Source organism: Tympanuchus pallidicinctus, unplaced genomic scaffold (assembly GCF_026119805.1).
Source record: "Tympanuchus pallidicinctus isolate F22 unplaced genomic scaffold, pur_lepc_1.0 scaffold69, whole genome shotgun sequence".
NCBI lineage: Eukaryota > Metazoa > Chordata > Aves > Galliformes > Phasianidae > Tympanuchus > Tympanuchus pallidicinctus.
The window spans coordinates 82,599-190,489 of NW_026294790.1; the positions used below are offsets into that span (position 1 = coordinate 82,599).

The 107,891-nt window shown below is 57.8% G+C and overlaps 4 protein-coding genes and 9 long non-coding RNA genes across 86 annotated transcripts; 6 read left to right on the forward strand and 7 right to left on the reverse strand.

Annotated features, from left to right (window-relative positions):
* The first annotated feature begins 14,479 nt into the window (after positions 1 to 14,479).
* Positions 14,480 to 18,373, forward strand: LOC128072076 (uncharacterized). 14 transcript variants are annotated; one of them, XR_008202086.1, is made up of 8 exons: positions 14,480 to 15,126; positions 15,277 to 15,326; positions 15,627 to 15,726; positions 15,777 to 15,826; positions 15,927 to 15,976; positions 16,027 to 16,126; positions 16,427 to 16,476; positions 16,677 to 18,373. It is a non-coding gene; the product is annotated as an uncharacterized LOC128072076 (long non-coding RNA). The 14 variants fall into 14 exon arrangements; XR_008202083.1 differs by lacking the exon at positions 15,277 to 15,326 and adding an exon at positions 15,527 to 15,576 and having other exon boundaries at positions 15,677 to 15,726; XR_008202092.1 differs by lacking the exon at positions 14,480 to 15,126 and adding an exon at positions 15,527 to 15,576 and having other exon boundaries at positions 15,204 to 15,326; positions 15,677 to 15,726.
* Positions 18,374 to 18,614: 241 nt separating this feature from the next.
* On the reverse strand, positions 18,615 to 25,999 carry SCX (scleraxis bHLH transcription factor). Its single transcript, XM_052665483.1, has 2 exons — positions 25,405 to 25,999; positions 18,615 to 18,721 (listed from the first exon to the last, which is right to left on the reverse strand). Exons 1-2 carry the CDS (start codon positions 25,924 to 25,926, stop codon positions 18,683 to 18,685), a joined length of 561 nt encoding a protein of 186 aa, XP_052521443.1. The 5' UTR covers positions 25,927 to 25,999; the 3' UTR covers positions 18,615 to 18,682.
* LOC128072079 (uncharacterized) lies at positions 24,402 to 25,356 on the reverse strand. 2 transcript variants are annotated; one of them, XR_008202100.1, is made up of 3 exons: positions 25,216 to 25,356; positions 25,029 to 25,183; positions 24,402 to 24,966 (listed from the first exon to the last, which is right to left on the reverse strand). It is a non-coding gene; the product is annotated as an uncharacterized LOC128072079 (long non-coding RNA). The 2 variants fall into 2 exon arrangements; XR_008202099.1 differs by having other exon boundaries at positions 24,402 to 24,935; positions 24,967 to 25,183.
* Positions 25,925 to 41,815, forward strand: BOP1 (BOP1 ribosomal biogenesis factor). The gene is made up of 15 exons (XM_052665486.1): positions 25,925 to 26,116; positions 27,154 to 27,246; positions 31,884 to 32,038; positions 32,555 to 32,672; positions 32,764 to 32,865; positions 33,148 to 33,360; positions 33,443 to 33,604; positions 33,778 to 33,858; positions 33,982 to 34,051; positions 38,075 to 38,207; positions 38,613 to 38,793; positions 39,686 to 39,974; positions 40,067 to 40,151; positions 41,253 to 41,360; positions 41,510 to 41,815. Exons 1-15 carry the CDS (start codon positions 25,925 to 25,927, stop codon positions 41,661 to 41,663), a joined length of 2,136 nt encoding a protein of 711 aa, XP_052521446.1. The 3' UTR covers positions 41,664 to 41,815.
* Positions 41,816 to 42,729: 914 nt separating this feature from the next.
* On the reverse strand, positions 42,730 to 107,237 carry LOC128072091 (maestro heat-like repeat-containing protein family member 1; the record flags this gene model as incomplete). Its single annotated transcript, XM_052665527.1, has 25 exons — positions 42,730 to 43,082; positions 48,220 to 48,285; positions 52,056 to 52,158; positions 53,669 to 53,803; positions 53,901 to 54,053; positions 54,325 to 54,513; positions 55,885 to 56,031; positions 60,605 to 60,719; positions 61,230 to 61,367; positions 70,489 to 70,685; positions 71,272 to 71,437; positions 73,432 to 73,586; positions 78,602 to 78,754; positions 80,018 to 80,130; positions 85,205 to 85,340; positions 87,833 to 87,937; positions 88,044 to 88,139; positions 94,528 to 94,663; positions 96,580 to 96,659; positions 97,411 to 97,533; positions 102,867 to 102,893; positions 103,012 to 103,158; positions 103,953 to 104,075; positions 106,658 to 106,777; positions 107,112 to 107,237. Coding segments are annotated over 25 exons (3,135 nt in total), but the record flags the coding sequence as incomplete, so codon positions are not given.
* LOC128072083 (uncharacterized) lies at positions 44,743 to 46,766 on the reverse strand. Its single transcript, XR_008202108.1, has 3 exons — positions 46,653 to 46,766; positions 45,840 to 45,966; positions 44,743 to 45,493 (listed from the first exon to the last, which is right to left on the reverse strand). It is a non-coding gene; the product is annotated as an uncharacterized LOC128072083 (long non-coding RNA).
* On the forward strand, positions 45,427 to 47,532 carry LOC128072087 (uncharacterized). 5 transcript variants are annotated; one of them, XR_008202123.1, is made up of 5 exons: positions 45,427 to 45,602; positions 45,867 to 46,042; positions 46,641 to 46,810; positions 46,899 to 47,005; positions 47,434 to 47,532. It is a non-coding gene; the product is annotated as an uncharacterized LOC128072087 (long non-coding RNA). The 5 variants fall into 5 exon arrangements; XR_008202127.1 differs by having other exon boundaries at positions 45,867 to 45,954; XR_008202126.1 differs by having other exon boundaries at positions 45,955 to 46,042.
* Positions 50,157 to 51,760, forward strand: LOC128072085 (uncharacterized). 11 transcript variants are annotated; one of them, XR_008202121.1, is made up of 6 exons: positions 50,161 to 50,273; positions 50,532 to 50,574; positions 50,919 to 51,004; positions 51,134 to 51,262; positions 51,564 to 51,649; positions 51,736 to 51,760. It is a non-coding gene; the product is annotated as an uncharacterized LOC128072085 (long non-coding RNA). The 11 variants fall into 11 exon arrangements; XR_008202118.1 differs by lacking the exon at positions 51,736 to 51,760 and having other exon boundaries at positions 50,157 to 50,230; positions 51,564 to 51,678; XR_008202114.1 differs by lacking the exon at positions 51,564 to 51,649 and having other exon boundaries at positions 51,650 to 51,745.
* LOC128072081 (uncharacterized) lies at positions 56,031 to 59,962 on the reverse strand. Of its 42 annotated transcripts, none has more exons than XM_052665500.1 (6): positions 59,054 to 59,962; positions 58,459 to 58,493; positions 58,136 to 58,212; positions 57,834 to 58,079; positions 57,639 to 57,666; positions 56,031 to 57,324 (listed from the first exon to the last, which is right to left on the reverse strand). In XM_052665500.1, exons 1-6 carry the CDS (start codon positions 59,073 to 59,075, stop codon positions 56,533 to 56,535), a joined length of 1,200 nt encoding a protein of 399 aa, XP_052521460.1. In that variant the 5' UTR covers positions 59,076 to 59,962; the 3' UTR covers positions 56,031 to 56,532. The 42 variants fall into 42 exon arrangements, 35 of the variants coding, with proteins under 35 accessions (XP_052521460.1, XP_052521451.1, XP_052521459.1 ...); XM_052665491.1 differs by having other exon boundaries at positions 57,639 to 57,707; positions 57,819 to 58,079; positions 58,136 to 58,191; positions 58,360 to 58,493; XM_052665499.1 differs by lacking the exons at positions 58,459 to 58,493; positions 59,054 to 59,962 and adding exons at positions 58,360 to 58,458; positions 58,515 to 58,612 and having other exon boundaries at positions 57,639 to 57,707; positions 57,819 to 58,079; positions 58,136 to 58,191.
* Positions 73,595 to 75,324, reverse strand: LOC128072084 (uncharacterized). Of its 3 annotated transcripts, XR_008202110.1 has the most exons (6): positions 74,924 to 75,324; positions 74,691 to 74,807; positions 74,418 to 74,495; positions 74,145 to 74,222; positions 73,990 to 74,067; positions 73,595 to 73,829 (listed from the first exon to the last, which is right to left on the reverse strand). It is a non-coding gene; the product is annotated as an uncharacterized LOC128072084 (long non-coding RNA). The 3 variants fall into 3 exon arrangements; XR_008202111.1 differs by lacking the exon at positions 74,924 to 75,324 and having other exon boundaries at positions 74,029 to 74,067; positions 74,691 to 74,831; XR_008202109.1 differs by lacking the exon at positions 74,924 to 75,324 and having other exon boundaries at positions 74,691 to 74,831.
* Positions 83,343 to 84,121, forward strand: LOC128072089 (uncharacterized). Its single transcript, XR_008202130.1, has 3 exons — positions 83,343 to 83,370; positions 83,453 to 83,609; positions 83,931 to 84,121. It is a non-coding gene; the product is annotated as an uncharacterized LOC128072089 (long non-coding RNA).
* Positions 83,996 to 85,152, reverse strand: LOC128072088 (uncharacterized). Of its 2 annotated transcripts, none has more exons than XR_008202129.1 (2): positions 84,373 to 85,152; positions 83,996 to 84,052 (listed from the first exon to the last, which is right to left on the reverse strand). It is a non-coding gene; the product is annotated as an uncharacterized LOC128072088 (long non-coding RNA). The 2 variants fall into 2 exon arrangements; XR_008202128.1 differs by having other exon boundaries at positions 84,135 to 85,152.
* Positions 101,320 to 102,047, forward strand: LOC128072090 (uncharacterized). 2 transcript variants are annotated; one of them, XR_008202132.1, is made up of 4 exons: positions 101,320 to 101,336; positions 101,400 to 101,520; positions 101,821 to 101,883; positions 101,947 to 102,047. It is a non-coding gene; the product is annotated as an uncharacterized LOC128072090 (long non-coding RNA). The 2 variants fall into 2 exon arrangements; XR_008202131.1 differs by lacking the exon at positions 101,821 to 101,883 and having other exon boundaries at positions 101,947 to 102,041.
* Positions 107,238 to 107,891: the final 654 nt, after the last annotated feature.

The following is a 107,891-nucleotide window of genomic DNA, read 5'->3' on the forward strand; positions in this document are numbered from 1 at the left end:
CACCCATTCGTTGGCACAAACCTGCAAGCGCAGCGCTGTGCGTGGCTCTGATCGCTGCAGGAGCTGCTTGGGAAGCTCCTGGCTGTGCTGCAGTGACAGCCGTGTGCTCGGCAGCTCCGTGCACGGGGATGGCTGTCTGGAAAGCAGCGTTCGATCCCGGACGTAGAGTCAGCACTGCTGGGATTCCTTGGTGCAGGGAATACGGCGCTCTCTGCTCCTTGGGAATAGGGCAAAGTGGGAAGAGGCCTTTCCTGTGCAGAGCCCAGTGCTTGTTTTGCTGGAGGAGCAGCCGGAGGGAGCAGGCGGTGTCACAGTGCCGCGTCTGAGGGCTCTGTGTGCTGGCACTCACCCCAGATAGGTGATGCTAAAGAAGGGAGGGAGGGCTCAGGGGGCAGCTGTGGCTTAGAGTGTCAGCATCTGTGCCTGGGCTGGGGCAGAGCTGTGCTGCCAGTGATGTTGGGCGCAGTGCCCTGAGCGGTGCAGGGCCGTGTGTGTGGGGCAGTGCCCCATGGATGTGATGCCGTGTGTGATGGCAGTGCCACATGTGATGCAGTGCCATGGACATTGCAGTGCCCTCTGTGTGGTCAGTGCCCCATGGATGTGATGGCAGTGCCACATGTGATGCAGTGCCATGGACATTGCAGTGCCATGTATGTGTGGGGCAGTGCCCCATGGATGTGATGCCGTGTGTGATGGCAGTGCCACATGTGATGCAGTGCCATGGACATTGCAGTGCCATGTATGTGTGGGGCAGTGCCCCATGGATGTGATGCCGTGTGTGATGCAGTGCCACATGTGATGCAGTGCCATGGACATTGCAGTGCCATGTATGTGTGGGGCAGTGCCCCATGGATGTGATGCCGTGTCTCATGCAGTGCCACATGTGATGCAGTGCCATGGACATTGCAGTGCCTTTAGCAATGCAGTGCCATGTATGTGTGGTGCAGTGTGCAATGGATGTGCTGCCATGCACGATGCAGTGCCATGCATGATGCAGGGCTGAGCACGATGCAGTGCCCTGAGTCATGCAGTACCATGCATGATGCAGTACCATGCACGATTGCCATTGCAGTGCCCTTCTCGTTGCAGTGCCCTTCTCATTGCAGTGCCCTTCTCCTTGCAGTGCCCTTCTCAATGCAGTGCCCTTCTCATTGCAGTGCCCTTCTCCTTGCAGTGCCCTTCTCAATGCAGTGCCCTTCTCATTGCAGTGCCCTTCTCAATGCAGTGCCCTTCTCAATGCATTGCCCTTCTCATTGCAGTGCCCTTCTCCTTGCAGTGCCCTTCTCAATGCAGTGCCCTTCTCAATGCATTTCCCTTCTCAATGCAGTGCCCTTCTCATTGCAGTGCCCTTCTCAATGCATTTCCCTTCTCAATGCAGTGCCCTTCTCAATGCAGTGCCCTTCTCATTGCAGTGCCCTTCTCAATGCATTTCCCTTCTCAATGCAGTGCCCTTCTCAATGCAGTGCCCTTCTCAATGCATTGCCCTTCTCGTTGCAGTGCCCTTCTCCTTGCAGTGCCCTTCTCAATGCATTGCCCTTCTCCTTGCAGTGCCCTTCTCAATGCAGTGCCCTTCTCGTTGCAGTGCCCTTCTCAATGCAGTGCCCTTCTCAATGCATTGCCCTTCTCCTTGCAGTGCCCTTCTCAATGCAGTGCCCTTCTCATTGCAGTGCCCTTCTCAATGCAGTGCCCTTCTCATTGCAGTGCCCTTCTCAATGCAGTGCCCTTCTCCTTGCAGTGCCCTTCTCATTGCAGTGCCCTTCTCCTTGCAGTGCCCTTCTCAATGCAGTGCCCTTCTCCTTGCAGTGCCCTTCTCGTTGCAGTGCCCTTCTCGTTGCAGTGCCCTTCTCCTTGCATTGCCCTTCTCGTTGCAGTGCCCTCTCTCATTGCAGTGCCCTTCTCATTGCAGTGCCCTTCTCAATGCAGTGCCCTTCTCAGTGCAGTGCCCTTCTCAATGCAGTGCCCTTCTCCTTGCAGTGCCCTTCTCGTTTCAGTGCCCTTCTCATTGCATTGCCCTTCTCAATGCAGTGCCCTTCTCGTTGCATTGCCCTTCTCAATGCAGTGCCCTTCTCCTTGCAGTGCCCTTCTCATTGCAGTGCCCTTCTCGTTGCAGTGCCCTTCTCATTGCAGTGCCCTTCTCGTTGCAGTGCCCTTCTCAATGCAGTGCCCTTCTCATTGCAGTGCCCTTCTCATTGCAGTGCCCTTCTCAATGCAGTGCCCTTCTCGTTGCAGTGCCCTTCTCAATGCAGTGCCCTTCTCATTGCAGTGCCATGCTCAGTGCAGTGCCCTTCTCAATGCAGTGGCCGGCGCCAGCCTGCTGTCCTGGACCCGTTCCCCCCATGCTGCTCACAGCTCTCTCGCAGCCTGGCCCCGCTCAGGGATTTTGTTTTCATCCCTCCCGATCCAGTAGCACAACTTGTCCAAAAAAACACCGCTCGACTTTACTTCAATTCCTGGAAAAACTCTGGAACAAAATAATCAAGCCCTTTGCAAACCTCTGGAAGATAGCGAGCGGACTCGTCACCGCCAGCACAGACAAGTCTGTCAAAACAACCCGGCGTCCCTTTGCACCAGGAGAAGGGGCTGAGAGGGCGGTGGGTGCCAGTGCTGCCCAGGGGCTGCAGGAGGAGCCCAGGAGGAGCCCAGGAGGAGCCCAGGAGGAGCCCAGCACATGGGTGCACGGCTGGCTGCTCCGGGGGCATCGGCCCGTGGGGTTTGTGGTTGGGGTGGGTGGGTGCAGCTGGTGGTGCCGCAGGGTCTGCACTTGTCCTGCACCTGGGCTTCCCTGCACAGGGGAGGGGAGATGTGCTGAGTAAATGAGCGTAGAGTCATGGAGTCCTTAAAGAGCGTGGAGCCATGGAATGGTTGGGTTGGAACGGCCCTGGGAGATCGTAGAGCCGTGGGAGGGTTGGGGTGAAAGGATCCTTAAAGATTTTAGAGCCGTGGGTTGGTGGCGTTGGGAGGGTCCTTAAAGATCATAGGGCCATGGGATGGTTGGGTTGGGAGGGTCCTTAAAGATCACAGAATGTGGAATGTTGGAGTTGGAAGGATCCTCACAGGTCATAGAGGCATGAAATGGTTGGGTTAAAGGTCCTTAAAGGTCACGGAGCGGTGAAAGGGTTGGGTTGGAAGAGTCCTTAAGGATCATAAAGCCACAGAAGAGTTGGGTTGTAAGGCTCCTTAAAGGTCATAGAGCTGTGGAACGGGTTGGAAACGTCTTGCTGAGCTTTTGGGAGCCACAGGGCAGCCCTTGAGCTGCTGTGTGAATCCCAACGTGCTGCAGGGATTGCCCTGCGCGTCCCCTGTCTGTGGGGTGGGAAGAGCCAGAGGAGGCAGTTTGGGCTCCTGTGATCATACAACTGTAGAATCATTAAGATCAGAAAAGGCCTCCAAGATCCCCCAGTCCAACCCCATCCCATCCCCACCATGACCCTAAACTGAACCATAGAGTCGTTCAGGTTGGAAAAGACCTCCAAGATCCCGCGGTCCAACCCCCGCCCACCCCCACCGCGTCCCCAGGTGCCACATCTGCACCATTCCTGAACACCTGTGGGGATGGGGACCCCTCCACCCCCCTGGGCAGCCCGTTCCCATCCACGACACTCATCTGAGAACATTTTCCCTACTATCCAACCTGAGGCCATCTCCCCTTGTCCCAGCCTCTTGACCTCAGCTTGCAGCAGCCCCTTTGGGGTCCCCGTAAGGAACCAGACGCCGCTGGCCTTCTTGCAACCTGTGTGCACTGCCGTGCACTCAGCACTGCTTTGGATGACCAAAACCCACACGTTCATCTTTTGCCTCTCCTCATCGCCGCGCCAGCTTTCCCTTGGTCTTATTCAGCCTCATTTGGGTTTTTTCCCCCTTCAGCCAAGGCTGAGAGCCCGTTTCAGCCGTGGCCGTGCCCCATCGCCTTCCCAGGGGCTCCGGGTCTCCTTGCACCCGACGGGACCGGGACCCCCAGCGCCGCGGTAGCGGCACGGCGATCGGAAGCCGCGGCCGATGCCGGCTTTCCCCCCAGGCTCGGCTGTAACCGGAGAGCGCGCGGGGCGGCCGCCGAGCGCCTGTTTGCGCGTCCGGGAACCACGCGACGCTTTGCGCGGCGGCCAAGCGCCGCTAATGGCTTCTGTCGGCTACCGGAGCTCCGGCTGCCAAAGCCTCGGCCTTTCTCGGCCCCTCTCCCCGCATCCCCCGCGTCCCGGCCCAGCTGCGCGCCGTGCTCTGGCACAGGGCTCCTCTCGTGTTTCCTCGGCCCCGCGGCAATCCCTCTTTGTTTGGAGCCTCTCAGCTCTCCGGCTTGAAAATCGCTCACGGCTGCGGCTCCCGCAGGCGCTCCTCGTGCCCCCCGGCCCCACAGCCCCCCGTCCTGGGGCGGCAGCCGGCCCCTCGTCCCTTCCCACGCGCCTGGAAGCCCCGTCTCGTTCCTCTCCCGGCGTCGGGTTTTCCCACCGCCTCGGGTTTTCCCATTCCCGGAGCGGGGAGCGAGCGCCGCACGTGTCCTCCTGCGAGGTTCGGGGTGAGGCGGGAGGCCGGGAGCGCTTGTTGTGACCATCGATGCTCCAAGGAGTGACCCAGGGGTCGTTAAAGCCGTGCTTGCTTTGTGCTTTGTGGCCAGCATTCCTGGGATGCTGCAGGAAGGGGGGTCCTGCAGGACTGGAGTGCTGCGTCCAGGCACAAGAAGGACAGGGAGCTGTTGGAGAGGGGCCAGAGGAGCCACAAAGGTGATCAGGGGGCTGCAGCACCTCCACTGCAAAGACAGGCTGAGGGAGCTGGGCTCGTTCAGCATGGAGGAGAGAAGCTGCGGGGTGACCTCAGTGCAGCCTGCAGTGCCTCAAGGGAGCCTGCAGACAGGAGGGGAGGCAGCTCTGTGCAAGGGGAGATGGCAGCAGGACGAGGGGGATGGTTTGAAGCTGAGGGAGGGCAGATGGAGGTTGGATGTCAGGGGAAGTTCTGTGCTGTGAGAGCGGTGAGGGGCTGCAACAGCTGCCCAGAGAGGCTGTGATGCCCCGTCCATCCCTGGAGGTGTTCGAGGCCAGGTTGGATGGGGCCCTGGGCAGCTTGGGCTGCTGTGAAATGTGGAGGTTGGTGGCTTTGCATGCAGTGGGGGGTTGGAGCTCCGTGATCCTTGAGGTCCCTTCCAACCCGGGCCATGCTGTGATTCTGTCCTCAGCATCTTCCTAACCCACGAGCAGCTGTGTGAAAGCGCTGCAAAGTGTGGAGCCCCCAGCTCTGGGTGCAGCTCCAGCATTGCCCTCCCTGGGGCTGCGCAGAGGGGAGGAGAGCGTCCCTTTCCCTGCAGGTCATACTGTGTGCAGTGCATCTCAGGGACCCATTGGCCCTCTTGGCTGCCAGGGCACACTGCTGGCTCGTGGTCAACCATCAGTCAGCTGTCATCCAACCATTGGTCAGCCAGGGCACCGTTGGCCTTTTTGGCTCACGGTCAACCCTTGGTCAACCATTACTCACCAGTATCCCCAGGTCCTTCTCTGCAAAGCTCCTTTCCAGCAGCTGGTGCTCCCCAAATGGCAAATCTTTTGTCGGTAAGCTGGGGGAGGAGGGTTGCCAGCTGCCTGTGTCCCACCTCTCTGGGTCACAGTAGCCAGAGATGTGGGGTAACTTGCTGTACAGCTGTGATGCTTTCAGCAGATTTTTCTCTCTCTGGTCCCGCTCAGGCAGGTTGCTCCACGCACTTGTCCTTCCTCCTCTGGGCAGCTGTTGGGTCTGTTCAGCAGCGGCTGTAGCCCAGGGAATTGCTGCATTGCAATGCACTGGGCTCACAACCCATGCCGTGGCTTTGTGATCTGTAAGGACCCTTCCAACCTGACCTGTCCCATGGTTGTGTGATCTGTAAAGACCCTTCCAAGCCAGCAGAACTCATTTTGTAGTGATGTTTAAGGACTTTTCCAAGCCAACCCAAACCAACCCATCTCATCCCATGGCTCTGTGATCTGTAAGGACCCTTCCAACCCAGCCGTCCCATGGCTCTGTGATCTGTAAGGACCCTTCCAATCCAACCATCCCATGGCTCTGTGATCTGTAAGGACCCTTCCAATCCAACCATCCCATGGCTCTGTGATCTGTAAGGACCCTTCCAACACAACCATCCCATGGCTCTGTGATCTGTAAGGACCCTTCCAATCCAACCATCCCATGGCTCTGTGATCTGTAAGGACCCTTCCAACCCAGCCTCCCCATGGCTCTATGATCTGCAAGGACCCTTCCAACACAACCATCCCATGGCTCTGTGATCTGTAAGGACCCTTCCAACACAACCATCCCATGGCTCTGTGATCTGTGATCTGTAAGGACCCTTCCATCCCAACCATCCCATGGCTCTATGATCTTTAAGGACCCTTCCATCCCAACCATCCCATGGCTCTGTGATCTGTAAGGACCCTTCCAATCCAACCATCCCATGGCTCTGTGATCTGTAAGGACCCTTCCAATCCAACCATCCCATGGCTCTGTGATCTGTAAGGACCCTTCCAACACAAGCATCCCATGGCTCTGTGATCTGTAAGGACCCTTCCAACCCAACCATCCCATGGTTCTGTGATCTGTAAGGACCTTTCAACTCAGTCATCCCATGGCCCTATGATCTATAAGGACCCTCCCAATCCAAACGTTTCATGGACCTTTGATCTTTTAGGACCTTCCCAATCCAACCCATCCCAGGGTTCTTTAATCTCTAAGGACCCTCCCAATCCAACCCAACCACCCCATGGCTCTGTGATCATTAAGGACCCTCCCAACCCACCCACCCCCCGTCTCTGTGATCTACAAGGTGCTACTCTCGGGGCCGGCTGCACCACGCATCGCTGCCCCCCTGCCTCCCCCTCTCTCCCTCCGCCACCGGCAGGAAATCTCTCTTTAATGGGCTATGGAGGGGAGCGGGCCGTGTTTTGCTAAGGAGGAATGTTGACATGGAAGCCTCTGCTCTTTCTTCCTGGCAGGTCCCCGGCCGGATCGCGTGCTGCTCGCGCCGATCCTTCCCCTCGCCGGGACGAGGAGGGGGGCCGGGGCCTGCAGGTGCGACGCGGGGTGGGGGCTCCCCCCCGGACCCACCGCTTTCATCCCCGCTCCGCTCCCAGATGGCTGCGAGAAGGGAGGGGAGGGGTCCCCGGGGGGGGGGCACGATTAAAGCCATCTGCGGGACGGGGCCGCGCTCTCCCCTCCCCACCGACCTCGGGGCTGATGGGGAAGGGGGAACCCGACGGTCCCGGTGGGAAACGCAATCTGGAAGCGGGGGGGAGAGCGGTGGGAAGGGGCCACGCTCCCCCCCGGCCCCTTCCCCCTCACCGTGCCTGGGCCGGCGCCGAGGCGGGGGGGGGGGGGGGGGTGAGGGGCTGCGCTCTGCCTTTACATCTCGTAACCTTTAACGAGCGGGGCCTGCTCTGCTCCGAGCGAGCCCTGGGCGGCCGCCTTACGCTTGGCTATGGGGAGGGGACCGGCTCAGCTCCGACACCGCGGCACCGCAGGGCTCCTGGTGCCAACTGAGCCCCACGCCTTGGGGTCCCGCTGCTCTCTGTAGGGTTTCTGTTCGCCCCAGTGTGAATGGCATGGAGCTGGGACCTCTGTGGAGCCGCAGTCTCCCAATGCTCCTGGAGCTCCTGGAGCTTCAGTCTCCCAATCCCCATCCCTGGAGGTGTTCAAGGCCGGGTTGGATGGGGCCCTGGGCGGCCTGGACTGCTATGAAATGTGGAGGTTGGTGGCCCTGCCTATGATGGGGGGTTGGAGCTTCGTGATCCTTGAGGTCCCTTCCAACCCGGGCCATGCTGTAATTCTGTAGTGTGCAGCAGGAGTGCGGGGCACAGCGCCCAGGGAGAGAGGAATGCCTGTGTCACTGCCCCCCCCCCCCCCCCGGGAGCAGCTCTCAAGGTGTTCAGAATGGAAAAGTCCGAGCGCGGTCAGAGCAGCGCAGAGGGGGGGGATTGCCAAAATTAACAGTTGATTCGGGTTTGTGGGAGCGGGAGCCAAAACGCAAGGAATCTTGGAGTCTGAGTGGGAAACTTTTTCTGTGGGCAGTAAATCAGCACGGAAAGATCGGAGGTGGGGAGGAGTAGGGGGGGGGGAAGGGATGGAGCTGCCTGGGGGGGTCAGAGCCTGCATTCCCTGTGCGCCCACCCTGTGAGCTTCCCCCGAAGCCCTAAAGGCCATGATGGGGTGTGGAGCAGACGCTGGATGTGCCACTGCTGTCACCATGGGCCGTGTTCACTCTGGAACCTACTGATGACCTCCGTTAGCAGTGCTGTTCAGTGAGCCTGGGGGAGCTCAGTGGGGCTGTGGCTCTTCTGGATCCATGTCCTGATTGCTCTCAGTGTCCCCTGTGTGCAAACCCTTCGATGTCCCTGAGCATCCTGCGCAGGAGCTCGGCATTTCCTCGCATCCAGGTGGGATTTTGCACATCTTCCTGGTGCCCTCCACCTCCTGCCTTGCAGTCCCTGAGTATTGTACAGGGAAATCCCGGCTCTGTGCCCCCTGCTCTGCTCGCAGTGGGGTAGGACTGGACCACATCCACCACCACACTGTGTCCATCCATCCATCCGTCCGTCCGTCCGTCCATGCCATCCGACAGAGCCGCACATCGCCGTCCTCACCGCCCTCCTTGCTATGGAGCTCACAACCCCAGGAACCACTCCCAGCACCAAAGTGGGACACCGTCCCCAGCAAAGGGAAACTGAGGCAGGTGGCTGCTCACCCCGGGGGGGTCCCAGCCCCTCTCCCAGCCCCACGGAACCACCCAGGATTGCATCCTTCCCCCCCCCCCCCAACTCCCAGCACCGGGCACTGCCCACCGCCTTTGGATGGGGCTCCAATTGGAGCTGACGTCCCTCTATTTGTCAGAGATAAAAAATAGCAGAGGGGGGAATGGAAAGACAGGAGGCACAGGAAAGCGGTTTGGTAGTTAAGAGACAGAGGAGCAGAATTAACGTGCAGAGGGGGATTTGGAGCGAACACTGCACGCATTGTAATCCGATAGGGGCAGGGGAAAAAAGAGAGACCGGGAGAGAGCGGCTGACCCCGAATCCCCGGGGGGGGACGCGGGGAGAGCAGCAACGAGGAGAGAGTGAAGGATTCCAGAGGTGGACCGGCTTCCTCTTCCCCCAGACAGACACAGGGGAGACGGGCAGCGCGCCAGCGCGTACCTGCGCTTCCAATCCGGCCCCGCAGCTGCGGCCTTGGGGGGGGAGGGAAGGGGGGGTTGTGGGGTAGGGGGGACCGGGGGCTGCCAGGGATACGGGGACGCAGATGGAGATGCGGAGTGGCGGAGTCTGTGCTGTGCCAGGGGTCCCTGCTGCTCTGGGGGGGGGGGGGGGGGGGGGAAGGGGGTTTAGCAGCACCTGTCCCAGTGGGGGATCCCCATTCCTCAGGGGGTTTCAGCAGCGCCTGTTCCAGTGGGGGATCCTCATTCCTCAGGGGGGTTCAGCAGCACCTGCCCCAATAGGGGATCCTCGTTCCCCTGGGGAGGTCAGCAGCACCTGCATCAATGGGGGATCCCCGTTCCTCTGGGTGGGGGTTCAGCAGTGCCTGTCCCAGTGTGGGATCCCCATTCCCCATGGGAGGATAGTTCTGCAGCATCTGCCCTAATGGGGATCTCTATTCTTCTGGGTGGGGGTTCAGCAGCGCCTGTCCCAGTGGGGGATCCCCATTCCTCTGGGGGGTGGTTCAGCAGCATCTGCCCTAATGGGGGATCCCCGTTCCTCTGGGGAGGGGTTCAGCAGCACCTGCCCCAATGAGGTGTCCCCGTTCCCCATGGAGGATAGTTCTGCAGCATCTGCCCTAAAGGAGGATCCCTATTCTTCTGGGTAGGGGTTCAGCAGCGCCTGTCCCAGTGTGGGATCCCCATTCCCCATGGGAGGATAGTTCTGCAGCACCCGCCCCAATAGAGGATTCCCGTTCTTCTGGGGGGAAGAGTTCAGCAGTGCCTGCCCCAGTGGGGTTCCCCATTCCCCCTGGGAGGCTTCAGCAGCACCTGCCCCGCCGGGATCCCAGCTGGCACGCATTGGGGTCGGGGGAGGAGGAGGGAGGTGGCTCGCAGACCCTAAATCAGAGGAAGCAAGGGGCAGCAGAGCAGCGGGGTCGCACGTGTTTCCTGGCGGCTGCGCAGGTGCAGGCGGAGCGGTGCGAGCACCTCCGGGACCCATGGGGTGAAGTGCGGCTCTGCCCCGGCGCCGCGACCCGGATGGGGGTCTGTGTGGCTGTGGGACCCTCTGGGGGCTTCTGAGCACGGTGTCACCAGCAGTATCTGAGCTCAGGGCTGTGTGCCCGTCCCCAAATTCCAGGGCGGTGATGTGATGCTGAGCGCCTCCCGCAGCCAAGTGCGTGCCTTGAGTGCTTCTGGGCACCGGGGTGGCTCGGCGCTGGCTTCGCTCCTCTCCCTGCTACGTGCTCTGAGAGCTTCGTGCAGGTCCTGGGTACCCGTGGGGGGGGTGGTGAGGAAGCCCCAGGGAAGTGTAGGGATGTGGGGGATGTTGGCATCGTGGGGACATCGGCATCACAGGGGCACCGGTGCTGTGGGAGGTTGATTTTGTGGGGTGTGGGTGTTGTAGGGATGTGAGCGTCACGGGGACAGGAGTGTTACAGAGGTATGTGTTGTGGGGGACGTGAGTGTGGGATACCTGTCATGGGGACGTGGGCACTGCAGGACCACACGTGTCATAGGGACACGTGTGTCACGGAGACTTGAGCTTGTGGGGACAGGAGCATCACAGGGACACGAGCGTTGTGGGGGTGTGAATGTTGTGGGGACACAAGCATTGTGGGGACAGGAGCATCACAGGGACACAAGCATTGTGGGGACAGGAGCATCACAGGGACACGAGCGTTGTGGGGATGTGAATGTTGTGGGGACACAAGCATTGTGGGGACAGGAGCATCACAGGGACACGAGCGTTGTGGGGATGTGAATGTTGTAGGGACACAAGCATTGTGGGGACAGGAGCATCACAGGGACACAAGCATTGTGGGGACAGGAGCATCACAGGGACACGAGCGTTGTGGGGATGTGAATGTTGTGGGGACACAAGCATTGTGGGGACAGGAGCATCACAGGGACACAAGCATTGTGGGGACAGGAGCATCACAGGGACACGAGCGTTGTGGGGATGTGAATGTTGTGGGGACACAAGCATTGTGGGGACAGGAGCATCACAGGGACACGAGCATCACGGGGACATGAATATTGCAGGGGCAGGAGCATCGTGGGGACACAAACTTGGGAGGCACATAGGCACTGTGGGGACAGGAGCATCGCAGGGACACGAATGTCATGGGGACACAAGCATCACGGAGACAGGAATGTTGCAGGGACACAAGCGTTGTGGGGACACAGGTGTTGTGGGGGCATGAGCATTGCAGGGATATGAACGTCATGGGGACACAGCACTGTGGGGACCCACCCAGCCCTGTGCCCCCTCCCCCCATCCCTCTGCGGTTCCTGCGGATTAGGAGGAGGAAACGCGGCGTTGGGTTACTGCGATGCTGAACCTGCCATTATGGGGTTTGTTCTGCTCAGCTCCGCCGTTGGATGCGGCCCCATTTGCAGCCACGTCCCGCTCCGAGGGCTCCTGGAGCCCCGTAGCTGTGTGGGGTGTGGGTGCACAACAATCCGGGGTGGCTGCTGAGCCCTGAGCACCCGTGGGTGCACGGAGGTGTGCAAAGGCTCCGCTCTCTTCCAGAGACGTGAAGGATTTGGGGGGACCGAGGGCTCCTCCGGACCGGTTGTGCTCCCTACATCCCTGCCAGCTCCCCGGAATCTTCCCAGTGCCCAGCGTCCCCCAGCACCCCCCTCAGCTCCCAAAATCTCCCCCAGACCTCCGCCAGCCAGCCAGCATCCCCCCAGCTCCCAGCATCTCCCCCAGACTTCTCTCAGTTCCCCAGCACCCCCCCCCAGTTCTCATCACCCCCAGTTCCCCAGCATCTCTCCAATGCCCAGCATCCTTCAGCCCCCCCCAGCATCCCCCCATTGCTTAGCGTCCTTCCCAGCTCCCAAAATCTCCCACAGACCCTCCTGGCATCTCCCCCAGTGCCCAGCATCCCCCCAGTGCCCAGCAATCCTCCCCAGCTCCCAAAATCTCCCACAGACCCTCCTGGCATCTCCCCAAGTGCCCAGCATCCTCCCAGTGCCCAGCAATCCTTCCCAGCTCCCAAAATCTCCCACAGACCCTCCTGGCATCTCCCCCAGTGCCCAGCATCCCCCCAGTGCCCAGCATCCCCCCAGTGCCCAGCAATCCTCCCCAGCTCCCAAAATCTCCCGCAGACCTTCCCAGTGCCCAACATCTCCACCAGCTTCCAAAGTCTCCTCCAGCATCCCCCCAATGCCCCAAACTCCCCATTTCCCATCATCTTCCCACCTCCCATTGTCCCCCCCCCCCCAGTACCCCAGTTTTCCCCACCTAGCTCCCCAATATCTCCCCCCCAGCACTATAGGGGGGGAGCAAAAGGGCTTATGTCCCCAGAGGGGTCACCGACCACCTCCATGCCCCGATTCATGATTCCCCATGGCTTGGGTGTGAGGAGCACCCGGTGATGCGGGGGGGGGGGGGGGGGTTGGGGGCTGCTGGCTGAACCCCTTCCTTTCTTCCAAGAGACCCCGCACAGCTTTCTCTCCCAGCTGCCCCATAATTGCCACCTGCATGGCTTTAACGGCTGCCAGCTGCACGCCGTGGGGCAGAGGCCTGGGGGATGCATGGAAGCGATCATCGGGAGCTGCAGCCACGTGTGGGGGGGACCTGGAGGGGGGGGGGGGCTGCGTGCCTCGTTCTGGGGTCCCGAGCTCCTGCTGCAGGACGAGGGGTGCAGGCAATGAGCAGCAGAGCAGCAATGAGCAGAGCTCTGCTATGAGGGGGCTCTGTGCTATTGGGGGTCCGGTGCTGAGCTCCTGCCGTGGAGCTGCACTGCCATCCCAGCTTGAGTGCTTTGGTTTGGGGCTCTGGGGGTCGCTGCCCCCCATGGTGGGGGGCAAATGAAGAAGCCCAGCGTGCAGATAGGGAAGCAAGGTGTGCAAATGCAGGGGCAAGCCGTGCAAAGGTGGAAACAAACCATGCAAAGGTGGAATCAAGCCGTGCAGATGCAGAAGCAAACTGTGCAGAGGCAGAAGCAATCCATGCAAGTACGGAAATAAGCTGTGGAAATAAGGGAAGAAGTTGTGCAAAGTCAGGGAGAGGCCGTGCGAATGCAGAAACAAAGAGTGCAAGGGTAGAAACTGTGCAAAGGCAGACATGAGCCTTGCAGGGGTGGAAACAAGCCGTGCAAGTGTGGAAACAAGCTGTGCAAAGGTGGAAACAAGTTGCAGAAACAAATGCAGAAGCAAACTGCAAAGGCAGAAACAAGCCATGCAAAGGTGGAAACAAGCTGTGCAAGGGTGGAAACAAAACCATGCAAAGGCAGAAACAAAAACATGCAAAGGTGGGAGCAAATTGTGCAAAAGTGGAAACAATCCATGCAAGTATGGAAGCAAGCCTTGCAAAGGCAGAGATGGGCCGTGCAAATGCAAAAATGAAGTGTGCAAAGGCAGAAGAACGCCATGCAAAGGTGGAAGCAGCAGAGTAGGTGCAAAGGAGCAATGCCAGGAGCTGAACATGGGCTGCAATGACCATGCAGGGAAGGGGGCTTGCTGCGTGCTGCCCATCCCACACCCAGCAGATGCCCATGCTGCCACCTATGACTTCACGGAGCAAAGCTGTGCTGGGTGGAGAAGAGGACCCATGGCAGCGCCAGCACTGCGGCCTCGTGTGTGGGTCCTGTCCCTTTGAGGGTCCTGTCCCTTTGAGGGTCCTGTCCTGTCCCTTCATGGATCCTGTCCCTTCATGGATCCAGTCCCTGCGTGGGTCCTGTCCCTGCGTGGGTCCTGTCCTGTCCCTTCATGGTTCCTGTCCCTGCGTGGGTCCTGTCCTGTCCCTTCATGGTTCCTGTCCCTGCGTGGGTCCTGTCCTGTCCCTTCATGGTTCCTGTCCCTGTGTGGGTCCTGTCCTGTCCCTTTGAGGGTCCTGTCCCTGTGTGGGTCCTGTCCTGTCCCTTTGAGGGTCCTGTCCCTGCGTGGGTCCTGTCCTGTCCCTTCATGGTTCCTGTCCCTGCGTGGGTCCTGTCCCTGCGTGGGTCCTGTCCCTTTGAGGGTCCTGTCCCTGCATGGTTTCTGTCCCTGTGTGGGTCCTGTCCTGTTCCTTTGTGGGTCCTGTCCCTTCATGGTTCCTGTCCCTGCGTGGGTCCTGTCCCTTCATGGTTCCTGTCCCTGCATGGGTCCTGTCCTGTTCCTTTGTGGATCCTGTCCCTTCATGGTTCCTGTCCCTGTGTGGATCCTGTCCCTGCGTGGGTCCTGTCCCTGCGTGGGTCCTGTCCCTGCGTGGGTCCTGTCCCTGCGTGGGTCCTGTCCCTGCGTGGGTCCTGTCTCTGCATGGTTCCTGTCCCTGTGTGGGTCCTGTCCTGTTCCTTTGTGGGTCCTGCCCTTGTGTGGTTCCTGTCCCGTGTGACTGCAGCTCAGAGCTGCATCCTCTGGCCTCGGCGCAGCAGTGCTGAAGTGCTGAGAGCTACGACCTCATCTGCAGCACCCAAGAGGGCTCTGCTGAGCATTTCCTCCCCAGCGCCTCCCGGTTTCATTTGAAGAGGATCCATCACCGCTTCGTGTGCCTTTGAGCGCGGCCTGAGAGGCAGGGAGCCTTCCAAACCCCTTTCTCCAGCTTCAAAACTGCTCATATCCAAAGTAAAAATACCAACATTTCCACCTCTGAGCAGCAGAATCCCGGCGTGAAGCCCCCGACCCCACACTGAGGCAGGGGTCCCCACTGCCCATCCCCTGTGGAGCCACAGCTGTGTTCCCCCCAGCAGCATGGAGCCATCCCTGCTCCCCTCGGCTTTTCTGGCTGCTGAGTGCGGCTGCCAGGAAGGGAAGAAGGGAGGGAAGGAGGGAAGGAAGTGCCATTGCTCCCAAGGTGGGAGAATGCTGTACGTGGGGTCCTGAGGTGGCACCATGTCCTGAGATGGGAGATGATAAGTGGTCCCAAAATGGGAGATGGCACCGTGTCCTGAGATGGGAGGTCCCATATGGTCCCAAGATGGGAGATGGCACCATGTCCTGAGATGGGAGGTTCCATCTGGTCCCAAGATGGGAGATGGCACCATGTCCTGAGATGGGAGGTCCCATATGGTCCCAAGATGGGAGATGGCACCATGTCCTGAGATGGGAGGTTCCATCTGGTCCCAAGATGGGAGATGGTACCATGTCCTGAGATGGGAGGTCCCATATGGTCCCAAGATGGGAGATGGCACCGTGTCCTGAGATGGGAGGTTCCATATGGTCCCAAGATGGGAGATGGCACCGTGTCCTGAGATGGGAGGTTCCATCTGGTCCCAAGATGGGAGATGGTACCATGTCCTGAGATGGGAGGTCCCATATGGTCCCAAGATGGGAGATGGCAGCGTGTCCTGAGATGGGAGGTCCCATATGGTCCCAAGATGGGAGATGGCAGCGTGTCCTGAGATGGGAGGTCCCATATGGTCCCAAAATGGGAGATGGCACCATGTCCTGAGATGGGAGGTTCCATCTGGTCCCAAGATGGGAGATGGCACCATGTCCTGAGATGGGAGGTCCCATATGGTCCCAAGATGGGAGATGGCACCATGTCCTGAGATGGGAGGTCCCATATGGTCCCAAGATGGGAGATGGCACCGTGTCCTGAGATGGGAGGTTCCATCTGGTCCCAAGATGGGAGATGGCACCATGTCCTGAGATGGGAGGTTCCATATGGTCCTAAGATGGGAGATGGCACCATGTCCTGAGATGGGAGGTTCCATCTGGTCCCAAGATGGGAGATGGCACCATGTCCTGAGATGGGAGGTTCCGTATGGTCCTAAGATGGGAGATGGCACCGTGTCCTGAGATGGGAGGTTCCGTATGGTCCCAAGATGGGAGATGGCACCATGTCCTGAGATGGGAGGTTCCATCTGGTCCCAAGATGGGAGATGGCACCATGTCCTGAGATGGGAGGTTCCATATGGTCCTAAGATGGGAGATGGCACCATGTCCTGAGATGGGAGGTTCCATATGGTCCCAAGATGGGAGATGGCACCATGTCCTGAGATGGGAGGTTCCATATGGTCCCAAGATGGGAGATGGCACCATGTCCTGAGATGGGAGGTTCCATATGGTCCTAAGATGGGAGATGGCACCATGTCCTGAGATGGGAGGTTCCGTATGGTCCTAAGATGGGAGATGGCACCATGTCCTGAGATGGGAGGTCCCATATGGTCCCAAGATGGGAGATGGCACCGTGTCCTGAGATGGGAGGTTCCATCTGGTCCCAAGATGGGAGATGGCACCATGTCCTGAGATGGGAGGTTCCGTATGGTCCTAAGATGGGAGATGGCACCATGTCCTGAGATGGGAGGTTCCATATGGTCCTAAGATGGGAGATGGCACCATGTCCTGAGATGGGAGGTTCCATATGGTCCCAAGATGGGAGATGGCACCATGTCCTGAGATGGGAGGTCCCATATGGTCCCAAAATGGGAGACGGCACCATGTCCTGAGATGGGAGGTTCCATGTGGTCCCAAAATGGGAGATGGCACCATGTCCTGAGATGAGAGGTTCCATCTGGTCCCAAGATGGGAGATGGCACCATGTCCTGAGATGGGAGATGCCAAGTGGTCCCACGATGGGTGATGGCGCCGTGTCCTGAGATGGGAGGTTCCATATGGTCCTAAGATGGGAGGTGGCACCGTGTCCTGAGATGGGAGGTTCCATATGGTCCCAAGATGGGAGATGTCATGTGTTCCCAAAATGGGAGATGGGCGAACGCTACATCAGGTGGGAGATATCACACGATTCTAAGACTGGAGATGCCAAGCAATGCCAACATGGGAAATGCTACTCTTCTCAAGAGATGCTGCGCTTTCCCAAGATGGAAGATGCCATTTGTCCCAAGATATGAGATGCCACCTGGTCCCAAAAGAGGAGATGGCGCAGTGTCCCAATGTGGGAGATGCTGCACATTGCCAAGATGGGAGATATTGCAGTGTGCTGAGGTGGGAGATTCCGTGTGGTGCAAGGGTGGGAGATGCCACGTGGTTCCACCATGGGGAATTCTGTGCTGCTGAAATGGGAGATGCTGCATGAGATGGGAGGTGCCGTGCGATCCCAAGGTGGGAGATGCCACACAAGATGGGAGATGCCACATGGCCGTGAGATCGGAGGTGGCACAGTGTCCTGAGATGGGAGGTTTCACACCGTCCCAAGATGGGAGAATGCTACACAAAGTGGGACGTGCTGCCCAGTCCCTATGTGGGAAATCAGATAAGAGATAAGAGATGCTGACATTCCTGAGATGGGAGATGCCACCTGGTCCTGAGACAGGAAATGCTGCATGGACCTGGGAGATGCTGCACGAGATGGGAGATGCCACACAAGATGGGAGGTGCCATAGGGTCCCAAGATGGGAGATGCTGCACGTTCCCCAGATGGGAGATACCACGGCGTCCTGAGATGGGAGATGCTGGGTGGCCCCAGGACAGAAAAACCACAGAAGATGGGATGTGCCACGTGATCCCAAGGTGGGAAACGGCACGGTGTCCCAAGATGGGAGATTCCTTGTTGTCCCAAGGTGGGAGATGGTGCGGATTGGAGGCGCCGTGTGGACTCACAGTGGGAGGTGCTGCACACCCCCAAGACGGGAGATGCCACGGAGTCCCGAGATGGGAGATGCTGTACAGTCCCAGGACAGGAGATGCTGCATGGTCCTGACACGGAAGATGCTGCAGCAGGGGAGATGCCATGCTGACCTAAGCCAGAAGGTGCTGCTCCCACCCGAGATGGGAGATGCCACATGTCGTAGCTCCGGCTGCCATCACCAGGCTCCTCTGCGCAGCGCTGACCTGGGCTTTCCCAGTCCACATTTGCTATGGGACAGGCGATGGCCAGGCTCCTTCTGCTGAGCCCCCATCGCCCAGCAGATCCCCGGGGCTCCTCCACACACCGTGCCCCATCCCCCACCTCCCCCATCCCCATTTTGCACGCACCCCCAGCGTCGCTCTGAGCCTCGTCCCACAGATCCCCGTGCCCTCGACCCACCAGTGATGCTGGGGAGCTTCATTGCCCTGCAGCCTGCAGGCCTGCCGAGCAAGCCGTGCCGGGGGGAGCGCCGGGCTCACAGCGCTGCACGTGTAATTGATTTCCCCAGGAAACCCGGCCCAGCTGCAGCATCTGGTCCTCACCAAGGCTGCCTTTACCTGCTGCTGCAGCCAGGCTCCGGCACGGCACGGAGCTCCTGGCGCTGCGGAACCGGGGCTGCGCTGGGCTGGAAGGAAGGAGGCTTCTGCCTTGGCTCTGAACCGTACCCATTTTTAATTATACGAGCTGCTCAGGCTTTATATTATCGTATCAATGACATGAAACACCAGCATGTATTGATTAAACTCAACAAATGCAGCACCCCAGGCCTCAGTTCAGGGGATGGCGTGGCTCAAAGCTGGAGGGGACAGCGTGGGCAGCGGTCGGTCCCAGTGGCAGCATCCCCAGCGTGGCTCAGTCCCAGCGGGGCGTCCCCACAGCCCGGCCCCACGGCCCCATAGGGGCAGGGTCCTGTCCCTGGCAGCGGGGTGAAGGCGGGAGTGTGTCCGTGGTTCGGTGTGTGTGGCTTTTCCGTCCGTCCATCCGTCCGTCCTTCCGCTCCTCCGTGCCGCCTTTCCCGGAGGCGCCTAGCTCCGGATCGCCGTCTTCCTGTCGCGGTCTTTACTCTGTAGAGAAGAGGGAAGAGGGTGAGTGAGTGAGAGAACCAGCCCCCGGGCTGGGATTGCCAGCAGCAAGCTGCCCCGTGTCCCCGTGGGGTCCTCCCACCGTCCCCAGCAGTCAGACAGTGGAGTCCCAGAGCCGGGGGAACCTCATCACTGTCACCAGCACCACCATCGCCACCACCAGTGGCACAGAATCGTTAAGGTTGGAGAAGACCTCCAAGGTCACCCAGTCCAACCCCAAGCCGTCCCACCGTGCCCACTGAGCACGTCCCCAGGTGCCACATTGTCCACAGTTACGGGACACCCGAAGGACGGTGACCCCACCTCTCCCTGGGCAGCCCATGCCAGTTGCCCAACCACTCTTTGGGGAAGAAATTGTTCCTCGTATCCAACCACCAGCACCACCACCGCCGTCACCAAACCGCTATCACCACCGTCACCACCAATGCCACCCCACCACTGCTGCCATTACCGGTACCACCAACACCAACCACCATCTACAGCACACTGACCACACCACAAACACCACCACTGCTGTCATTGCTACCATTACCAGTTCCCCCAGTACCACCAGCACTGCCCTGGCCAGGTGGGCGCAAGCAGAGCTGCTGCTTCTCCTTTCCTCTTGATGGAAATGGCCAAGCTAGACGGGGCCTTGGGCAACCTGATCCGGTGGGGGGCAACCAGCCCACAGCAGGAGTGGGGCTGCGGCAGGGGGACTTTGAGGTCCTTTCCAACCCAACCATGCTGTGCTTCTGTGACCTGTAAGGACCCATCCAACCCTTCCCATCCCATGGCTCTATGATCTTTAAGGACCCTTCCAACTCAGCCAATTCTGTGATCTTTAAGGACCCCTCCAGCCCAACCCATCCCATGGCTCTATGATCTTTAAGGACCCTTCCAACTCAACCAATTCTCTGATCGTTAAGGACCCCTCCAGCCCAACCCATCCCATGGCTCTACCATCTTTAAGGACCCTTCCAACTCAGCCAATTCTGTGATCTTTAAGGACCCCTCCAGCCCAACCCATCCCATGGCTCTATGATCTTTAAGGACCCTTCCAACTCAACCAATTCTCTGATCGTTAAGGACCCCTCCAGCCCAACCCATCCCATGGCTCTGTGATCTTTAAGGACCCTTCCAACTCAATCAATTCTGTGATCTTTAAGGACCCCTCCAGCCCAACCCATCCCATGGCTCTACGCTCTTTAAGGACCCTTCCAACTCAGCCAATTCTCTGATCGTTAAGGACCCCTCCAGCCCAACCCATCCCATGGCTCTACCATCTTTAAGGACCCTTCCAACTCAACCAATTCTGTGGTCTTTAAGGACCCCTCCAGCCCAACCCATCCCATGGCTCTATGATCTTTAAGGACCCTTCCAACTCAACCAATTCTGTGGTCTTTAAGGACCCCTCCAGCCCAACCCATCCCATGGCTCTACCATCTTTAAGGACCCTTCCAACTCAACCAATTCTGTGATCTTTAAGGACCCCTCCAGCCCAATCCATCCCATGGCTCTATGATCTTTAAGGACCCTTCCAACTCAACCAATTCTGTGATCTTTAAGGACCCCTCCAGCCCAACCCATCCCATGGCTCTGTGATCTTTAAGGACCCTTCCAACTCAATCAATTCTGTGATCTTTAAGGACCCCTCCAGCCCAACCCATCCCATGGCTCTGCCATCTTTAAGGACCCTTCCAACTCAGCCAATTCTGTGATCTTTAAGGACCCCTCCAGCCCAACCCATCCCATGGCTCTACCATCTTTAAGGACCCTTCCAACTCAGCCAATTCTGTGATCGTTAAGGACCCCTCCAGCCCAACCCATCCCATGGCTCTACCATCTTCAAGGACCCTTCCAACTCAGCCAATTCTCTGATCGTTAAGGACCCCTCCAGCCCAACCCATCCCATGGCTCTATGATCTTTAAGGACCCTTCCAACTCAACCAATTCTCTGATCGTTAAGGACCCCTCCAGCCCAACCCATCCCATGGCTCTGTGATCTTTAAGGACCCTTCCAACTCAATCAATTCTGTGATCTTTAAGGACCCCTCCAGCCCAACCCATCCCATGGCTCTACGCTCTTTAAGGACCCTTCCAACTCAACCAATTCTGTGATCTTTAAGGACCCCTCCAGCCCAACCCATCCCATGGCTCTATGATCTTTAAGGACCCTTCCAACTCAGCCAATTCTGTGATCTTTAAGGACCCCTCCAGCCCAACTGTTCCATGGTTCTCTGTGCCTCCTGCTGGCACCGCGCACCCTTTTCCATTGTGGCCGTGCCGTGGCTGTGCCGGAGCCGCTCTGCTGCACTGCCGGTGCAGCCTCCCCCACGCTGCACGTGCGGCCCCGGCTCTGACTCTTCCTTTGTTACCGGGGGTGGGGAGGGGAGGGGAAGGGGAGTTCAGCTCCGAAATGGTAAAATTAAATTTCCCAGATGTTCGGGCCCCAGGAGTTCTTGTGCTGTCTGGAGAGGAAATGGGGATTCGGAAAATCCCGCCTCATATTTTTTCCCCTATCACCTTGCCTTTCCGCTGCCATTAAGTGCAGCAGGAACAGTAAATTATGGGGCTGCGTAGCCGGCCCATCTCCAGATACTGTGGGGAAGCTGCGGGGTCAGCAGGGGCTGCCCGGCCCCATTGCACTGCTTCAGGCACCGGGGTCGCACCGTGCTGCCGTCCTGGGGCAGAGCTGAGCCCTGCTGTAGGATTGGGCTCTGCTGGGAGCTGCCCACACCCCCGACCCACCGGACGGGAGCTGCACTTGGTTCCCAGCTGGTAGGGTTCCTGGTGCAATGGGCAGAGCTCGGTTGGGTGCTCGGTGCCGCCAGGGGTGCCCACCCTGCTCTGCTTTGGAATGGAGTCATTCATCCTCCCTGTGGCAGTGGGGCAGGACTCTGAGCACCGGGCTCCATCACCACCAGCTGAGCAAACGCTGAGCTCCTTTGGCCCCTTCTGGGCTACAAACCCAGCACTGGGTTGTCCCCATCCCCCTGGATGGGGTCTGGGGCAGCCGCTGGGTGCAGGTTGCGAGAGCCTGACAGGAGGTTTGGCCCCCATCTCATTTGCGACCTCTGCCACCCCCCTGAGCTCCCAGCTGCTCTCGGTGCCCCCTCCCCATTTTCGCTGCCTCTCGTGCTTCTGCTTCAGGGGTCAGCGTGGGCTTTGGGGTGGGCTGCGGATAGGGGGAGAGCACCACGAAGGGTCTCAGCCCTGAGTGCGTTCAGCAAAGGGAATTTCATTGAATTTAGGCTTTTTGTGCCAAAACGGAGCCCAGCCCTTAGCCTGCCAGGGGCGTCCGAGCGCTGCCCCAAGCCGTGCCCACTGCTCTTCGCCCAACAGAAGTAGCTCAGTCCCCACCAGCCCTGTCCTCACCAGTACCAGGTATCCCACCACCACCACGTCCCCATGTCCCCACCAGCACCGTGTCCCCATCCATCGCCCTTCGTCCTGGAGGGGACGGCACAGGCAGCACCCACAAAGGGGCCCCCACAAGATCCCAGGGAGGTGACCCCTCCTCTGGCTCACCGCCCGCACTGTGGCACAGCCTCCCCTTCCACCCGCAGCTCCCTGGAGCCCTGGCACGTCCTGCAGCACCAGCAGTGCCTGCTTTGCCACAGCCCCATGGACACAGGCCCGTCCCTGCTGCCCGGCAGTGCCACACACACACACACACACGTGTGCCAAATGCCCAAAATGGTTTCACTTCCCCCCCGCTCACTCACGGCACAGCCCAGTCCCTGCAGGCTGTGGGCACGGAACACCCCATGCCCTCCACTCTCCATTGCTCGCCGTCTCTGTTTGACAACAAACAAAACGGGGGGGCTTTCGCCAGAGGGACGGGGTTGGGGTCAGCCCCAAAATCCCAGCGGGAAGGCATCGGGACGCTGGGATATGACACTGGCTCACAGAGCTGGGTGAGCCCCCCGCTGCCCACTGGGCATCGTGGCCAAAACCTGGGTAGGGTTTGTAGGAAATGGTGCTGCCCCACATCCTGAGTTCCTGTCCCCTCGAGCCCTCTTGGCCAAGCAGAGGGCCGGACTCTGTGCCATGAAGGCGCTTTGGTCGGGACGGCATCCGCACACGTAAGCAGAAAGGCATGGTGGAAAAGTGAGCACTGCAGGGTGGGGATGGATGGACGGGGAACACTTCAGCCATGGCGTGCAGAGCCCTACCTCCTGCCAGGGGGACGCGGGCAGGGGGCTCTGCCCTGATTCCTACCATGGGCAAGGGGCTGGGCGCTGCCTCCTGCAATGGGCAGGGGTCTCTGCTCTGTCCTTTGCAGTGGGCACATTGGCAGGGCTCTCTTTTGTCTCCTGTGATGGGCAGGGGTCTGTGCCCTTCATTCTGTGGGCAGGTGTCTGGGGGCTGCCTCCTGTGAGGGGCAGGGGTCTGCGCCCTTCCTCGTGCAATGGGAACGTGGCTGGGAGGTGTCTACCCTATCTCGTGCAGTGGGCAGGGGTCTTTCCCTTATCTGCTGTGGTGGGCAGGGGGGTCTCTGCCCTTCATCGTGCTAGGGCACAAGAGCAGGGGTTTCTGCCCCAGCTTGTGCAGCAGGCGAAGGTCTGGGGGCTGCCTCATGCAGCAGGACGGGTCTTGAAGCTGACTCAAGCAATGCACAGGAGTGCAGGGCTGCCTCCTGCGATGGAAAAGGGGATCTCGTGCCCGTGGGCAGGGGTCTTCCTCCTGTCTAGTATTCAGGGGACTGGGGGCTGCGTCCTGCAGTACCTGGGGGCCACTTTGTGCAGTGTTGGTGGGGCCGGGGGCTGCCTCGTGTTGGGAGGTGCATCTCCATCCCCTCTCCGTGTGCCATCCCGGTTCACAGGTGGTTTATTTCCATCATTTCACCCTCAAGAACAGCACAGGGTGAGCACAGAGGCACGACCTGCTCCCATCGGTCCACAAAGGAGCGTATTTGGAGCGCCTCAAACTCTCCGAGCACCAATCTGGGGGGGGGGTCTGTCCAGAGTTACTGCAGGAATATGGATACATCCTGCTCCTGGGGGAGGGGGGTTTGCTCCCGACAAGAGCTGCAGCAATGAGGACTGAGTGGAATCGGTGCAAAGTTGGCGATGCTTTGGAGACGGAGGAGAGCGCTGGAGGTTTCCGAGGGGAGCGGAAGCTTCCCCTCCCGCCTCTGTGGGATCTCCCCCCTCCACCTGCAGCTTCTGTTCGCATGAAGGTCAGGGGGGGAACCACAGAGCATCCTTTCCTCATGGGTGCTCCGGGTCCTGGCAGAACTGGGGGGATGCTGGTGTAAATCCTCACCGAGGTGACCCTCCGGCCCCACAGAGCCGGAAGGGCGCGCAGGGAGGATTAGCGGCTTTGGGCTTTTCCTGCTTGGAAGCTCTGGAGCTGTCACAGTCCACTCGTGAGCGCTCCACCGCCGCCGCTTGGTGCATCACGAGCCCCACATCCTCCACGGCTCCTTCCTCCTCTTCATCCTCCACCCGGCATCAAGGGGGGGGAGGCAGGGAGGGGTGCACGGCGCACGGCGCACAACCAGCCCTCTCCACCGCCTGCTTCTCCAGCTCCCCCCCTGCCCGTGGGTCTGGGTGCTCGGCGCGGCCCCATGCAGGGTTTGCTTCGCCCCTGGCACCTGCCCTGTGTGTGCAGCAATGCCTGCAGGTGCAGCAATGCCCCCAGGTGATGCCCCCCCCTCCCCTCTCCCCCCCCCAGGGGCACAGCAGGGCGCAATGCAGCACTTCCCCAAAGGCACGGAGAGCCTTTGGTGAACCCACACTACACACGGCGCACCGACCCAACCAGTGCCACCCCCCTTTGGGACGCTTAGAGGGCACCAAACCATCGCCCTGCAGCCAACGTGGGCACCCAGCAGTGCCCAGGGCCCAAACCCAGCACTGGCACAGGGCCTCTGCCACTCAGAGCTGCTGTGCCACACAGCGCTGGATGCACACCCTTCCCTGCCCCTCTGCCTCCCATTTCCAGCTCCTAAAACCCTCCAGGATTTCCCATTCCCCAGTTCCTTCACTCTTTGGGCTTTGGAGCTAGCAGATCTGCACATGCTGGAGGGAAGTGCTGTGTCTCCACAGCCGGACCTTGGGTTCTGTCAGATTTCCATACCCAAACTTTGGGTTGTGCCACGTTTCCATGCCCAAATCTTGGCTTCTGCTGTGTTTCCATGTGCAAGTTTTGGGTTCTGACGCATTTCTGCCCCCAAACTTTGGGGTCTGCCACACTCTCATGCCCAAGCCTCGGGCTCTGTTGCATTTCCATGCCCAAACCTTGAGTCCTGTTGCATTTCCATGCCCAAGCCTCGAGTCCTGTTGCATTTCCATGCCCAAACCTCGAGTCCTGTTGCATTTCCATGCCCAAACCTCGAGTCCTGTTGCATTTCCATGCCCAAACCTCGGGTCCTGTTGCATTTCCATGCCCAAACCTCAGGTCCTGTTGCATTTCCATGCCCAAACCTCGGGTCCTGTTGCATTTCCATGCCCAAACCTCTGGCTCCTGTTGCATTTCCATGCCCAAACCTCGGGTCCTGTTGCATTTCCATGCCCAAACCTCGGGTTCTGCCACATTCCTGTGCCCCAACCTCTGGCTTCTACCGCATTCCCAACCCCAACCCTTGCGTTCCGCCACACTCCCGCACCCAAACCTCGGGTCCCACCGCACTCCCATTCATCCCCGCACCCCTCGGGCCCTCGCACGCAGCCACTCACCAGCTTCCTCTGGTTGCTGAGGCAGAAAGTGCAGATCTGTTTGGGCTGGGAGTTCTCGGAGTCGCGGGGCGGGGGGCTGCCGCCGCCGCCGTGGTGGAAGAAGGCCGGGCTGGTGTGGCAGGGCTGCCCGTCGCCGCACGCCTCGCCCACCAGCAGCACGTTGCCCAGGTGCGAGATGTAGCTGGAGGCCAGGCGCAGCGTCTCGATCTTGGAGAGCTTCCTGTCGGCCGGCTCGGTGGGGATGAGGGTGCGCAGCGCCGTGAAGGCGGTGTTGACGCTGTTGGTGCGGTCGCGCTCCCGCGCGTTGGCCGTGTGCCGCTGCCGGGGCTCGCGGTGCAGCCGCCCGGGCTTCTTGCCGCTCCTCCTCTTGCCGGCTTTGATGCCGAAGCCGTCGGCGTCCAGGTGGAAGGGCTTCTCGTCGGAGCCCGAGCTCTCGCTGCCGTTCTCCTCGTCCTCCGACAGCATGCTGATCTCGGGATACAGGTAACGGCCGGGCGCGGGGCGCAGCATGGCGAAGGACATGGCGAGCAGCCGGCACCGCGCGCACCGCCGGCACCGCCGCCCTCAGCCCCGCCGCATGCCACAGCCCCGGCGCCGCCGGGGGGCAGCTCGCTGCCGGAGGGGGTCCCCGTACCCCCGCGCGTCCGACGGCTCAAGGACCGCGCACGGCCGCGGCGTCCCCCGCCGGCACCATGTGCATCCTAAGGCGCGAGTGGGGCCGGAGCGCGGTTCTTTATAGGGCGGTGGGCAGCCAGGCGCCGCCCCGCGCCCCGCAGGCTCGGCCTACCTGCGCTGCCCGGGGGGGTTTAACCCTTCCGTAGCATTCCCCCTCCCCTCCTCGAGTCCCGGAGCGCCCGCTGTGTATCACCTGCCGGGGCACGGGGTTCCGAAGTGTGGGTATGGCTATGGGGGGCGGGGGGGCGGTTCTCCTGCCCCCCACAGCGTGAGGGGGGTCCCGGCCCCGTTAAGTGTGAGGCACGGACGCTGCCTGCACACGGGGTACCCGTAGCCATCCCTGCACCCCGGGGTCAGGGGGCTGGGGCTGCTGGGGGGGACCCCGGGGAGGCTCCTCCCCGCCTCCCCCTCACTGTGACCGTATCGGTGCTAATGGGGCAGAGAGGAGACATTAACCCTTCGGGGGCCGCCCGCCGTGCTGCCTCCCAAATGGCCCCAACGGCTGCGGTTCAAAAGAATCCGGTGCTGTGGGGCAGCTCGGCGCTGCGGGGGGAGATTCCGGAGGTACCCATACCCAAACGTCAGCTCAGTAGCGCTCCGGGTGCAGCCTCTGAGCTGCCCAGTTCTTTGAGGCGCATTTATGGGACGGTTCGGAGCCACGCGGGTGCTGCGTGGCTGTGCTTCGTGAGGAGGGGGCAGGAGACCCTCAGCCGCACTGCCCCGATGTGCACGGGAGTGTGGGCTGAGCCCCATCCGTGCGCAGCGCTGCGGGACCGCGGCTTTGCAGCGCGGTTCTTTGTGCTCTGCGCCGGTGAAGCAGCTTCCTGACCCCACCGGGAAGGGGCTTTGCCACTTGTTGTGCCCAACCCCCCCGTGCCGTGTCCCCGCGGCAGCTCCGAGCGCTCGGGGTGTGCTTTGGAAAGCCCCGGCTCCCGCAGGCATCTGCTTTCGTTTAGCTCCGCTAACGATCCTTCTTTTATCCGGCACCTTCCGTCCCTGCGCCATCACCGGGCGCTTTTCCCTGCACTGTTCTTCCCGGAGAGACGCACGTCCGTCTGTCTGTCTGCCCGTCAGCCCGTCCCCCGCAGCCGGGAGGAGGAGGAGGAGGAAGCAGAGGCTGCCGCCCTCCTCCCTACGGGGGGTGGGAATGCAGCAGTGCTGCTGCAGGTGACGCTCAGCAGTGGGACGCGGCCAAAGCACCAGCCCCGGCGCTGGCTCACATCTCCCTTCTCCAGAATCAGCCGGGTTGGCACCGGGACTGCTGCGTCCCACCCCCAGCTCTGCTCCTGGCTGAGCCCCGCTGCTCCATCCCATTCCATTGGCCACGGCCGTCCCACTCCTGGCTGCGTCCCACTGCTCCATCCCATCCCGTTTTGGCCACTGCTGTCCCACTCCTGGCTGCGTCCCACTGCTCCATCCCATCCCGTTGGCCACCATCGTCCCACTCCTGGCCACATCCTGATGCTGCATTGCACCCTTTTGGCCACCCCCACCACCCCGGCACAGAGCAGAGTCTGAAATCCCCCCCCCCCTCTCGTCCTTTCCAACTCCTGCCACAGTTTTATTACCTGGAAGTTTGGCTCCAGTGCCCCCAAATGATGGCAGAGGGGCTGCTGCCCGCGGCCTTGCCCTGCTCCTGAGGGTTTCCCTGCCCCATCTCCGTGTCCTTTCTATGTAAGCCCATTTATGGGAGTGCCTCTCCCGCAGCCCCCTGAACCCCCAGCCCCATGGCACCACCCCCAGTGCAGGACCCCGCAGGCACCCTGCCTGGGTGAGGGGCAGCCCCCAGCCCTGGGGCACAGAGTCCTGCTCACTTATGGGACGCAGCTCTCACCCCATTGCTGACCCCCAAACCCCGGGGCACAGAGGGTGCCGTGGCGCAGCTCTCCCCATCCCCTCCTCTCCTCCACGTGGACCGGATATTTTCAAGCAAAGAATCTTTCCTACGACGCTCTCCAGCTGCCAGGAATGTGCGTCTAGGAATGCCCAGGGCCCATCCAAGAACAACTTCCAGACGTGCGCTGAGTGACGGCACTGCCTCCAGCGCTCCGCACCCCCCCCCTCCATGCACTGCCGGCACCGTGGGTTGGGAGGGGGCACCGTCCAGGCGTGGGGCTGCAGCTCAGGGGATCCCCCACATCACCTGGGGGGGCGGGACGGGACCTGGATCTGCCCCACAGGCTGTGCGCGTCCCCATGGCTGTGTGTCCCTATTGGGTTTTGATGCACATTGCCATCAACGCTGGCACCGATGGCACGTGGAGCTTCGCTCCCTGCCCCCGGGATGGGCAGAGCTGGGGACACAGCTCTGGGGATGGGGTGAGTCAGTAGGGGGGGATCCATCCTGGCTGCATTGCGCGGCACGGTGCCTGTTTCGGTGCTCACAGCAGCGTCGGGGCAGCACCTCCGTGCATCTGCGGGGCCCCCGGAGCTGCTGTGTGCAGGGAACGCGTCCCAGGCTCGTTGAGATCCTGGCAAGAACTTCACCCAGGGATTCCTGCATTGAGAGTCCGCAGCGCCTGGCGGAGCTGAGCTGCCTGTGGAAGAGACGCTCCGTCTGCGCGTCTCAGCTCCAGCGCAGCCCGGGATGTTGTAAACACGGCCGAGCTCGCCTGCAGCAAACGCTGCTGTGAGTGCACAGCTGTGCCCTCAGCTCGCCCCCGTGCGCGTGGGGCTGCGGGGAGCACCCAGGTGTGGGGAGCACCCAGGTGAGGTGAGCACCCACATAGAGGGGAGCGCCCAGGTGACGGGAGCATCCAGGTGATGGGAGCATCCAGGTGATGGGAGCATCCAGGTGCAGGGAAACGGCTCTGAGAAAGCCAAGCTGCCCCACAAAGGTCTCTGCAGCCCTGTCCCCTCTGTCTGTCCCAGCACCATGTGCTGTGCAGCCACCTGAGTCCCCGACACGTCCCCTATCTGGCTGCTGGGGACGGCGGTAGGATGAGAGGGAATGGCCTCACATGGCACCAGGGGAGGGTCAGGTTGGATGTTAGGAACAATTTCTTCTCTAGAGAGGAGTCAGACACCGGCACAGGAGCGTGGGGGGGGGAGGGGGTCACCATCCCTGGAGGTGTTCAGTAACTGTGGAGATGTGGCACCTGGGGACATGGCGGGGTGGGCTTGAGGATCTTGGAGGTCAGTTCCAACCTCTGTCTGGCACCGCATGGGAGCATCCATGCCAAGCTCAGTGCTGGGCTCAGCACCCCGTGCCCTGAGATGTTGCTGTCCCCCCCACATCGCTCTCCATCATCCCCTTCAGCTGCAGGAACGGGGGCAGCTCGCAGATGAGGGATGAGGCAACCAGAGCCGACATCCCGGTTGTCCGTCTGTCTGCACCGGGACGTGGGGTGGTCCCGGAGCGCCGTGATCCCGACCGTGTCCCCTCAGCTTGGGAAATTCCTGCCCGGTTCCCCCGAGGCCGCGCACATCCTGCGCTGACGTGTGCTCAGGAGTGATGGATGGGTGCGCTGTGGCCCGGGGGCTCCCGGCAGCTCCGCTCCTCAGGGCGCTCGGCGCTGTTCCGTGGAGGCCCCGGTGCAGTTCTGCAGGTGTTTATGGGGAACAGATGGCGGCGGGCTGAGGGTGACCCCTGACTGCGGGGTGTGGGGGGCACAGGTCACCCTCACACCTCCTCTCGGGGTGTTGGTAATTGGGGACGGGGTCCCTGCGTTGTGTAACACCGGGGCTGAGGGGGAGAGGACAGCGGGACCTGGCTTCATCCCGACGCCAGACCATGAAAAGGAAGCGGCCGAGGGGTGAGGAGTGAGGCCACCGTGCCGATGTTGTGCGGCTGTACTGATCATTGTGTCTCCATGCCCGTGGTTGTGTGGCTCTAGGGGTGGTTGGGTGGCCGTGTTGATAGTTGTCTGGTTGTGCTACAAGTTGTGTCCATGCTGTAGGTTGTAGCCATGGTGTAGGTCGTGGCCATGCTGATGGTTTTGTGGCCATGCTGATGGTTTTGTGGCCATGCTGATGGTTGTGTGGCCATGCTGATGGTTTTGTGGCCATGCTGATGGTTTTGTGGCCATGCTGATGGTTGTGTGGCCATACTGATGGTTTTGTGGCCATGCTGATGGTTGTGTGGCCATGCTGATGGTTGTGTGGCCGTGCTGATGGTTGTGTGGCTGTGGTGTAGGTCGTAGCCATGCTGATGGTTGTGTGGCCATGCTGATGGTTTTGTGGCCATGCTGATGGTTGTGTGGCTGTGGTGTAGGTCGTAGCCATGCTGATGGTTGTGTGGCCATGCTGATGGTTTTGTGGCCATGCTGATGGTTGTGTGGCCATGCTGATGGTTGTGTGGCCATGCTGATGGTTGTGTGGCTGTGGTGTAGGTCGTAGCCATGCTGATGGTTGTGTGGCCATGCTGATGGTTTTGTGGCCATGCTGATGGTTGTGTGGCTGTGGTGTAGGTCGTAGCCATGCTGATGGTTGTGTGGCCATGCTGATGGTTTTGTGGCCATGCTGATGGTTGTGTGGCCATGCTGATGGTTGTGTGGCCATGCTGATGGTTGTGTGGCTGTGGTGTAGGTCGTAGCCATGCTGATGGTTGTGTGGCCATGCTGATGGTTTTGTGGCCATGCTGATGGTTTTGTGGCCATGCTGATGGTTGTGTGGCCATGCTGATGGTTTTGTGGCCATGCTGATGGTTTTGTGGCCATGCTGATGGTTGTGTGGCCATGCTGATGGTTTTGTGGCCATGCCGATGGTTTTGTGGCCATGCTGATGGTTTTGTGGCCATGCTGATGGTTGTGTGGCCATGCTGATGGTTTTGTGGCCATGCTGATGGTTGTGTGGCCATGCTGATGGTTTTGTGGCCATGCTGATGGTTGTGTGGCCATGCTGATGGTTTTGTGGCCATGCCGATGGTTTTGTGGCCATGCTGATGGTTGTGTGGCCATGCTGATGGTTTTGTGGCCATGCTGATGGTTGTGTGGCCATGCTGATGGTTGTGTGGCCATGCTGATGGTTTTGTGGCCATGCTGATGGTTGTGTGGCCATGCCGATGGTTGTGTGGCCATGCTGATGGTTGTGTGGCCATGCTGATGGTTGTGTGGCCATGCTGATGGTTGTGTGGCCATGCCGATGGTTGTGTGGCCATGGTGTAGGTCGTGGCCATGCTGATGGTTTTGTGGCCATGCTGATGGTTGTGTGGCCATGCTGATGGTTGTGTGGCCATGCTGATGGTTTTGTGGCCATGCTGATGGTTGTGTGGCCATGCTGATGGTTTTGTGGCCATGCTGATGGTTTTGTGGCCATGCTGATGGTTGTGTGGCCATGCTGATGGTTGTGTGGCTGTGGTGTAGGTCGTAGCCATGCTGATGGTTGTGTGGCCATGCTGATGGTTTTGTGGCCATGCTGATGGTTGTGTGGCCATGCCAATGGTTGTGTGGCTGTGGTGTAGGTTGTAGCCATGCTGGCAGTTGTATGGCTGTGCTGATCCTTAGGGAGGGAAGACTGAGGTTGGATGTCAGGGGGAAATTCTTTACCAAGAGGGTGGTGAGGTGCTGGAACAGCTGCCCAGAGAGGCTGCAGATGCCCCGACCATCCCTGGAGGTGTTCAAGGCCAGGTTGAATGGGGCCCTGGGCAGCCTGGGCTGCTGTAAAATGGGGAGGTTGGTGGCTTTGCATGCAGTGGGGGGTTGGAGCTTCGTGATCCTTGAGGTCCCTTCCAACCCAGGCCATGCTGTGATTCTGTGATTGTGTGGCTGCATGCTGGCAGTCCCACTGGCTGCTTTCACCCCAGACCCATGACCACGTGCAGACCCCAGACCCTCCCCTCACCCTGCTTCATCCTTCCTGCTCCAGGACATTCGCAACACGGTGGGCAACATCCCCATGGAGTGGTACCAGGACTTCCCACACATTGGCTACGACCTGGAGGGGAAGAGGATCTACAAACCCATCCGCAACAAAGACGAGCTGGACAAGTTCCTGGAGAAGATGGAGAATCCTGACTACTGGTGAGCATCATAGAGCCGTGGGATGGTTGGGTTGGAAGGGACCCACAGCCCCACCTCTGCCATGGGCAGGGAGCACCCCACCAGCTCAGACTGCCCAGTGCCCCATCCGTGGGTGCATCTCTGGGGAGCACCTCCCAGTGCTCCAACTGTGGCCTCTTGGGCAGAGCAGAGAGGGGATCACCTCCTTCACCCTGCTGGCCACACTCCGTACAATGCACCCCAGTTTCCCCTCGATCCTTTTGGCCATCATGGCTTTCTTCTGGCTAGCGGTCAGCTTGTTGGCCACTGTTGGCCTTCTTGTCCACCAGGGCTCACTGCTGGCTCATTCTCAGCCTCTGGTCAACTGCTGGTCAACCATTGGTCAACCGTTGGTCAACCATTGATCAACCACTTGTCAACCGTTGGTCAACCATTTGTCAAACATTTGTCAAACACTTGGCCAACCATTGGCCAACCAGGACCCCCAGGTCCTTCTCCTTTCCAGAGCCTGACCCAGATCTGCCTCACTCCCTGCAGGCGAACAGTCCAGGACAAGATGACAGGCGCAGACATAAAGCTGACAGACGAGCAGGTGGACCTGGTGCATCGTCTCCAGAAAGGACAGTTTGGGGATGTGCACTTCAATCCCTACGAGGTGGGTGATGGCCTTCTTTGCACTCCCAGGTGGCACAGAGTGGGGTCTGGTTGGGGCGGGAGCAGCTCAGCATCTCTGTGTGTCTCCACAGCCGGCCATCGACTTCTTCACCCATGAGGTCATGATCCACCCAGTGACCAACCGCCCGGCGGACAAACGGAGCTTCATCCCATCCCTCATTGAGAAGGAGAAGGTGAGAGTGGGAGCTCCGAGGGGCTGGGAGCGTGTAACTGAGCATTCAAAGCACTCCTGTCTCATCCGTATTCCCATCCCCACTGTAGCCCACCCATACCCACCACCATCCCCATAGCAGCAGCTGTTGCACACCCTGTGGCACCCCCCCAGTCCTGTGTGGCCCCACGCACCCTTGGGGGCAGAGCTGCATTCAGGGCATCGCTTTCCAACCTCACATCCCCATCTTCCCCATACACACCATGTCCTGACGGCCCTGGGCCTGACCGTCCCCATCCCTCAGGTCTCCAAGCTGGTCCATGCCATCAAGATGGGCTGGATCAAACCCCGCAAGCCCAAGGAGGACACCCCGACGTACTATGACCTCTGGGCCCACGAGGACCCCAACTCCATCCTGGGCCGCCACAAGATGCACGTCCCGGCCCCCAAGATGAAGCTGCCGGGCCACGAGGAGTCCTACAACCCCCCGCCCGAGTACCTGCTCAGCGAGGAGGAGGTAGGGGGGTAGGGGGCCCGGCCGTGGGCAGGAAACCACCCGAGCCCCATCCCGCCCTGCTGACCCCATTTTTCCCCCGTAGAAGTTGGCGTGGGAGCAGCAGGAGCCGGCCGAGCGGCGGCTGAACTTCGTGCCGCAGCAGTACCGCTGCCTGCGCGCCGTGCCGGCCTATCCCCGCTTCATCCACGAGCGCTTCGAGCGCTGCCTCGACCTCTATCTGTGCCCACGGCAGAGGAAGATGAGGGTGAGAGCCTCCCTGACCCCAGAACCCCCCACCACGTGTCCTGGGGGACGTACAGAGCGGGCGTTGCTCGATGCGTGCCCCCCCACACACAGTGCGCTGTGTGCCGGATCACGGTGGTGCACGCGGAGTTGTGACGGAGTCCCGGGCCGTGTCCCACTCTGCGCCTCTCACAGGTGAACGTGGATCCCGAGGATCTGATCCCGAAGCTGCCAAAGCCGCGGGACCTGCAGCCCTTCCCCACCACGCAGGCGCTGGTAAGCAGCTGTGCAGAGCCGGGGGGCGGCGGCTGCACCGTGCTGGATGCTGCAGAGCTGGGGGGGGGGGGGAAGGGGGTCTCCGCAGACCCTCACCCCCCTCTTTTTCCCTTCCTCCCCCAGGTGTACCGCGGGCACAGCAGCCTGGTGCGCTGCCTCAGCGTCTCCCCCAGCGGGCAGTGGTTGGCATCAGGTACGGCCCCGCACCGTGGTGGCACCGAACGCTTCGGCACTGCTGGAGCTGCTCCGGAGCCTTGCGCTGCGCCAGCCCGGGGCTCTGCACGTGTCAGAGCTGTTGTGTGGGGGGGGAGGACGGGGGGGGGGAGCCCGGGCCCAGAGCCACAGCACCGCGTCCCGCAGCCGCTCGCGGCTCCGTGGGTTTTTCCAGGACCCCACCCAGGAGTCTGCATCCCAACAGCGGAGAAAGTGAGCGCGGCGCAGCCCCGGAGGCTGCAGATTGAGAGCAGATGGCAGTTAACAGCCCACTAAGGCACATGTGCTTTTTATAGCGCGCGGCGCTTCCCGGCTGCCAGCTCCCGGTGGCCGCGGCGGCGGCCGGTTGCACAACTCGGCATTCCTGGCCCCGGGTTGGGAACGCGGGCTGAGCTCAGGCGTTAAAAATAACCCCGAGCTGCGGGGACACGGCGCGTGCCACCGCTACCTGCGCCCACGGCCGCGTCCCACAACGAGCCGGAGCCGCGCCGCGCCGCGTCGAGCCGGGCGGGCTGCCAGCACAGCAGCTGCGCCGGGAGCCGACCGCGGGCAGAGCTGCGGGGTGGGGGCTGTTCTTCTTGCTGCGGCCCCCGCTCACGTCTCGCCTTCGTGCTGCTGTGGAATCTCCCGGCGCCCCGCGTGGCGCTGAACCGCGGCCGTAGCAGCGGCGAGGCCGCAGGGAGCCCTGGGCAGCCCTTATGGTTGAGTCCAGCCATCGACGCGTCTCCGCCACCTCCCTCTCAGAAACTGATGGAATTGTCAGGGTTGGAAAAGAGCATTGAGATCATGGAGTGCAACCGTCGACCCACCGCCACCACCTCCCCGCTCGAAAGAGTCGTTAAGGTTGGGAAAGACCACTGAGATCAACGAGTCCAGCTGTCTGCTCACCTCCGTCATCTCCCCACTCAGAGAATCATAGGATCATAGAATCACCGAGGTTGGAAAAGACCTCCAAGCTCCCCCAGTCCAACCGCTCCCCCATCACCAACAGCTCCCACTGAACCACAGCCCTCAGCACAGCACCCAGCCTTGCCTTCAACACCCCCAGGCTCGGCGCCTCCCCCACCTCCCTGGGCATCCATTGCAGTGCTGCCCACCTTTCTGACACCTCATTCTTCCTCATGTCCAGCCTGAATCTCCCCTGCCGCAGCTTGAAGCCGTTCCCTCTGCTCCCATCACTGATGGCACGAGAGCAGAGGCCGCCCCCCAGCTCCCTGCCTTCAGCAGCCATAGGGAGCAGTGAGCTCTGCCCTGAGCTCCTCTTCTCACCTTGAACATTCCCAGCTCCTTCAGCCTCTCCTCACAGCCCTGTGCTCCAGACCCCTCACCATTTCATTGCCCTCCTTTCAACACGTTCCAGGCCCTCCATGTCTTTCCTGCAGTGAGGGGCCCAAAACTGGACCCAGCCCTCGAGGTGCGGCCTCACAGAGCTGAGCACAGGGGATGGATGCTCCCCTCCCTGCTCCTGCTGGCCATTTCTGATGCAGGCCAGGCTGCCCTTGCCCTTCCTGGCCACCTGGGCACACTGCTGGCTCCTGTTCAGCCCAGCATCCATCCATACCCCCAGCTCCATTTCCTCTACGCCGTCCTCCAGCCACACCGCCCCAAGCCTGCAGCGTCGCCTGGGGTTGTTGCAGCCCAAGTGCAGGACCCGGCATTTGGCCTTGTTGAACCTCATCCCATGGGCTTCAGCCCAGCCCTCCAGCCTGTCCAGATCCCTCTGTAGGGCCTCGCTACCCCCAGGCAGATCCACACTTCCAGCCCATTTGGTGCCATCTGCGAATGTACTGAGGGGGCACTCGATGCCCTCATCGAGGTCATCAGTAAAGATATTGAAGAGGACAGGCCCCAGCACCGACCCCTGGGGAACACCACTCACGACCGGTCGCCAGCTGGATTTGACTCCATTCACCACCACGATGAGTGTTGAATGATGAGATGGTTGCCGTTGGAGAAGACCGCTGAGATCGCTGAGACCAAACGCTGATGCGATGGACTCGGCGGTCTTCTCCGATCCCAACAGTTCTGTGATTACAGGAGTGGGTCGGTGGTTGGACTCGATGATCTTAGCGGTCTTCTCCAACTTCAGTGACTCTTTTGAGGGGGGAGGTGGTGGAGAGGGGGTCGATTATTGGACTCTACCATCTTCACCAACCCCAGTGATTCCACGATTTTCTCGGTGGGGAGATGGGGAAGATGGGTCAGCAGTTGGTCTCGGTGACATCAGTGCTTTTCTCCAACTTTAATGACTCTTTTGAGCGGGGAGGTGATGGGGGTGGGTCGATGGTGGGACTCGATGATCTTGGTCTTCTCCAACCCTGACAATTCTCTGAGTGGGAGGTGGTAGGAAAGGGTCAGTGGTTGGACTTGATGATCTTTGAACATCTGAGTGGGAGATGGTGAGGATGCGTTGATGGTTGGATCTTAGTGGCCTCCAGCTCCAACGATTCCATGGTTCTGTGAGTGAGGAGATGGTGGGGATGGACCTGCAGTTGGACTCAGTGATCTCAGTGGCCTTTTCCAGTCTTAATGACTCTCTGGAGTGGGGAGAAGGTGGGGGTGGGTCAGTGGTTGGACTTGACAATCTTCGTGGTCTTCACCAACCCCATTGATTCCATGATTGTTTGAGTGGTGGGGAGGTGGTGAGGACTAGTCAGCGATCTCAGTGGTCTTCTCCAATGGCAATGATCTCATAGTTCTCTGATTGGGGAGATAATGGAGGTGAGTAGACAGCTGGACTCGTTGATCTCAGTGGTCTTTTCCAACCCTGACAATTCCCATCAGTTTCTGAGTGGGAGGTGGTGGCGATGGGTCAATGGACCCAACAATCCTAGTGGTTTTCTCCAGCTCCAACAATCACATCATTCTGTGATGTGACTGTGATGTGATTCATTGGGCCTGCCCTCTTCAATATCTTTATTAACGGCCTGGATGAGGGCATCGAGTGCCCCCTCAGTACTTTCGCAGATGGCACCAAATGGGCTGGAAGTGTGGATCTGCCTGGGGGTAGCGAGGCCCTACAGAGGGATCTGGACAGGCTGGAGGGCTGGGCTGAAGCCCATGGGATGAGGTTCAACAAGGCCAAATGCCGGGTCCTGCACTTGGGCTACAGCAACCCCAGGCGACGCTGCAGGCTTGGGGCGGTGTGGCTGGAGGACGGCGTAGAGGAAATGGAGCTGGGGGTATGGATGGATGCTGGGCTGAACAGGAGCCAGCAGTGTGCCCAGGTGGCCAGGAAGGGCAAGGGCAGCCTGGCCTGCATCAGAAATGGCCAGCAGGAGCAGGGAGGGGAGCATCCATCCCCTGTGCTCAGCTCTGGTGAGGCCGCACCTCGAGGGCTGTGTCCAGTTTTGGGCCCCTCACTGCAAGATATTGAGGGCCTGGAACGTGTTGAAAGGAGGGCAATGAAATGGTGAGGGGTCTGGAGCACAGGGCTGTGAGGAGAGGCTGAAGGAGCTGGGAATGTTCAGGGTGAGAAGAGGAGCTCAGGGCAGAGCTCACTGCTCTCTATGGCTGCTGAAGGCAGGCTGCAGGGAGCTGGGGGGCGGCCTCTGCTCTCGTGCCATCAGTGATGGGAGCAGAGGGAACGGCTTCAAGCTGCGGCAGGGGAGATTCAGGCTGGACGTGAGGAAGAATGAGGTGTCAGAAAGGTGGGCAGCACTGCAATGGATGCCCAGGGAGGTGGGGGAGGCGCCGAGCCTGGGGGTGTTGAAGGCAAGGCTGGGTGCTGTGCTGAGGGCCGTGGTTCAGTGGGAGCTGTTGGGAACAGGTGAATGGTTGGACTGGGGGAGCTTGGAGGTCTTTTCCAACCTTGGTGATTCTTTGATTCTATGATTCTAGAATGGTGGGGATGTGTGGATGGTTGGACTCCATAATCCTAGTGGTCTTCTCTAATGACTCTGACTGGGGATGGGTTGGTGGTTGGACTCGATGGTCTTGGAAGCCTTTTCCAACCATAACAATTCCCTGGCTCCGTGCCCCACTGACTGCACGCTGCCTGCAGGCTCCGATGACGGCACGGTGCGCTTCTGGGAGGTGAGCACGGCTCGCTGCATGAAGACCTTGCCTGTGGGTGGCGTGGTGAAGAGCGTCGCCTGGAACCCCAACCCCACCGTCTGCCTGGTGGCCGTCTGCGTGTGAGTGTCCCCCTGCCCTGTCCTGCACCCTCCAGCCCCCGCCAGGAGCTGCCCGCGGCGGTTGCACGCGCTGATCTTGGAGGACATTTCCAACTTCAGTGGTTCGGTGATTCTTGGAGCGGCCACGGTGGGCACGGAGATCTTCTCCAGCCAGAACGACTCCACGATTCCGTGTCGCTGAATTTCCTCTCCCACAGCTTTTCAGCTTCTAGGGAGATCGTGGGGACTCACCTCCAGCGCTGGGGACTCTGGTCTCGAGCTCCTGTCCCTTGTTTGGCAATAGACGAGCTTGGCAGGCTCGCACCATCCCACCCATCCTCCCGCCATCATCACGCAGGGCTTGCAGAAGGGTTTCCCCTCACCAGCAGTGCCCTGACCCCTTCCTTCCCCGATCCCACACTGCAGGGAGCAGTCGGTGCTGCTGGTGAACCCGTGCCTCGGGGACAAGCTGCTCTATGGGGCCACTGACCAGGTGCTGGAGTCCTACGTGCCACCAGAGGAGGAGCGTGTGCAGCCTGTCCAGTGGGTCACAGCCACCAGCGAGGAGCACAGCAGAGGCATCCGCCTGACAGTGCAGCACAGCAAGGTGGGGATGGGGCAGTGCTGGGGGATGGTGTGGGGCAGCCCTGCTGATGGGCTTGGGGAGGGGACCTGTGGGAATCAACAAGGTCAAGTGGACGGCATTGGACTGGGGCGAGGCGTTGGGTCGCTCCTTTCCAACTCAGCCCATTCTGTAGTTCTGTGATCTTTAAGGACCTTTTCAACTCAACTACTGTGTGCTTCTATGAGCTTTAAGGCTCTCCCAACCCAACCATCCCATGGGTTTATGATCTTTAAGGACCCTTCCAACCCAACCCAACCCAACCCAACCATTCCATGGCTCTATGAGCTTTTGGGACCTTCCAACCCAACCCAATCATCCCATGGTTCTATGAGCTTTTGGGACCCTTCAATCCAACCTAACCCAACCATCCCATGGCTCTATGAACTTTCGGGATCATTCCAACCCAACCCAACCATCCCATGGTTCTATGAGCTTTAGGGACCCTTCCAACCCAACCATGCCATGGCTCTACGGTCTTCAAGGTCCTTCCCAACCCAATCCAACCCAACCCAACCATCCCATGACTCTCTGATCTTTAAGGTCCTTCCCAACCCAACCATTCCATGGCTCTCTGATCTTTAAGGTCCTTCCCAACCCAACCATTCCATGGCTCTCTGATCTTTAAGGTCCTTCCCAACCCAATCCAACCCAACCCAACCATCCCATGACTCTCTGATCTTTAAGGTCCTTCCCAACTCAACCATTCCATGGCTCTCTGATCTTTAAGGTCCTTCCCAACCCAACCATTCCATGGCTCTCTGATCTTTAAGGTCCTTTCCAGCCCAACCCATTCCACGATTCTGTGCTCTCTAAGGACCATTCCAACCCCCCATTCTATGATTCCGTGGGTCTGACTCCTCCCCGTTGCCCACAGGCCTTGAAGCAAGTGACCTGGCACGGAAAGGGCGATTACTTCGCCACCGTTGTGGCCGACAACAGCAACATGCAAGTGCTGATCCACCAGACCAGCAAGCGCTGGAGCCAGAATCCCTTCCGCAAGAGCAAAGGCCTGGTGCAGTGCGTCCTCTTCCACCCCATCCGGCCCTATTTCTTCGTGGCCACGCAGCGCTACGTCCGCGTCTACAACCTCCTCAAGCAGGAGCTCACCAAGAAGCTGATGGCCAACTGCAAGTGGGTGTCCAGCATGGCCATCCACCCCGCAGGTACGGATGGTGGCGCCGGAACGGAGCGCCCTGGGGTGCCTAGGAGGTGTGTGGGGTTCACCCTACGATGGATGTCCCCTTCCCTCCCCCAGGTGACAACGTCATCTGCGGCAGCTACGACAGCAAGCTGGCCTGGTTCGACCTGGACCTCTCCACCCGCCCCTACCAGCTGCTGCGGTGAGCCCCGGCCCCATAGGGCTGCCCCCATCCTTCCCTCCCCGTGCTGCAGAGCTCAGGACCTCACACAGGTTTTATTATTGCCGTTTTCCAAAGCACTGACCTTCAGAGTCAGCTTTGTTGAAACGCACATAGGGTTGAAGCAGAAGGTGCCATCGATGAGGGTCCCTCATTTCCCAGCGCTGCCTCTTGCACTCAGGGTCCTACAGACACCCCACTGATCTCCAGTGAGGATAAGCACCCTGTTCCAGCTCCCAATTAATCCATACATTTATTTTAGTGGTAATCACAAAGCATCTTCGTCATCTTTCAGTTATCACAGACTGAACTTGTACAAAGAGCCCGAGTGACAACACAGGTTAACCCGAGGCGGGGGTTTCCCAGAGGGAAGTGATAATTATCTTTACATGGTTTTGTTCTGCTGCCTGGCCCCTAATTGTAGAAGCAATAAACGAGGATTTAGTGTCCCATAGAAATAAATAATCAAAATACACTCTAGAGAGCCCCAAATCTGGTGCTTTAGGAGCAGCATTTCTGTAGGCACACTTTATGATCTTTAAGGACCCTTCCAACCCAATGCAACTATTTTATGGCTCTGTGATCTTTAAGGACCCTTCCAACCCAACCCAACCCAACTCAACACAACCATGGTTCTATGAGCTTTAGGGACCCTTCCAACCCAACCATCCCATGGCTTTGTGATCTTTAAGGACCCTTCCAACCCAACCCAACCCAACTCAACACAACCATGGTTCTATGAGCTTTAGGGACCCTTCCAACCCAACCATCCCATGGCTCTATGATCTTTAAGGATCCCCCAACTCAATCCAACCATTCTATGGCTCTATGATCTTCAAACATCTTCTCAACCCAACCATTCCATGGCTCTATGAGCTTTTGGGACCCTTCCAACCCAACCCAACCCAACCATCCCATGGCTCTATGAGCTTTTGGGACCTTCCAACCCAACCAACCCAACCCAACCCAACCCAACCCAAGCACCCCATGGTTCTATGAGCTTTTGGGACCCTTCCAACCCAACCATCCCCTGATGCCATGACTTTACGATCCCCCTGCACTGACGGCACTCACTCTTTGCAGGCACCACAGGAAGGCACTGAGGAGCGTGGCCTTCCACAAGCACTACCCACTCTTCGCCTCGGGCTCAGACGACGGGACCGTCATTGTGTGCCATGGCATGGTCTACAAGTACGTGGGAGTCGGGCCAGGGGGCTCTGATGGCTTCCCATGGGGTGGGGGGACAGCAGAGGGTCGGTTATGGGGCAGAGGGTGCAGAGCATCGATGGGGTGACCCCGCGGGTGGATCCAGAGCCCCACACTGACCCATCTCCCCACAGCGACCTGCTGCAGAACCCGCTGCTGGTGCCAGTGAAGGTGCTGAAGGGCCACGCGTTGACCCTGGACCTGGGCGTCCTCGATGTCATCTTCCACCCCACACAGCCGTGGGTCTTCTCCTCCGGAGCCGACGGCACCGTCCGGCTCTACACGTAGCTGCTGCCCAACACCGGCACCCCAATGACACCGACACCCCAACTCCAGAACCCCAACACAGGCACCCCAACACCGGCCGGGAACATCTCCGCTCCTACCCATGGACTCCGGAACCTTTCTCATTTCTCATTAAACTGATTTTTGGGTACAGAGCCACATCTCCGTGTTCTCTACCTCCAGCTCAGCCCGGGCTGCACCAAGGAGCGCCCCAGCACCCCAGTTCCCGTGCGGTGCTGCCCTGCGTGGTGCCCTCCAGCCCCCCCCAAAGTGTTTGTGGGGTTTCTCCTTGCTTGCCTGCCCCCACATCATCTCCCATGGCCAGGAGAGATGCTCCCGAGCTGAATGCACAGGACCTGCACCCACTTTGCCCCACAGGGACACATATAGGGGTAACATTGCCCCATAGCACACCCACAGAGCCCACCCCAAAAACACCCAGAGCTCCCCAACCCTCCAGCTTCCCCCCCCCCCCCTCCCCCCCCAGCCCCACGTGCCACCCTCTGACCCCACAGCCGCACCGTGAGCTCATCCCGTCCCGCCGTGAGCTCAGTGTTGGCCGTGGGCCAGGACTGGGGAACTTCCCCGACCCACATTGACCACACGGCCCTACAGGACCCCACTGCGGGACCCACATCTGTGGGGTTTGTTCCCTGCACAGCCAGAACCCCGTGTGGGGACCCCAAAAATTCTGCTCGTGCTGCTCCAGATCTGAGCAGTGGGATCAAGGCTGGGGTGTAAGCAACAGCAAAAGGCCGGGGCACATCTCCCCCTACCCCAGTTTGTGGGGTCAGAGTCAGCCTGGGTCCTCGGAGGCTTAGGATCAGCCCCATACGGTTCCTGGCCCCCCACCCTACAGCACAGGGTCTGACCCACTGCTGCCCCACTCCATCATTCTGGACCCCACTGAAGCAGCACAGATGCAGCACAAGGAATGAGGGACAAGGCCCCCTACCCCAGCCCCCCCCCCCCCCCCTTCCAAACCCTCTGCCATCATTAACGCCCCCCCCTTCCCCCACTAACAAAGCCCCACTTGGGCCGCATCCCTCACCCCGCACCACCTCCCAACCAGGAGCAAAGAGCTTTATTATCGAAAAATAAGTTTATGTACAGGCGTGTTTGGGGACGCTCACATTCCTGGGACCCCCCCCCACCCACCACATAGGGGTCCGTTCACCTGCTGTGCCCATCCCGGGGGGCTGGGGGGCTCCCATGGCTCGGAGGGGGGGAGGGGGGGGGGGAGCGGAGGAAGACGATGGTGCTGCAGAGCGGGGTGCCCGTGGGGTGGGCGCGTGGCGATGGCTGTGGGGCTCCGACCCCATAACGCTGCGTGGGGTCAGAGGATGCGGACGAGGCGGCCCAGGGTCTCTGCCACCTTCATGCGGACGGCGGGGACCGGATCCTTCAGGAGGAGGTTGAGGGCTGCAGGGAACAGAGCACGAGGTGGTAGGGGGAGTCAGGGTTGGGGGCTGCCCATCTCCCTCCCCTCGGCCTCCATCCTCACCGTCACACACATCAGGAGGGGGCACCGCGACCCCAAATCCCCTCCGGGATCCCAAATCCACTCTGGGAATCCCCTTTGTCCTTGGGGTTCCCAAATCCCTTTGGGGGTCCCAACTTTGGGAACACCGTATCCCCCCTTTGGGTCCCCATATCCCCAAATGCGCTCTGGGAACACCATACGCCTTTGGGGACTCCAAATGCTCTTTGAAGAACCTCAATCCACAACAGGGATACAAAACCCCTTTTGGGGACCCCAAATCCACTCTGGAGACCCCAAGTCCCACTGTGAACCCCAAATCCACACTGAAAACCCAATATCCCTTTGGGAACCCCAGATTCACTTAGGTGATTCCCAAATACTCTTGGGGATTCCATATCCACTTTAGGAACCTCAGATCCTCCCTCTCCATCCCCCCCCCCCCCCCGTGGACCCCAAATCCACTTTGAGAACCCTACATTCCCTCGGGGACCCCAAATTCATTTTAGGAGCACCACATCCCCTTGGGGTCCCAATATCCCCTTTGGGGACCCCAAATTTCCTTTGGGAAACCCATATTCCCCTTGGAGACCCCAAATCCCCCTATGGACCCCAAATCCATTCTGAGAACCCATATATACCCTTGGGGAGTCCAAATTCACTTTGAGGACCATGAAATACTCTCGGGGACCCCAAATCTGCTTTGAGGATCCCAAATCCTTCCTGGAAACCCAAATTCACTTTGGGAACCCCACATCACCTTCAGGGTCCCCCAGTCCACTTTGAGAACACAATATCCCTTTTGGGGACTCCAAATCCTCTTTGAAGACCCCAAATCCACATCACGGACCCAAATCCCCATTGGGGATCCCATATCCACTTCGGGGACCCCAAATCCCCATTGGGGACCCCATATCCACTTTGGGGGACCCCTGCGGACCCCGTATCCGCTTTGAGAATCCTACATCCCCTCAGGGACCCCAGATTCACTTAGGATACCCCAAAATACTCTTGGAGACCCCCTGGGAATCCCATATCTATTTCAAGAACACTGCATCCCCCTTTAGGACCCCGCAATCCCTTTAGAGACCTCAAATCCCTCCATTTCGAACCCCCAAAATCCACTCTTGAGGACCCATGGAAAACCCCAAATCCACCTGGGGACTCCCGGAAAAGGAGCCTTTGGGGACTTTGGGGACTCTCAATCCCCATCGGTGACCCCCCCTCAGGACCCCCCTCAGCGGATCCCCCCCCCCAGGGGGAAACGTCCCAACGGGGGGTGGGGGGGGGAGGGGATGGAAGAAGGAGGGCAGTCGGTCCCGCAGCCGCCCCTCCCCATCGCGCATTTCCCAACGCCGGCAGCCGTCCTTCCGAGCAGCGCAACCCCACTGCATTTCGCCATCCCGTTTTTCCAGGAGCTGTTTATTTTACCCGCAGCGCAGCCCCCTCCCCCTCCCCCTTTCCCTCCCCCCCTCCTCCCCCTGTCCCCCCCCTCCTCCCCCTCAACTCGCCCTGATTTATGCCTCATCCCCCTCCTGCTCTCCTCATCCTCCGCCCCGGGGGTGCCCCCCCCCCCCCCCGGCCCCTCCCGTCGCTCCCCCCCATTACTCACACCCGGATTATCTTTCACTGTTGCTAACAGACAGCCCTCTTTCTTCTGGACGGGGCTCAGGGAGCCAACGGAAAGATAGTTTTTCCTTTTTTAGTGTTTTTTAAGCTCTCTTGGAACGAGCCGAAAGTTTCCGTGCATTACTCTATACTATGAGGTCACCAGTGACAAGGAAAAAATCCCTGAAATCCAGGAAAATTACTTAACTCTGCTCCAAAATGCCACCGGCTTCAGTCGGGCTTTTTATGAGCCCTTCGCCGGGAGCCGAGCGCTGCCCCATCGCTGGGAGCGCTGCCCCATAACCAGGAACCCCACTGCGTGGTGTCCCCGTCTGCTCCCAGCGCTGTCACGGAACTGCTAATGTTGGAAAAGACCTCCAGCATCCCCGAGTGCAGGGCTCAACTCGTCCCCACCACGTCCACCAAAGGGTCATAGAGGTTGGAAGAGATCTCCAGGATCCCCAAGCCCAACCCACCCCACCATGACCCTAAATGGATCCGTAGGGTCATGAAGGTTGGAGAAGACCTCCAAGGTCATCCAGTTCAACTCCAACCCCAACCCACCCCACCATGACCTAAAATGGTACCACTGTGTCACCAAGCTTGGAAAAGATCTCCAAGATCCCCAGCTCCAACCCCAACCCACCCCACCATGACCCTAAATAGATCCATAGGGTCATGAAGGTTGGAGAAGACCTCCAAGGTCATCCAGTTCAACTCCAACCCCAACCCACCCCACCATGACCTAAAATGGAACCACTGTGTCATCAAGCTTGGAAGAGATCTCCAGGATCCCCAAGTTCAACCCCAACCAACCCCACCATGACCCTAAATGGATCCATAGGGTCATGAAGGTTGGAGAAGACCTCCAAGGTCGTCCAGTTCAACTCCAACCCCAACCCACCCCACCATGACCCTAAATAGATCCATAGGGTCATGAAGGTTGGAGAAGGCCTCCAAGGTCATGCAGTTCAACTCCAACCCCAACCCACCCCACCACGACCCTAAATGGATCCGTAGGGTCATGAAGGTTGGAGAAGGCCTCCAAGGTCATGCAGTTCAACTCCAACCCCAACCCATCCCACCATGACCCTAAATGGATCCATAGGGTCATGAAGGTTGGAGAAGGCCTCCAAGGTCATCCAGTTCAACTCCAACCCCAACCCATCCCACCATGACCCTAAATGGATCCATAGGGTCATGAAGGTTGGAGAAGGCCTCCAAGGTCATCCAGTTCAACTCCAACCCCAACCCATCCCACCATGACCCTAAATGGATCCATAGGGTCATGAAGGTTGGAGACGACCTCCAAGCTCATCCAGTTCAACTCCAACCCCAACCCACCCCACCATGACCTAAAATGGAACCACTGTGTCATCAAGCTTGGAAGAGAACTCCAGGATCCCCAAGTTCAACCCCAACCCACCCCACCATGACCCTAAATGGATCCGTAGGGTGATGAAGGTTGGAGAAGACCTCCAAGGTCATGCAGTTCAACTCCAACCCCAACCCACCCCACCATGACCCTAAATAGATCCATAGGGTCATGAAGGTTGGAGAAGGCCTCCAAGGTCATCCAGTTCAACTCCAACCCCAACCCACCCCACCATGACCTAAAATGGTACCACTGTGTCACCAAGCTTGGAAAAGATCTCCAAGATCCCCAGCTCCAACCCCAACCCACCCCACCATGACCCTAAATGAATCCATAGGGTCATGAAGGTTGGAGAAGACCTCCAAGGTCATCCAGTTCAACTCCAAGCCCAATCCACCCCACCATGACCTAAAATGGAACCATTGTGTCATCAAGGTAGGAAAAGACTTCCAGGATCCCCAGCTCCAACCCCAACCCACCCCACCATGACCCTAAATAGATTCATGGGGTCATGAAGGTTGGAGAAGACCTCCAAGGTCATCCAGTTCAACTCCAACCCCAACCCACCCCACCATGACCTAAAATGGAACCACTGTGTCATCAAGCTTGGAAGAGATCTCCAGGATCCCCAAGTTCAACCCCAACCCACCCCACCATGACCCTAAATGGATCCATAGGGTCATGAAGGTTGGAGAAGACCTCCAAGGTCATCCAGTTCAATTCCAACCCCAACCCACCCCACCATGACCCTAAATAGATCCATAGGGTCATGAAGGTTGGAGAAGGCCTCCAAGGTCATGCAGTTCAACTCCAACCCCAACCCACCCCACCATGACCCTAAATGGATCCATAGGGTCATGAAGGTTGGAGAAGGCCTCCAAGGTCATGCAGTTCAACTCCAACCCCAACCCACCCCACCATGACCCTAAATGAATCCATAGGGTCATGAAGGTTGGAGACGACCTCCAAGGTCATCCAGTTCAACTCCAACCCCAACCCACTCCACCATGACCTAAAACGGAACCATTGTGTCATCAAGCTTGGAAGAGATATCCAGGATCCCCAAGTTCAACCCCAACGAACCCCACCATGACCCTAAACAGAACCACTGAGTCATCAAGGTAGGAAAAGACTTCCAGGATCTCCAGCTCCAACCTCAACCCACCCCACCACGACCCTAAATGGATCCATAGGGTCATGAAGGTTGGAGAAGGCCTCCAAGGTCATCCAGTTCAACTCCAACCCCAACCCACCCCACTATGACCCTAAACGGATCCATAGGGTCATGAAGGTTGGAGGAGGCCTCCAAGGTCATCCAGTCCATCCCCAGCACACACCCCCATCACAATAACAGACCCACAGAGTCATCAAGGTTGGACAAGACCTCCAAGATCCCCGAGTCCGGAGGTCAACTCATCCCCACCTTGTCCACTGTGGGGTCATTGACATAGAAGAGACCTCCAAGATCCCCAACCCCAATCCCAACCCACCATGACTGTAAATGGAACCACAGACTCACTCAGGTTGAAAGAGACCTCCAAGGTCATCCAGTCCAACCCCAAACCACCCTCACTGTAACCCTAAATAGAACCCATGGAGTCATTAAGGTTGGACAGGGCCTCCAAAGTCACCCAATCCAACTCCACCATGGCCACTACCGTGTCCCCAAGTGCCACATCCCCACAGTTCTTCAGCACTTCCAAGGACGGTGACCCCACCACCATGCCCGACCCCGGACATTCTGTGCTGGTGCCCGATTGCTCTTTTTGGGAAGAAATGTTTCCTAATCTCCAACCTGATCCTCCCCTGGTGCAATTAAGGCCACCCCCTCCCGTCCCATCGCTGTCACCTGCCAGCAGAAGCCAACACTCTCAGGTGACAACAACCTCCCTGCAGGAGTTGTAGGGAGCGATGAGCTCCTCCTTGAGTCCCCTCTGCTCCAGCCCGACCCACCCCACAGCCGCAGTGCTGTGCTCAGACCCTTCCCCCTTCATTGCCCCCTGGACACTCAGCACCTCAACGTCCCTCTGGCGGTGAGGAAGGACTCTGCAGGGTGGCAGGGTGGGCACAGCGTGGGGTCCCCCCGTGGCACTCACCCGAGATGAGCTGCTCCAGGTCCACCTGGTGGCAGTGGTCCTCCCCGACGTGCAGCACGAGGAACCCTGAGGAGGAAGGTCAGGGTTAGGGCTCGATGGGACCCAGTGGGAATCATCAGAGCTGAGCATGCAGAAGGGTCACAAAGAGCCACCCTGGGGAACGTGGGGATGTGGGTCACAGAATCACAGAATCGTAGGGGTTGGAAGGGAGCTGCAGAGAACATGGAGACCAAACCCCTGCCAAAGCAGTTCCTACACCAGGTCGCACAGGCTAGCCTTCAATATCTGCAGAGCAGGAGACCCCACAGCCCCCTGGCAGCCTGTTCCAGCGCTCCGTCGCCTCACCTACAGAAGTTCTTATGCAGATTCATGCACAACTTCCTCTGCTGCATTTTCCAGCCGTTTCCCCTCCTCCTGTCTCCACTCACCACTGAACAGAGCCTGGCCTCACCACCATGCCCCCCACACCTCAGATATTCACAGACCTGGATCAGCTCCCCTCTCAGCCTTCTTTCCTCCATGCTGAACAGCCCCAGCTCACTCAGCCTTTCTCCATAGCAGAGATGCTCCAGGCCCCTCACCATCTTTTGGCCCTCCGCTGGACTCTTCCCAACAGATCCCCGCCTGTTTTGTGCTGGGCAGCCCAGAACTGGACGCCGTGCTCCAGGTGAGGCCTCAGCAGGGCAGAGCAGAGGGGGAGCATCGCCTCGACCTGCTGGCCACGCTCTGTGCAATGCACCCCAGGACGCCGTTGGCCTTTTTGGCCACGAGGGCACCCTGCTGTGCCCCGGGAACGTCCAACCCACGGTGCTGAGGACGTCATCTCAAGCAGCCCACAGCTCCACAGTGTCAGCGTTGGGCAGTGGTGGGACAGCAGGAGAGGTTGAACCCACCCCCAAACCCCCACCACCCCAACCAACCACGTCCCTACACAGAATCATTACGGTTGGAAGACACCTCCAAGATCCCCAAACCCACGTCCCCAAGTGCCACATCTCCACCCCAGGGATGGGGATCCCACCACCCCCCTGTGCCAACAGCCACTCTTTCCAAGAAGGAAGGGTTCCTAACACGGCGCTGTGCTTAATTCCTAAGGAAACGCTGTCAGTTCTCACAGATGACAATTTGAGAAGCCATTAATTGCATCGCAGAGACGCGCCGCCGAGCCTGACGCGTCCTGAGGAACGTTTCATAAAGACCAGAAAGAGGAACAAAAAAAAAACCGATTTCATCACCACCAGTGAAATGATGATAAAGTCACGGCTCAGACGGACTCTGCCACCAAAGCTCATCCTGCGACGGCAAACCTGACAGCAAAAAGACAAATCCAAACCATTTGCCAACAGTGAATTGCCAAGCAACGTATGGAAAGCAAGGCAGATATCATCTCTCCCCATTACAAAATCAGGCCTGGAGAACCGAAGGAACAGGAAAATCTATTGAGAGAAATGCAGAGAGCAAAGCTGCTCCTTTCCAACCGGTGGTGATGGATGAAAGCGCTGATGGCACCGACACGGCTCGACTCTGCTCTCGTCAGAGGTACTGGAAATGAAAGTAAGGTCGCCAATGAATTGGATTCTTTGGGGCCACGAAGAGGGACAACCTCTTGGTTTGGCAGGACGTGCGTTTCTGAAGAACTGCTCTCCAGAGGGAGGCACGGGACGAGGGAAACCGGAGCAAAAATCTCTGATGAACGCCTCACAAGGAACCACGAGCGCCGCCATTGAGCCAGAGCGGTGCGTGAGTTTCACAACAACAAGGTCAAACATCCCACTGGTTTTATGCTGCTCTCTTTATGTTTTCAGAAAAAAAAACACAAGTTCTGTTGCTTATTTAAGTTAAACTATCCTATGTATTTTATATGTGGCCCAAGGCGACTCCTCTTCACTCAGTACGGGTGAAGGTGAGCCAAAAGGTTGGACTCCCTTGAGACAGATGATGGAACCACGGGACGGTTGGGTTGGAAAGGTCCTTAAAGATCATAGAGCCACGGGATGGTTGGATTGGAAAGGTCCTTAAAGATCATAGAGTCACGGGATGGTTGGATTGGAAAGGTCCTTAAAGATCATAGAGTCACGGGATGCTTGGACTGGAAAGGTCCTTAAAGATCATAGAGCCACGGGATGGTTGGATTGGAAAGGTCCTTAAAGATCATAGAGCCACGGGATGGTTGGATTGGAAAGGTCCTTAAAGATCATAGAGCCACGGGATGGTTGGATTGGAAAGGTCCTTAAAGATCATAGAGCCACGGGATGGTTGGATTGGAAAGGTCCTTAAAGATCATAGAGTCACAGGATGCTTGGATTGGAAAGGTCCTTAAAGATCATAGAGTCACAGGATGGTTGGATTGGAAAGGTCCTTAAAGATCATAGAGTCACGGGATGCTTGGACTGGAAAGGTCCTTAAAGATCATAGAGCCACGGGATGGTTGGATTGGAAAGGTCCTTAAAGATCATAGAGCCACGGGATGGTTGGATTGGAAAGGTCCTTAAAGATCATAGAGCCACGGGATGGTTGGATTGGAAAGGTCCTTAAAGATCATAGAGCCACGGGATGGTTGGATTGGAAAGGTCCTTAAAGATCATAGAGCCACGGGATGGTTGGATTGGAAAGGTCCTTAAAGATCATAGAGCCACGGGATGGTTGGATTGGAAAGGTCCTTAAAGATCATAGAGTCACGGGATGGTTGGACTGGAAAGGTCCTTAAAGATCATAGAGTCACGGGATGGTTGGATTGGAAAGGTCCTTAAAGATCATAGAGTCACAGGATGGTTGGATTGGAAAGGTCCTTAAAGATCATAGAGTCACGGGATGGTTGTATTGGAAAGGTCCTTAAAGATCATAGAGCCATGGGATGGTTGGATTGGAAAGGTTCTTAAAGATCATAGAGTCATAGGATGGTTGGATTGGAAAGGTCCTTAAAGATCATAGAGTCATAGGATGGTTGGATTGGAAAGGTCCTTAAAGATCATAGAGCCACGGGATGGTTGGATTGGAAAGGTCCTTAAAGATCATAGAGCCATGGGATGGTTGGATTGGAAAGGTTCTTAAAGATCATAGAGTCATAGGATGGTTGGATTGGAAAGGTCCTTAAAGATCATAGAGCCACGGGATGCTTGGACTGGAAAGGTCCTTAAAGATCATAGAGCCATGGGATGATTGGATTGGAAAGGTTCTTAAAGATCATAGAGTCATAGGATGGTTGGATTGGAAAAGTCCTTAAAGATCATAGAGCCACGGGATGGTTGGATTGGAAAGGTCCTTAAAGATCATAGAGCCACGGGATGGTTGGATTGGAAAGGTTCTTAAAGATCATAGAGTCACGGGATGGTTGGATTGGAAAGGTCCTTAAAGATCATAGAGCCACGGGATGGTTGGATTGGAAAGGTCCTTAAAGATCATAGAGCCACGGGATGGTTGGATTGGAAAGGTCCTTAAAGATCATAGAGCCATGGGATGGTTGGATTGGAAAGGTCCTTAAAGATCATAGAGTCACGGGATGCTTGGATTGGAAAGGTCCTTAAAGATCACAGAACCCTGGGAAGGCTGGGTTGGAAGGGTCCTTAAAGAGCTATGGAACGGATTGGGTTGGAGTGGTGCCCCCACCAGCACCTCCGCAGCTCCATGAATCCACTGCTATGAACCAGCACAGTGCTGCCAGCCCTGCAGAACACTGCCCAACTCTGCACTGCCTTTATCATAACAGGATGAACTTTATCATGATCGGGTAGGGTCTGTGCAGCCCACGGGGTGCAGTGGGGACTGAACAACCCCCAGGACCCCATGGGGGTGCAGAGTAGCATGGAAACAACAGCACAGAGCAGGCACAGCCTTACCGATGAACATGGGTGCAGCTGCTCGGATTTCCACCCAGGAGCTCTTGAAGTAGAAGAGGTTGGTCAGAACCAGACGGTTCAGCATCTCCGGGTAGCTCTGCATCTGCAGGATGCAACGCAGAATCACAGAGCTGGAAGGGCTGGAAGGGACTTGTGGAGATCCTCCAGTCCAAACCCCCCAACTGGTCGCCCTCTTGGCCACCAGGCTTCGCGGTTGGCTCACAGTCAACTGTTGGTCAACCATTATTCAACCACTGGACAACCACTGGTTGACCATTCAACTCTTGGTCAACCATTAGCCAACTGTTGGCCAATTGCTGTTCAACCACTGGTGAACCTTGGGTCAACCATGGGTCAACCGCTGGTCAACAATTCAAGTCCAATCATTTTTCTGGATCTCCAGTTCAAACTCTGGTCAACCATTGGTCAATCATTCAATCACTGGTTAATTGTTGATCAAGCGTTGGTCAACCATTGGTCAATTGTTAGTTAACCAGCAGACAAACATTCAATCATTGGTCAACTTTTGGTCACACACTGGTCAACTGTTGGACAACTACTGGCCAACCATTCAAGTCCAATGGTCAACCATTTTCTAGATATCCAGTTCAACCACTTGTCAACCATTGGTCAACCGTTCAACCTCTGCTCAACTGCTGGTTAACTTTAGGGTCAACCAGTGATTCAACCATTAGCCAACCACTCAACCAGGGGCCAACCACTGTTCTACTGTTGTTCAACCGTTGTTCAACACTTGGATCATCCATTGGTCAACAACTGGGTCAACCATTGGTCAACCACTGTTCAACAGCTGGGTCAACCATTGGTCAGCCACTGTTCAACAACTGGGTCAACCATTGGTCAACCACTGTTCAACCATTGGGTCAACCATTGGTCAACCACTGTTCAACAACTGGGTCAACCATTGGTCAACCACTGTTCAACCATTGGGTCAACCATTGATCAGCCACTGTTCAACAACTGGGTCAACCATTGGTCAACCACTGTTCAACCATTGGGTCAACCATTGGTCAACCACTGTTCAACAGCTGGGTCAACCATTGGTCAACCACTGTTCAACCATTGGGTCAACCATTGGTCAGCCACTGTTCAACAATTGGGTCAACCATTGGTCAGCCACTGTTCAACCATTGGTCAACCATTGGTCAGCCACTGTTCAACAATTGGGTCAACCATTGGTCAACCACTGTTCAACCATTGGGTCAACCATTGGTCAGCCACTGTTCAACCATTGGGTCAACCATTGGTCAACCACTGTTCAACCATTGGGTCAACCATTGGTCAACCACTGTTCAACAGCTGGGTCAACCATTGGTCAACCACTGTTCAACCATTGGGTCAACCATTGGTCAGCCACTGTTCAACAATTGGGTCAACCATTGGTCAACCACTGTTCAACCATTGGGTCAACCATTGGTCAGCCACTGTTCAACAACTGGGTCAACCATTGGTCAACCACTGGCCAACCATTCAACTACTGGTCAACTGCTGGTCAACTGCTGGTCAACAGTTGGTCAACTATTGGTCAATCAATCGCTGGTCAACCATTTTCCAACCTCTGTCCACCCGCTGGCCAGCCGGGCAGCACTCACCAGGTGCTTGCAGACGTTGTTCATGAACTCTCCGTAGTGCAGGCTCCGGTCCTCGCGCAGGTGGTTCAGGAACATGTCGCACAGCCCCTCACAGCCCATGTTGGGGCCGCACATGCGCAGAGCGAACTTGCAGGCCTGCAGCACGCACACAGGGGGAGGTTGCAGCGTGCCGGGGGACTCAACGCATCGCCGCATCGCCGCATCGCCGCCCCCCCCCTTGCCGTGCGCTCACCCTGACGACCTCAGGTTTGGGGTCCTGGAGGTGCAGCAGCAACGTCACCAGCCCGTTGAGGATCTGCTCGAAGAACGCCTCGCAGTCGCCCTCGCTGAATTTGGTCAGGTTGCCGAAGAGCACGATGGATGAGCGGCGGAGGTCGGGCTGCTCCTGCAGGCGGGGACAAGCTGGGGCTCAGGGGCCGCCGTTGGGTGTGAACTCCCGAATTTCAACCCAATGTCAGCCCCATCCCCTGGGCAGGAGCCCCACAAGAGGAAGGGAACAGATGGGGGACGCTGGGGACAATGTTTCCGTGCTGCATTCACCTCCAACCATTTGAGGGAGCTCAGTAATACCCACCCTATGCACAGTGCCCAGCCCAGACCCTGCGGTCCATCGAGACCCCGTGCCCAGAGCAGGCTCTGCCAGCCCGTTCCCTTACGCTGTCAAAGAAGGGCCGGATCCTGATGGCGATGTGCAGGAGCGTGGCCCGCACGTCCCTCTCCTCCAGGTACTCCAGAAGCTTGGACAGACTGGTCATGGCCTCTAAGGCCACCAGGTTGTTGGGGTCGTCTCTGTCATCCATGCCGTTGACCATGGACGCCAGCAGCTTGGCCCCATGCTTATGCACCTGTGAGGGAAGTGATGAGAGCTGGAATTAAAACGAAATTACAGCATAAACCCAAGGTAAGTCTGCCATCACTTCGCCTTTGCAATTTGGAGGATGGCTGGGAAAAGGACAAAGCACAGCCCTACACTGTGGGGATGTGCAAGAATCATAGGATCACAATGGCTGGAAAAGACCAACATCATCCAGTCCAACTGTAAGGGAGAAGGAGACCCGTGGCGGCTGGGAATTGTTAAGGTTGGAAAAGAGCTCCAAGATCCCCAACTCCGACCCAAACCCACCCAAACCCACCTCCCCATGACCCTAAATAAAGTCATTTAGGTTGGAGAAGACCTCTGAGATCCCCTGTCCAATCCCAACCCATCCCACTACGACCCTAAATAGTCATAAAGGTTGGAAGACACCTCCAAGACCTGCAACCCCAACTCACTCCTACCATAACCCCAATTAAAACCACTGAGTCATTACAGCTGGAAGAGACCTCCAAGATCATTCAGTTCAAATCCAACCCATCCCACCATGACCCTAAATAGAACCACAGGATCTTTCCGGTTGGAAGAGACCGCTAGGATCACCCAGCCCAACTGCAAACCACCCCACCACCCCCTCTGACCATGTCTCCAAGAGCCACATCCTCACATCCTCGCATCCTCACATCCTCACATCTATTCAATCCCTCCTTGGATGAGACTCCACCACCTCCCTGTGCACTTCTGGCAAGATTTCCCCCAATGCCCGACCCCAAATCTGCCCTAGCACAAATTGACCCCACCTCACCACAGCCCCTTTGGGGTCACTGTAGGGAGCCCGGAGCCACTCTGGCTCCAGCACTATGGGGCAGCTGTGGCCCCAGCGCAGATCCCAAAGGACACGGAGCAGCACGCTGAGCACCTGAGAACCACGGGGGGGGCTGTAGGACCCTAACATGCCACAGAGATTGCCCCGCTCAGCTCCTGTGTGTGGGGTGGGAGAGCAGGAGGAGGAGGGCTGGGCTCCCAGGATCAAACCATCACGGAGTCATTGGGGTTGGACAAGACCTCGGAGATCCCCAACCCAACCCATCCCCACTGACCACATCCCCAGGTACCACATCTCCATGCTTCCCGACCACCCCCGGGGTCGGTGACTCCACCCCCACCCCAGGCAGCCCATTTCCAGTGCCCGACCACTTTGGAGAAGAAATTTCTCCCTCATCCCACCATACCCACCGAAGACAGCAGTGGGACACAAAGGCCTCGCCATTGCACCGTCACCAGGGTGAGGACGTGGCCAACAGCCCCATTCCCAGAGCAGGCAGTGCCCCCCATAAGCACCCTCCTCCCCCCCCCCCCCAGCCCCAGAGGACCCGACCAGCTCCGTGCCGTTTGCTCCCACCTTTTCGGGTGCCCCCACGGCGATGTTGCCCAGCCCCCGCAGCGCCAGCACGCGCACCAGCAGACACGGGTCCTTCTGCCGCCCCGTCAAGCTGTCCATCACGCTCTCCAGCAGGATCAGGTCGTTCACCACGTTACTGCTCAGCAGCTGAGGGAGAACGGAGCGGTGGGATGGCAGCCCCCCATCCCACGGGTGGCTGAGGCGGTGGGTGGGGAGCTGCCACTGCTTTGTGCCCAGGGCGAGACGCCTGCGCCTGGGTTTCAGCTCTGGATTTCAGCTCTCAGCTCAGAACTGCAAACGGGCAACTCCTCACAGCCCTCAGGCCCAGGGAACACGCAGGGATGGAGGGCACCGACAGCTGGGAGGGACCCAACCCCATCCCTGGGACCCACCGAGCTCAGATCACTTCTGGGTGAGCCGAGGGCAGCAGGGAGAGGCTGGGGGCTGAGGGGAAAAGCACGGCCCCAGCTGCAGAGCAGCAGCACAGCCCCATGGCTCCGGCAGCATCCCCGCAGGCACTGCCCCACGGCTCCAGCAGCAGGAGCACAGCTCTGGGAACGTTCCCATTGTCAGAGCAGCAGAGCACAGCTCCAGGAGCATCCCCAGCTGCAGAGTAGCAGAGCGCGGCCCCGTCACCCCAGGAGAATCCTAGCAGCTGGAGCACAGCTCCTCGCACCCAGGAGCATTCCCAAGAGCAGAACGGCAGGAGCACAACTCCACAACTCCAAGAGCATCGCCAGCAGCAGAAGCACAGCTCCAGGAGCATCCCCAGCAATACGGCAGCAGGAGCACAGCCCCATGGCCCCAGCAGCATCGCCAGCAGCTGGAGCGCAGCGTCAGGAACGCTCCCAGCGGTGCAGCAGCAGGAGCATGACTCCAGGAGCAATCCCAGCTGCAGAGCAACAGGAGCACGGCCCCACGACTCCAAGAGCATCCCAGCAGCAGGAGCTCAGCCCCAGGGGCGGCCCCAGCAGCGGGAGCACAGTTCCATGTACCAGGAGTAAATCCAGGAGTAGAGCAGCAGCAGGAGCACGACCCCGTCACCCCAGCAGCGTCCCCAGCAGCAGGAGCACGGCCCCACAGTTGCAGGAACATCCCAGCAGCAAAACACAGAGCTCCTGGCAAGCAGTGCAGAGCCCCGCAGTGCTGTGAGCTGCTGGCCGTGCGCCGAGCCGGGGGCTGCCGGGGCTGCTCTCCCACTGACCCCCACCCCTGGGGACCCGGCTCATTGCAAACAGAAATGGAGGAGCTGTTAATGACACGGGTTAACGAGCTGTGTGGAGCTGCTGGGTGCAGGGCAGAGCAGGGGCTACTGCAGGTGGCAGTGACCAAAATATGGCACCTCATGGCAACCCGTGGCACAGACCTGGCACACCACGGTGTCCCCGGGCACAGACCTGGCACAAAAAGCAGGGAGACTCCATGGCACAGACCTGGCACCTGGCACAGGGACCCCATGGCACAAACCTGGCCCCAAGTGCAGGGACCCCATGGCACAGTCCTGGCACCTGGCACAGGAACCCCATGGCATAAAACCTGGCACAGACCTGACATCCACGGAACCTTGTGGCACAGACCTGACATCCCATGGCACACTCCATGGCAAAGAATGGGGAATCCATGGTGCCCCATGGCCACAGACCTGGCACCGGGACCCCACGGCACAAAGCCTGGCACCCCATGGCACAGACCTGGCACTTGGCAAAGGGACCCCATGGCACAAAGCCTGGCACCCCATGGCACAGATCTGGCACTTGGCAAAGGGACCCCACGGCACAAAGCCTGGCACCCCATGGCACAGATCTGGCACTTGGCAAAGGGACCTCATGGCACAAAGCCTGGCACCCCATGGCACAGATCTGGCACTTGGCAAAGGGACCCCAGGCACAAAGCCTGGCACCCCATGGCACAGATCTGGCACTTGGCAAAGGGACCCCATGGCACAAAACCTGGCACCCCATGGCACAGATCTGGCACTTGGCAAAGGGACCCCATGGCACAAAGCCTGGCACCCCATGGCACAGATCTGGCACTTGGCAAAGGGACCCCATGGCACAAAGCCTGGCACCCCATGGCATAGATCTGGCACTGCACGGCACCCCATAGCACTGGGATCCTCGGGATGGCCTATGGCACACCATGACGCCCCATGGCACAGACCTGGCACTTGGCAAAGAGACCCCACGGCACAAAGCCTGGCACCCCATGGCACAGATCTGGCACTTGGCAAAGGGACCCCATGGCACAAAACTTGGCACCCCATGGCACAGATCTGGCACTTGGCAAAGGGACCCCACGGCACAAAACCTGGCACCCCATGGCACAGATCTGGCACTTGGTAAAGGGACCCCATGGCACAAAACCTGGCACCCCATGGCACAGATCTGGCACTTGGTAAAGGGACCCCATGGCACAAAACCTGGCACCCCATGGCACAGATCTGGCACTTGGTAAAGGGACCCCATGGCACAAAACCTGGCACCCCACGGCACAGATCTGGCACTGCACGGCACCCCATGGCACTGGGATCCTCGGGACGGCCTATAGCACACCATGACGCCCCATGGCACAGACCTGGCACTTGGCAAAGAGACCCCATGGCACAAAGCCTGGCACCCCATGGCACAGACCTGGCACTTGGTAAAGGGACCCCACGGCACAAAGCCTGGCACCCCATGGCACAGATCTGGCACTTGGTAAAGGGACCCCATGGCACAAAGCCTGGCACCCCATGGCACAGATCTGGCACTTGGCAAAGGGACCCCATGGCACAAAGCCTGGCACCCCATGGCACAGATCTGGCACTTGGCAAAGGGACCCCATGGCACAAAGCCTGGCACCCCATGGCACAGATCTGGCACTTGGCAAAGGGACCCCACGGCACAAAACCTGGCACCCCACGGCACAGATCTAGCACTTGGCAAAGGGACCCCATGGCACAAAGCCTGGCACCCCATGGCACAGATCTGGCACTTGGCAAAGGGACCCCATGGCACAAAGCCTGGCACCCCATGGCACAGATCTGGCACTTGGCAAAGGGACCCCACGGCACAAAACCTGGCACCCCACGGCACAGATCTAGCACTTGGCAAAGGGACCCCATGGCACAAAGCCTGGCACCCCATGGCACAGATCTGGCACTTGGCAAAGGGACCCCATGGCACAAAACCTGGCACCCCACGGCACCCCATGGCACAGACTCGGCACCACCAGCAGTGCCAGGAGGGCCCACTGCCACGGCTCCCCGACGCCGCAGCCCCGCGGCCGTCCCCTCCCGGCTCTCACTCTGTCATCTCCGTCACCGGCACCGCCGCGAGCGGAGGGACCGAGCTCTCACCTCATCAGTTTGGAGAGAGGGAGACACAGGCATTTGCTTCCTTCCCCTCCCGCCCCACGGTGAGGCAAAGCCGCTATTTTAAACCCCCCCCCAAAAAAAAGAAAAGGACGCCGAGAGCCAACGGCGCTCCAAAACGAAAGCAGATTCTGGGATGGGAGCCAAGAGCCGGAGCCGGCGGCTGCCACGGCCAAACAGAAAATAAAAACAGGGCCCTCGTCCCGGGCTGCTTAAAGCAGCTGAGAATTTAAAAGGTGGTTTATAAGCGAGGATATAGCTCTGCCTTGTTGGCATAAGGCGTTCCTTTATGTAACAGAACCTCCTCGAGTGGCCCCGGGCTCGATGGTGGTATGGAGATACGGTTACGGGTTCTGGCGGGGAGAGGAGAAGCCTTGAGTCACCTCATTCCTGGGGTGGGACGTAAAGAGGGAGCTCGGCGCTGCTGCTGCATGGCAGCCGCACATTCAGGGCCGGAGCCTGAATGCTTCCTCCGCCGGTCCCTCTGTTGCAGGGTTAGGATGGCACCAAGGGATGAGAATACGGCCCCACTGCGGTCAGCAATGGCGCTTCCTCGACCCTAAGCGTGCAGCAGAGTAGGTCAGGGCTGAGCTGATGGAAGGGAGTTCTGTGGAGAAGGAGCTGGGGGTCTTGGAGGCCAAAGGTTGACCCAACGGTTGAGCATGAGACAGCACCGTGCCCTGGTGGCCAAGAGGGCCGATGGTTCATCAGTGATTGATCGAGAGACAGCAGTGAGCCTCAAGGCCAAGAGAGCCAACGGTTGAACAACAACCAACCAGCGGTTGACCAGTGGTTGACCGTGAGCCAGTAGTGCGTCCTGGTGGCCAAAAGGACCAATGGTTGACCACAAGCCAGCAGAGTGCCCTTGTGGCCAAGAAGGCCAACGGTTGACCAACTGTTGACCAATAGTTGACCAACAATGGACCAGTGGATGATCAGCGATTGACCAACAGCTGACCATGAGCCAGCAGTGAGCCCTAGAGGCCAAGAGAGCCAACGGGACCCTGTAGTGCACTGCCAGATTGCAGCCAGCGGGGCAGGGAGGTGCTGCTCCCCTCTGCTCTGCCCTGCAGGCACTGCTGGAGCGCTGGGCTCCCAGTTCAGGGCAGACTGGGAAGTGCTGGGAGAGCCCAGCGGAGGGTGTGGGGATGGGGGGCCTGGAGGCCCTCCTGGTGGGGATGGGCTGAGAGCCCCGGGGCTGTGCAGCTGGGGGAGAGAAGGCTGAGAGGGGTGTGAGCAGTGCTGATGGGTATCTGGGGGGTGGGGGTGGAAGAAGGGAGCCAGGTTGAGCTGGGGGAGCTCCAGAGGTCCCTTCCAGCCCCTATGGATCTGGAATTTGGGGATTCTGCACGGTTGTGCCCTGCTCACCTCAGCCAGGAAGGCGGTGGCAGTGACGCGTTGGCTGTCGAAGGCGCTGCTCAGCGTGGGGACGAGGCTCTTGACAATGAGGGGCAGGCGGGGGCCAGCATGCTGTGCCATGGAGCTGCAGGGAGAAGGGACTGTCAACCGCACAGCCCTCAGCCCCCGGTCATCAGTGCCTTGTCTCCAAATGCCACCAGCCCCCAGTGCCCCTGTCCCCAGTGCCCCCATCCCCAATGCCTCCAGCCCTCAATGCCCGCCGCTGATGCCTGCAGTTCTGCAATGCCCCCAACCCCCAATTCTTCCAGTCCCCCAGTGCTGCCCCCTGTCCCCAGTGTCCCCAAGTCCCCAACGCCCCCATTTCCAACGCCCGTCTCCACTGCCCCCAGTGCCCCCAGTCTTCAACGCCCCCTTCCCCTCAATGCCCTCAGTTCCCAGTGCCACCATCCGCCACGACCTCATCGCCGGTGCCCCCAATCCTCCATGCCCCTGTCCCTAAAGCACTCAGTCCTCAACATCCGTGTCCCCCAATGCCCCCAGTCCCCAACAACCCTGCCCTTCATGCTCCCTGTCCCCAATGCCCTCACCCTCCAATACCCCCGTCCTTGTGCCCCCCCACACCCCCTGCCCTCACCCAGCCAGCACAGTGACGCCCTCGTGGTGCCGCTCAGGGTTCTCCATCAGCTCCCATCCGCCAGCTCTGCCCACAGCCGTGGCCACAGCCTCACTGCCACCCCGTGCCAGCATGGCCCGCAGCGTCTGCACTGCACAGCTGGGGAGAAGCACGGCGACGTCACACTGTGCACCATCGCATCACGTTGCCATGCTGTACCGTTACACCACGTCACGATGCTGTGTATTGTCAGACTGCACTGTCACGCCGTGCCGCCGCACCGCATCGTCACGTTGTACCATCAGACCAAGTCACATCACACCATCGCGACGCTTTGTCACCTCGTACCACCGCACAGCGCTGCCACGCTGTACTGCCACGTCGCGCCTTCACTTTGTCAGAGGGCTGGAGCACCTCTCATATGAGGAGATGCTGGGGGAACTGGGCTTGTTCAGCTTGGAGAAGGCGGGGGAGAGAACTCATGGTGGCCTTCCAGTGATTGGAGGGAGGGAATAAACAGGAGGGGGAACGGCTGTTTGCATGAGTGGATAGCGATAAGACAAGGGGAATGGTTTTAAACTGAGACAGGGGAGGTTTGGGTTGGATATGAGGAGGAAGTTTTTCAGCCAGAGGGTGGTGAGGCACTGGCACAGCTTGCCCAAGGAGGCTGTGGATGCCCCATCCCTACAGGCATTGGAGGCCAGGCTGGATGTGGCTCTGGGCAGCCTGGGCTGCTGGTTGGCGACCTGCACACAGCAGGGGTTGGAAGCAGGTGAGCATTGGGGCCTTTGTAACCCAGGTCATTCTAGGATTCTGTGATTATTATGTTGTGCCAACACACTGTGCTGTCACCCTGTACCATCACACCACACCGTTACCCTGTACCATCACACCACATCATCACCCTGTACCATCACATCACACCGTCACCCTGTACCATCACATCACGCCATCACCCTGTACCATCACATCACACCATCACCCTGTACCATCACACCACATCATCACCCTGTACCATCACATCACACCGTCACCCTGTACCATCACATCACGCCATCACCCTGTACCATCACATCACACCATCACCCTGTACCATCACACCACATCATCACCCTGTACCATCACACCATCACCCTGTACCATCACATCACACCATCACCCTGTACCATCACACCATCACCCTGTACCATCACACCACATCATCACCCTGTACCATCACATCACATCATCACCCTGTACCATCACACCACACCATCACCCTGTACCATCACATCACATCATCACCCTGTACCATCACACCACACCATCACCCTGTACCATCACACCACATCATCACCCTGTACCATCACACCATCACCCTGTACCATCACACCACATCATCACCCTGTACCATCACACCATCACCCTGTACCATCACATCACACCATCACCCTGTACCATCACACCATCACACTGTACCATCACACCACATCATCACCCTGTACCATCACATCACATCATCACCCTGTACCATCACACCACACCATCACCCTGTACCATCACACCACATCATCACCCTGTACCATCACACCACACCATCACCCTGTACCATCACATCACATCATCACCCTGTACCATCACACCACATCATCACCCTGTACCATCACATCACATCATCACCCTGTACCATCACACCACACCATCACCCTGTACCATCACACCACATCATCACCCTGTACCATCACACCATCACCCTGTACCATCACACCACATCATCACCCTGTACCATCATACCATCACCCTGTACCATCACATCACACCATCACCCTGTACCATCACACCATCACCCTGTACCATCACACCACATCATCACCCTGTACCATCACACCACACCATCACCCTGTACCATCACACCATCACCCTGTACCATCACACCGTCACCCTGAAGCATCACACCACACCATCACCCTGTACCATCACATCACACCATCACCCTGTACCATCACACCACATCATCACCCTGTACCATCACACCATCACCCTGTACCATCACATCACATCATCACCCTGTACCATCACACCATCACCCTGTACCATCACACCACATCATCACCCTGTACCATCACACCATCACCCTGTACCATCACATCACACCATCACCCTGTACCATCACACCACATCATCACCCTGTACCATCACACCACACCATCACCCTGTACCATCACATCACATCATCACCCTGTACCATCACACCACACCATCACCCTGTACCATCACATCGCATCATCACCCTGTACCATCACACCACATCATCACCCTGTACCATCACATCACATCATCACCCTGTACCATCACACCACATCATCACCCTGTACCATCACACCACACCGTCACCCTGTACCATCACATCACATCATCACCCTGTACCATCACATCACATCATCATCCTGTACCATCACACCACGCCATCACCCTGTACCATCACACCACACCATCACCCTGTACCATCACATCACATCGTCACCCTGTACCATCACACCACACCATCACCCTGTACCATCCCATCACATCATCACCCTGTACCATCACATCACATCATCACCCTGTACCATCACATCACATCATCATCCTGTACCATCACACCACGCCATCACCCTGTACCATCACATCACATCATCATCCTGTACCATCACACCACATCATCACCCTGTACCATCACACCACATCATCACCCTGTACCATCACATCACACCATCACCCTGTACCATCACACCACATCATCACCCTGTACCATCACAATCACATCATCACCCTGTACCATCACACCACACCGTCACCCTGTACCATCACATCACACCATCACCCTGTACCATCACATCACACCATCACCCTGTACCATCACACCACATCATCACCCTGTACCATCACATCACATCATCACCCTGTACCATCACACCACACCGTCACCCTGTACCATCACATCACACCGTCACCCTGTACCATCACACCACACCGTCACCCTGTACCATCACATCACACCATCACCCTGTACCATCACACCACACCGTCACCCTGTACCATCACACCACATCATCACCCTGTACCATCACACCATCACCCTGTACCATCACATCACATCATCACCCTGTACCATCACATCACACCGTCACCCTGTACCATCACACCACGCCGTCACCCTGTACCATCACACCACATCATCACCCTGTACCATCACATCACATCATCACCCTGTACCATCACACCACACCGTCACCCTGTACCATCACACCACATCATCACCCTGTACCATCACACCACACCGTCACCCTGTACCATCACACCACACCGTCACCCTGTACCATCACATCACATCATCACCCTGTACCATCACACCACACCATCACCCTGTACTATCACACCACATCATCACCCTGTACCATCACATCACATCATCACCCTGTACCATCACACCACATCATCACCCTGTACCATCACATCGCATCATCACCCTGTACCATCACACCACATCATCACCCTGTACCATCACACCACACCATCACCCTGTACCATCACACCACGTCATCACCCTGTACCATCACACCACACCAATACCCTGTACCATCACACCACACCATCACCCTGTACCATCACACCACACCAATACCCTGTACCATCACACCACACCATCACCCTGTACCATCACATCACATCATCACCCTGTACCATCACACCACGCCGTCACCCTGTACCATCACCCCACGCCGTCACATTGCACAGCCACACCACACTGTCACACCACACCACCACGCTGTGCCTCCCAGCCCCATAGCACAGCCCCATAGCAGGGCTGCCCCCCATCAGTGCAGGAGCAGCTCCATGTGCTGTGACAACGCCATTACCGCAACCCAGGAGAGTGGGCTGAAAAGGAAAGCAGTCCAGAGCTGCTGGAAGGTAGGTTTTTTTTGCATTAGTATTTTATAGGTGGGGATTATTTTGCTGCGAGCGTGGAGCAACATATGGGAACCATACGTTATCCTGTCGCAGCAAAACAAGTATTGGTGATGGAGCAATCCTGGCTGTCAGTGTGAGTGCAGATGGAGAACACACGGCTCAGGACGGCGTCCCGACACAGGCGATGCCAAACCACCACTGCCAACCACAGCTCTGCCAAGGACCAGAGCCAACCACGGACCACCACTACCACCATCAGCTAAGGGCCACCCCCACCAACCACGGCTGTGCCGAGGACCACCACCAACCATGGACCACTGCCAACCAAGGACCACCACCACCATCGGCCATGGACCACCACCAACCATGGACCAACACTACAACCATGGAACCACCACCAACCATGGGCCACCAGCAACCATGGACCACTGCCAACCAAGGACCACCACCACAACAATGGACCACCGTCACCTATGGACCACGGCTTTGCCAAGGACCACCCCAAACCATGGACCACCACCACCAACCATGGACCACTATCACAAACATGGGCTACCACCACAACCATAGACCACCACCAACCATGGACCAACACCACAACCATGGAACCACCAGCAACCACAGACCACTGCCAACCAAGGACCACCATCAGCCATGGATCACCACCACCAACCAGGCTGTGCCAAGGACCACCACCAACCATGGAACCACCACCACAACCATGGAACCACCAGCAACCACAGACCACTGCCAACCAAGGACCACCACCACCATCAGCCATGGATCACCACCAACAACCACAGCTGTGCCAATGACCACCATCAACCATGGACCACCACCACAATCATGGAACCACCACCAACCATGGGCCACCAGCAACCACAGACCACTGCCAACCAAGGACCACCACCACCATCAGTCACAGATCACCAACAACAACCACAGCTGTGCCAAAGACCACCACCAACCATGGACCACCACCACAACCATGGACCACCACCAACCATGGGCCACCAGCAACCATGGACAACTGCCAACCAAGGACCACCACCACCATCAGCCATGGATCACCACCAACAACCACAGCTGTGCCAATGACCACCATCAACCATGGAACCACCACCACAACCATGGACCACCACCAACCATGGACCAGTGCCACGATGATGGACCACCATCATCCATGGACCAGCTCCACCAACCACGGCTGTGCTGAGGACAACTGCCAGCTGTGATTCACCATTGCCAACCATAGCTGGTGCCACAGACCACCACCAACAACCATGGATTACCACCATCAGCCACGGGCCACCAACAACAACCGCAGCTGGTGTCGAGGACCATCACCAACCATGGAACTCCATCACCAACTGACCAAGTGCCAAGGACAACCATCAACCACAGACCACCACCACCAACTACAGGCCACCTGATAGTTTCAGCTACAGCTGCTGCCAAAGACCAGCGCCAATGGGCCACCACCACCAATCACAGCCACTGCCAAGGACCGCCAGCACCAACCATGGACCATCACCATCAGCCATGGACCACCGCCTCCAGCCATGACTGGTGCCATGGGCCACTGCCACCAACGACAGCTCTTACTGAGGACCACCACGAACCATGGATCACCATCACCAATCATGGCAGGTGCCATGGACCACCACCACTAAGCGCAGCTTGTACCAGGGCCCATCATAAGCCACAGATCACCACCATCAGCCACAGACCACCACTGACCGTGTCTGGAGCTGACGACCACTGCCAACCACGGACCACCACCACGAACCACGGCTGGCGCTGAGAACAGCAGCCCTGGATCCGTCCCCCGTTTGCTCCTGGGCTCCAGCCCCCCACTGTGGGGTTGCCCCCGGACTCAAATCTGGATCCCACTCCCGCTGTGGGACAGGGAAGAGCTGCAGCATCATCATCATCAGCAGCTGCAGCAGCAGCACATCACGGGGAGCGCTCTCAGTTCCGCACGGCGAGAACCCTGCGTGAGCCCCAGAACCCCGCACGGTACAGGTGGAGCCGCAGTCAGCCCAGGAAAGCTGCAGCAGGATCGATTTCCTTGCAGCACACGAAAACAGCAGCACAAAAGCCTCTGGCAGACGCTCGCAGAGACCTGATCCTCCCCTTGCTCCGGGCTCGGCCTCGCGGCAGACGCAGCACGAGGCTGCTCCTGCGGGACGGACGCTTCACGGCGTTTGCTTTTCCTACAGACGCTTCCTTCCTCTCCGACAAAGGCTGTGTCTTCCAGCCTCCCCTTCCTGCCAAGCTATCGTGTTCACCTTTACCGTCGCTCTTTGGCATTTAAGGATCAGGGAGATTCAGCATTCAGAACGCGGCCAGGAAGCGGCTTTGATATTGTAACCAGCTCCTGGGACCGAGCTGGAATTTCACATCTCGGCGCGTCAGACAGAGCCTCTTCCCCACCATCCATCAGTGGTGACTTCACGGTTACGTGGCCCCGGCCACCAGCTCACACCCAATGTGGCCACGCAGCCACCGGCCACCCGGCCCTGGGCATTTCTGGAAGGGTCTCACACAATGCCACTGCCTCGATGCTCTCCGAGCACAGGTAATGCCATGGACCGCCATCAACCACGCATCACCACCAACAACCACAGACCACCATCAGCCACGAGCCATCACCAACAATCATGAACCACCAGCACCAAGCACAGACCACCAACAACAACCATGTACCACCAACAACAACCATGTACCACCAACAACAACCATGTACCACCAACAACCATGTACCACCAACAACAACCATGTACTACCAACAACAACCATGTAGAAACAACAACAACAATGTATCACCAACAACCATGTACCACCAACAACCATGTACCACCAACAACAACCATGTACCACCAACAACAACCATGTACCACCAACAACCATGTTCCACCAACAACAACCATGTACCACCAACAACCATGTACCACCAACAACAACCATGTACTACCAACAACCATGTACCACCAACAACAACCATGTACCACCAACAACCATGTACCACCAACAACAACCATGTACCACCAACAACAACCATGTACCACCAACAACCATGTACCACCACCAACAACCATGCACCACCACCAACAACCATGTACCACCAACAACAACCATGTACCACCAACAACAACCATGTATCACCAACAACAACCATGTACCAACAACAACAACCATGTACCACCAACAACCATGTATCACCAACAACAACCATGTACCAACAACAACCATGTACCACCAACAACCATGTATCACCAACAACAACCATGTACCACCAACAACCATGTACCACCAACAACAACCATGTACCACCAACAACAACCATGTACCACCAACAACCATGTATCACCAACAACAACCATGTACCAACAACAACAACCATGTATCACCACCAACAACCATGTACCACCAACAACCATGTACCACCACCAACAACCATGTATCACCAACAACCATGTACCAACAACAACCATGTACCACCAACAACAACCATGTACCACCAACAACCATGTACCACCAACAACCATGTACCACCAACAACAACCATGTACCACCAACAACCATGTTCCACCAACAACCATGTACCACCAACAACCATGTACCACCACCAACAACCATGTACCACCAACAACAACCATGTACCACCAACAACAACCATGTACCACCAACAACCATGTACCACCACCAACAACCATGTACCACCAACAACCATGTACCACCACCAACAACCATGTACCACCAACAACCATGTACCACCACCAACCATGTACCACCAACAACCATGTACCACCACCAACAACCATGTACCACCACCAACCATGTACCACCAACAACCATGTACCACCACCAACAACCATGTACCACCAACAACCATGTACCACTAACAACAACCATGTACCACCAACAACCATGTACCACCAACAACCATGTACCACCACCAACAACCATGTACCACCAACAACCATGTACCACCAACAACAACCATGTGCCACCAACAACCATGTACCACCAACAACCATGTACCACCAACAACAACCATGTGCCACCAACAACCATGTACCACCAACAACAACCATGTACCACCAACAACCATGTAGCACCACCAACAACCATGTACCACCAACAACCATGTACCACCACCAACAACCATGTACCACCACCAACCATGTACCACCAACAACCATGTACCACCACCAACAACCATGTACCACCAACAACAACCATGTACCACCAACAACAACCATGTACCACCAACAACCATGTACCACCAACAACAACCATGTGCCACCAACAACCATGTACCACCAACAACAACCATGTAGCACCACCAACAACCACGGACTGTCACCACCACTCGTGGACAACCACCATCAGTCATGATGCATCATTACCAACCACCACCATCAGTCACGGATTGCCACCATCAACTACGGACCACCACCATCAATCACGGACCACCATCACCAACCACAGACCGTCACCACCAACCGTGGACCACCAGCAACAACCGTGGACCACCACAAATAGCCATGAGCCGTCACCATCAGCCAAGGACTTCCCCCATTAGCCACAGGGTGGCCCTCGAGCTGCTGCGGGATCCCGGCCTGCTGCAAGGATTGCTCTGCTCATCCCTTGGGGGTGGGGTGGGGGGGTCACATCATTGTGGACTCTGGGTTTGGAAGAGGACCTCCGAGATCCCCAACCCAACCCCAACCAACCGTGTCCCCAGGTGCCACATCCCCCCACAGAATCACAGAATCACAGAATCACCCGGGTTGGAAGGGACCTCAAGGATCATGTAGTTCCAACCCCCTGCCCAGCAGGGCCACCAAACACACATTCAGATCAGGTTGCCCAGGACCCCGTCCAACCTGGCCTTGAACACGGCCAAGGACGGGGCATCCACAACCTCCCTGGGCAGCCCGTTCCAGGGCCTGACCGCTCTCCTTGTGAAGAACTTCCCCCTAACATCCAACCTCAATCTTCCCTCCCTCAACTTGGATCCATAGTGGATCCCCCAGTTCCTGAAGACCCCAGGATGGTGACCCCACCACCCCTTGGGCAGCCCATGCCAATGTCCGACCGCTCTTTGGCTTAAGAAACGTTTCCAAACATCCAACCTGACCTCGGCTCGTACCCTTCCAGTGCTGTGACACAACGCAGCGTGGGATCCTCCCCACCAGCAGGGCAGAGAACTGGGAGAAAACCACGCACGCAAAAAAAAGCCAAACCCAGCAGAGCCCAACGCACAGCTCAAGGCCGGCTCTACCCGAGCGGCCGCGTCGCGCCGCGTGCCGCACCGTGCGAATGATCCACCCGGCGTTACCTGCAGGGCTGGAGGCTGCGGGACAAGGCCGCGTGGCTGCTGCTCCTCCTCTCCCTGCCCTGCAGGCTCTTCGGTAGCTGAACACCCACGGTGCAGCTGACGCGCAGCAGGAGGGTCACGAAGAGCGGCGCGTAGAGCCCCAGCACCGCCGGCCCAGACTCCGGTGCAGACATGATCTCATGCAGAGCACATGTGGCCTTGGGGGGGGGGGGGGGAGAGGGAGAGAAACAGAGAGAGAGAGCGGGGAAGGGGGGGAGGAGGATTAGGAGGGATCCCCCCCACCCCCGGCCCCGCACCACGCCGCTGTCTGTTGGTAAATAGCGGAGGTTGCGGCTCCGCGCTCGCACAGCGCGTCCCAAACGCAGCCCCGGTGCTGGGAGAGCTCTGCAGATCCACGGGGGAATATCAAGCTGGGCTTTGGGGTCACATTACAGAGCCCCCAGCCCCCGGTGGCAGGGCAGCACCCAGCTCCTCTCTGCCCAGTTTACACCGCGCCGCAACCGGGGGGAGGTGAGAGCAGAGCGGGGCGGCCGGGCTGCACCACCTGCGTCGGGTCCTTCGCAGGAGGAAATTTTCACAGCTGTTTTCCTGCTCAGAGAGCTGCCAAGCGGGGTTTATTTTTTTTTTCGGAGGGGATAAAAAGGCAAAGCGCTCTCTGCCCCGCCGAGGACGGACACCTGAGCGGGTTTTACGAGCGGCGGATTAGCGCCGACGGGCGTCACGCCGCCTTCCAGACCCGCGCCTGGCACGGCCCCCCCGAGCGCGGACACCAGGGACACTCACGGCCATGGGCAGCGGCGTGGCCACGCGCTCCGAGCTGCCGCCCAGCAGGAAGGCTCTGCTCTCCTTGTAGGGCACGTCCCGCCCCACCTTCTCCAGCAGCTGCTCCAGGATCTGCGCCGTCAGGCTGGGCTCCGCGGCCAGGGCCCGCCACATGGCGCACGTGTGGCTGCGGGGAGCAGAGGAGAGAGGGGCTGGGTAAGGACCCTTCCCACCCAACCATCCCGTGGTCCTTTGATCTGCAAGGACCCTTCTGATCCAATCATTCCATGGTCCTATGATCTGCAAGGACCCTTCCCACCCAACCATCCCGTGGTCCTTTGATCTGCAAGGACCCTTCTGATCCAATCATTCCATGGTCCTTCGATCTGCAAGGACCCTTCTGATCCAATCATTCCATGGTCCTTAGATCTGCAAGGACCGTTCTGACCCAATCATTCCATGGTCCTATGATCTGTAAGGACCCTTCCAACCCAACCATCCCGTGGTCCTTTGATCTGCAAGGACCCTTCTGACCCAATTATTCCATGGTCCTTTGATCTGTAATTACCCTTCCCACCCAACCATCCCGTGGTCCTTCGATCTGCAAGGACCCTTCCCATCCAACCATCCCGTGGTCCTATGATCTGCAAGGACCCTTCCCACCCAACCATCCCGTGGTCCTATGATCTGCAAGGACCCTTCCCACCCAACCATCCCGTGGTCCTTCGATCTGCAAGGACCCTTCTGACCCAATCATTCCATGGTCCTATGATCTGCAAGGACCCTTCCCACCCAACCATCCCGTGGTCCTTTGATCTGCAAGGACCCTTCCCACCCAACCATCCCATGGTCCTTTGATCTGCAAGGACCCTTCTGACCCAATCATTCCATGGTCCTTTGATCTGTAATTACCCTTCCCACCCAACCATCCCGTGGTCCTTTGATCTGCAAGGACCCTTCCCACCCAACCATCCCATGGTCCTATGATCTGCAAGGACCCTTCTGACCCAATCATTCCATGGTCCTATGATCTGTAAGGACCTTTCCCACCCAACCATCCCATGGCTCTGATTTACAAGGACCCTTTCAACCCAAACCATTCCATGGTTCTACAATCTGTAAGGACCCTTCCCACCCAATCATTCCATGGTCCTATGATCTGTAAGGACCTTTCCCACCCAACCATCCCATGGCTCTGATTTACAAGGACCCTTTCAACCCAAACCATTCCATGGTTCTACAATCTGTAAGGACCCTTCCCACCCAATCATTCCATGGTCCTATGATCTGTAAGGACCTTTCCCACCCAACCATCCCATGGCTCTGATTTACAAGGACCCTTTCAACCCAAACCATTCCATGGTTCTACAATCTGCAAGGACCCTTCCAACCCAATCCGTTCCATGGCTCTATTATCTGTAAGGACCCTTCCAACCCAACCATTCCATGGCTCTGTGATCTTGAAGGACCCTTCCAAACCAACTCAATCCATTTCATACGGTCTATTAAAACTCCACCAATCCAACCATTCTGTTCTCTTCGAACTTTAAGGACCCTCCCAGTCCAACCCATCCTATGGCTCTATGATCTTTAAGGACCCTTACAACCTACCTGAAGTGAACCCAACCTATTCCATGGTTCAATGGTCTATTAAGACCTTTCCAACCCAAGTATTCTATGGCTCTATGATCTTCAAGGACTCTTCCCATCCATACCCACCATCCCATGGTTATATGATCTTAATGGGCCCTTCTAATCCAACCATTCCACAGCTCTATGATTTTGAAGTACCCTTCCAACCCAATCCATTCCACGGTTCTATGATCTTTGAGGACCCTTCTAACCCAACCCTACCATCCCATGACTCTGTGATCTTGAAGGACCCTTCCAATCCAACCCAACCCAACCCATTCCATGGTTCTACGCTCGGGGCTCAGCCTGGGGCCAGCTATGACACCGTGGAGCTCTGGCTTTGCTGAGCTGCCCCACTCCACAGCCCTGACTGCCTCAACCACACTCAGCTTCGCTCATCCACTCCACTTACACCCCTATGCCCCACAAACCCTCGGCAGCAAGCGGACACAACGATCCTTGAGCTCCCAACAGAAATTCCAGCAAGGGGGAAGGAGCCAAAAAGCTTCGGGCTGCACATGAAGCAAAAGCTGCTCTGGATGCAGGTACCTGTCGAAGGGCAGCGCGCTGCCCAGCAGGCTGGACACCACCACGCCGGTGTGCTGGGCTGCCAGGATGTACACCGTCTGCTGGGCTGCCTTGCGCACGTGCTCCTCGTCCACCTCCTGCAGCTTGCCGTGGATGATGCTCATGATGTCGGGCACCTGTGGGGCAACGGGGGTGGCGCTGAGATGGGGGAAAGGACACGGCGAGAGCTTGAGGGCTGTTGGCTGTGGTGTCCACCCGTGCCGGTGACACTGCAGAATGTGTCACGGTGCTCTGCCAGCATCTGGAGTTCAGCAGTGCCGTGGGGTTGGAACAGGATGATTGTTGAGGTCCTCTCCAGCCCAACCGTCTCAGGGCTCTTTAAGGACATTTCCAACCCCAAAATCCCATGGCTCTATGACCTTTTAGGATCTTTCCAACCCACCCATCCTACTGTCCCATGATTTCCAAGAACCCTTCCCACCTATCCCATGGTTCTATGACCTTCAAGGACCCTTCCAACCCAACCCATGGCTCTGTGACCTTCAAGGACCCTTCCAAACCAACCCATGGCTCTATGACCTTCAAGGACCCTTCCAACCCAACCCATGGCTCTGTGACCTTCAAGGACCCTTCCAACCCAACCCATGGCTCTATGACCTTCAAGGACCCTTCCAACCCAACCCATGGCTCTGTGACCTTCAAGGACCCTTCCAACCCAACCCATGGCTCTTGACCTTCAAGGACCTTTCCAACCCAACCCATGGCTCTATGACCTTCAAGGACCCTTCCAACCCAACCCATGGCTCTATGACCTTCAAGGACCCTTCCAACCCATCCCATGGCTCTATGACCTTCAAGGACCCTTCCAACCCATCCCATGGCTCTATGACCTTCAAGGACCCTTCCAACCCATCCCATGGCTCTATGACCTTCAAGGACCTTTCCAACCCAACCCATGGCTCTATGACCTTCAAGGACCTTTCCAACCCAACCCATGGCTCTATGACCTTCAAGGACCCTTCCAACCCAACCCATGGCTCTATGACCTTCAAGGACCCTTCCAACCCAACCCATGGCTCTATGACCTTCAAGGACCTTTCCAACCCAACCCATGGCTCTATGACCTTCAAGGACCCTTCCAACCCAACCCATGGCTCTGTGACCTTCAAGGACCTTTCCAACCCAACCCATGGCTCTATGACCTTCAAGGACCTTTCCAACCCAACCCATGGCTCTATGACCTTCAAGGACCCTTCCAACCCAACCCATGGCTCTGTGACCTTCAAGGACCCTTCCAACCCAACCCATGGCTCTATGACCTTCAAGGACCTTTCCAACCCAACCCATGGCTCTATGACCTTCAAGGACCCTTCCAACCCAACCCATGGCTCTATGACCTTCAAGGACCCTTCCAACCCAACCCATGGCTCTTGACCTTCAAGGACCTTTCCAACCCAACCCATGGCTCTATGACCTTCAAGGACCTTTCCAACCCAACCCATGGCTCTATGACCATGCCAACCCTACCATTCTCCAGATCTTCAACCCCAGCAACTGGAGCAGAACAGGGGGTGATTCCCCCCGGCCCCGCTGGCTGCATGATGCACGGCAAGGCACGGAGGAAGCGCATGCACAGCCCAGACCTGGCAGCAAATCCCCGAGCTTAGCACGGAGCTGCCGGGATTTAGCGTCAGGTCGGGTTTCAGGATCTGGGCCGGACGGGGTCTGGACGAAAAGGGAGCAATGGGGAGGGGTCACGGGGGGAGCGGGACGTTAGCGGGAGCTGCTGCGCACAGCCTGAGCGGTGCAGGGAGAGCCGGTGTTTCCAATTAGTGCAGGAGAAAAGGGGGAGCTTAGTCCTAAGGCGGTGGATTAGGGCAAAAAAAAATGTTCCTTGTCGGAGTGGGGCGCAGAACGGGATGGGGATGGGGGGGGATGGGGATGGGGATGGGATGGGAGGGGATGGGATTGGGATGGGATTGGGATGGGGATGGGATTGGGAGGGGATTAGGATGGGGTGGGGGAGGGGATGGGATGGGGATGGGATGGGGTGGGGGAGGGGGTAGGATGGGGATGGGGATGGGGATGGGGATGGGGATGGGGATGGGGATGGGGATGGGGATGGGGATGGGGATGGAGATGGGATGGGAGGGGAAGGGATGGGGTAGGGAAGGGGATGGGATGGGGATGGGATGGAGATATGATGGGAGGAGAAGGGATGGTGTGGGGAAGGGGATGGGATGGGAATGGTGTGGGGTGGGGAAGGGGTGGGAATTGGGAGGGGATTGAGATGGGGTGGGGGAGGGGATGGGATGGGGTGGGGATGGGATGGGATGGGATGGGAGGGGATGGGATGGGGTGTGGGAGGGGATGGGATGGGGATGGTGTGGGGTGGGGATGGGGTAGGGATTGGGAGGGGATTGAGATGGGGTGGGGGAGGGGATGGGATGGGGATGGGATGGGAGGCGATGGGATGGGGTGTGGGAGGGGATGGTGTGGGGTGGGGATGGGATGAGGTGGGGATAGGATGGGATGGAGATGGGGTGGGGAAGGGGATGGGATGGGGATGGTGTGGGGTGGGGATGGGGTGGGGATTGGGAGGGGATTGAGTGGGGAAGGGAGTGGGATGGGGATAGGGATGGGGATGGGGATGGAGATGGGGATGGGGATGGGGATGGAGATGGGAGGGGAAGGGATGGGGTGGGGAAGGGGATGGGATGGGGATGGTGTGGGGTGGGGATGGGGTGGGGATTGGGAGGGGATTGAGATGGGGTGGGGGAGGGGATGGGATGGGGATGGGATGGGAGGGGATGGGATGGGGATGGGAGGGGATGGGATGGGGATGGTGTGGGGTGGGGATGGGATGAGGTGGGGATGGGGTGGGGATAGGATGGGATGGGATGGGGTGGGGTGGGGATGGGGTGGGAATTGGGAGGGGATTGAGATGGGGTGGGGAAGGGGGTGGGATGGGGATGAGGATGGGGATGAGGATGGGGATGGGGATGGGGATGGGATGGGGATGGTGTGGGGTGGGGATGGGATGAGGTGGGGATTGGGAGGGGATTGAGATGGGGTGGGGAAGGGAATGGGATGGGGATGAGGTTGGGAGGGGATTGGAATGGGATGGGGAAGGGGATGGGATGGGGATGAGGATGGAGATGGTGATGGCATTGGGATGGGATGGGATTGGGATTGGGAGGGGATTGGGATGGGGTGGGCAAGGGGACGGGATGGGGATGGGATAGAATGGGGATGGGATGAGGTGAGGATTCGGATTGGGAGGGGATTGAGAGGAAGAGGATGAGATGGGGATGGTGTGCAGATGGGGATGGGTTGGAATTGGGATTGGGAGGGGATGGCATGGGGATGGGGATGGGGATGGGATGGGGATGGGATTGGGATGTGGATAGAGGAGGGGATTCGGATGGGGAGGGGATTGGGATTGGGAGAGGGTGGGGATGGGGATGGGGAGGGGATTGGGATGGGGATAGAGGAGGGGATTGGGATTGGGATGAGGTGGGGATTGGGATGAGGTGGGAATGGGGATGGGATGGGGTGGGGATTGGGATGAGGAGGGGAAGGAGATGAGGAGAGGATTAGAATGTGGATAGAGGAGGGGATTCAGATGGGGAGGGGATTGGGATTGGGATGGGGAGGGGATTGGGATGGGGATAGAGGAGGGGATTGGGATGGGGATAAGGTGGGAACTGGGATGAGGTGGGGATGGGAATGGAATGGGATGGGATGGGATGGGATGGGATGGGATGGATGGGATGGGATTGGGATGGGGATAGAGGATGGGATGGGATGGGATGGGATGGGATGGGATGGGATGGGATGGGATGGGATGGGATGGGATGAGAAGGGGATGGAGATGGGATGAGAAGGGGATGGAGATGGGGAGGGGATTGAGATGTGGATAGAGGAGGGGATTGGGATGGGGAGGGGATTGGGATTGGGATAAATTGGGGATTGGGATGGAAAGGAGATGGCGATGGAGTGGGGATTGGGATGTTGATCAAAACGGGGTGGTGATGGGAGGAGCGACAGCTCCAGGGAGTGTGGGGCAGGTGATCATACAGCCAGAGGTTCGGTGGGAATGGTCACATCCTTGCAGTGCCCAAAGGGAGTTGATAAACTGGAAAGCGACTGCGCAAGGGCAGAGAGTGATGCAACGGAGGGGAATGGTTTCAATTAAAAAAAATGGGAGATTTGGGGTCAGACGTGGGGAAATCCTTCATCCAGAGGCGGTGCAGCCCCAGCACTGCTGCCCCAAGCTGTGGGTGCCCCAGCCCTGGAGGTGCCCCAGGCTGGGGGTGGGACCTGGGCAGCCTGAGCTGGGGGGCAGCCAGCCCACGGCAGGGATGGGGCTGGGTGTCCCTTCCAACCCAACCACTCTGTGGTTGTGTGATCTGTAAGGACCCTTCCGACCCAACCGTTCTGTGGTTGTGTGATCTGTAAGGACCCTTCTGACCCAACCATTCTGTGGTTGTGTGATCTGTAAGGACCCTTCTGACCCAACCATTCTGTGGTTGTGTGATCTGTAAGGACCCTTCTGACCCAACCCAACAAAACCATTCTGTGGTTGTGTGATCTGTAAGGACCCTTCCGACCCAACCATTCTGTGGTTGTGTGATCTGTAAGGACCCTTCCAACCCAACTGTTTTGTGGTTGTGTGATCTGTAAGGACCCTTCCAACCCAACCGTTCTGTGGTTGTGTGATCTGTAAGGACCCTTCCAACCCAACCGTCCCATGGCTCTGTGATCTTTAAGGACCCTTCTAACCCAACCACTGTATGGTTCTGTGACCTTTAAGGACCCCTTCCAACCCAATCATCCAACAACTCTACCATCTTCAAGGACTCTTCCAATTCAACCATTCCATGCTTCCATTACCTTTCAGGACCCTCCCAGCACAACCATTCCACGGCTCTATCGTCTTTAAGGACTCTTCCAATACAACCATCCAGCAACTACGATTTTTAAGGACTCTTCCAACCCAAGCATTCCGTGCTTCCACGACCTTCCAAGACCCTTCCAACCCAACCCGTTCTACGGCTCCGTGACCTTTCAGGTCCTTTCTGACCCAAACCACTCGATGAATACCCACCACGCTGCCGAAGCCTATCGCTGCACGGCCCAGCTGCCAGGACCTGGCGCCCGGTGGGAGGCAGAGGGGTCAGGAGCTCACCTTGTCCTGCAGGACGGCCCCCCGCTCCTTGAGCAGAGCGTTGATCATGACGGTGGCCGCACGGGAGCAGTTCTTGTCGGGGTCTGCCAGCCCCTCAAACATGGCGAGCAGGAGGCTCATCAGCTGGTCCGGGGGGACACGCTTCCCAATCACCTGGGAGGAGAGCGAGTGGCGTAACGAGGGGTTGAGGGGTTCATCCCAAATAAACTGGGGGTACCAAGGGTGCCTCTGCTGCAGGCGGCCATCCCTGATCTCAGCCCCACAGCTCTATGGGCAGCCCGCCTGCCTGCACACACACCACTGCATGAGTGGGGCTGGGCAGCTTTAAGGCCCTTTCCAAGCCAACCTTCTTAAGGCTCTGTGATCTTTCAGGACCTTAACAAGCCAACTCAACTCATTCCATGGCTCTGCAATCTATAAGGACCTTCCAACTCAACCCAATCCATCCCGTGGCTTTGTGATCTTTAAGGATTCATCTGGCCCAATGGTTCCATGGTTCTCTAACTTTTAAGGACCTTTCTAAGTCAACTCAATCCATCCCCTGGCTCTGTGATCTTTCAGGACCTTTCCAACCTAACCTAAGCCATTCCATGGCTCTGTTATCTTTAAGGACTCTTCCAACCCAACCATTCCATGGCTCTACAATCTGTAATGCCTTTCTATCTCAACCATTCCATGGCTATATGACCTTTAAGGACCCTTCCTACCCAATCCATTCTACCATTTCCTGGCTCTATAACCATCAAGTACTCTCCTAACCCATCCTAAGCTTGTATGACCTTCAAGGACCCTTCCAACGCATCCCATAGCTCTGTGACCTTTAAGAACCCTTCCAACGCATCCCATAGCTCTGTGACCTTTAAGGACCCTTCCAACGCATCCCATAGCTCTATGACCTTTAAGGACCCTTCCAATGCATCCCATAGCTCTGTGACCTTTAAGGACCCTTCCAACGCATCCCATAGCTCTATGACCTTTAAGGACCCTTCCAATGCATCCCATAGCTCTCTGACCTTTAAGGACCCTTCCAACGCATCCCATAGCTCTATGACCTTTAAGGACCCTTCCAAAGCATCCCATAGCTCTATGACCTTTAAGGACCCTTCCAACGCATCCCATAGCTCTATGACCTTTAAGGACCCTTCCAATGCATCCCATAGCTCTATGACCTTTAAGGACCCTTCCAACGCATCCCATAGCTCTGTGACCTTTAAGGACCCTTCCAATGCATCCCATAGCTCAGTGACCTTTAAGGACCCTTCCAACGCATCCCATAGCTCTGTGACCTTTAAGGACCCTTCCAACCCAACCCAGCCCATCCATGGCTCTTGGATCTTTCTTTGTACAACCTTCTAGGGACTGGCAGCATGGCTATGGGGCGGGATGCTCGGAGCAACCCCCCCCTGCCTGCCTTACCATGGCAATGTTGGTGCAGGTGTGGAACAGGACAGTGAAGTCAGGCTCCTCCAGACCCCTCTTCAGGGCCTTCAGTCCCTCCACCATCTCATCGCGGTGGTCCCGAGCGAACCCTGCAGGCAGAGCCGAGCTTGGGTTGGATCAAACACCCGAATACTGCAGTGATGTGGGTCCAGACACGGCAGCGATGTGGGTCAGAATGGAGCGGACCCAAAGGATCACAACACTGCAGCGATGTGGGACAGAATGGAGTGAATCCAAAGGACCACAGCACTGCAGCGATGTGGGTCAGAACGGAGTGAATCCAAAGGACCACAACACTGCAGCGATGTGGGTCAGAATGGAGTGAATCCAAAGGACCACAACACTGCAGTGATGTGGGTCAGAATGGAGTGAATCCAAAGGACAACACTGCAGTGATGTGGGTCAGAATGGAGTGAATCCAAAGAACCACAACACTGCAGTGATGTGGGTCAGAATGGAGTGAATCCAAAGGACCACAACACTGCAGTGATGTGGGTCAGAATGGAGTGAATCCAAAGAACCACAACACTGCAGCGATGTGGGTCAGAGTGGAGTGAATCCAAAGGACCACAACACTGCAGCGATGTGGGTCAGAATGGAGTGAATCCAAAGGACCACAACACTGCAGTGATGTGGGTCAGAATGGAGTGAATCCAAAGGACCACAACACTGCAGCGATGTGGGTCAGAATGGAGTGAATCCAAAGGACAACACTGCAGTGATGTGGGTCAGAATGGAGTGAATCCAAAGGACAACACTGCAGTGATGTGGGTCAGAATGGAGTGAATCCAAAGAACCACAACACTGCAGCGATGTGGGTCAGAGTGGAGTGAATCCAAAGGACCACAACACTGCAGCGATGTGGGTCAGAATGGAGTGAATCCAAAGGACCACAACACTGCAGTGATGTGGGTCAGAATGGAGTGAATCCAAAGGACCACAACACTGCAGTGATGTGGGTCAGAATGGAGTGAATCCAAAGGACCACAGCACTACAGCGATGTGGGTCAGAATGGAGTGAATCCAAAGGACCACAACACTGCAGCGATGTGGGTCAGAATGCAGCTGCCCCAAAGGACCACAGCACAGCAGCGATGTGGGTCAGAACATCGCAGCGATGTGGGTCAGAATGGAGTGAATCCAAAGGACCACAGCACTGCAGCGATGTGGGTCAGAATGGAGTGAATCCAAAGGACCACAACACTGCAGCGATGTGGGTCAGAATGGAGTGAATCCAAAGGACCACAACACTGCAGTGATGTGGGTCAGAATGGAGTGAATCCAAAGGACCACAGCACTGCAGCGATGTGGGTCAGAATGGAGTGAATTCAAAGGACCACAACACTGCAGCGATGTGGGTCAGAACACCGCAGCGATGTGGGTCAGAATGGAGTGAATCCAAAGGACCACAACACTGCAGCGATGTGGGTCAGAACACCGCAGCGATGTGGGTCAGAGTGCAACAGCCCCAAAGGACCACAGCACAGCAGCGATGTGGGTCAGAACACCGCAGCGATGTGGGTCAGAATGGAGCGGACCCAAAGGACCACAGCACAGCAGCGATGTGGGTCAGAATGGAGCTGCCCCAAAGAACCACAACATTGCAGTGATGTGGGTCAGAACGGAGTGAATCCAAAGGGCAACGCAGCAGCGATGTGGGTCAGAGTGGAGTGAATCCAAAGGACCACAACACTGCAGTGATGTGGGTCAGAATGGAGTGAATCCAAAGGACAACACTGCAGTGATGTGGGTCAGAATGGAGTGAATCCAAAGGACCACAGCACTGCAGCGATGTGGGTCAGAATGGAGTGAATCCAAAGGACAACGCTGCAGCAATGTGGGTCAGAATGGAGCTGCCCCAAAGGACCACAACACTGAAGTGATGTGGGTCAGAATGGGGTGAATACAAAGGACCACAACACTGCAGTGATGTGGGTCAGAATGGAGTGAATCCAAAGGACAACGCTGCAGCAATGTGGGTCAGAATGGAGCAGACCCAAAGGACCACAACACTGCAGTGATGTGGGTCCAAACATCATAGAGATGTGGGTTGGAGTGCCACTGTCCCAAACACTGCAGCGATGTGGGTCAGAATGGAGCTGCCCCAAAGAACCACAACACTGCAGCAAATTGGGTTAGAATGGAGTGAATCCAAAGGACCACAACACTGCAATGATGTGGGTCAGAACTGAGTGAATCCAAAGGACCACAACACTGCAGCGATGTGGGTCAGAGTGCAGCAGCCCCAAAGGACCACAGCAGAGCAGCGATGTGGGTCAGAACACCGCAGCGATGTGGGTCAGAATGGAGCTGCCCCAAAGGATCACAACACTGCAGCGATGTGGGTCAGAATGGAGTGAATCCAAAGGACCACAACACTGCAGTGATGTGGGTCAGAACGGAGTGAATCCAAAGGACCACAACACCGCAGCGATGTGGGTCAGAATGCAGCAGCCCCAAAGGACCACAACACTGCAGCGATGTGGATCAGAATGGAGCGGACCCAAAGGACCACAGCACAGCAGCGATGTGGGTCAGAACGGAGTGAATCCAAAGGACCACAACACTGCAGCGATGTGGGTCAGAATGCAGCTGCCCCAAAGGACCACAGCACAGCAGCGATGTGGGTCAGAACACCGCAGCGATGTGGGTCAGAGTGCAGCTGCCCCAAAGGATCACAGCACAGCAGCGATGTGGGTCAGAACACCGCAGCAATGTGGGTCAGAGTGCAGCAGCCCCAAAGGACCACAGCACAGCAGCGATGTGGGTCAGAACACCGCAGCGATGTGGGTCAGAATGGAGTGGACCCAAAGGACCACAGCACAGCAGCGATGTGGGTCAGACCCGCAGCTCCGCTCCCGGGAACAGCAGCGAAGCAGAGCTGCGTTCCGCATCGCCTCCGAGCGCTCATCCCCTGTGCTGCCCTGACCTCTCCTGGTGACGCGGGGGAAAGGCAGACCGAGGGAGCCCTGGAACTGCTCGGCGATATTCCAGCCCTCGGCATCTCGGCCCCAGTGACGGCATCGCCCCACTGGCCCCACTCCTGGCCCCATGAAGGCCATGGTGGCTGTCGGGATGTCTCCGCTCATCCCCCAGCCTCCGTGCTGGTGAGCGTGGAGGATAGCAGAGGTCTCTTCCAATCTTAATGATTGCATGGTTGTGTTTGGGTCATGGTGGGGGGTGGGAAGGGGTTGGAGTTGGAGATCTTGGAGTTAGGGATCTCCTCCAAGCCTAATTCAGGGTCGTGGTGCGGATGGACTGGATGACCTTGGAGGTCTCTTCTGACCTTAATGACTCTACGGTTCAATTTGGGGTCATGGTGGGGGGAGGTTGGGGTTGGACTGGATGACCTTGAAGGTCTCTCCCAACCTTAATGACTCTACAGTTCAATTTGGGGTCATGGTGGGGTAGGTTACGGTTGGACTGGGGGATCCTAGAAGGCTCTTCCAACCTTAATGACTCTACGGTTCAATTTGGGGTCATGGTGGGGGTAGGTTGGGGTTGGAGTGTCAAAACTTGAGGTCTCCTCCAACCCTAATGATTCTAATTAAGGTCATGGTCAGGGAGGGTTGGGGTTGGACTGGATGACCCTGAAGGTCTCTTCTGACCTTAATGACTCCATGGTTCTATTTAGGGTCATGGTGGGGTAGGTTAGGGTTGGACTGGGGGATCCTAGAAGGCTCATCCAACCTTAATGACACTACGGTTCAATTTGGGGTCATGATGGGGCAGGTTGGGGTTGGACTGGGGGATCCTAGAAGGCTCTTCCAACCTTAATGACTCTACAGTTCAATTTAGGGTCATGGTGGGGGTAGGTTGTGGTTGGAGTGTCAAGCCTTGAAGTCTCCTCCAACCCTAATGATTCTAATTAAGGTCATGGTCAGGGAAGGTTGGGGTTGGACTGGATGACCTTGAAGGTCTCTTCTGACCTTAATGACTCTATGGTTCTATTTAGGGTCATGGTGGGGTAGGTTGGGGTTGGACTGGATGACCTTGAAGGTCTCTTCTGACCTTAATGACTCTATGGGCCTATTTAGGGTCATGGTGGGGTAGGTTAGGGTTGGACTGGGGGATCCTAGAAGGCTCATCCAACCTTAATGACACTACGGTTCAATTTGGGGTCATGGTGGGGTGGGTTGGGGTTGGACTGGGGGATCCTAGAAGGCTCTTATAACCTTGATGACTCTGTGGTTCTAATGGGGTCATGGTGGGGGTAGGTTGGGGTTGGAGTGTCAGACCTTGAGGTCTCCTCCAACCCTAATGATTCTAATTAAGGTCATGGTCAGGGAAGGTTGGGGTTGGACTGGATGACCTTGAAGGTCTCTCCCGACCTTAATGACTCTACGGTTCAATTTGGGGTCATGGTGGGGGTAGGTTAGGGTTGGACTGGGGGATCCTAGAAGGCTCTTCCAACCTCGATGACTCTATGGTTCTATTGGGGTCATGGTGGGGGTAGGTGGGGTTGGAGTGTCAAAACTTGAAGTCTCCTCCAACCCTAATGATTCTAATTAAGGTCATGGTCAGGGAGGGTTGGGGTTGGACTGGATGACCTTGAAGGTCTCTTCTGATCTTAATGACTCTATGGGCCTATTTAGGGTCATGGTGGGGCAGGTTGGGGTTGGACTGGATGACCTTGGAGGTCTCTCCCAACCTTAATGACTCTACAGTTCAATTTGGGGTCATGGTGGGGGTAGGTTGGGGTTGGAGTGTCAGACCTTGAGGTCTCCTCCAACCCTAATGATTCTAATTAAGGTCATGGTCAGGAAAGGTTGGGGTTGGACTGGATGACCTTGAAGGTCTCTTCTGATCTTAATGACTCTATGGGCCTATTTAGGGTCATGGTGGGTTAGGTTGGGGTTGGACTGGGGGAACCTAGAAGGCTCATCCAACCTTAATGACACTACGGTTCAATTTGGGGTCATGATGGGGCAGGTTGGGGTTGGTCTGGATGACCCTAAAGGTCTCTTCTGACCCTAATGACTCTACGAGCCTATTTAGGGTCATGGTGGGGCAGGCTGGGGTTGGACTCTGGAATCTCAGTGGTCTCCCCCAACCCTAACGATCCCATATGTGGGTTCTTTTTCTGCTGCCCCATAACCAGGGGAAGGGGTCTGACCCCCCCCCAGCCCACCCCACGCCCCGGGCCCACCCCCCAGCGCCCACCTTCGTAGCACAGCTGGATGTAGAGCAGGCTGTAGACGCAGTCGACGGCGCGCTGCCGGACGCTGCCCACCGAGTCGGAGCAGCGCGGGGAGAAGAGCGCGATGAGCACGCCGAGGTTGTAGAATGGGACAACGGTCTGTGGGGACAGCATGGCTGCGTCGGGGCTGGGATGGCACTGGGAGGGCACCAAGATGGCGCCAGGACAGCACCGGGATGGCACTGGGGTGGCATCAGGGATGGCATCAGGATGGCATCAGGATGGCATTGGGATGGTGCCAGGATCGCACCAAGATGGCGCCAGGACAGCACCGGGATGACATTGGGGTGGCATCAGGGATGGCACTGGGAGGGCACCAAGATGGTGCCAGGACAGCACCGGGATGGCACTGGGGTGGCATTGAGATGGCACTGGGATGGCACTGGGATGGCACCAAGATGGCGCCAGGACAGCACTGGGATGACATTGGGGTGGCATCGAGATGGCACTGGGATGGCACTGGGATGGCACTGGGATGGTACTGGGATGGCACTGGGATGGCACTGGGATGGCACCAGGATGGTACTGTGATGGCACTGGGATGGCACTGGGATGGCACCAAGATGGTGCCAGGACAGCACAGGGATGACATTGGGGTGGCATCGAGATGGCACTGGGATGGTACTGGGATGGCACTGGGATGGCACTGGGATAGCACTGGGATGGTACTGGGATGGCACTGGGATGGCACTGGGATGGCACCAGGATGGTACTGTGATGGCACTGGGATGGCACTGGGATGGCACCAAGATGGCGCCAGGACAGCACCGGGATGACATTGGGGTGGCATCGAGATGGCACTGGGATGGCACTGGGATGGTACTGGGACGGCACTGGGATGGTACTGGGATGGCACTGGGATGGCACTGGGATGGCATTGGGATGGCATTGGGATGGCACTGTGATGGCACTGGGATGGCATTGGGATGGTACTGGGACGGCACTGGGATGGCACTGGGACGGCACTGGGATGGCAATGGGATGGCACTGGGATGGTACTGGGATGGCACTGGGATGGCACTGGGATGGCACTGGGACGGCACTGGGATGGTACTGGGACGGCACTGGGATGGCACTGGGATGGCACTGGGATGGTACTGGGATGGCACTGGGATGGCACTGGGATGGCACCAAGATGGTGCCAGGACAGCACAGGGATGACATTGGGGTGGCATCGAGATGGCACTGGGATGGCACTGGGATGGCACTGGGATGGCACTGGGATGGCACCAGGACAGCACAGGGATGACACTGGGGTGGCATCGAGATGGCACTGGGATGGTACTGGGATGGCACCAAGATGGTGCCAGGACAGCACCAGGATGGCACTGGGGTGGCATCAGGGATGGCATTGGGATGGCATTGGGATGGTGCCAGGATGGCATTGGGATGGTACTGGGATGGCGCCAAGATGGCGCCAGGGCAGCAACGGGATGGCACTGGGGTGGCATTGGGATGGCATCTGGATGGCATTGGGATGGTGCCAGGATCGCACCAAGATGGCACTGGGGTGGCATCAGGGATGGCATTGGGATGGTGCCAGGATGGCACTGGGATGGCACTGGAATGGTACTGGAATGGCACCAAGATGGCGCCAGGATGGCACTGGGATGGCATCAGGGATGGCATTGGGATGGCACTGGAATGGTACTGGGATGGTACTGGGATGGTACTGGGATGGCACCAAGATGGCGCCAGGACAACACTGGGATGGCACTGGGGTGGCATCAGGGATGGCATCAGGGATGGCATCAGGATGGCACTGGGATGGTACTGAGATGGCACCAAGATGGCGCCAGGACAGCACCGGGATGGCACTGGGGTGGCATTGGGATGGCATCGGGATGGCACTGGGATGGCATGGGGATGGTGCCAGGATGGCACTGGGATGGCACTGGGATGGTACTGGGATGGCACTGGGAGGGCACCAAGATAGCTCCAGGACAGCACCAGGATGGCATCAGGGATGGCATTGGGATGGTGCCAGGATGGCATTGGGATGGTACTGGGATGGTACTGGGATGGTACTGGGATGGTACTGGGATGGTACTGGGATGGCACCAAGATGGCTCCAGGATGGCACTGGGGTGGCATCAGGGATGGCATTGGGATGGCATGGGGATGGTGCCAGGATGGCATTAGGATGGTGCCAGGATGGCACCGGGATGGCATTGGGATGGCATTTGGATGGCATTGGGATGGCATTAAGATGGCACTGGGATGGCACTGGGATGGCATTAAGATGGCATTGGGATGGCATTGGGATGGCACTGGGATGGCATTAAGATGGCACTGGGATGGCACTGGGATGGCATTGGGATGGCATTAAGATGGCACTGGGATGGCATTGGGATGGCATTAAGATGGCACTGAGATGGCATTGGGATGGCATTGGGATGGCACTGGGATGGCATTAAGATGGCACTGGGATGGCACTGGGATGGCACTGGGATGGCACTGGGATACACAGGGGCAGCACTGGGACGGCACTGGGATGGTACCAGGACGGCACTGGGACACACACAGACAGCACTGGGACGGCACTGGGATGACAGGAGGACACACAGGCGGTCCCACTGACGCAGACTTACGCTGACGTTGAGCCTGCCCAGGTAGAAGTCCAGCAGCGCGGCGCTGAGCTCCACGGCACGCTGCCGCTCGTGCTGCTTGCTGGATTTGATCCACGGGCCCAAGTGCTGCAGTATGGGGGGGAGGAAAGGGGGGAATAACGTCATCAGAGGGTGGTGGGGTCCTCGGGTGACACAGGAAGGGGACAGTGGGTGAGGTGGAACCGGCACGTACCGCAAACATGTCCTGCAGGCCATGTGGGGTCAGGCTGCGCTGCAGGAGGGTCTTGAGCAGCTCCTGGAGGGCACCGAGGGTGTCTGCAAACAGCTCCTGCGGGGTGGTTTTGGGATGTGAGATGCACCCCAGAAACAGGGGGTGGGGGGGTAACCCCAGGAGTGAGGGGTAGAGGGGGAAAGCCCAGGAAGAGGGGGTGGAGGGAACATCCTCAGGAGTGAGAGATGGAGGGGGCGCATCCAGGAGTGGGGAGAGGGTGGAGGTGGGTGCCTCCAGGAGTAGGGATGGAAGGGGTACCCCTAGGAATAGGTGATGGAGCGAGAAGAAGAGGGAGGAGCCCCAGGATTGGGAGATGGAAGGGAATCCCAAGGAACAGGGCATGGAGGGAACAGCCCCAGGAGTGGGAGATGGAAGGGAAGCCCAAAGAACAGGGCATGGAGGGAACAGCCCCAGGAGTGGGAGATGGAAGGGAACCCCAAAGAACAGGGCATGGAGGGAACAGCCCCAGGAGTGGGAGATGGAAGGGAAGCCCAAGCACAGGGCATGGAGGGAACAGCCCCAGGAGTGGGAGATGGAAGGGAACCCCAAAGAACAGGGCATGGAGGGAACAGCCCCAGGAGTGGGAGATGGAAGGGAACCCCAAAGAACGGCATGGAGGGAACAGCCCCAGGAGTGGGAGATGGAAGGGAACCCAAAGAACAGGGCATGGAGGGAACAGCCCCAGGAGTGGGAGATGGAAGGGGACCCCAAAGAACGGCATGGAGGGAACAGCCCCAGGAGTGGGAGATGGACAGGGAACTCCAAAGAACAGGGCATGGAGGGAACAGCCCCAGGAGTGGGAGATGGAAGGGAAGCCCAAAGAACAGGGCATGGAGGGAACAGCCCCAGGAGTGGGAGATGGAAGGGAAGCCCAAGAACAGGGCATGGAGGGAACAGCCCCAGGAGTGGGAGATGGAAGGGAACCCCAAAGAACGGCATGGAGGGAACAGCCCCAAGAGTGGGAGATGGACAGGGAACTCCAAAGAACAGGGCATGGAGGGAACAGCCCCAGGAGTGGGAGATGGAAGGGAAGCCCAAAGAACAGGGCATGGAGGGAACAGCCCCAGGAGTGGGAGATGGAAGGGAAGCCCAAGGAACAGGGCATGGAGGGAACAGGCCCAGGAGTGGGAGATGGAAGGGAACCCCAAGGAACAGGGCATGGAGGGAACAGCCCCAGGAGTGGGAGATGGAAGGGAAGCCCAAAGAACAGGGCATGGAGGGAACAGCCCCAGGAGTGGGAGATGGAAGGGAACCCCATGGAACAGGGCATGGAGGGAACAGCCCCAGGAGTGGGAGATGGAAGGGAAGCCCAAAGAACAGGGCATGGAGGGAACAGCCCCAGGAGTGGGAGATGGAAGGGAAGCCCAAAGAACAGGGCATGGAGGGAACAGCCCCAGGAGTGGGAGATGGAAGGGAAGCCCAAAGAACAGGGCATGGAGGGAACAGCCCCAGGAGTGGGAGATGGAAGGGAAGCCCAAGGAACAGGGCATGGAGGGAACAGCCCCAGGAGTGGGAGATGGAAGGGAACCCAAAGAACGGCATGGAGGGAACAGCCCCAGGAGTGGGAGATGGAAGGGAAGCCCAAAGAACAGGGCATGGAGGGAACAGCCCCAGGAGTGGGAGATGGAAGGGAACCCCAAAGAACAGGGCATGGAGGGAACAGCCCCAGGAGTGGGAGATGGAAGGGAACCCCAAAGAACGGCATGGAGGGAACAGCCCCAGGAGTGGGAGATGGAAGGGAACCCCAAGGAACAGGGCATGGAGGGAACAGCCCCAGGAGTGGGAGATGGAAGGGAATCCCAAAGAACAGGGCATGGAGGGAACAGCCCCAGGAGTGGGAGATGGAAGGGAACCCCAAAGAACGGCATGGAGGGAACAGCCCCAGGAGTGGGAGATGGAAGGGAACCCCAAGAACAGGGCATGGAGGGAACAGCCCCAGGAGTGGGAGATGGAAGGGAACCCCAAAGAACAGGGCATGGAGGGAACAGCCCCAGGAGTGGGAGATGGAAGGGAACCCAAAGAACAGGGCATGGAGGGAACAGCCCCAGGAGTGGGAGATGGAAGGGAATCCAAAGAACAGGGCATGGAGGGAACAGCCCCAGGAGTGGGAGATGGAAGGGAAGCCCAAAGAACAGGGCATGGAGGGAACAGCCCCAGGAGTGGGAGACGGACAGGGAATCCCAAAGAACAGGGCATGGAGGGAACAGCCCCAGGAGTGGGAGATGGAAGGGAACCCAAAGAACAGGGCATGGAGGGAACAGCCCCAGGAGTGGGAGATGGAAGGGAATCCAAAGAACAGGGCACGGAGGGAACAGCCCCAGGAGTGGGAGATGGAAGGGAACCCCAAGAACAGGGCATGGAGGGAACAGCCCCAGGAGTGGGAGATGGAAGGGAAGCCCAAAGAACAGGGCATGGAGGGAACAGCCCCAGGAGTGGGAGATGGAAGGGAAGCCCAAAGAACAGGGCATGGAGGGAACAGCCCCAGGAGTGGGAGATGGAAGGGAAGCCCAAAGAACAGGGCATGGAGGGAACAGCCCCAGGAGTGGGAGATGGAAGGGAAGCCCAAAGAACAGGGCATGGAGGGAACAGCCCCAGGAGTGGGAGATGGAAGGGAACCCCAAAGAACAGGGCATGGAGGGAACAGCCCCAGGAGTGGGAGATGGAAGGGAACCCCAAAGAACGGCATGGAGGGAACAGCCCCAGGAGTGGGAGATGGAAGGGAAGCCCAAAGAACGGCATGGAGGGAACAGCCCCAGGAGTGGGAGATGGAAGGGAAGCCCAAAGAACAGGGCATGGAGGGAACAGCCCCAGGAGTGGGAGATGGAAGGGAAGCCCAAGGAACAGGGCATGGAGGGAACAGCCCCAGGAGTGGGAGATGGAAGGGAATCCAAGGAACAGGGCATGGAGGGAACAGCCCCAGGAGTGGGAGATGGAAGGGAAGCCCAAGGAACAGGGCATGGAGGGAACAGCCCCAGGAGTGGGAGATGGAAGGGAACCCCAAAGAACAGGGCATGGAGGGAACAGCCCCAGGAGTGGGAGATGGAAGGGAAGCCCAAAGAACAGGGCATGGAGGGAACAGCCCCAGGAGTGGGAGATGGAAGGGAACCCAAAGAACAGGGCATGGAGGGAACAGCCCCAGGAGTGGGAGATGGAAGGGAACCCCAAAGAACAGGGCATGGAGGGAACAGCCCCAGGAGTGGGAGATGGAAGGGAACCCCTAAGAACAGGGCATGGAGGGAACAGCCCCAGGAGTGGGAGATGGAAGGGAACCCCATGGAACAGGGCATGGAGGGAACAGCCCCAGGAGTGGGAGATGGAAGGGAATCCAAGGAACAGGGCATGGAGGGAACAGCCCCAGGAGTGGGAGATGGAAGGGAAGCCCAAAGAACAGGGCATGGAGGGAACAGCCCCAGGAGTGGGAGATGGAAGGGAAGCCCAAGGAACAGGGCATGGAGGGAACAGCCCCAGGAGTGGGAGATGGAAGGGAAGCCCAAGGAACAGGGCATGGAGGGAACAGCCCCAGGAGTGGGAGATGGAAGGGAACCCCAAAGAACGGCATGGAGGGAACAGCCCCAGGAGTGGGAGATGGAAGGGAAGCCCAAAGAACAGGGCATGGAGGGAACAGCCCCAGGAGTGGGAGATGGAAGGGAACTCCAAAGAACAGGGCATGGAGGGAACAGCCCCAGGAGTGGGAGATGGAAGGGAAGCCCAAGGAACAGGGCATGGAGGGAACAGCCCCAGGAGTGGGAGATGGAAGGGAACCCAAAGAACAGGGCATGGAGGGAACAGCCCCAGGAGTGGGAGATGGAAGGGAACCCCAAAGAACAGGGCATGGAGGGAACAGCCCCAGGAGTGGGAGATGGAAGGGAAGCCCAAAGAACGGCATGGAGGGAACAGCCCCAGGAGTGGGAGATGGACAGGGAACCCCAAGGAACAGGGCATGGAGGGAACAGCCCCAGGAGTGGGAGATGGAAGGGAACCCCAAGGAACAGGGCATGGAGGGAACAGCCCCAGGAGTGGGAGATGGAAGGGAACCCCAAGGAACAGGGCATGGAGGGAACAGCCCCAGGAGTGGGAGATGGAAGGGAAGCCCAAGGAACAGGGCATGGAGGGAACAGCCCCAGGAGTGGAAGATGGAAGGGAACCCCAAGGAACAGGGCATGGAGGGAACAGCCCCAGGAGTGGGAGATGGAAGGGAATCCCAAGGAACAGGGCATGGAGGGAACAGCCCCAGGAGTGGGAGATGGAAGGGAACCCCAAAGAACAGGGCATGGAGGGAACAGCCCCAGGATTGGGAGATGGAAGGGAACCCCAAAGAACAGGGCATGGAGGGAACAGCCCCAGGATTGGGAGATGGAAGGGAACCCCAAAGAACAGGGCATGGAGGGAACAGCCCCAGGAGTGGGAGATGGAAGGGAATCCAAGGAACAGGGCATGGAGGGAACAGCCCCAGGAGTGGGAGATGGAAGGGAATCCAAGGAACAGGGCATGGAGGGAACAGCCCCAGGAGTGGGAGATGGAAGGGAATCCCAAAGAACAGGGCATGGAGGGAACAGCCCCAGGAGTGGGAGATGGAAGGGAACCCCAAGGAACAGGGCATGGAGGGAACAGCCCCAGGAGTGGGAGATGGAAGGGAACCCCAAGGAACAGGGCATGGAGGGAACAGCCCCAGGAGTGGGAGATGGAAGGGAACCCAAAGAACAGGGCATGGAGGGAACAGCCCCAGGAGTGGGAGATGGAAGGGAACCCCAAGGAACAGGGCATGGAGGGAACAGCCCCAGGAGTGGGAGATGGAAGGGAACCCCAAGGAACAGGGCATGGAGGGAACAGCCCCAGGAGTGGGAGATGGAAGGGAATCCCAAGGAACAGGGCATGGAGGGAACAGCCCCAGGAGTGGGAGATGGAAGGGAATACAAGGAACTGGGCATGGAGGGAACAGCCCCAGGAGTGGGAGATGGAAGGGAAGCCCAAGGAACAGGGCATGGAGGGAACAGCACCAGGAGTGGGAGATGGAAGGGAACCCCAAGGAACAGGGCATGGAGGGAACAGCCCCAGGAGTGGGAGATGGAAGGGAACCCAAAGAACAGGGCATGGAGGGAACAGCCCCAGGAGTGGGAGATGGAAGGGAAGCCCAAAGAACGGCATGGAGGGAACAGCCCCAGGAGTGGGAGATGGAAGGGAACCCCAAGGAACAGGGCATGGAGGGAACAGCCCCAGGAGTGGGAGATGGAAGGGAAGCCCAAGGAACAGGGCATGGAGGGAACAGCCCCAGGAGTGGGAGATGGAAGGGAACCCAAAGAACAGGGCATGGAGGGAACAGCCCCAGGAGTGGGAGATGGAAGGGAATCCCAAGGAACAGGGCATGGAGGGAACAGCCCCAGGAGTGGGAGATGGAAGGGAACCCAAAGAACAGGGCATGGAGGGAACAGCCCCAGGAGTGGGAGATGGAAGGGAACCCCAAGGAACGGCATGGAGGGAACAGCCCCAGGAGTGGGAGATGGAAGGGAAGCCCAAGGAACAGGGCATGGAGGGAACAGCCCCAGGAGTGGGAGATGGAAGGGAAGCCCAAAGAACAGGGCATGGAGGGAACAGCCCCAGGAGTGGGAGATGGAAGGGAACCCAAAGAACAGGGCATGGAGGGAACAGCCCCAGGAGTGGGAGATGGAAGGGAAGCCCAAAGAACAGGGCATGGAGGGAACAGCCCCAGGAGTGGGAGATGGAAGGGAAGCCCAAAGAACAGGGCATGGAGGGAACAGCCCCAGGAGTGGGAGATGGAAGGGAATCCCAAGGAACAGGGCATGGAGGGAACAGCCCCAGGAGTGGGAGATGGAAGGGAACCCAAAGAACAGGGCATGGAGGGAACAGCCCCAGGAGTGGGAGATGGAAGGGAACCCCAAGGAACGGCATGGAGGGAACAGCCCCAGGAGTGGGAGATGGAAGGGAAGCCCAAGGAACAGGGCATGGAGGGAACAGCCCCAGGAGTGGGAGATGGAAGGGAACCCCAAAGAACAGGGCATGGAGGGAACAGCCCCAGGAGTGGGAGATGGAAGGGAAGCCCAAAGAACAGGGCATGGAGGGAACAGCCCCAGGAGTGGGAGATGGAAGGGAAGCCCAAGGAACAGGGCATGGAGGGAACAGCCCCAGGAGTGGGAGATGGAAGGGAACCCCAGGGAACAGGGCATGGAGGGAACAGCCCCAGGAGTGGGAGATGGAAGGGAACCCCAAGGAACAGGGCATGGAGGGAACTCCAGGGCACTCCCATGAGCGGGGGATGGACGGGGGAGTTGGGGATGGAGTTGAGACAGCTAGGAATGGGGGACAGAAGGGACACCCCCTGGGGTGGGGGACAGAGGAGAAACCCCCAGGGCTGGGAGATGACAGGGGACCCCCAGGAGTGGGAGATAGAAGGGGTGCCCTGAGGAATAGGGACGGAGAGCCTCCCAACCTCGCTGTAGGGCGCATCGCCGCCGTCCCCATCGCGGTCCCACAGTGGGTCCAGTGGGGGCAGCGCCAGGACGCCGGCCAGGCACGCGTCCATCAGCTCCGTGCGGTCGGGGTCGCTGAGCTGGGGCTCCAGGAGGCTGAGGTGGGGGTTCAGGAGGGCGGTAGGAGGGATGGAACAAAATTCTGCTGGCCCTGTCACACGCTCACGGGGTCAGCGGGGTTGGAAGAGACCTCCAGGACTCTCCAGTCCAACACCAATCCATTCCCACCATGCTCACCCATAAGGGACCTTTAAGGACCTTTCTAGGCCAATCCCACCTCCGTTGACCCTTAAGGACCCTCCCAACACAACCATCCCGTGGCTTTATGATCTTTCAGGACCCTTCTGACCCAATCCCTTCTGAGATGACCTTTAAAGATCATCCCAACCCCACAACCATCCAGCAGCTCTGGGATCCTTACAGAATCACAGGGTTGGAAGGGACCTCAAGGACCACGAATCTCCGAAGACAGGCAGGGCCTGAGATCTTTAAGGACCCTTCCAACCCAACCCAACCATGCCACGTGCCTGTGATCTTTAAGGACCCTTCCAATCCAACAATCCCACGGCCCTATCATTTGTCAGGACTCTCCCAAGCCAATCATTACATGGCTACCATTCAGAACCCTTCCAACACAAACATCCCACAGCTCTATGAACTTTAAGGACCTTCCCATCCCAACTCCTTCTATGACGACCTTTCAGGACCCTTCCAACCCAACCATCTCATGTTTCTATCATCCTTAAGAGCCCTTCCAATCAAACCCTACCCTGCCCAACCATCCCATGCCTCTATGACCTTCCAGGACCCTCTGAACCCAATCCAACCCAACCATCCCATGCCTCTATGACCTTCCAGGACCCTCTGAACCCAATCCAACCCAACCATCCCATGCCTCTAAGACCTTCCAGGACCCTCTGAACCCAGTCCAACCCAACCATCCCATGCCTCTATGACCTTCCAGGACCCTCTGAACCCAGTCCAACCCAACCATCCCATGCCTCTATGACCTTCCAGGACCCTCTAAACCCAATCCAACCCAACCATCCCATGCCTCTAAGACCTTCCAGGACCCTCTGAACCCAGTCCAACCCAACCATCCCATGCCTCTAAGACCTTCCAGGACCCTCTGAACCCAATCCAACCCAACCATCCCATGCCTCTATGACCTTCCAGGACCCTCTGAACCCAGTCCAACCCAACCATCCCATGCCTCTATGACCTTCCAGGACCCTCTAAACCCAATCCAACCCAACCATCCCATGCCTCTAAGACCTTCCAGGACCCTCTGAACCCAGTCCAACCCAACCATCCCATGCCTCTAAGACCTTCCAGGACCCTCTGAACCCAATCCAACCCAACCATCCCATGCCTCTAAGGCCTGCCAGGACCCTCTGAACCCAGTCCAACCCAACCATCCCATGCCTCTATGACCTTCCAGGACCCTCTAAACCCAATCCAACCCAACCATCCCATGCCTCTAAGACCTTCCAGGACCCTCTGAACCCAATCCAACCCAACCATCCCATGCCTCTACGACCTTCCAGGACCCTCTAAACCCAGTCCAACCCAACCATCCCATGCCTCTAAGGCCTGCCAGGACCCTTCTAACCCAATCCAACCCAACCATCCCATGCCTCTAAGACCTTCCAGGACCCTCTGAACCCAGCCCAACCCAGCCATCCCATGCCTCTAAGACCTTCCAGGACCCTCTGAACCCAATCCAATCCAACCATCCCATGCCTCTATGACCTTCCAGGACCCTCTGAACCCGGCCCAACCCAGCCATCCCATGCCTCTAAGACCTTCCAGGACCCTCTGAACCCAATCCAACCCAACCATCCCATGCTTCTATGACCTTCCAGGACCTTCTAACCTATTCCAATCCAACCATCCCATGCCTCTATGACCTTCCAGGACCCTTCTAACCTATTCCAACCCAACCATCCCATGCCTCAATGACCTTCCAGGACCTTTCCAACCCACGTATCCCTCGGCTCTACAGAGGATACACCAGGTGAGTGCAGGTGACCATCGCCCACTGCCGCACCAGCGTCCGCATCGAGTCCAGCGGTTCTGCTTTGATGAACTCCTGCAACACAGACCCAGGGGATGGGGATGGGGATGGGGATGGGGAAGGGGATGGGGATGGGGATGGGATGGGCATGGGGATGGGGATTGGATGGGGATGGGGATGGGATGGAGATGGAGATGGGGATGGAGATGGGGATGGGGATGGAGATGGGGATGGAGATGGGGATGGGGATGGAGATGGGGATGGGGATGGGGACGGGGACGGGGACGGGGATGGGGACAGGGATGGGGACGGGGACGGGGATGGGGATGGGGATGGGGACGGGGATGGGGATGGGGATGGGGACGGGGATGGGGACGGGGATGGGGATGGGGATGGGGAAGGGGATGGGGATGGGGATGGGGAAGGGGATGGGGACGGGAATGGGGATGGGGATGGGGACGGGGATGGGGACGGGGATGGGGACGTGGATGGGGATGGGGATGGGGACGGGGATGGGGATGGGGATGGGGACGGGGATGGGGACGGGGACGGGGATGGGAATGGGGATGGGGACGGGGATGGGGACGGGGACGGGGATGGGGATGGGGACGGGGACGGGGATGGGGACGGGGATGGGGACGGGGACGGGGATGGGGAAGGGGATGGAGATGGGGATGGGGAAGGGGATGGGGACGGGAATGGGGATGGGGACGGGGATGGGGACGGGGATGGGGACGTGGATGGGGATGGGGACGGGGACGGGGATGGGGACGGGGATGGGGACGGGGACCCCCCCAAACCACCCAACCCTGGCACCCGTTCTCACCACCATCTGCGCCACGAGTTCGGCTTTGCGACTCAGAACAAAGTCAGTGCATTTGTTGCTGCCACGGACGGCCCGGCTGATCATGGCGATGCTCCGGATGAGGCACAGCTTCAGGGTCAGGTCCTGAGCACAGAACCACAGATTGTCACCTCCCGGCACTGGGGACGCTTTGCCCCGTGTCCCTCCCCATGCCGGGCTCTGTGGTGACAAATGCAGCGGCTGGGCCTCCATCCTGACAGGAGACCCCATGGCTGTGGGGCACCACGACCCCCATTGCTGCAAAGAATCACAGCCCCATAGCCATAGGGTGCTGGGACCACCATAGCCACAGAGAATTGGGAACCCCACAGCCACAGAGAACCAGAACCCCATAAACATGGGGCACCATGACCCCTATAGCCATTAGAATCAGAACCCCACAGCCATTAGAATCAGAACCCCATAGCCGTTAGAATCAGAACCCCATAGCCATTAGAATCAGAACCCCACAGCCATTAGAATCAGAACCCCATAGCCGTTAGAATCAGAACCCCATAGCCATTAGAATCAGAACCCCATAGCCATTAGAATCAGAACCCCATAGCCGTTAGAATCAGAACCCCACAGCCATTAGAATCAGAACCCCATAGCCATTAGAATCAGAACCCCACAGCCATTAGCATCAGAACCCCATAGCCATTAGAATCAGAATCCCATAGCCATTAGAATCAGAACCCCATAGCCATTAGCATCAGAACCCCACAGCCATTAGAATCAGAACCCCATAACCATTAGAATCAGAACCCCATAGCCATTAGCAACAGAACCCCACAGCCATTAGAATCAGAACCCCATAGACATTAGAATCAGAACTCTATAGCCATTAGAATCAGAACCCCATAGCTATTAGAATCAGAACCCCACAGCCATTAGAATCAGAACCCCACAGCCATTAGAATCAGAACCCCACAGCCATTAGAATCAGAACCCCATAGCCATTAGAATCAGAACCCCACAGCCATTAGAATCAGAACCCCACAGCCATTAGAATCAGAACCCCATAGCCATGGGACACTGGAAACCCCACAGCCATTAGAATCAGAACCCCATAGCCATTAGAATCAGAACCCCATAGCCAAGGACACTGGAAACCCCATAGCCATTAGAATCAGAACCCCATAACCATTAGAATCAGAACCCCATAACCATTAGAATCAGAACCCCACAGCCATTAGAATCAGAACCCCACAGCCATTAGAATCAGAACCCCACAGCCATGTGGGATTGGAACCTTTTAGCCGTGGGGCACCGGGACCCTCCTAAGCACTAAGAATTGGAAATCCCACAGCCACGTGGGCACTGGGAGCTCCTGACACATGAAGGCATTGGGAACCCCATCCTCAGGGGGCACCAGGACTCTCGTAACCATGGGGGCACTGGGACCTCCGTAGCCATGGGGCACCGGGAACCCCACAGCCACAGGGCAGCAAGGCGCTCCTATCACCACAGGACATGGGGAATCTCAGCCGTGGGGCACGAGGCCCTTCATTGCCAATGGGGCACCGACCCCCATTGCTGCAAAGAATCACAGCCCCATAGCCATAGGGTGCTGGGACCACCATAGCCACAGAGAATTGGGAACCCCATAGCCACAGAGAACCAGAACCCCATAACCATGGGGCACCACGACCCCTATAGCCATTAGAATCAGAACCCCACAGCCATTAGAATCAGAACCCCATAGCCATTAGAATCAGAACCCTATAGCCATTAGAATCAGAACCCTATAGCCACAGGGCACTGAGAACCTCATAATCACTAAGATTAGGGAATCCCACAAACATGGGGCACTGGGACCACCACAGCCACAAAGAATTGGGAATCCCCATAGCCATGGGGCACTGGGACCCCCCTAGCCATTAGAATCAGAACCCCATAGCCATTAGAATCAGAACCCCACAGCCATTAGAATCAGAACCCCATAGCCATTAGAATCAGAACCCCACAGCCATTAGAATCAGAACCCCATAGCCATTAGAATCAGAACCCCACAGCCATTAGAATCAGAACCCCACAGCCATTAGAATCAGAACCCCATAGCCATTAGAATCAGAACCCCACAGCCATTAGAATCAGAACCCCACAGCCATTAGAATCAGAACCCCATAGCCATTAGAATCAGAACCCCATAGCCATTAGAATCAGAACCCCACAGCCAAGGGACACTGGAAACCCCATAGCCATTAGAATCAGAACCCCACAGCCATTAGAATCAGAACCCCACAGCCATTAGAATCAGAACCCCACAGCCATTAGAATCAGAACCCCATAGCCATTAGAATCAGAACCCCACAGCCATTAGAATCAGAACCCCATAGCCATTAGAATCAGAACCCCACAGCCATTAGAATCAGAACCCCACAGCCATTAGAATCAGAACCCCATAGCCATGGGACACTGGAAACCCCATAACCATTAGAATCAGAACCCCATAGCCAAGGGACACTGGAAACCCCATAGCCATTAGAATCAGAACCCCACAGCCATTAGAATCAGAACCCCACAGCCATTAGAATCAGAACCCCATAGCCATTAGAATCAGAACCCCACAGCCATTAGAATCAGAACCCCACAGCCATTAGAATCAGAACCCCATAGCCATTAGAATCAGAACCCCATAGCCATTAGAATCAGAACCCCACAACCATTAGAATCAGAACCCCATAGCCATTAGAATCAGAACCCCACAGCCACAGGGCAGCAAGGCGCTCCTATCACCACAGGACATGGGGAATCTCAGCCGTGGGGCACGAGGCCCTTCATTGCCAATGGGGCACCGACCCCCCCTCCCCCGCTCACATCCAGTGGTGGGGGACGACACTTTGGGGTCTCAGCTCCTTGCTGAGGCAGCACCAGGAGCCTCCAAACTCTCCCCCGTCTCCCACAAAACCGCATCCCCTTACAGGGGGGGTGGTGGGGGGGCTGTGCTTCCCACCAGCTCTTGGTTCCAGCCCATCACACCACCATCCTCATAGGGACAGACGATGGCAGACCCAGAGAATGGGAACGGTGGCCATCAGTGGGCTCCCCCCACCCCAATTAGCGGTGCTCCCTCATCCCAGCTGAGCCCGGCGGTGGGGACAGTGGAGCTGTTAGTGCCAGAGGAGCCCAAAGGGAAACGTTTTAGTGCAGATGGGGGACGGGGGCCCTGACAGCTTCACCTCAACGTGACAAATGCCGTTTGTCATCGCTCAGCCTTGAAAATAAAGTAAATCTAGAGATGCGGCCCCCCGGCTACCCCCCCCCCCCCCCCCCCAGGATGGCAATCTGCGGTCTGCTATCTGGTCAATGAGTGATGGCTCCCTGGGGGAAGGTGGGGAAATGAGCTCCATGAATTTGTGCAGCTGGGGCTCTGCAGTGTCCTGCGCTGTGGGGGGAGAGGAGGGGAACGGAGGGCAGGATGTGGGCACTACACAGCGCAGCGAGGCCATGGGGTGAGAGGGTCCTTACAGAGCACACAGGCATGGAACGGGGTGGGTTGGAAAGGACTTTATAGATGACAATGATACAGGAGTGGTTGGGTTGGGAGGGACCCTATATAGAGGATTGTATGGAACTGTCAGGTTGGAAGGGAGCTTACAGACTACAGAGCCATAGGTTCTGTTGGGCTGCGTCGGAAGGCACCTACAGATTAGAGACACAGAACTGGTCGGGCTGTGCTGGGTTGGAAGGGTCCTTGCAGATCATAGAGCCATGGGATGGTCGGGTTGGGTTGGAAGGGTCCTTGCAGATCACAGGTCTATGGAATGGCTGGGTTGGGTTGGGTTGGAAGGGTTCTTACAGACCACAGAGCCATGGAATGGCTGGGTTGGGTTGGAAGTTACCTTAAAGATTACATCTATCTACCTTACAGATTACAAAGACACGAAATGGGTTGTGTTGGAAGGGTCCTTACAGACCACAGAGGCATGGAATGGTTATAATGTATTGTGTTGGGTTGGGTTGGAAAGGTCCTTACAGACCACAGAGGCATGGAATGGTTGTGCTGTATTGTGTTGGGTTGCATTGGAAGGGTCCTTGCAGACCACAGAGTCATGGGATGGTTGTGCTGTATTGGGTTGCATTGGAAGGGTCCTTGCAGACCACAGAGGCATGGGATGGTTGTGCTGTATTGGGTTGGGTTGCATTGGAAGGGTCCTTGCAGACCACAGAGGCATGGGATGGTTGTGCTGCATTGGGTTGGGTTTGAAGGGTCCTTGCAGACCACAGAGCCATGGGATGGTTGTGCTGCATTGGGTTGGGTTTGAAGGGTCCTTGCAGACCACAGAGCCATGGGATGGTTGTGCTGCATTTTGTTGGGTTGGAAGGGTCCTTGCAGACCACAGAGCCATGGGATGGTTGTGCTGCATTGGGTTGGGTTGTGTTGGAAAGGTCCTTACAGACCACAGAGGCGTGGAATGGTTGTGCTGTATTGGGTTGGGTTGCATTGGAAGGGTCCTTGCAGACCACAGAGCCATGGAATGGTTGTGCTGCATTGGGTTGGGTTGTGTTGGAAAGGTCCTTGCAGACCACAGAGGCATGGAATGGTTGTGCTGTATTGGGTTGGGTTGCATTGGAAGGGTCCTTGCAGACCACAGAGCCATGGGATGGTGGTGCTGCATTGTGTTGGGTTGGAAGGGTCCTTGCAGACCACAGAGGCATGGGATGGTTGTGCTGCATTGTGCTGGGTTGGAAGGGTCCTTGCAGACCACAGAGCCATGGGATGGTTATGATGTATTGTGTTGTGTTGGAAGGGTCCTTGCAGACCACAGAGGCATGGGATGGTTATGATCTATTGTGTTGGGTTGGAAGGGTCCTTGCAGACCACAGAGGCATGGGATGGTTATGATGTATTCTGTTGGGTTTGAAGGGTCCTTGCAGACCACAGAGCCATGGGATGGTGGTGCTGCATTGTGTTGGGTTGGAAGGGTCCTTGCAGACCACAGAGGCATGGGATGGTGGTGCTGCATTGTGCTGGGTTGGAAGGTTTCTACAAGCTGAGGGGCCGAGGAGGTGCGAGCAGCCCTCACCACTGCCTTCAGTGCACACTTCCACAGTTCAGGAGGAGATCCAAGTGCTTTGACACAACGAAATAACAATCCCTACAGCTGTAATTCGCTCACGCTGTGCGGTCACTTTCTACCACGTAGGGGAGTCAGGTTTCTGTGTTCTGCTCTAACGAAACGACCCACAGACCATCCCCAGTCGGAACTGAGCCATGAGGAAGGATCTCCACCTCCAACTCCTGCCTTCGCACAGCACCACTCGAAATTCAGACCAAAAAAAAACCAAAAAAAAACCCCAAAGGAAAGCGAGTTCTGCCTGCCTGTCGTGGGCGTCAGGAAAATTCCCCTCTCCCAGCCCCGAGCCCCAAGCCCAGAGGTAAAGAGAGCAGGACAGAGCAGAGAGCAGAGCAGACTGAGCGCCCCACACTGTACCTTGGTCTCTACCTTTATCCCCAGAACCTGCAAAACAAGACACGGGCATTGAGCGGCGGTGCCGTCCGTAGGACCAGCGGTCCCTGCGCAGCCCCCCTCCTCCCCACGCCGACACCCGGAGTGCTCCGTGCCCCCCGATGCCCACCTTGGTGCTGAAGTACTGGGAGATGTTCCTCAGGATGTCGGCCTCGACGCGGGACAGCAGCAGCTCCCTGGGAGCGTGAGCGGCCACGAACCCGTAGCACAGGATCAGGGCGCTCTTGATCTTCTCCACTTCGTGGTCACTGCGGTCCTGGTGGGGGAGATGGGATGGATCAGTGGGGGCTCTGGGGGAATCAGGGCCCCCTCCTTGTGGTTTGAGGTCTTCGTGCCCCGTTCTGTCAGCAGCAGATGTGCCCACAGCCCCATAGGACCACATTCGGACACGTCCTCGCCTGAGATATGGGTTCCTGTTTGCCACCCACAGTTGTCACTGCAGCTCTGGCATAGGATGGTTGGGTTGGAAAGGTCCTAAAGATTATAGAACCACCGAGTGGTTGAGTTGGAAGGGCCCTTAAAGATCACAGAACCACAGCACGGTTGGGTTGGAAAGGACCCCCCTCAGCCAAGTCCTGCCATGGGCTGGCTGTCCCCCCCCACCTCTGCCTGCCCAGGGCCCACCCACAGCCTGGGGCACTTCTCCCTTTTGTCCTAACAGCTGCTCCATTCCCTGAGCATCCCTGTGCCCCCTCCCCTCCCCTCCCCTCCCCTCCCCTCCCCTCCCCTCCCCTCCCCTCCCCTCCCCCTCTCCTCTCCTCTCCTCTCCTCTCCTCTCCTCTCCTCTCCTCTCCTCTCCTCTCCTCTCCTCTCCTCTCCTCTCCTCTCCTCTCCTCTCCTCTCCTCTCCTCTCCTCTCCTCTCCTCTCCTCTCCTCTCCTCTCCCCTCATCTCCCCCACAGCCCACGTATCCCTGCATCGGGGTCCTCGGACCAAGACACGGTGCTGCCAATCTCCCTCTCTACAGTTTGGGATCCTCCAGCCCCACACCAAACACAGCACATCCAGAGCCGCCCCCCCACAGCCCTTAGGAGGCACTGGGGCCCCTCACCTTGAAAATACTGAACAGCCCCACGGATTTCTTGAAGACATCAGACCGCACAAAATCCTCCAGCTTGGCCAGCGTTTCCTCCAGGTGATTTATTGCACATATCCCGAAGCAGGAAGCGAGTCCCTGGAGGGAGCGGTGAAAACGCATTAGCAGAAAGCAATTAATTCCCAACCCCACTGACACTTGAATAGAGCCCCCCTTGATTGGTTTAATTCCCGGCAGCTGAGCCGTGCCCAGCAGAGCTCAGCGCTGGCAACCACCACCCCCCTTTGGGGACACAAGGTGACACCAGCAAGGCAGCACCATGCAGGAGAGGTCAGGCTGGAACGCCATCAGCTGTTCATGCAGCCCTCAGCGGAGCTGTGCAAAACTGGAGCAGCACGAGACAGTGTTTGCACTGCATGGAGAGGCGGCCGCGGTGCGGCGCTCCTGGCTGAGTGCGGGATCACAGTTGGGAGCGTGCAAAGCTGGAGCCCAGCGTCACAAATCACACAGAATCACAAGGTTGGAAACGACCTGCAAGATCATCCAGTCCAACCCCCCTCCCATTGCTATCAGTACCAGCAGCACTAAACCACATCTCGCAGCTCCTCATCCAGGCGCCTCTTGAACGCTGCCAGGGACGGCGACTCCATCACCTCCCTGTGCAGCCATTGCAGGGGCTGACCACCCTTTGAGAGAAAAAGTTTCTCCTCATGTCCAACCTAAACCTCCTCTGGTACAACTTCTGCCCGTTTCCTCGGGTCCTATTATTTGCCTGGGAGAAGAGGCCAGACCCTTTTGCACCACAACCTGGAGGTTGTACAGAGCAATGAGGTCTCCCCTGAGCTCCTCTTCTCACCCTGAACATTCCCAGCTCCTTCAGCCTCTCCTCACAGCCCTGTGTTCCAGACCCCTCACCATTTCGTTGCCCTCCTTTCAACACATTCCAGGCCCTCAATATCTTTCTTGCAGTGAGGGGCCCAAAACTGGACACAGCCCTCGAGGTGCGGCCTCACCAGTGCTGAGTAGAGGGGGATGCTCACCTCTCTGCTCCTGCTGGCCACACTATTTCTAATGCAGGCCAGGATGCCGTTGGCCCTCTTGGCCACCTGGGCACACTGTTGGCTCCTGTTCAGCCGAGCATCAACCAACACCCCCAGGTCTCTTTCCTCAGCGCTCAAAAATCCCAGCCCAACTCAAAATCCCAGCGCTCCAGCAGTGCCTGCAGGGCAGAGCAGAGGGGAGCAGCACCTCCCTGCCCTGCTGGCCGCTCTCTGGGCAACGCACCACAGGGTCCCGTTGGCTCTCTTGGCCACCAGGGCTCACTGCTGGCTCGTGGTGAACAGTAGGTCAACTGTTGGCCGACTGCTCATCAACCCTTGGGTCAACCATTGGCTAACAACTGGTCACCATTGGTCAACTGCCAGACAAGCACTGGTCAACCATTGCACAACCACCGCACGGCTGCTGGTCAACCACTGGATCGACTGTTGGTTAACCATCGGATCAACCATTGGTCAAACACTGGTCGACCGCTGGTCAACTGCTGGTCAATCGTTGGTCACACACGGGTAGAACACTGGACAACCATTGGTCAGTTGCTGGTAAGACACTGGACAAACATTGGTCAAATACTTGTCAACCATTAGTCAACCTTTGGGCAAACATTGGTCAACCACTGGTCATCTATTCGTCAACTGCTGGATCAACTGTGGGGTCCACCATTGGCCATCCATTGGTCAACCATTGCCCATCCATTGGTCAACCATTGGCCATCCATTGCTCAACCATGGTCAACCACTGGCCAACCATTGGTCAACCATTGGTCAACCATTGGCCAACCATTGGCCATCCATTGGTCAACCATTGGCCAACCATTGGTCAACCATTGCCCATCCATTGGTCGAATACTTGTCAACCATTAGTCAACCATTGGGCAACCATTGGTCAACCATTGGTCAACCATTGGCCATCCATTGGTCAACCATTGGTCAACCACTGGCCAACCATTGGTCAACCATTGGCCATCCATTGGTCAACCATTGGCCATCCATTGGTCAACCATTGCCCATCCATTGGTCAACCATGGTCAACCATTGGCCATCCATTGGTCAACCATTGCCCATCCATTGGTCAACCATTGGCCATCCATTGGTCAACCATGGTCAACCACTGGCCCCCCATTGGTCAACCATTGGCCATCCATTGGTCAGCCATTGGTCAACCATTGCCCATCCATTGGTCAACCATTGGCCATCCATTGGTCAACCATTGCCCATCCATTGGTCAACCATGGTCAACCACTGGCCATCCATTGGTCAACCATTGCCCATCCATTGGTCAACCATTGGCCATCCATTGGTCAACCATGGTCAACCACTGGCCCCCCATTGGTCAACCATTGGCCATCCATTGGTCAGCCATTGGTCAACCATTGCCCATCCATTGGTCAACCATTGGTCAACCACTGCTCAACTGTTGGCCAATCAGAACCTGCAAGTCCTTTTTGCCCAATTGTTTTGCCACGCACCCCACTGCATCAGTGAGAAATGTGGCTCTGCAGAGCACAGCGTTGAGGAAGGACAGACAACAGCAGTGCAGCCAAGGGCCCCAGGAAGCCCCGTAGCCCCACGGGGCCACATGAGCCCCAGCCTGGGGATGCAGCAGGACCCCAAATCCCCTTCAGGCAGCAGGTGCAGGCAGAACCCCCCAGCCCCTCTCACCTCCCACTCCGCCTCCTCGTTGTACCGGGCCGTTTCCAGCAGTTCCTGCAGCTGTTTCTGGACCAACTCCTTGCTGACGCACGCCCCGAGCGTCGTCCCGATGCACTTGTACAGAAAGTTCTGGAAGGACAAAGGGGCGTTGGGGATCTGAGCCTCCAGCAAGGCCACGAGGAGCTGGGACACAGTGGGGGACAGCAGGACAGACGTCAGGACTGACTGACTGCCGCCGGATGAGCTCTTGACAAGTCGTGGGGCACAACTGACCGCACGCACTGGAAATGGGAAGAATTCCGTTTTCCAATGCGTCCACCCACCCCAATTAACGCCCTGCTATTTTAATTCTCTCCCGACACCCTTCTCCCAGCAGCAGCAGGAAGGACGATGCTTTGGGAAGCACCATTCGCCAGGCTGGTCCCAGTGAGGACGGACCCAGCGCCGGTCCCGCATCCGTCACCTTCTCGGTGGGGAATCCGTTGTAGCCGTTCAGCTGCCGGCACATCTCTGTCCCGAAGTGGCAGATCCAAGCGTTGTCTGAAACGGCTGCCAGCGTTTCCTGGAGGAGCTGGGTCACAGAACCACAGGACGGTCAAGGTTGGGAAGTTCTAGAGCTCCCCCAGCCCCACCTGGCCCCCTCCTCCCACCCCCACCCCCCAGATACCCATCAGCGCTGCTCACACCCCTCTCAGCCTTCTTTCCCCCAGCTGCACAGCCCCGGGGCTCTCAGCCCATCCCCACCAGGAGGGGATCCAGGCCCCCCCCATCCCCACACCCTCCGCTGGGCTCTCCCAGCACTTCCCAGTCTGCCCTGAACTGGGAGCCCAGCGCTCCAGCAGTGCCTGCAGGGCAGAGCAGAGGGGAGCAGCACCTCCCTGCCCCGCTGGCTGCACTCTGGCAATGCACCACAGGGTCCCGTTGGACCTCTTGGCCATAAAGGTTCACTGCTGGCTCCTGGTCAACTGTTGGTGAACCGCTGGTCAACCATTTGACACCTGTTGGTCATCGGCTGACCAACAATTGGTCAACCGCTGGGTCAGATGTTGGTCAACCATTGGTCAACCACTGGTCAACCCTTGGGTCAACCACCGTTCAACTACTGGGTCAACCCATTAGTCAACTGCTGGTCAATCATTAACCAATCACTGCCCACCACACCTAAAGGTCCTTCTCTGAAGAGCTCCCTTCCAGCAGCTCAGCCCCAGCCTGTTCTGGTTGTGCAGTCATTCCCCACCCAAGA

Coding starts and splice junctions, on each gene's coding strand:
- BOP1 (XM_052665486.1), top strand. CDS start 25,925: ATGGCGAGCAGCCGGCACCGCGCGCACCGCCGGCACCGCCGCCCTCAG. Junction 33,859..33,981: donor TCCCCACCACGCAGGCGCTG/GTAAGCAGCTGT, acceptor TTCCTCCCCCAG/GTGTACCGCGGGCACAGCAG. Junction 38,208..38,612: donor TGCCTGGTGGCCGTCTGCGT/GTGAGTGTCCCC, acceptor CCCACACTGCAG/GGAGCAGTCGGTGCTGCTGG.
- SCX (XM_052665483.1), bottom strand. CDS start 25,926: ATGTCCTTCGCCATGCTGCGCCCCGCGCCCGGCCGTTACCTGTATCCC. Junction 18,722..25,404: donor TCAGCAACCAGAGGAAGCTG/GTGAGTGGCTGC, acceptor TCTTCTCTACAG/AGTAAAGACCGCGACAGGAA.
- LOC128072081 (XM_052665489.1), bottom strand. CDS start 58,561: ATGGGGTGCCAGGCTTTGTGCCGTGGGGTCCCTTTACCAAGTGCCAGG. Junction 58,080..58,135: donor TCTGTGCCATGGGGTGCCAA/GTTTTGTGCCAT, acceptor ATGGGGTGCCAG/GCTTTGTGCCGTGGGGTCTC. Junction 57,325..57,638: donor CCGTGGGGTCCCTTTGCCAA/GTGCCAGATCTG, acceptor TCCCTGTGCCAG/GTGCCAGGTCTGTGCCATGG.